General features: G+C 50.1%; 3 protein-coding genes and 1 long non-coding RNA gene across 5 annotated transcripts; 2 read left to right on the top strand and 2 right to left on the bottom strand.

Annotated features, from left to right (window-relative positions):
• The first annotated feature begins 1,356 nt into the window (after positions 1-1,356).
• Positions 1,357-8,173, top strand: Kif12 (kinesin family member 12). 2 transcript variants are annotated; one of them, XM_059255879.1, is made up of 20 exons: positions 1,357-1,382; positions 1,493-1,558; positions 1,648-1,726; positions 2,127-2,254; positions 2,368-2,443; positions 2,794-2,928; positions 3,067-3,202; positions 3,821-3,912; positions 4,094-4,250; positions 4,810-4,928; positions 5,017-5,121; positions 5,611-5,713; positions 5,797-5,887; positions 6,055-6,141; positions 6,426-6,510; positions 6,587-6,685; positions 7,205-7,305; positions 7,385-7,494; positions 7,686-7,694; positions 7,738-8,173. In XM_059255879.1, exons 1-20 carry the CDS (start codon positions 1,357-1,359, stop codon positions 7,788-7,790), a joined length of 1,857 nt encoding a protein of 618 aa, XP_059111862.1. In that variant the 3' UTR covers positions 7,791-8,173. The 2 variants fall into 2 exon arrangements, with proteins under 2 accessions (XP_059111862.1, XP_059111861.1); XM_059255878.1 differs by having other exon boundaries at positions 7,202-7,305.
• Positions 8,174-20,084: 11,911 nt separating this feature from the next.
• On the top strand, positions 20,085-30,548 carry Ambp (alpha-1-microglobulin/bikunin precursor). Its single transcript, XM_059255875.1, has 10 exons — positions 20,085-20,244; positions 21,319-21,461; positions 22,340-22,416; positions 23,591-23,707; positions 24,448-24,549; positions 25,277-25,323; positions 27,937-28,018; positions 29,055-29,222; positions 29,544-29,717; positions 30,523-30,548. The coding sequence occupies exons 1-10, from the start codon at positions 20,131-20,133 to the stop codon at positions 30,546-30,548; spliced, it is 1,050 nt and encodes a 349-aa protein (XP_059111858.1). The 5' UTR covers positions 20,085-20,130.
• LOC131904881 (uncharacterized) lies at positions 27,379-32,292 on the bottom strand. Its single transcript, XR_009377816.1, has 2 exons — positions 31,831-32,292; positions 27,379-27,586 (listed from the first exon to the last, which is right to left on the bottom strand). It is a non-coding gene; the product is annotated as an uncharacterized LOC131904881 (long non-coding RNA).
• Positions 32,293-38,177: 5,885 nt separating this feature from the next.
• Znf618 (zinc finger protein 618) lies at positions 38,178-100,201 on the bottom strand. Its single transcript, XM_059254450.1, has 12 exons — positions 99,949-100,201; positions 84,867-84,944; positions 84,231-84,269; positions 79,082-79,171; positions 78,297-78,332; positions 78,127-78,204; positions 69,074-69,163; positions 57,130-57,369; positions 53,677-53,757; positions 50,792-50,869; positions 40,526-40,627; positions 38,178-39,898 (listed from the first exon to the last, which is right to left on the bottom strand). Exons 1-12 carry the CDS (start codon positions 100,115-100,117, stop codon positions 38,382-38,384), a joined length of 2,598 nt encoding a protein of 865 aa, XP_059110433.1. The 5' UTR covers positions 100,118-100,201; the 3' UTR covers positions 38,178-38,381.
• Positions 100,202-115,588: the final 15,387 nt, after the last annotated feature.

The raw sequence follows: 115,588 nt of genomic DNA, 5'->3' as shown, positions 1-115,588 counted from the left end.
GTGTACTGCGTGATCATGTACTACATGCATGGTGTAGCTACATAAGCCCATATGCGCATGTGCGGGGAGGGGGGTCTATAAAAGCGGGTTCCACCTATTCCTTCCCTCTCTTCCTGCACAGTCATTCCATAGGCCTTTCTATTCCCTCCCCTTAATAAACTCCTACAGTGGGTTTTGTTGTGCCTTGTGGCTTCTCTCGTACGGTAAACAGCACCACTTAATAAATAACACGTATTCCTCTTACATACTCCATCTGCTATTTGCTCTCGACTGTTCAAGGTCTGACTCTTCTCATCACCTCCACCATCAACCCAGAGTAGAAGTCCAAGACGTAGAGTGTCCTATGACAGACGTTGCCCATGATGCCTCCTGTGCTCTCCTATGTTCTTACCCTCTTGCTGACCCATCAACAACGACAACCTGTCAATTCCCTGTTCGTGACCCTTACTGGCTTCCTGGTTCTCTGAGGAGTGTCAGAGGATGTAGCCCTCACCAGCCCCAAAGCATCTCTCCTTGCCACTTCTCTGCACCTCATCCCTGCCTTCCTTGAGAGTGTGTGCTTCACCTGGAGCTCCTCACCTGCCTTCTCACTCCATGCACCCTCAATTTCAAGCCTCTGTGCCTCTCTGAAGACTCCACACCCTTGGTTGTTACCACCTGTCTCCTTAGCAGCAACGGACAGGTCTACGTAGGACTGATCAGGCCAGGGGTCCATCCTGCGACTGGCCAGGAAGAGTGATGGCCCAGCCTGAGCACACTCACAGACATCTCTGGGGCTGTTGCTGCTCTGGTAAGCCAGACCAATGGGGTTAAACACCACACTGGCTTTGGATTAGCTTTGGCCTGGCAGAGGCAGGTGCACCAATGTTTAACCAGATGCTGGGAAGCTGAAAACCCGGAGCCGCTCAGCCGGGTTTTCTGCGGTCCTTTGCTTCCAGGGCTTTGTGCTGAGAAAAGGCTGAGCTATTGAGAGACAGAGGGTGTGTGCCAGAAGAACCTAGTTCTTTCTCTGGCTCTGTGGCCTTGGCTGAGTCCTTCCTACCCCTGATTTGTGTCTCTCTGTAACAAAGAATGATCTTGGTGGTCCTTTGGATCCCTCCGGAAGAGACTACCCAAAAGCAAGCGAGCCTTAGGCTCCAGAACCCCCTAGCTAGAATGCCCTGGCATGGGACTTTCCCCACCTCACCGGGTGGGGTGGGTAAATCTTTAACTTGCTAGCTCTGGGTAGGCTGAAGTCTTTCTGGATGACTGGTTGTGGGGGATGAGGGAGGAGGATGTAAGGTGTGTGTGTGGACAGTCCCGCTGTGGTGAAGAGGGGATACCGGAAAAGGAAAGGAATCGTGTGCAAAACAGGACATGGAGGAACGTGGGTCTCCTGACGGGTAAAGCACAATTCATGTGATGTTACAGAGCCCTTGAAGCGGGCCCAGAGGACAGCGACAAACCACAGGGGTGGTAACTCTTTTTTTTTTTTTTTTTTTTTTGGACACAGAGACCCAGCACGGAGCCTGGAGCAGGGGCCAGAAGGACCAGAAACCCCCATTCAAGTGGTGCTCAGGTAAGTATGGATGGGCTAGGAAACACCCGGGCCACAAAGGGACCAAAAGCACTATCCGGATGGACCATCTGGTCTCTCTTGGATACCAGGGTGCGTCCCATGAGCACGGCAGAGCTGCGTAGAGGGGAGCAGAGTGCTCTGCACTGCTCAGGGACCCGGACTCTGCAGGTGAGAAGCCTTCCCAACCTCCGCAAAAGAATCTGTGGAGGGGACCCGGGGGCCCAAATGGAGCAACATTGCCTTAGGGCTCTTCTCTCTGTAGATTGCCCCTCCTCTACAGAGTGCCCCGCCCTCCTTTTAATTGTCCCGCCTCCCCAGGGTGCCCTCTCCCACCCCAGAAATGCCCCACCCCTCCTAGATACCCCGCTCAGTCCGGAGTGTCCGCCTCTCCAAATGCCCCATCCCTACACAAGGCCTCGCTCATCCCCGAGGGTCCCTGCCCTCCAGGGTGCCACATCTACTCTAAAGGCCTTTCCTTCAGAGTGCCCCGCCCTCCTTCAGATGACCTTTCCCGTCTTGGGTGCCCGGTCCTGCACAGTGCCCCGCCCCTACGCCATGCCCACTCCAGGTGAGCCCCCCAGGTGGCGGCCCCGACGTGGCGTTCCGCTTTGGCGCGGTACTGGACGGGGCGCGCACGCAGGAGGACGTGTTCAGGGCGTGTGGCGTGAAGCGCCTGGGCGAGCTGGCCCTGCGCGGGTGAGCGGGGCGTGGGGGGCGCGGGGCGTGGGGCGTGGGGCGCGCGGGGCGTGGGTCTCCGCCCCGCCCCGATCCCCGCCTCCCGGGCCCAGCCACGCCCTTGTCGCCCGCAGTTTCTCCTGCACGGTCTTCACTTTTGGCCAGACGGGCTCCGGGAAGACTTACACTCTGACAGGACCTCCTCCGCAGGTGGGTAGCAGGGTTGGGATCTGGCCCCGGGTCAGGTTGTGGGCGGGACTCCAGGGCGCAAGGGGCGTGGTCAAAGAAATCCCGCCCCGTTGGTTCGTAGACTTGGTATCTGAGGAAGGAAAGGCTCCTAGGGACTTGCAGAGTTTGGAGCGCTGTATTCTAACTTGGGCAACATCAGTTACTCGCTTTCAGTTAATTCGTCTGTGGGGTGGCACTGATGAACTACTGACTGAGATTCCAGTGAGATAGTGTGGGGGAGCGTGGCACTGCTTCTGGCGCAGTTAGTGTACTGCAAAAAGGGTAGACTATGCTGCCGCTGCTGCTGCAGCTCCAGCTGTCTTTGTCCCCAGGGAGAAGGGGTGTCCGTACCCCCTAGCCTGGTTGGCATTATGCAGAGGACCTTCGCCTGGCTATTAGATCGCGTGCAGCACCTGGGTGTCCCTGTCACCCTCCGAGCCTCCTACCTAGAGATCTACAATGAACAGGTAGGCGAATGGCAGTCCACTTGGAAAGAAGGCAGTATATTCCAAGGACCAGGGATGCTAAGAAGTGGAAGGGGAGGCGCGATCATGGTCAAAGGGCTATGAGTGGATGGAGCCTGCTTCTCCTCTCTCCTCTCCCAGGTTCGGGACTTGCTGAGCCGGGGGTCTCCGCGGCCTCTGCCTGTTAGGTGGAATAAGGCTCGGGGCTTCTATGTGGAGCAGCTTCGGATGGTGGAGTTTGCTAGTCTGGAGGCCCTGATGGAGCTCCTGCAGATGGGTAGGCTGCTTCACGGAAACTTTAGGAGTAAGGATTTCTCAGCTCCCTCTGAAGCGCCCTGGGGATCGGGGATGCTGGAATTGGGACTTCAGAAAGGACTCTTAAGGCAGAGAAGGCCCAGCCAAGCAGCAATTCAAAGACATGTCAAGGGTGCCCACATGCAGGTTGCCTTGCCTTCCATATTGCCCGCCCATGCCTCTTGCTCACTCCTCTTGGTTTTATACCGTCCACTTTTGCAGGGCCTAAGGGCAATGGTCATACCCCTTAGTTTAGCTTATCTATAGGGTCCTGCTATTCCAGCCTTAGTTACTCATTTGAGCATTTACTTAGAACCCTCCTCTGGCAGACGCCGGGGACACTGGGACACTGGATCTGGCCCCAGCATTCTAATTCTCTGCTGATCTCTGTTTTCATTTCTCTGTCTTTCCACACAGTAGGAGAGGTGCTTATCTGCCCCTCTTCTGTTCCCTTCTCCCACACTCAGCACTCACTCCCTGAGCCAGCCCTTCGTGCCTCTGTTTGGATGCCGCTCTGACATTCTTGCTCCCTGGGGATGGCCCTTCCCTGGGATGGCCCATTCTTCCTAGCCGGCACAGCTCCCGATGTCCCCTTCCCCAGGCCTTAAACGCCGTCAGAGCTCCTCACATACCTTGAACCAGGCCTCCAGCAGAAGCCATGCCCTGTTCACGCTCTACGTCAGCCGCCCAACTGTGAGTGCCCAGCCTGGGGAAGGGCTAGGGAAAGGCTACCCAACAAAAAGCTCTGTCTTTGCATGTATAAACCAGCTTGGATCTTCTGGGTGTATGGGGCGGGGGAACCTTTGACCTTGAGACCTTGTGAATTCGATGGAGACAGTCTTCTCCAAGTTCCCATCAAGCCCTGGTCCACCAGACTCAGCAGGTACCTGCTGTGGATGCTGGGGAGTCTCCTGTCGGGGGAAAGCTGTGCTTCGTGGACCTGGCAGGCAGTGAGAAGGTGGCGACAACAGGATCCCGAGGGCAGCTGATGCTCGAGGCCAATAGCATTAACCGCAGCCTCCTGGCATTGGGTAAGAACTGGGGGCTACAGGTCTGACTTCTGGGTCCCTTCTCTGCTCTGGATCCACTGCTATAGTAGGGAGACCACAGGACTCGTAGTTACAGATGAGGGCTGGAGTTCTGGCGTCAGGTCTGAGGCTAACTTTCCCTCTCTGGTTATCAGTGTGTACGTTCTAAAGTCAGCAGCATTACACATATCCTTTATACACTTGGAAGACAGCCACAGTAAGGGGAAAGGAATGGGTCTGTGTACCCAACAGCATGGCTGGCCCTGGAACCCCAGGGAACTAGCCTCAGTACTTTCCTGTGGTGTGGGAGCTGCTGGTGACATTCCTTTTCAGTTAGCTATTTGTTGAAGATATCTTGGCGTCTCTGCTGAATGTTGGAAATTGGGTGAGCATCACATCCGTGCCTTCAGAGAGCCTGGTCTGCTGCCGGACACCAGTGTGAAAAGTGATTAGATGGGACTAGAGTTTTGCCAGCCTGGCTGAGCTTCCTGCTCTGTAACGGCCCAGCCAGACAACTGTGGGCACACAATGCAATCTCTATGGGCCTTCCTCTTCTCGCCAGGCCACTGCATCTCTCTGCTGTTGGACCCACAGAGGAGGCAGAGCCACATTCCCTTCCGAGACAGCAAGCTCACCAAGTTGCTGGCAGACTCACTTGGGGGCCGTGGGGTCACCCTCATGGTATCTGAGGCATGAGGGAGCTGGTAGAGGGGCTGGGCCCTGAGGAAGGGTCTCTTCTGTAGAAGCACTCAGAGGAGGTCCTCTCTAGGTTGCCTGCGTGTCCCCTTCAGCCCAGTGCCTTCCTGAGACTCTCAGCACTCTGCGATATGCAAGCCGAGCTCAGAGGGTCACCACCCGACCGCAGGGTCCCAAGGTGAGCAGGCAACAGCCAGAGCCTGAGTTATCATCCTGCTTGGAATCGAGGGCTGGATCAGAGTTGGGATTTGGGTTGGAAGCCTGGGAATGATGTCATGATTGATGTCAGGGTCATGGGCAAGGGTCTGTGTCACAGTTAGAGTCTGGGCAGGCCGAGGGCTGGAAGACTGAGTTGGACTGTCATCAGGATCTATCCAGGACTTCAGCTGGTTAGGTCTAATAGGGGGTCTGATATGTGGTTAATTTGGGGAATCACAATCTAAGCCAAGACTGGGGCAGAAGTGAGTTTGGGCTTGGGATCAAGTCTGGTTCTGAGTCCCTTCAGGATGACCTAGTAAAGACAAGGCGCAGCCTGGGCCAGCATGCAGAGCTGGGGTGAAGCGGGGGCTGGGGTTTAGGCTCCACAAATCCCCACACCAGGAAGGCCCTGTGCAGTGTACCAGCCTATACAGTCATAAACAGTGGCCCTGGATTTCTTCCTTGGTAGTCCCCTGGAGTAAAGCCACCCCAGCCAGTAGAGGCTGAGCTGTTGCAGCTCAAAGAGGAGAATCGCCACTTGCGCTTCCAGCTGGATCAAATACAGACCAAGGGTATGAGCTCCCTGGGGGCCGAAAGGGGCTGGTGGACAGAGTCTGGGTTGCTGAGATAGCAGCAATGCTCTGCTTCCCCTCAGCACCAGGGATCCATGGGGCCCGGGGGGCCTGGGCCCAGCAGAACCTCTATGGGATGCTGCAGGAGTTTATGCTGGAGAATGAGAGGCTTAGGTAAAGCAAGATGGGGCCAGCCCTGGGACTCGGTTCCTACCCCTTCTTGCTCCTCTATTTTGGCCAAGATACTACCTACCCATCCCTGGTTCTCTGCTCCCCTTGGTTCCCACCTTCCTTGTGGTGCTGGTCCTGCCCCCCATCACCTGGAGCCTGCTCCCCGGCAGGAAGGAAATGAGGCAGCTGCAGAGCAGCCGGGACCTGGCCCGGGCAGAGCAGCACGTCCTGGCCCAGCAGGTCCATGAACTGGAGAGGTGAGTGTAGCCATATGGAAGGCCTGGGACGTGGACGCTGGCAGAGGGGACTTCACGAAACAAGTGAGAGTCTGATTCTGATCATTGGCTTCGGCTCCTGATTCGGTCACCTCCTGGCTGCATGTGTCACCCTCGGCTAATCATCTGACCATGAATTTCCTGGTCCCCTCTTCTGGGAGATGGGGTCTTGGCTTGGCTGCCTTACAGGGTTGTTTGTGGATGAGGGGATGAGTTCATAGAGAGGTGTCGAGGCTGAGGACTGAAGGCCCCACTCTTCTTCCCAGGCACCTCCTTTCTGCTTGTTCCCTTCCCCAGCAGGGCTCTGCCCCCATGTGCCCCGGCTCGATGGGCCCAGCTGCCTCCTGCCATGTGAGTATCCCTGCTCACCCTGGGTTGTGGGAGACAAGCTAGAATGTCACTGAGTCACTGCGATGGCCTCTTGCAGGCACTGCCACCCCTCTGCTCCTGCTGTCACCCCTGCCCTCTGTGCCGAGTAGCCCTGGCCCACTGGGCCTGCCCACGGAGAGAGTGCCATGTGCCACAGGTAAGAAAGGCCGACATGAGCCTGGAGAACTGGAGACACTGACCCGGGCTTCAGCGATCCTGGTGATTCCAGGGCTCTGGACTGGGGCATGGGAGTGAAGGCTGGGCCAAGTCCCTCTCTCTGCCCAGGATGTAGAATGTCTGCTTGCCTGGCCTCTAGTTCTACCTTCGGTTAGGAGTGCACTCTCTCTCACTCACTTACTGTCTCATTCACACATGTTCATCCGTGTCTTCACTTCCTTCATCAATTCACCCATTCCTTCTGGACACCTTCCTATGCCAGCCCAAGTGTTGGGCCCACTGCAGTTTCGGTCTCTGCCTTCAGGGAGCTCCCAGTCCCTGGGAAAGACATTACAAGAACCACCTGTAGCCCACAGAGGCAATGAGAGATCCACCTCTGTATGCCCTGCTGCTCTTGGCGTCCTGTGCAGCTGGAATAGCTGGGGGTCAGCATGGGGGCAGTGGTACCCAGACCTAAAAGCCTGAGGTCACCCAGGATGGGCTTTGGTCTTTTCAGCAGGTGCTAGAGCCCGAGGCCCCAGGTCACATGTCTCTGTCTGCTCGGCTCCCATCCTGGGCACCTGCACCAAGCCCTGGCTCTTCCAAGCCCCCACGAGAGAGGTGAGCCAAACCTGGGGTGTTAGAGTGGGCAGGGGAGGCCTGGAAGCACCAGGCTCACTGTTCTTCCATATCCACCCAGGAGCCACAGTGACTGGACACAGACCCCAGTCCTGGCAGAGATGCTGACAGGAGAGGGGGTGGTACCCTCTGCACCACCCATGCCCACCAGGTCCTCGAACATGCCACCATGCTGAGGTGAAAATTCGGGGGTTTCGTGCTTGAACCAGGGAACGATGGGAAGTGATTTCTAAGACCTTTCTGGTTCCCAGCCTCTGAGTCTCATGGCAGAGTCCTCTCCTCTAGTCATGACCCCTACTGGAGCCTGGGGACTTGGGGAGAGAGTGCTTGGGGCTTCCACAGAAGAGCCTAGGCTGCAGTAGACCTGAGAGGTAGCAAGGGTGGGTACAGGCTTTGAGTTTAATTTCTCCTTAGGAGGATCTGGGATCCTGAACCTGACCCAGAGGCCGGAGGCCCTCACACACTAGATCAACAGCTCTCTGAACCTCCACGGGAGTCAGCCACAGCCCAGCGAGAGGCCGAAGAGCCCTGGCCAAGGCCTCTCTTCTCTTTAAACACTGCCAGACTGGCTCTGCCCACTGGGCCTGCATCTCTGTCTGTTAGTGGGAAAGCAATGTTGCTGGGTAGAGCTGGGGGATTGTAAGGTAGTACAACCCCCCCACCAGGCCTTGAATCTGAGACTGGGTTCAAGAGACACTGGAGTGGGTGTTAGTGTCTGAATAATGGGGCTGGAGAGATGGCTCGGCGGTTAAGAGCACTGGCTGCTCTTCCAGAGGTCCTGAGTTCAATTCCCAGCACCCACATGGTGGCTCACTGCCATCTGTAATGAGATCTGGTGCCCTCTTCTGGCCTGCAGTCATACATGTTATATACACAGTAAATAAATAAATCTTTAAAAAAAAAAAAAAAGAAAGAAAGAAAGAGAAAGGCATCAGCTGTAATCTAGTTGGTCTTGTGCTCTGGGTGGCCATCTAGGTGGCTGTCACTTCCATGAGGGGTGATCCATGAGGGGTGAGGGGCTGGAAGAGACAGTGGGGCTGAGAAACACAACCCCAAGACTTCAGGGTGCTCTGGCCACATCCAGAGTTTGGGCTGTGTCAGAGGCATAGGGGGGCCTTGGAAGGCTGTCGAGAAGCCCCCAGCTTAGGTTTGTGTCTTGGTCATGTTGACCCCATGGGAGGTAGAAGCCGCACACTGGCAGAGATCATCAGAGAGAAAGAGACACCTTGGTTTGCAGACTTAAGCAGGCATTCAGTTGGGACTCCTCTCAGACCTGAGCTGTGGGACTGGCCAGGGCTCCAAGCAGGCAAGCCTCAGCCATAGCCCTGTGGGAGCCTTGGAGAAATAGCAACCCAAACTAGTTAGGAAGCTCCAGGGAGCATCTGGGAGCCTGGAAGGGCTGCGAGACTGTCCTGGAGACCTATCTCTGAATAGGGTGGTCCAGGTGTGGACACCGAGACCCGTTTCTCCACCGTACTTCCTGGTACAAGACCAAGCAGAGAAGACTCAGCACTTCTCACCCAGCATTCTAAAAAGAGGCCCTCCAAACATGTCTCCTTTGGGAACAAGGACAAAAAGATAAAACCAGGGTGTCTTGAGGCCCCTCTGAATATGGTGTGTCTTAGGCTTTTCTGAGTCTCCCCGACTCCTGAGTCTGTGTAGGGAAGGTTCTGGAAGCTGGGACTAACTAGTTCAGCCCAGGCTGCAGCCCCCAGGGAGCAGATGTTGAGAGGTGTGACTTGTGGCTGGACATTTGGGCTATTCAGCAGAGGCCAGGATGTCCTTAGAAGGTCAGGGTCAAAGCCGAATCCAGAGACAGGGTGATGGCCAGAGGCAGACAGGCAGAGCGGGTTTAGCCACATGGGTTCCAATCACCTTGTTGCTTCTCCATAAGTGGTCCTGGTCAACTTAGCTGCTCTGAGCCCAGGTTACCTTGTGTCCAAAATGGACACAATAGTGATGTTCCTTTACATGACTCTTAACACAGATGAAATTCTCTGACATTTGGAAATAATGTCACCAGAGGCTTCTTTTGTGTTTGGCCAAGAGTTTGGTCAAAACGAAAGTTACAGTCACGTGACAGTTTGATAGAATTATGCTCCTGACTCTGGAGATGGCTCGGTTGATAGAGGGCTTGCTGGGCAAGCATCGGTCTATAGCGCACACAGGAACATCAACATGCGAGGCTGGTGAAGTGGCTTAGCATGTAAAGGCACTGGCTGCCAAGCCTGTCAATGTGAGTTCAATCCACAGGACCCATGTATAGGCTCTGTCTCATAAACAAGAGGTAGATGGTGCCTGAGAAATTATTCCTGAGGTTGACCTCAGGCTTCCATATATGTGCACAATATGCACATAGACACATTCACACAAACGGCTCAACAGATACATAGGCGAACCTGCCTGGGGCGTGTGTTGCTCTCACAGAACAGAGGCAGTGCCTAGGAGCTCTGCCTGGGCAGGGGTGCGGTTCTCAAGACGGGATTCTAGAAAAGTCTTGTGGAGGTGATGCTTATGCAGGAGACCGGAAGGGAGAGGGAGTCCCAGATGTCAGCATAAGGTCCTCTTTGCTGACATTTTCGCAGCACCTTGTCAGTGTGGGTAGCTTTGCCATTTCCTGCTCCTCCTTGGCCCCCAGAACCCTTATCTCACTGCCTGGTGTATAACCCTGCTTGTTGGGAAGTCCTCTGCCTCAGGCAGAGAAGGCCCTGGCACTGAGCGTGAGAGTCTTCCCTAGCCACCCTGGGAGTTGGAGGAAGGATGGGGACCACCCAGGGGGGACCCTGTCCCCAGCTGCCTCATTAGCATTTGGAGGATCCTCTTCAGCCAGCTGGGTTCCTAGTTCCAGCTCCTGCCCTTAGCTCAGCAAAAGCCTCATTTCCTTCCCCAAGACATGGGACTGCTGACCTCCACTGGTCCTGCCTCCATCATTCCCTCTGCTCTCCCCCCAGGATGGCCACTTTTCTAGGATCCCTAAGCTCTGGGGGATTCCACAGGATTCTAGTTCCAGGTGAGACTTCACATCCATTTGGCCCTTAGCGAGACCTACAGACTCCAAAAGGGCTCCTCTGAAATCCTAAAAGCCACTGCCTAAGGCAGGTTGCTGGACTTGGAGGACAGGGCTTTGGCAGTTCAAAAGGCTGTAGAAAGAAGGCTGCCAGTACCTCAGAACACTGGAATTGAGGGAGGCTCATGGAAGTCCAAGGCCCTATGAATTTCTCAGAATTCCAATTCCTTAGATCTCTTTGGAATTTTAAAACATCATATTGAAATTGGAATGGATCTGGGGGGAGGAGACATTCATTAGAGCTCTGAAGGCCGTCTTATGAGTTTCTAGAATACTGGCACATCTGAAGAGACCTGGAGATCTGAGACAATTTCTGGTTGAGTCTCCCAGATCCTTGGGAGCCCCATCTTTAGCGAGTGCAGAGTGGGGTGTGTGCAGAAGCCACAGATATCTGTAGGACAGATGGCACAAGTTTCAGGAAGATGCTTCTGAGGACACTGTTCAAACTACCGGGAGATGCTCACTTGTGCACTTGTACACACACAGCATGCACACACACACAGCATGCACACACAGCATGCACACACAACCTGCACACACACACAGCATGCACACACAACCTGCACACACACAGCCTGCACACACAGCATGCATGCACAGCATGCACACACACAGCATGCACACACAGCATGCACACACACAGCATGCACACACAACCTGCACACACACAGCCTGCACACACAGCATGCATGCACACACACAACATGCACACACAGCATGCACACACACAGCATGCACACACAGCATGCACACACACAGCATGCACATACAACCTGCACACACACAGCATGCACACACAACCTGCATACACACAGCATGCACACACAGCATGCATGCACACACACAACATGCACACACAGCATGTGCACACACAGCATGCACACACAACCTGCACACACACAGCATGCACACACAGCATGCACACACAACCTGCACACACACAGCATGCACACACAACCTGCACACACACAGCATGCACACACAAATAAAGTTTTCAAAATCAATCAATAAAAATAAATGGCCGTGAGGAGGGCCAGGCTTATAGCTCAGGGGATGAGCACTTGCCCTGGGTTCAAATCACGCCACCCTACAAAAAGACAGTGAAGTCTCATCAGGGATGAACCCCCAGACAGACTCCCAAGAGTCAGTCAATGGAGAGTGGATCCTACTGTCAGAGCAGCTTGTGGCTTTAACCCCGAACTCCCCGATGGCTCTTTTCAAGCATTTCTCCTTTGGTCTCATGACACATTTGTCCAAATTCATATTCCGTTTTAGAGCTCTTGTGGGAGTTTCAGCCCCTTCGGGGACAGTTTGTCTCCTTGTAAAGGACAGTTCCATCTCTGACTTCTTAGGTGTCCAGGATGCATCTGCCTTAGTTTTCCAGATAAACATGGTGGGCCAAGTAGGCAAATAGATGTGGCCCTGCTAGGAATCGGGAACAGCGATCAGTAGAACTCCAGACAGGTGAGTGCCATGGCTGGAGAGCAGGACTCTAACCGAGAGACCTGCTACATGAGCCTTGCATGGCCCTAGTTGTCACTGATGTTGGCCCTAGGATGAACTTCGACAGTTGAGTTGGGCTGTGGCCCTGCACTCTCACTCATTGTGATTGTAAGCCCTCACTTAGAGACAAGCCCTCTGCTTAGCAGGTACTGGTAATACTAGCCTGAAGCTGAGCCAGTGCCCTGCTCTTGTGGATCGTCTAGCCAAGTAATGAGGAAAAGAGAAGCCAAATGACAATGACTGTGCAGGAATCGTGACAACTAGCACATCTGTGTGTGCCAAGCCCTGCTCGCAAGCCTCACAGCGTGCCAGAGCCTTCGTTCCTCAACAGCTACCCGAAGCAATGTGGATGCACTTCTCAGTTTACAGGAAGGAGAGGCAGGATGCACGCGTGATAGCAACGGCTCCTGAGGAAAAACGTTCTCAAAGGCCGCTGTGCGAGCAGTCCAGCTGGACCTCAGCGGAAGGACCAGTCAGGGGTCCCTGAATATAGTCAGTGTGAGCCGAGAGAGCCCAACCATGTCAGGAAGAAGTGTGCCCCCAAGGAGGAAGTGTTACCACCCCACAGACAGGGAATTCCTCAGACTGGGTCACTGGCAGCCTGGCTCAGCAGATAATGGCATCTCCCTCCAAGCCTAATGGTCTGAGTTCAATCCCTGGGACCCATGTGTTAGGGAGAGAATCAACTTCTGAATGCTGTCCTCTGACATCCACATGCAATGCATGGCACACGTGTACCCACAGACATATACAGACATGCACACAAAATAAAGAAATGAAATGTTATTTTTTAAAAGGATTCTTTCAGACTTCTCAGGGAAGCAGGACTTGTACAGCCCCAGCTGGAATTGAGAGAGCCGGAAGTGCAGGGCAGTGATGTCCAATGGGCAGGGCCTTGGACAAGGCAGGTCTGAATGGTCCCCAGGCTCTGGAGTCTCAGCAGGCTTCGCGCTCTCTCAGCCTCCATCTGCCCAGCTTACAGCTACATGATGAAATATTAACCTCACTGAGCCTCAATGTCTTCTGTGAAGTGAGGATAAAATGATTTACCCCAAAGAGATCCAAGCGCTCATGGGGATGATAGGATTAAAGTGGATGCTTACAGCCTGAAGCCCAAAGCCTGGCCCTGGCCGGTGGTGCTACATAGACGCTAGCTGTTATCACTAGGTCGTCACCAACTGATGTTCCCAGCACCAGCAGGGACCTGTCATTCCTGTGCCTGCCCAGAGAGAACGGCGTTAGGCTCTGGCCTCCTGCTATTACAGACGGTGATGTCATCTCTGCTGGCTTCTTCCTTCACTGGACGCCCTGGACACCGAGTCTCCAGGGACAACAGGAGCCAGTCAGAGGAGAGCGGGAAAAAGGTTCCACTCTTGTCCAAGGTGATAGTTGGGGAATTTCCACCTGTCTTTCTCGAGGAAAGGCCAGTGGCACACTCTGAGGAGCCCCACTTGCCTCGTGGTTGCAGGAAGGAACCACTTTTGTCTTTTCACACATGTTAGGGTGCATTCACGTGGTCAGCCGGAATGGGAGAGCCCTAAGGTCTTGCTTCCATGGACAGAAGAGTCCAGCCTGTAAAGTGCAAGACAGTGACAGTGTGCCCTTCTAGGGCATTCACAAAAACTTCACAAATTCCTTCTGGAGGCCTTCTTCCTGGTGCCAGATACCAGGTGACAAGCTTTGTCTCCAGGACAGCTGGATCTCTAGGACGCTTTGAATTCCACAAGGTCCCACCTTCGTGTGTGTGTGTGTGTGTGTGTGTGTGTGTGTGTGTGTGTGTACATGCTATGTGTGAAAGTATGTGTGTATAGGCATGCACACTCCCATGTGCTTGTAGAGGCCAGAAGTCAACCTCAAGTGGTACTCTCAAGTATCATCCACCTTGGTTTTTGAAGCAGGGTGTGGTGATATATTGTTTGTCATCTAGGAAATAAAGCTTGCCTGAAGATCAGAGGACAGAGCTAGCCACAGAGTTAGCCAGAGAGGTCAGGCAGTGGTGGCACACACCTTTAATCCTAGCACTCAGAAGGCAGAGGCAGAGATCCATCTGAATCTCTGTGAGTTTAAGGCCACCCTAGACTACACGAGATTAATACAGTCTAAAAGAAACAGAACCAGACAGAGGTGGCACACACCTTTAATCCCAGCACTTGAGATCTCATGCCTTTGCTCCCAGTATTTGGGAAGCACACGTCATTAATCCCAGCACTAGGAAGGTTGAGACAGGAAGTGATAAGGCTGAGTGAAGAAAGGCATATAAGATGGGAGGAGACAGGACAGTCCCCTTTTGGCTGAAGACTTAGAGGCATTCAGTCTGAGGATTTGGGGAGACAGGATCTTCTCTTTTTGGTGAAGGAGTTGACGAGGTTAGAAGTGGCTGTGGCTTGTTTCCTCTGATCTTTCAGCACTTACCCCAATATCTGGCTCTGGGTTTTTATTATAAGACCATTTAGGATTGATGCAACAGCAGGGTCTTTTACCTGGCCCAGAACTTGCTGATTCAGCTAGGCAAGTGGCCAGAGAGCTCTTGGAATCTGCCTGTGGATAACGGGGGCGCACGCGCACACACACACACACACACACACACACACACACGCACACGCACACGCACACGCACACGCACACGCACACACACTGACCTCTCTGTGGGTTCTGAGGATACTACCCAAGTCCTCCTGTTTGCATGGCAAGTACTGTACCACCCTCCTGGCCCCACGGTGTCCCCTCTCTAAGCCACCAGCTCCCTACAGTCCCAGCCGACACCATCTCACGCTCCATCCACTCACTAAGCCTTGCTCTCTCCAAGGAGCAAGAGCAGGGTGGCTCTTTTGCCGTTCATCTTCATGCACACCTTTGCTCTCCCACTCACCCCACTTCACTCAGGACAGAAAGCAGAGTCACAACAGGCAAGAAAACAGGTAGCAGGGGTCAGAGGTGTTCCTGGACAGTGTGGCCAAGAGGTCCTGCCGGTTACCAGGGCCCAGGGGTAGGGATGTCAGCCGAGAGCCTTGGTGATCAGGGAGGCAGCTCTGGGTTTGTGACGATGATGACTTACCTGCAGATGACCTTCAACACCTCATCTCTCAGCCTGCTTTCCTACTTGCAAAACAAGGCTACCAGCGTAGCCAGGGCCTGAGTAGAGACTTGAGAGAGACAACCTGCAGGACACACAGGTCTCCTGGGTGCCTGACAGCCTATGTGCTCAATTCCTGCTCCCCAGCAGAAATACCCTCAAGGACTTTAGTTTTGTTTAAGGGCCTCTCTCAACCCTTCAGCTCTCTAACAGGCATGGGGATTGGCGGGTCAAGATGGAAGCTGACGAGGGGGTTCCAGCAGGCTCAAGGAAGACAGAATCTAACCTTAGGGTTTTTGTTGTTGTTATTTTCACACGCCTTTGCTGCAGGCCTGAGTCCCTCTTCTTTGCTTTTTGCAAGTTCTCTGCTGCCCCCTGGTGGACAGGAGGCATTCATGCATTCCCAGCCCAATGCCAACCAGGTATGGAGGCCAAAGCTGTGTGGGCTCAGTGCCCTGTGCCTGTAATCACGTGGCTTCCTCAAATCCACACACTTTGGGGATGTTTTCCCAGGCGTCTGCCATGCCCTGTTCCAGCTGTGTCACTTGAGTGAGCACTGTCCCGTTTGGATGTTTAGAAGAAACAGCTGAAGCCAGGGAGGGAAAGGACTGTAAGTCACTGAGGACTGATACTCAAGTCTCCAGGTGGCATCCCTCAACCCCGTCTTTCTTTTGACAGGGTCTCAGGTAGCCCAGTCTAGCCTTGAATTTTATATGTAGCTGAGGATGAACTTGAACTCCTGATCCTCTTCCCTCTGCCTCTCAAGAGATGAGATGACACTATGTGCCACTGTGCCTAGTTTATGCAGTTGCTGGGATTCAAACCCAAGGCCTCATGCATGCTAGGAATGCATCTCACATACAGAGATAGAGACCCAGCCTGGCTTTATTCTTAGTCACAGGGTGAAAAGCAGAGCGTGGAACTCAGCAGGGCAGCAAGGACTTCCTTTTTCCACTGCCCTAGCATCCACCCCCGCTTCCCTCTGGCGGCTCTGAATGGATAGCCTGTGACAGTGGACAGGGCCTCCACCCTGCCATGCCCTTTGGCACTAAGCTTGCCCACACCCACTGGCCTTGGTTCTACCCTGAGGTCCCCGCTGGTCCAGTCGCAGCTTCGACTGTCCAGTCCTCCCCTCTTCCTGGAAGCCTCCTGAGCACTTACTGTCCCCCAGCTCTTTCCCGGTCTTCCCATTGATCTCCCCTGACCTCAGATATGCTCTCTACTGCCTTCTGAACATAAGCAACCCTGCCCCTGCCCACACACACAGAGCAAGGAGCAAGCCCCAGGCCTGGCAATCCTGCCAGTCACATGGGCCCAGCCCCTCCCCTCTATCCTCCAAGCTCCCAGATTAGGGATGCTTTTAATTTTAATTAAAAATACCTTTACATGTATTGATGATTTTATAAGTATGCACGTGTGTGCACATGAGTGTAGGGTTCAGAGGACAACTTACAGAAGCTGGTCCTCTCCTTCCATCATGTGGATTTCAAGGATCAAACTCAAGTCATCAGGCAGTAAGCACCTTAACCTATGGAGCCATCTCACCAGCCCTGGTATTTGTTTATTTATTGTATCTCAAATGCATTTCTCTCTCCATTTTCCTCTTCTGAGACTTTTGTGACTTTGTCCCCAGTGTTGAGATGACTTTCCTTCTGGGACCTCACTCTCCTGTGCACTCATGTCTGGACATGTCCTCTCTTTGGGTGAGCCCTCCTCCCCTGGCTTCTGCTTCCCATCACTATACTCTGCCTTAGATCATTTCCTCATTTGCCGGCCTCCTCCTCAAACCCTGTCAGGGTGCCTACTCTGTTCCTAGTGACAAGCTTGAAAGAATGAACACTTGAATAGCCATGATGTGAGACTGAGGGTGTAGGCTTGGGCTATAAGCTGAGTGACCTTGAACAAGTCCCCTCCCCAATGTGTTCATCTGAAAACTGAGGCCTCTAATGTCTGCTAGGTTCCTAGGAGGGCAACATCCTCCCCACCTTCAAATTATTCCAGAATCATGATGATTCCTGTGAACTTTGGGCCCCCTGGGAGGGCAGGGCCCCTCAGCTTCTACTTTGAAATAAAGGAGAAGAGGGAATGGGGGATCCTAGGTCTGCCTGTCTTCTGTCCCTGCAGCCCCTGTTAATGTTTAAAAGTAGTTCAAAGTCCAGATGGCCTTGGCTGGGGTCCCCTCTGCTTGCTCTGGTTAATAATCTCAGGAGTGCAAACATCTGGAGCAAGAGGAGAGATCAGCACCCTTGGCCATCCTGTGGTCACCTAACCCCCACCCCCGCCCCACACCTTCTACTCACGGGCATGTTTAGTACTAAGTAAACTCCCAGCTTGCCCTCACCCCAGCAGGTTGTACTACGAGCATATGGGCTTGTCCCCAAGAGTCTGAGATCAGAGTTGGGGTACCCTGAGGGCTTTAAGCTTTCCAGCCTGCCAGGAAGGTCAGAAAGGTCATGTTGGAGGCCAGAGAGATGGTTCAACAGTTCAGAGCAGTGGCTGTTCTTCCTGAGACCCCAAGTTCAATTCCCAGCACCCACATGGCAGCTCACATCTGTCCATAACTCCAGTTCCAGGGTTTCTGATACCTTACACAGACATACATGAAGTCAAACTACCAAAGAACATACAGTAAAAATGAAATACATATATATAATATAACTTATTATATATAGTATTTAATACATATGGTATATCAATTATATATAAAACATATATTGCTATATACTTATATGAATATATAACCTTACATTTATTATAGTATTGCATATTATTAGTATTGCATATTAATATACTCATATGAAATATATTTCTATAAAACTATAAAATATTTTTTCAAATATATTATTATATAATAAATTATATATATATATGGATATATAATGCATGTAGCCCAGGTAGTAGGACAGTCACTGGGGTGGGCATGGACATTCACAGACTGCATCTACAAGTGGGTCTCTCGTGCCCTCCAGGTGGTCTAAATGGTAACTGCCCTGTCCTCTCATTTACAGATTAGGGAAGAGGGAAAGGTGTCCCCAAGCTCGCACAGAACAAGGAGTCAAGATGCCTCACTTATGCTTCTCTGTTCTCCATCTCAGTTCACCTCCTTGTGCCCACCGTTAGTCAACCGTGAAAGACTGAGAAACTGGGCTGCTGAGATGGTTTAGTGGGTAAAGGGCTTGTTGCCAACCTTGATAAGCCAAGTTCGATCCCTGGAACCCACATGGTGGAAGAAGAGAACAGACTTCCGCAAGTTGTCCCCAGACTTCCACATGTACCTCCACCACAGCACATGCACTGTGGCATGTGTACTTCAGTCCATACTATTCCCAATCAATTAATCAATAGTAATCTTTAAAAAGTCTGAGAATCAGGAACACAAAAGAGAGTAATTATGCCAGAAAGTGAAGCCAAGACAGTTGCTGTGTTGAACTGTATATGGAAGCCTTTCGCTTTCTGTCAGCCAGAGGGGGGAAAAAAAAAAGCAAATTCCATCCATGGACAAGCTGTCACTTGTGGTACATAGGAAACCCTCTCACTTACAAATAGACACATGTGCTCTGGATACCAGCAAAAGAGGACTGTGTCTGCTGGGCCTCACAGAAGGTCATAGCGCACCATTTGCTCAGGCACTGACTGTGGAAGGGAAGCCCTGATTCTTCCAGAGCCCTTGTGCTCAGGAGTCAGCTGTAACAGGGATGCCTTGCTGCATGAAGGAATCTGTCACAAGAGGAGCAGGGAGGTAGGAAGGATGGTGGCTGGAAGCCCTGGAGAAGAGAGAAGCACATGGAGACGGATTATAGTATCATGGACAGGAGTTTGTAAAAACTCCTATTAGAATATGTAAATCTAGAGGCTAAGGATGGAGCTCAGCTGGTAGAGCTCTTGCCCAGCATGCACAAAGCCTGGGTTTAACCCCCACCACAGCATAAACCAGGCAATGGTAGTGCATGCCTGTGATCCAGGCACTCATGACATGGGGGCAGGAGGATCAGATATTCAAAGGCAGGTCTGCCTCCAAATGGAGTTCAAGGCCAGCCTGAGATATAAATCCCTGTCTCAAAGAGAAATTTTTGTTGTTGTTTTAGATTGAAAGGTTACTGTGGTACCCTCCTTGGGTTGCTGTTGCAAAAGACTCCAAAACCTAGGAACAAAACAAAATAAGTGTGTCATCCTGAACAAACTTGCCATAACTGATCTCATCTAAAAGTAGGAACCAGATCTGCGGTTTTGGACGGACATACATCTTGCAGAGGTGGTAAGTTACCCTATACAGACATTTCAGGGATAATGCTGCTGCCCACTGGAATAACTTCTTCAGCCCTATCCCAGGGCTAGCATCCAGATACTGATGTTAGCTCTGCTTATGGGTGAAGAAAAGAGAGGCCAAGCAACCTTTCCAAGCTCACACAGCAGGAGGACCACAGGAAACTGCCTGGCTTTGGAATCTCTGCCCTTGACCTCCTCCAGGTGCTCCCTCTCTCATGGTGGGGCCCTGGGTCATTCTTGTCACTTCTGGGATTCTCACAACACACGTCTGTGAAAGGGCCATGCACAGGCTCCTGAGGTGGGTGTGGGGGGTCAGCTGGGCCCTGATACTTCCACTGTGAGAAAACAGTGTGGCTCCATGAAGGGACACCATTCCTCCTTGTTATATTGATCTTCAGGGATGGAGAAGCTGGGGATGAAGAAGAACCCTGTGGCGAAGGATGCCAGGGCCTCGTCTTGCTCTGCAGTCAACTTTCCTGGGTCTCAGTTTTATCATGTGAGAAACAGGCCAGAGCAGGCTGCCTAGCCCTGTTTAGCTCACTGGCGTGAGGTAGGACTAGAGGAAGTCATTGTCTGACTCCCCTAGCCCCTGTGCTCCCTGGGGAGGGTTAGACCTACTGGAAAGCCTCTCTAGGGTCTGAACCCTATCGTGCTTGGTCAACATTCCTTCAGAGTCATGAACCATGACTTCCTGTCCACAGAGCTGGACCTGGGCTGGACTGCAGGGATCAATTAAAGCTGGCCCAGGACCCTGATTGACCAGGCTGAGCAAACACCAAGGTCCTCATATACCTCCGGCCTCTTCCCCAGCTTCAGTCTGCAGCTGACCACAGCAGGGAAGTAGTCCTTTGCTCCCACACCAAGTGGTGAGACCTCAAAGGCCAAAGACCCCAGAGCCATGCAGGGCCTCGGGACTCTGCTCCTGCTGCTGACTGCCTCTCTAGCTTCAAAGGCTGACCCTGTGGCAACACTTCCAGACATCCAGGTTCAGGAGAATTTCAGCGAGTCTCGGGTAAGGTTGGCTTCTCTGGCTGAGATGGCCACAATGGTGGCATGTCCATGCCACTGGACTCTGCTGGTCAAGGTCTGTCTGTCATGGGATGTCTGTCTTCCCATCTTGTACGCATCTCAATCCCCAAGGCTCCGTCCTGGCCTGACTGTTAGGTAGGTTACTCTGGGATTCTGGGAAGCTACAGTTCCCTCACATGTCATTCAGTTTGTGGGGCCCTCTGTGAGCCGAATGTCTTCCCAGTCTGCCCTGTCCTCATGAGTTCCCAGAGGAATTCACACGTGGCAGGAGGCACAGGATGGGCATGGGCCTGTGAGCTTTGGGGACAGGCCTGTGGGATCATGGGAGGAAGAGAAGCAGGACACGGGTTGGTGGGGTTGGGGCGTATGAGCCTAAGGGCACCCTGGCCTTTGGCAGGCATGACACTCATGTGTCTATGTGGATGTGTGTATGTGCAAATATTTGTATATGCATGTGTGAATGTGTGTGTACATGTATGTATTGTGGAGCTGGCAGCCCTAGCTGTGTCCTGAATCATAAAGTGATAAGGCTGGGGGACCCGGTCTGTCTCCATGGTCTATCTGAGAGACTCTCAGAACTCTCCAGGTGATTTTCTATACCTTAGGACAAGGAGCAGGTGTGCTGTGGGTGTAGGGGTTGGAAGGTCAGCACCATCAGCATGTGTCAAGGGGAAGAGGTGATTGGCTGGTCCCACAAGGCCCTATCAGGTTTGTAGTGTCTCCATGGCACTTCCACAGGCTGCCTCACAAGGTGTCGGACACCGCTGTGGAAGGCATAAAACCCAAGCCTCACACTCCTGAGCAGTGGTGGCTGGTGTTCTCAGAGTTTGCAGTCTGGACTCTACTGCCTACAGGGGTATCACAGACACTTTACACCTATGGTTAGACCTTGTGCAAGGCGGGGACATTGCACACCTCTGCCCTCACTGCCTGGAACTCCATTATCAGCCTTAAGACACTGTCTTAAAGGGCTGGCCCTTGGAGGAAGGAGAGGAACGTGGACATGTCTTCTCAAAGGCCTGGGTGAATCCAGATCCTAGCTTGTGGTTCTTCCTAGATCTATGGAAAATGGTTCAACCTGGCAATAGGCTCCACCTGCCCGTGGCTGAGGAAGATTAAGGACAAGATAAGCATGAGCACACTGGTATTGCAAGAAGGGGAGACAGAAGCAGAGATCAGTGTGTCCAGCACCCGATGGCGGTGAGTGGGGGCGCAGGAATGACCAGGTTCCCAATACCCCCCACCTTGTCCTGGAAACCACAGCTAGGGCCTCACTTCTGAGTCTCGGGTGTCACTTCTGTCCACCCTCAACAAACATCTTGTGTGCCTCTCAAGGACCGTGTCTCGAACCCTAGGCTTCTTGTGCAAGCTGCCTTTCCTTGGGGTTTCCTCAGCTGGGGAAGGGAACAACTACCCTACGGACCTAGCCAGGTAGCCTCGGGCCAGCAGGTCTAGGGTGGAGTTCCTAGACTCTACTCATCCTCCCTGGGGCCAAACAGCCAGCCATCATGAGTCCTTGGGATACTAGTTCCGTGTCATTTCTTCCAGAAAGCTCTCCTGGACCCCCAGGTTCAGGCCACATCACATGACCTCTTGAGTACAGTGTTTCTACTTACTGCGTGATGTATACACTGTTTGTTATGTTGTTATTAATACTCTGTTGGCATCTGGCCCTGGCTGGACTTTGTGGCCCACATTACGGCAAACCCCACTCAAGGCTCTCCTCTGTGTCCCCAGCATGTGGCACAAGAGCTGTTCACAGGACAGGGATTGATCATGAAGCAGAAATAGCTAGAATACTGCATGATCCATGAGAAGTGCTCAGTGATCCCAATGATGGCCATAGGGGCCATCATCCCCATTGGGGACATCAGGCCATGACTGAAAGCTGAGCATTGGTCCATCACTGCCACCAGGGTAATGTGCAGCAATGACAATGTGACTTTACTGCTCACCCTGCCAGGAAGCAGGAATAAAAATGAGATTTCCAAGGTCTCGGATGACCATGAAACAAGATATTTGGAAACATTCACTTCCAAACAAACACAAAAAGGACATTTTGGCTTGGTCATTGACAGGAGAGGTGTCTGTGAGGAGATCTCCTGGACCTATGAGAAGACAGACATCGATGGGAAGTTCCTCTCCTACAATCCCAGTGAGTGTGGGGACACACCACAGTCCCTCCTTTCTCTCCCTGCTACCATTGCAACCTTCTTTCCGGTGTATCTGAGGAGTCATCCAGGTTGCCCTCAAGTGTTTGGGCTCCACAGTTCCTCTCATTTAGCATCTATCCAGAACTGGGAGAGGTGTAGATTGCCAAAGTTAGCAGCTCCCCACCTGCAGGCCTCATGCTTGGTTCTAAGTAACAGAGGAATGTGGGTCCAAATTGACTCACAGATTAACAACTGTCTGTGGAATCTCCTCTGGGTGCCAAATCATAGTGCAGGAGATAAACACTGAATGTTGACAGCGGATGGGAACACTGATGGGGTGAGCAACAATAAGTAGATGAATGGGATGACAGATGGGTTGATGGGTCATCTGAAGACAAGTGGAAGGAATGGCCAAAGGAGAAAAGAAGGAAGGAAAGACAGACAGGAGAGAAGGAAGCGGAAGGGTGGAAGGAAGAAAGGAAAACCGGGCATGCTTATATTCCCAGCAATAAGGTGGAGGAAGAAGGACCAGAAGTTCAAGGGCATCCTTGGCTACAAAACAACCTGAAAGGCCAGCCTGGGCTAAATGAGACTCCTCTTTTTTGTTTGTTTGTTTTATTTAGGGGAGGGGGTGTTGAGACAAAGTTTCTCTGTATAGATCTGGAGCCTTTCCTGGAACTCACTCTGTAGCCCAGGCTGGCCTCGAACTCACAGAAATCCGCCTGCTTCTGTCCCCCAAGTGCTGGGATTAAAGGTGTGTGCCACCACCACCCAGCTTGAGACTCTTCTTTAAAAAATAAAAAAGGAGGAAGGAAAAAGCAGGAATGGAAGGAGAGGTAATGGGGAAGGGGACAGAGAGAAGGAGAGGGAAAAGATGGGAGGAAGGATGAAAGGGATAAAAAGAGGGAGGTGAGGAAAGAGAGGGAAGGAACCAGGGAAGGAGGCAGACAAGGAGGAAGAGACCTGCAGGGGATGGATGGAGTGGAGCTGGGTGAGTCAGTGCTGTCTAGCAGGTGGAGAGAGAGGCTGATGCTGGAGGAGCAGAAGGTGAGACCCTGGAAGAGTCATGTGGTTGTGGGGAAGGATGCAGGCATGCTGAATGGACTACAGTGATGGGCCTCCAGGGTGAAGGGCCTGACCACTGACTCCTCTGGTCTGCCTGTGTCTCCCACACAGAATGGAACGCAACTTTGGAAACCTATGTGGTCCACACCAACTATGAGGAGTATGCCATCTTCCTTACCAAAAAGTTCACCCGCAACCATGGACCCACCATCACTGCCAAGCTCTATGGTAAAGACCTTATCAGTGAGCCTGTTGGAGCTGGTGTGGGAAGAGATTGTTTCTTTATGGACCATGGGGAAGGAGCAGGAAGTTTGCTTTTTCTTGGTGAGAGAACTCTGGTTAGGGAGGGACAAGGGGTTTTGCCTTGAGGAAGAAAAGCCCAGCCTCCCTGGTGAAGTAGACTTCTCATTCCATCTCCAGAAGGAACTCCTGGGGCTGGAGAGACTGTTCAGTGGTTAAATTCCATGAAGTCAAATTGGGATTCATGGAGCCCACATAAACACCAGGTGGGCATGGTCACCTGCCTGTAATTCCAGTCAACAGGGGACCCCCACACAATCTGGAAAGTAGACTAGCGGTGTCAGTGAGTTCCGAGTCTGACTGAGAGACCCTGCCCCAATGAGTAAGGCAGGAAAGCGATCGAAGTTGATTTCCTCCTTCAACTCCTAGCCTCCGCCTGCACAGCTGCCCACATAGACAACACGTGTGCACCCATGAAAATGGAAAGGGGCAGGGAGAAAGCGACCCCAGGGCCACCAGGGCCCAGACAGAGCCAACAGGAAGAGCCCTGAAACAGGATCCAGAACCTATGACAGTCCCAATCTCTCTCTAGGGTAGCCATATTTCAACAGTATGATAAGGAGAATTAATGGCTCAATCCTTTCCACACTTTTCACTGGACACAGTCACCCTAGCTGGCCAGCCCGGGTGCCTTGGACTTTAGGTATCGCCTCTGCCTCTATTTGCAGGCCGGGAGCCACAGCTGAGGGACAACCTTTTGCTGGAGTTCAGGGAGGTGGCCCTGAGCGTGGGCATCCCTGAGAACTCCATCATTTTTATGATTGACAGAGGTAAGTGATATCTTGGTCCAGTCTTAATTTTGGTCCTGTAATCCTTCCTGCCCACACAGGACATCCTCAGTCCCTGCATCTTTCCCATACCACTCAGAGACAAACAAGTCCTCTCCCTCTCTACAGGGACTGAGAGAGCTCCTGGGTTCGTCCCAATTCTCAAAGCACACACTAGCAGAGCCAGCATTTGACCAATTCCGTTCTTGTCCCGGGGTCACAAGTCTCCGTGAGCGTATCCACAGACACTGCTGAGGAAACAGCAGAGCCTTGGGGTTGAGAACACAGACTCCACAGTCGGGTACCCACATTCAAGTTTAGTGGTTCAAGCACAGAGGCGTGGCTTCTGGCTAGCCTTCCTTTCCTCATCTGTCAAATGGGATAACAGTGCTCTCCCCCAAAGCCTGCTGTGAGTGGGTCAGTGAGTTAAAGCCATTAGAGACTGCAGCATGGTGACTTGGAAGTGCTCTGTAGATGCCACTATGGAGAACCTCCTGAGGATACGGATGGGATGTTACCGGGGCAACAGATGGTAGTGATGGTGCAGCCAGCGTTCTGTGGATGGTCCCATCCATGGCTCTGAGTGATGCTAGGAAGGCCTTCCAGGAAGTACTCTAAAGCACAGGACATGTTGTTTACCTGGTACCAAACAGAAATCTGGGTCTAGGATCTCTGTCTGCCTCCCAAGCCTGGACCTCTTGCTCACTTCTCTTTTGTGTCCTCTGCCTAGGGGAATGTGTCCCTGGGGACCTGCAGCAAGAGCCCACTTTACTTCCGGTGAGTATGTCTTCCAGCCTTCCTCAGCAGTCACGCCCCAGGCACTCTGCACCATCAAGACCATCAGCCTGCTGGGGTTGAGGAACTGGCCAGCAGTATCAGTTTCTTGGGCACAGGAGCAGAGACAATGCCAGAGTTTCTGAGCGCAGGGGGCAGTGATGAGGCACACAAACACAGAGCCACAGCAGCCTGCCACCTTGCGTGGGACAATGTGGAGCTTGCCAGTATTGCCCCCCCCCCCAGCCTCTCCTCACTGGGACAGTGGGAAGGCTTGCCCAAGACGTTGGTTTCTTGGATGACAGTGGCTGCCTCTCTGGAGCACTTAGCATCCAGACCACCATGGCCACTGTCGTCCCCAATAGTGACAAAAACACTGACCCTGGTCCAATCGCCAGCCCGAGTCTGCTCCTACCCTGCCATGATCTTTCAAACCTCATCCTTAATGGATGCCCCCAGGAAAAATTAAATAATCTATCTCCAGGATGGGCAGGAAGAACAGGTAGATCTTTTCCAAGGACTTGATGTACATGTCCTTGACCAGGTGGTCCAGCGTGGTGACCAAGTTCTGCCCCTTGTCTTCAGCTTTGCCTCCATGTGTTACGGGAGCTCACCAGAGATGACCATTCTGACAGTATATAGCCAACTGAAAGTCTTCATTCCAGCCAGCTGGGACCACACCCAAGTGTCCAGGGACGTGGGTGTAGTCTCAAGTGCCCAGAGCACAGGTTTTTAAAAGGCAGAAACCATGTCCTCGAATGCACGTCTCACTCTGCAGCTACATGGGGTGAGGACTTCTCAGAAATAAGTAGTTTGAAGCAAGCAGCTTTAACAGAAGCTAAGTTAGCGAGGACATCCCAACATCTGGTTCCCACGATAGAGTTGGGTAATTTCCCATGGGATTCTCCATCAAGGAGACCAGATTCTAGTTAAACCTGAAACGGTCTCAGCAAGAATACAAGAAGGAGGAGCCCCTGCACTGTCTTGTCCCATCACACATGAACCCTCTTCCCCCCGGCCATCAGCCACAACCATGGCCATGCTGAATCCTCCATGGAAGATGCCACCGCCTCCTTATAATTACATTTTACTTCTGGCATTTGAATTTCCTTTTCCTTGGTGGAAACATTATTTCTATAATGAACAGTGTCCCCTGCCCCCGCTGCCCAGGAAAAACACATAAGCCATATTTTCTTGTTGTCTTAGGGTTTCTATTTCTGTGATGAAACACCATGACCAAAAGCAACTCAGGAAAGAGTTTATTTTGCTTTCTCTTCCACATCACTGTTCACCACTGAAGGAAGTCAGGAAGGAACACAAACAGGGCAGGAACCTGGAGGCAGGGGCTGATGCAGAGACCATAGGGAGAGCTGCTTACTGGCTTGCTCCTTGTAGTGAGCTCAGCCTGCTTTCTTCCAGAAGCTGGGGTAGTGCCACCCATTATGGATGGGCCCTCCCATATTAATCTCTAGCCATGAAAGTGCTCTACCAGCTTGCCTGCAGCCTGATTTTATCGAGGCATTTTCTCAACTGAGGTTCCCTCCCCTCCATCTAGCTTGTGCCAAGTTGACATAAAACTAGTCAGCACACATGCCCAGCTTCGGCTTGGTTTCTGTGAGTCTGTCATATGGTCAACAGCTGGCTGAGGGGAGAATCACTGGGTTGCAATCTTTACCGTGACCTGCATGTTTTGTTCTTGAGCTTCTGTGTTTAAATCCTGTCATTTACCCAGAGGGCCAGTGGGGCCCTCGTCCTTCTTTTCTGGAATATCTATAAGGAGTTGCTTTTTGGTTTTTTAGATTTTTTTTGTTTTGTTTTGCTGTTGCTGTTTGTTGTTTTTAATTTTGATGATTTCATCCCCCCCCCCATAATTGGGCAATGCAACTCTTTCGTCAACTCAGAAAATTTTCTCCTATTATTTCTACTCTATTTGTCTTCCCTCCACAATGCCTAGGATGTGGATTTATTTCCTGCAGTACCTAAATGGCAGTTTATTATCTCAACTATGAGGTTACACCCAGCATCTTTTCTGACTCTAATGATTTCCATCGCTGATGGTGGCTGTTGTATTGGTGGATATCATTGTGAATTTTATTGGTGGCTTAATTTTTTCATGTTTCTTGCTCTCATCCTCGTTAAGTAGAAATAGTCTTTCAATTTAATCCAATTCTTCTGAGCAGCTGTATGATCTAACTCATCCAGTCTTTTGTCTTTGTCTCTCCTTTCTCACCGAGGAAGGCCTATATGCCACCAGGTTAAGATGGATCTGAAAGAGACCAGGGGCCCTGAAAGTTTTCAGTTGCCTCTTAAAAGAAGAAACAATCTAAGATCACCATAGTTCTGCCTTCTCAAGTCTTAGACCACTCCTGTGAGCAGAAAGGCTGCCTAGCGACCGGCAGTCTCTCTACCTATCCCTTTTTAAATTGGCCTTGAACTCTGCCTTGGGGGCTCTACAGCCAGACATCCTCTTGAGCATAGCACTCTGTGAAGTCCCTTTCGGAATTGATTGATACTGGGGCTAGCCTTTCATTAGGCAGTCTAGTCTGTTTACACAACTCCAGCGGTTCAGGTGCAGTGAAGTGAGATCTCTGCAAAGCTGGTGTTTCCTCTCTCCAGAGAGCCCGGAGGGCAGTGCTGCCCCAAGACAACGAGGGATCAGGGGCTGGGCCACTGGTAACTGAAGTCCTCAAGAAAGAAGGTAAGGAAGGACTCCCACCTGTTCACCTGCTTCAGCCATGCTGCAAAGAAGGAGCCTGTGGCTGGCTCCCCCTGGCTGCCGCTGCGCCTTGAGGCCCATCTCTCTGCTACAGTGTTGACAGCTGGCCAAGAGAAGGCAGATGAGGTTCTGTACCCCGTGGGGTTGGAGGGAGAAGAGCAGCAGAGATGGTCCCAGGCTCAGGAGTGTTCAGCTCTGCCAAGAGGAATGAATTTCTTTCCTGTCTGTATGCTCACCAAGCCTTGGTTTTCTCTGCTATATAATGGGATACTCATCTCCTGAGCTGACCATTAGGGCTCTTGTGTCAATAATGGGGAAGGACATAAGGATGCTTTGTGTGGATGACAGTTCATTTAATTTGCTCAGCAAATTCCAAGTCTACCCCACCCTAGGCCTTGTGCTGGACATTCGGGTCTTCTTGGCTCTTTGGGTTTTAGTGGGGAGACTCCCAAGGAAGCAAATGATAGGTCCAAAGGACAACATCATCAAAGGGCTGGTGATCCTAAGAAGCCAGTGGTGAGGTGAGGAAAGACGCTTCCCAGGCCAAGGGAATTCAGGCCGTGTCCAGGCATCAAGAAGGGTTTTAAACATCACAGGAGAGCAAAGGCATGGTGACAACTTGGTGAAGAAGTTAAGGAGGCTTTGGGGAAAGGGGGAACCAGCTCGAGTCTCTGGGCAGATAGGTCTTTGGGTCATTGGTAAACCTCCCATTCTGGGTTATAGGGTGGAATGAACACTGAATTTTGAGTCTCTGGGTTTGGGTATTCATTCTGAGTTTCACCTATCTAGGGATGAAGGAGGTAAGGGGCACCTGCTTCTCATCCAAAGGATGAGTTGATAGCCCTTTCAGCACGGATGGTGCACATCAAGTCATGTGCAGGCACACAGCAAGCACTGTTAGCATGTCAAGTCATACATAGGCACACAGAAAATGCTGTTAGCAGGGATGATGCATATAAAGTCATACATAGGTACATAGCAAGCACTAGGTAAGGGCTGCTCCTCTGTTCCTTCCCAGATTCCTGCCAGCTCAGCTACTCAGAAGGCCCCTGCCTAGGGATGATAAAGAGATATTACTACAATGGCACTTCCATGGCCTGTGAGACCTTCCAATATGGGGGCTGCCTGGGCAATGGCAACAACTTCATCTCTGAGAAGGAGTGTCTGCAGACGTGCCGGACCGTAGGTGAGCATACCTTATCTTTGCACCCTCCTTACCCCCAAGCCTCGTCATCCCATTGGAGTTAGCCCATGAGCAGGAGTTAAAGTTTTCTCAGAGTGGAATCCAAGACAAGGTAGATCATAGGAATTCCACATCTACATACATGTGGCCTAGGTCAGTCATGCTCCCCTCCCCCAGAGACCCATCCAGTTTCCCAGTCTGGAAGAAGAAGGACTATGCACTCTAGATGTTCAGGCTCCTCTGTTCCTGTCTCAGTCGTCCTGTGCATGTTCCATCAGCAGCTACAAGGGTGACTAACATTCTATGTCCCTCTCTCCTCCACAGCGGCCTGCAATCTCCCCATAGTCCAAGGCCCCTGCAAAGCCTATATTGAACTCTGGGCATTCGATGCAGCCAAAGGGAAGTGCATCCAGTTCATCTACGGGGGATGCGCAGGCAATGGTAACCAGTTCTACTCTGAGAAGGAGTGCAAGGAGTACTGTGGAGTTCCTGGTGATGGTAAGAGGCCCTTGGAGGTCAGGGGAGCAGGCAGGGACATCCTGGTAAGGGGTGGGGGCTGAGGAGTCCAGCTGTGGACACTTCCCCCGATGAGCAGCCTGGTCTATTCTCTGGGCCTCAGCTTTTCGCCTTGGAAATGGGCCAAAGCCAGGAACATGACCTAGCTGGTCCTAGCTGGACCAGAGAAGATGATAACTCAGCATCAGCAGAAGGTGTGTAGGGCAGCTGAGGATCTTGGTGGAGCTGGCCTCTGGATCCTTCAGGCTAACCATATGGACCAAAGGGAACCCCCTCCCTTGCTTAGTGTTGAACCCAGGCCCTGACACATGCTAGGTGCTGGGCTTTTTTTCTTTTGAATGCTTTTGTTTTGAGGCAGGGTCACAGTGAGTTGCTCAGCTTGCCTTGAATTTTCCCTATAGCCCTGGAAGGCCTTGATTTATTATTTTCCTGCCTCATCTTCCTGAGTAGCTGGGAATACAAGCCTGTACTACCAGGCCTGGCCACAAGGGAAATTAGAAACCAGCTTTAAGCTCTTGTAAAAAGGCACAAAGCACCCACCTCTCCAACTTCTCAGTACTCACTGCAGGGTTAGCGCTCAGCTGGTAGGAGCTGCTCTTAAAGGGATGACCAGGGTATGGAGGCCACTTAGCATTCTCAGGGCCTTGCTATTCCCACTGGAGAATGGTACCCATACCAAGTCAGAAAGCCAGGCTGTTCCATGCAGCAGCCATGGGAGAGAAGTCATCTAGAAAGAAATGTTTCATCCCAACCCAAGGACCTAGCCTGAGTTACTTTGTATCCGCAGGGTACAAGGAGCTAATACAGAGCTGAAGGTGCCGGTCTGCAAGGCAGAGGGTAGCCACTATCCCTCCCAGTGTGGGCTGGCCCAGGTGATCTGGACTCAAATAAAACAAGCTGTCAACTCCTGGCCTTCTGTGTGTTGGAGTCTCTCTGTCATGTTGTTGTAATACGGGGACTGGAGAAGGAAGCTCTGGTCATGAGTAATCCAGCCTTGCCAGGAGAGAAAGACGCAATGGGACAACTTCGTGGAGTACAAGGTCCTGGCTGTGCACCACTTCAAACACAACAGTCCCTAATTCTGCGCTAGTGTAGAGGGGGTTTATTTTCTTTTACTAAAACAAACAGGAAAAAAGGAAGCCTAGATTCTGGCCCTTGTTTCTAGAAGAGGTTGGATGGGGGTCACAAAGACCCAAGGACAAAGAAATAGCAATGTCCTGGAGTGTCCAGGTGCCTGAGGTTGTCGCCACCCTTGTCACACCCAAGTCCTTTCTAGTGGTTCCCTCCACCTGTTAGCTTGTCTCATACACATCCCAAATTCTTATGGGAAGACACATCAGGGTTTGGGTTATGTCCTGAGGATACATCATCCTGTGGCTCACTTGTCCTACCTCTAATTTTCTGTCTTGAAGTCCACCTTTTTCTGTGATACCCCCCCAGGACAGCCTTCCCCAGGGACTTGCTGCAGCTTTAAAGGGACAATAGTGTACCCTAACAACACAATTATCCCTCTGGGGGAATGGGGTGAGGCCTGCCTGTAACTTAGTCCCAGAAATCCACACCACTCATCTCAAAAGGGACCAAGATTAATTCCCTGGAAGCTGGCCCTTACCGTGAAGAGTCACACAGCATCTCCAGTCTTGCTGTGGGTTTTTGGTGGTTACTAACCAGATTCCTTGCTACAATACAGATGCAGCTGCTTAATAAACACCTTACTTAAATGGTCATATAATCCAGAGGCTGGCCCTTCACTGGTGAGGTCCACTGGCCATGACCTGGCCTTATCTGACCCTCAAGGCCTAGGGAATTGAGACACATCTGTGGATGCCACTGACTTCCTGATAATTGCAGCCATGGAGAAACTTGTGCACCAACTTTACCTGCTGGCACACAGATGTCCTTGTAGAAGCTTCCATGGGGCATGCCTGTAGGGCAGGGCTGTTGCCCTCTGGGAACGGCCCAAGTTTAGAGATGACACCTACATGGAATTTGACAGGATTTTTTCCAGAAGACTCAGCTTCTTAGAGTGGAGTTACCTCCCACTAGTCAGGGACCGGGTGGAGCCTGAGTTGGGGGGGGGCTGTGCTTTACTTACCTGGAGACCAAGAAGGCAGCCTTTCCGTGCTGGGCTCCCTTGAGGTACTCTGTCCTCTACACAGGCCTCAGTTCATTTTCCGGTGGGATCTTTTCTCCCTCAGCTTTGAGTCTACAGAAGAAAAGCATGAACGTCCTCGTCTGTGGCATCAGGCCCTGAACAAGTTGTGGGAGCCAACACTTGTGTGTTTATAGAGTCCCAATGCTTTCAAGACTGGGCTAGTCTTCCCCAGGAAATGTACATAGGACAGTTGTTAACACACATACATTGCATGGGGGACTCTGGCCACTGTATTAAAGGTCCTCATGGACAGCTCAGGGGCCAGACCCACTATGGTGTGTGCCCTATGTACTGAACCAGCAGGACTGATTAACTCCATCCCTTATTCTGAAACAAACCTCTACAAGCCATCTCACAGTAGGTCACTGTCTCCTTGGAAACTGTCTCCCATAGCCATCAAACACTGGCTGAGCCAGGTCTATGCTGTGACAACCAATGACCCCAAGAGTGGGCAAATATGACCTCAGAGCATGACAGGCTCAAGCCATCTTGGTGCCTGACCTGTCCTCCTCACCCAGCCCTCTGCTAAGTGGATGACATGGACCAGCTCCACCCCTAAGAAAAACATCACACACCGGAGGTTCCTAAAGTCGTTTTATTGTAAAACCATAAATACAACACTGACATGAACTCGTGAACACACTAGGCGGCTGATCCTCTAGTCATTGAAAGGATGTCTTTTTGCCTTGGCATCAACCAACTGGGAGATGGTTTGGGAGTCAGGGGAGGAACTGAATCTTGGGCTGGGGCTTTTGGTGACTTAAGGAACCCAGTGGAACCTTCTTCTTCTCCATGGGAACATTCCACTTTTGGACAAGAACAGACAGGTAAAAACAGCAACATTGAAACAGCTCAGTTTTAAATTTTATTACTTTGTAAAAATCTCTCTTTTTAAAATTTTTTCTGTCCCTTTCCTCCATTTAACATCAGTAAAATTTTTAAACATCATGAAATCGACTTGGCTGTAAAATGGAGAAACAGTATCCAAACCAAAAACAAAACACCCCAAAGGACACACAGAAAACCCTAAAGAAACCCACAAGTTTGGCCTTGGGAGTTTATGTATCACAAGAACTGGCAACTCAACCCCCATGCAATGTGGCTCCTTGAAGGACTGCTGGATCCACGCCATCGATACAGGAGACCACCAACGACATCTTTGTTAATTAACACAGCAAGTGTGACACTAGGTAACTTTTTTTTTTTTTAAATACAGTACATGGTACACAGGGTCCCTAAGATAGCCCTGCATAAACCCCCGTGAAGACTTGAGCCAAGCGCTGGCTGTTTATAAAAATATTATGTTGCTACAAAAGTATAAATTAATGCTACTGGTATTAAGAAATATTAAACACATAAAACTTATAAGGATTAAGAAAAATATTCATTAATACCTGTAGAAAACTCTGGCCTAAAAAAGATATTTTTTGTGTGTGTGTGTTTGCTTTTTTGTAAATTTTTTTGTGTTTTTAATTTTTTTTTAAGATGACTTGAGTTTCTTGCACTTGAAGCGAGACACGGATGTGTCTATGGTATTGCCTAGAACGTCTTTACTACTGAGACAGGATGGGGGCGCACACATGTGGTCACTGAGTAGGAGGGCAGGAGGGATGGGGGCACCAAGGCGTTCTCAAGATTTACCTGATGTGAACGGATCACCCACATGAAGTTGTGGGGCAAAGAAAAAAAAAAAGACAGGATCAGGAGACAACTGAAAATAACTCATGCCTCTTAAAAAATATCTCTGCTCCAGGTTGTTGTACAAAATGGTTTCCTGATGCTTGGGGTCCAGAAGGCCCTGCCACATGGCTCTTGCTCTTTCCTGGCTGGCCAGACCCAGCCTGCATCGGGCCACAAGCTTGAGCCCTGCTGGGGAAGCCACCCACCCTGGCTGGGTGGGAGAAGGGTCCCAGGAGAGCCTTCGGCACCTGGGTTGTGGGAGGAGCCCTCCTTCCGGCTGGCCTGCAAATTCAGGCCCCTAAGGACAAGGCTGGGCTGTGCCCCTTTAAGGAACTTTGGTTCAAAGAGTCAAGGTGCCCAACGGGATGCTTGGGTGGGTAGGACCTTGGTGGGTCACCATGCTAATGCCAACTCCAAGCCTTGTCAATTTCTTATAGGGGAGTGGAACCCTGAGGGTGCCACCCTCTTCCATGTGAGGACTACATCTGCTCAGAGACCACAGGTTCCCTTGGTCACAGCCAGGGCTCTCTAGACTACCATCCCCCAGATCCAAAGGAGACAGGAAAAAACCCACCCCAGCCATAGAGTCCCCCTGGAGCCCCTGCCAAGGGGAGATGGGAGGGAAACCCAAGAGGGAACACTGTATCATTGGTTCACCATAACTGGCCTAGCAAACATTAGCCACAGTGAAAGGGAGGCGCGGCCTCCTTGCCAGCTCTCCCACTGCCCTGGGGACTGGAGCCCCTGTGCACCGTCTCCAGGGTATAGCCTGAGACTCAGTCTCTTGGTTCTGCCCAGAAGCCTTTCTCTAGATATATTCCAGACACAATAGTGTCACACCATTGCCAAGGCCAGGAAGCTCGGGGCTTGGCCCAGCTCATGGGATACTGAATGCTCCTCTTCAAGCATGACATGGCAGGGTCTGGGTGGCATCTCACAGGGTATCCCTTGACCTACATCCCAGCTTTGATCCTTCTTGGTGACCCTGTGTCCTCAGAGTGAGTATGTATGGTGCCCAGACTCTCCTCAGGTGTCCCCCTCCTTGGGCAGTCTAGCATGAGGCCAGGAAAATAGGGGACCTTGGGCTCCAAAGCTTCACAGTGGAAAACATGCCTTGTAGAATTCTTGCAATTCTTCAAAGTGCAGGAGATAACATCTGTCAAACTGAAATGAAGACTCTTCCTTCCTAAAAACCTGGAGCTGAGTTCTCATCAGTATTACCAGCTGCCCTTCTCACCAGGAGACGGGTACCTTTCCCTCAGCCCAGAGCCAGCCCCACAAGGCCAAATGTGAAGCCATCAAGTGGAAGGGTGACATCATATGTGCTGTGGCCCATGGCTTCCTGTGCAGGCAACCCCTAGGGATGAAACGCAGACAGCTGTGCTCAGCACCCATCTTGCTTCCTGGTTGCTGAATGCCATGCAAGGGCGGCTTGGCAGGTAGACTTGGGTGTTGGGAACAGAGTCATGCTGAGCACAAGTGTTTCCACGGACAACCACTCCTCACAGACCTGAGACCACTTGAATGTTGAATCCCAGGCCAACAAGCTGCAGGCCTTGTCTTGGGCTTCACTGGGGAAACAAAGTGACCTCAGATTCACGGAGAACCTTGCTAATGGAAGTGCATCTTCTCTACTTCCATGTTTGGATTCAGGGATGTCAAAGCAAAGACCATTTTTGGCCAGGGAATCATACAACTTGAGGTAAGCTATAAGAACAGGACAGAAATGGCCCAGCTTCCTGGTCTCCCAGACCCCCAAAGCCTATGGTGTAAAGACCTTTAGTGGTCACAGAACCAGGAGGCAGATGACAAAATCTTTCTGAAGGTCAAGGCCAGCCCAGGCCATTGGAGATGAACTGGAAGAGCCTATCTTAGTGCTTTGGCTGAAGTAGAATTTGGTAAGGTGGCTATTGCTGTTGATGGGGCCTGTGGCTGGGCCTGGGAGATCTTTGGGATTTATTGAGCTGTTTGCTGCAGGATGTGTACTGTGAGATGGCCCACATGACAGCAGACACTGGGCACAGTCTTTCTGGTTGATGACACTAGAAGAAATGATTGACAGCCTGCCACCTTATAATCTGTGAGGACGAGGCAGCCTCAGAGACGGGTTTCTGAGGACTGACTGAGGCTCACATTGAACCTAAAGAGGCGATCTCAGCCCAGGGATAGATTCAAGGTGCCTGTGAACTGGACAGGACGTAACGACCTCTGACCAGATGCCTGGAGTTTAACACTAATTTTCTTTCTGGAGGGCGAATGTTCCATGCTCCGAAAAGAATGCTTGAAATGTACATCTGGGCTTGGCTGATGGTTAGCCAATAACAGCAGCTCAGCCCAGCTCTGCCTGAGGATCTGTTCTCACTGACCGCACTCAGCACCCAGCTCCCAGTGTGGCTACAAGTGTCAGGTTATGTCCCCTTCTGGAGGTAGCCATCCTTAGCTAACCAGAGCCCACCTCCTGGAATGTTCCCCAAGCAGTCTGAAGACATTTCTACATTCTTCAAGGAGCGACTCTGAGTTCCTGTCTAGATTTCTCCACTGTGGACAGAGGTTCCTCTGATGGTTAAGACCCAAGTTGAAGACACTGTGCTGAAAATGCCTGGAAGTCCCCCTGGAGTAGAGATTGTATGGTGGTTCCTGAGAACATAGCTTGCTGGAGTGAATGTGGGCACAGCCTTCTCTCATTTATCTGTGTATCTGAGACTCTGCAGGAGAGCTGGGTTCGTTCGTTCGTCTTGTGAGGCAGAGAGTGCAGGCTTAGTCCTCAAGGACAGTGTTCTGAAACCTTGAAGAGAACCAGAAGCCTTTGTGTCTTTAAACCCTCTTCACTCCTGTCCTGCTGGGGACTCGAGGGAGAGGGCTATGGGTACAGTGCTTTTGAAGTCGAGGTATCTTTCAGTTGAATAATGCTTTATGACTAGGAGGAGGAGGGCAGTCCAAGCCCCAGGTGGTAGAGGTGCTTTTGCAAATAGCCCCACAGGGGTGGACATTCTCAGCCTGATGTGTATGCACCCCCATCCCACAGCTGTGGTCACTGAAGAATCAGGGATACCAAGGTCTTTATTTATGGGGTGGTTGTGCCCATCATCCTCTGGAGAGAATGGTGTCCCCTCTTGGCATCTGGTCAGTGTGTAGAAACACTAGCTCCTGGCCAGGGGGATCAGAGTGAGGGCTAACAGCCCCTTTCACAGCATCGAATCAAGCGCATCCACCCACAGGATGTTCAGCCAGCAACGTACTGTGCCCCACCACCGCCCTGACTACAGGTCTGAGGTACCCGTGAGGACCTCTGAGGGCTATAAGCTCCCAGAACCCCTAGGATCTGGGGAGGGAGAGGGACTGTGGGTCTGGTAGACACAAATGTGGAGGAAGTCACAGTCCCCGCAGAGCTGGAGGTCAGCATGTGGTGAGCAGCAGGAAGGAGTCAGTACAGGGGCAAACATTCAAGAGGTGGACATTCACACTACCACAGGCAGGAACCAGGCAGCAGCTCTCTCGCTAACATTCAGGACCCCTAAAGCCACATGCTGCCCACTATGGCTTCCACCAAACCCCACAGTCAAAGAACCACGTCTCTTCTCCACTCCCTACTCCAGACACACAGCCACATCCTTGATCTTTGTTTTGTGAGTCCTGAATACCGCCACTGAGATGAGCTAGTTTACAGTGTGACTTGAGCACTAGAAGGGGAAAGTACAACATGAAACAAAACTCCAGAACATAAGTTACAATATTCAGTGCCTCCCAGCAGAGTCTAAGTCAAATGTGAAAAGAAACTGAATCCCCCAAAAGATAAAAAATTGCTAAAGCATTGGAGGAAAAACAAACAAACAAACAAACAACAAACAACAAACAAACAAAATGAAAAAAACCTTGAGTGTAGAGTCAGTTATACATCTCTGGAAAAAAATGTCTTTTTTTTTTTCTCTCTCTCTTATATTAAAAAGTAAAACATCAGCTTTATATTTTTAAAGTCTCCTTTCCTGATTTGGGGAGATAGATAGTGTGTATTCTAAGGCAGCTGCCCCAGACATCCAAGGGGAGGTCACAGGTACAGCAGCTTAATGCCCTGAAGGTGAAACAAGAAATGAAGTCCAGTGCAGAAACTGTCCATCTGATGCAGTTTGGAGAGTCTGTCAGAGCAGCTGGGGCGGAGGATTGGCACCATGGGTTGAAGGGATGGAGGAATGGAAAGAAAGGGCTCGGGTTGGGGATGGGAGTTCAAGCCACTTCAGCCCTCAGCTGCCTGAACATTTCACAATCTCAGCGTCTCCCAATCTGCACACCTGAAAACGGAGTCCTTAGAGCCCCTGCCCAAGGAAAGTGAAGCCATCCTGCTTTCCCAGTCTCTCGGCTTTCCTGACACACCCAGCTCAATGCACACACACCCGAAAACAGGCATGCATACACGCACCAGGTTTGTGTGTGTGTGTGTGTGTGTGTGTGTGTGTGTGTGTGTGTGTATGGGAGAGAGAGAGAGAGTGTGTGTGCGCATGCACGTGTGGAGCTTCTCTGGCTGTGCATTCAAGCATGAGCTCCCCATACCCTTTACCCACACAAAATGTCATGTGTGGGTGTGGACACATGTGCACACACACACACACACACACACACACACACAAATATACACACACACAAACATACACACACACTGAAAAAAAAGCACTTAAGTTTCCAGGGGGCATTTACAATGAGGTTCCACAGTGTTTAGAACTTAAATTTCTTTGTGACAGTGTTGTGTGTGTTTTCCTAATGTTTTTTCTTCTTTTCGTCTTTTTGTTTGTTTGTTTGTTGTTCCCCAAAGTTGAGTCTTAAAGCATGTTAGATTTCAAAAACATGAGCTTGTTCATGTCTTCCGGGCTGAGCAGTCGCCTCCTTTTGATCAGAAGTGCTTGTTCACACATATTTACACACCCGCTTCGAGCCCCCACAGCAGGAACAGCCAGGAGCCAGAAGGCGAGCTTGGCAAGTTTCGTGTGCTTTTGGGTCACACATGACCAGTACTGGAAGAGGTCGGGAGTGGCCTGGAAGAGGGGTTCCTGAAGGTAGTCATATACTTCATTCTTGCCCAGCCGGTCATCTTCCTGAGCTGTGGGGTGCTCGCCGGTGGCTGAACGTGCCTTCTTAGTGGCAGGCTCAAAGTCGGCCTCCTCAGCCCAGGACTCCTTCACCTCATTGATGAGCTCACACACCTTGCTGATGATCTCCTCATGCTGATAGGGTGGCACTGGCCGAAGCTTCTGCTGAGGATCCAGGATCATGGCCACCTTGTGGGCTGGGTGCACCTTGAAGTTCTCCTTGAGTGCTTCTAGAAAGAGATGGCACAGCTTGCTGACCGTGCCTGCGTCGTTGGCTTTGGCTGTGAACAGCTTCTCTAGCCGGACGTAGGTGGGCAGCACCAGCTGCAGGGTGGGCTGGCTCTCATTACTGAGCTCAATGACCGCCTGCTTCACAGGTGTCAGGATGGCGGCCAGGTTGCTCAGCAAGTGCTTGTTGAGGCTCTGGATGAGGTTCATTTTCTTGGCACGGCTGTAGAACTCGCAGATCTGCTCATAGCGCTCATGTACCAGAAGCAGCGAGTCTGTCACTGAGTTCCAGCAGGGTGGTGGCGATGTCTCCTCCAGAGAGCCAAAGGTCTCCTTGGCCAGGCCCGTAGAGCCTGCTAGGTCCTCACACACATTGAGCAGCTCGATGACCTCGTGCATGCTGCGGGCCTGCAGCGTCCGCTTGCTCAGCACACTCTGCACCACTGAGTTCAAGGCACAGGCTGAGCAGCGGAGGCACATGCCAGCCTTGGAGAAGGCGGATGTGCTCACCCGGCAGTCGGTGACATACACGGTCCGGATCTCTGACATCACAAACTCTGACAGCACGTTCTGCACCCAGTGATGCACCAAGTCACCACTCTCACGGATGTCTGCACCCTTCACACCTAGCACATAACTCTTGATGTGGTTGCCCTCAGCCTGGTAGGCTGTAAGGATGTAGCAGGAGTCAGGGCCCACACTCTGAGAGTGGCATGTAACACCGATGCCCAGGCAGGCATTGCTGCCCAGGGCACATGTCACCTTCACCTTCACCTGGTTGTACATGCGTGGCAGGTGCTTCAGTGCTAATGTGTTAAAGTTGCCCAGGATCTCGGTGACGGAGAAGGCCCCATAGCGGGCGCCACTGTCTACCAGGGTTTGGGCCAACTTGAGGAACTCCTTCCCACTGACCACGCTCAGTGCACCCAGGTCAGCACACATGACCCGCAGCAGCCGTTCTGCGATGTTCTGCCGCTCCTTCTCGGGGATTACACTGTTGGGTGTCAAACCACTAGTTGTGGCTGGCAGGGGACACAAAGAGAAAAAGGATTACTTCTGACATTCAAAGCTGCTTAACCTGGCTGCAATAACACCCTAACGGCCTAGTATGAAAGATAACAAATAGATTTTGTGTTGCATACAAATTGGTATGGTCTTCTTTTTACAGTCGACAGTACCGTAGGGATAAAGTTCTATGATTGATTGATAATGCCTGCCATGGGCATAAGAATCATATATAGTGATATGTGTGCAACATACTTGTCACGTGCGCCAAACACCTAAACCTTTGACTACAACCTTTTCTTCAACAGGAATTACACAGGAATCTTTAGTGACTAACGTGTTTTAGGGTCAGTGTCAAAAAAAAAAAAAAGCTTACAAAAACTGAAAATGTGAGGTTCTAGTTGTGATTCTGGCATTAAGTAGTGCTTTGGACACACACACGCACACCCCTTCTTCCTGGCCTCTTTCACCTACCCACAAGTTAAGAATTCCTGCCCGAGTCTAAGTACAAGTATGCTTTGGAGCTGTACGCATCATCTTCAGACCCATGGGAGGTAGAGATGGTAACAGCAGGGGACAGGACAGAGCTGCAGTGGGGCTGCAGAACTTCTGGGAGCCCTAGGCTCCAGCATGCTGAGACCTACTGTTGTTGGCACTGTTCCTCTGGGCCTGGGGTTTCCACTTCTCTTCCACTGCAGCAGGTGGAGATCGGGACTGGTTGGAGGCAATGTTGTTTTCACTGTCAGCTGCAGGCACAATGGGAATGGGTCACTTGGAAGGGTAAGAGGAAGCTGAAGAGTAAGATAAGAACACGTGTATGTGGGGGGCAAGGGGAAAAGCAACACATGGCCACAGGGAGCTGAGTTCAGGCTTCTCAGAAACTGTCTATGCTTTCAAAGCCTCATCGGCACACTCTGGAAACTGAGGACAATGGTATGGCTATCACACACAATGGTATGGCTACCACACAACTTCAGGAAGGACTATAGAGATGACAGAGAAGAGGCCAGGACATAGGGGACTCTTAGAGAACATGAGCCCTCCAGGAGCCCTACACCCACCACAGCTACAAAGCACAGCTCTGAAGTGTGTGTGCACTCTAAGCACTCCAAAGTGTCTCACAATCTCTCACTTCTTTAAAGCATACTAGATAATCAGACTGTTGCCAGGCATAATAAGATAGTCTGTATGATGATAAAGTGATCAATTTCCTTAGAATATATGTCTAAAAATACATGTAGTTTTAAATACAAAAGTGAAAACCGAATTAACACAAAATGGACAAATTACTACTAGAGATCTGACTTACTTCTCTTAGCAACTGTTACTGAGAATAAAAGAGTTAGGGGGAAGAACATACATGGACTGAGCACACCACAGGAAGTCTATATATAGGCTGAAGTGATGACTCAGAGGTTAAGAATAAATACTGATCTCCCAGAAGGCCCGAGTGTGTTCTACAGCCCTCTACACTATAATTCCAGCTCCAAGGAATCTAATGGTCTCTTCTGGCCTCCACAGGCACCTCACACATATGTGGCATTCACTCACTCAAACAAATACACATAAAACATAAATAATTTTAAATAGAGGTCTAATGATAAGTAACCTGAGTCAAAAGTAAGGAGAAGAAATAACTCAGCAGAAGAATTGAATGAAACAGAAAATGGACAAGCATAAAAGAGCAAAACCAATGAAAACAAAAGCCAATTCTTTGTAAAGATCAATATATTTAATAAGCCTCTCACCAGAGGATACAAATCATTAGGATCAAGAATAAAAAGGAGTCATCACTACAGAGCCCACAGATGTCAAAAGGATTAAAGTAACTATGAACTTTAGGCCAACAAATTCCACAGTTTAGGCAAGACAAGCACCTCAAAGACACAGAAACAAAGCTCATCCCAGAAGAAATTGGTAACTTAAACTTCTGTGCCCATTAAAGAAACAACACATAAAAGTAATTCCCATAAAGAAACCTCCAGACCCTTAAAGGTTCACTGGTTGATTTTATAAAACACTTAGGTAAGTAATAATATAATTTCTATACAAATTCTCACAGAAAACAAGGGTAGTAGGACTATCCCACAATTCATTTTATGAGACTAGTATTCTTGTTATTTGTATTTTTGATGATAGCCATTCTGACTAGAGATGGAATCTTTTAATCCAACATTAAAAAAACATTTTATGTGTATGTATGCTTTGCCTGCATGCATGCCTGGTACCTGTGGAGACCAGAAGAGGGTGTTGGATCCCCTTGGACTGGAGTTATAGATGGTTGTAAGCTGTCATGTGGGAGCTGGGAATTGAACCTGAGTACTCAGCAAGAGCAGTCACTGCTTTAAATCACTGAGCCAGCACCCCAGCCCCATGAGATGAAACCTTAAAGTAGCTTTAATTTGCATTTCCCTGAGTGCTAAGGATGTTATACACTTTCAGAAGTTTTAATTAGCCATCTGCATTCCTTTTAAGAACTCTCTGCTTAATTCCACAACCCCCCCCCTTAAATTGGATTGTTTTCTTCACATTTATTTTATTTTTTTAGTTCTTTCTAGATACTAATCCTCTGCCCAATATACAGATGGAATTTTTTTCTTCCATTTTGTAGGCTGCCTCTTTATTCTGATAGATTCTTTTGCCGTCCAGAAGCCTTTTAGTGTCAGGAGATTCCATTTTTCCACTGTTAGTCCCCGTGTTTCCCCAAGTCCTATTCAGAAAGTCTCTAACTACTGAAGTGCACTCCCTACTTCCTTCTGTGGCAGTTTCAGGGTATCATTTCTTAGGCTGAGGTCACTGAGCTGAGTTTTGTGCAGGATGAGAGACAGAAATCCAGTTTCATCGTAAACTAGTGCAGACACCTTGGAAATAGGGCTTCACAAACAAACAAAGAAACAAACAAAAAACTAGAAATCAAACTACCAGATGACCTAGCTAAATTTTCCCTGGGCATACGCCCAAAAGATCTCGTATTACACTACAGAGACCCTGGCACATCCACATTCACTGCTGCTTGATTTACAACATCAAAGAAATGAAAGCAGCCTAGATGCCCATCAACTGATGAATGGATAATGAAAATGTGGTACAAGTACACAATGGAATTTCATCCAACTATAAAGAAAAATTAAATTATGATGTTTTCAGGTAAATGACTGGAACTGGAAAAAAATTACACTGAATGAGATAACCCACGCCAGGAGAAAGGTCACGGTCTTTTTCAAATGTGAATCCCAGCTTCCACTCTTTAGCTTTAACCTGGAACCCTGGAGACTAGAAAGAGGAAATCAGGATGTGGAAGTGCCTTAAAGGAGCAGGGGGGTGGGGTGAGGTGGGGGGTTATAAAGCCAGGCAGTGATGGCACATGCCTTTAATCCCTGCATTTGGAAGGCAGAGGCAGAGACTCTGAGTTAAAGGCCAGCCTGGTTTACAGAGCGAGTTCCAGGACAGCAAAAGCTACACACAGAGAAACCCTGTCTCAAAACCCACCCCCCAAAAAAGGAGGGGGCTAGAAGACAGGTAATAGGAAAGTAGAGAGTGGCAATACTGAGGTAGAAATGTTTAAGTGGGGTGAGGGAGTGGTAGATGAGGGATAGAGGGTTAATATACTATTTTGTAATCCAAGTTAAAAATATAAAAGCCAGATTTATGAGAGATACCCATTATGGCTTGATAACACTTCTCTTGGAAGCAGTGGGTCACCATACGAAATTCCAGGTGCCAGGTGTTGGGTACCTTGAAGAGTTGGTCAGGCCCCCAAATGACTCAGGCTCTTGTCAGTCCTCCTGGATGCCAATCAAAACTCGAGTGTAAGACCCTGTTGCTGAAGACTCTACACACATTTTTACAACAGAGAGAAAGCTGGAGCTCAGCTGGAAACTTCCTCCCTCCTGGCTAACTTCCAAAGGGCCAGAAGTTGTGATGCATGCAGGCAACTAGGAGAGAAAAGGCATCACAGGACACCTAGCTAGGAACCTTACTAACTACCAAACCAACGTTCTAGGCAAGAGGCACCCCCCTGTGTACTAATGGCACAACTGTCATGTAACCAACTAATCACCCTCTGATTCAACTGGAGCCCCACTCCACAGGAAGGAATTCAGGCTTAATATTGTAAGCCAGGTCAACACTCCATACTTGGGGAAGTCCTAGGTCCAAGGGGATACCGTAGTACTGTTGTTTAACTAACATAACTAAGCACCTCTTTTATACAAATAGACAAGAGCTACTCTTAGCCTTAACTAAGCCTCTCTACAGTGAACAGAGGTGAATGCAGAGACTCATGGCTGCCCAAGGTACTGAGAGTAAGGGATGTCTGAGTGCACACCCCTAAAACAAAATGTATACTATTCCTACTAAGGCTCAGGGAACACTGAGGATGAGGGATCAGGAAGAACGGAAGAGCTGCAAGACAGGGAAAAGGACAGCAAATGTCATCTAGGCACAACACAATCATTCTAATCACGAACTCACCGCAGCTGTAGTTACCTGCATTGGACCTGCATAAGACCGGCCCTGTCAATAATCAGCCATGGATGTGGGAAGGGCTAAGAAGCCCTACTCCTTATTACTAAACTAATAGCTATAAGAGACTCTGGAAGATGTGGGAGCAATCATCTTCAGTTGTGTATCTACTGCTACGCTCACCAAGGGATAGTTCTAAACCCGTTGTCTTAGTTAGAGTTTCTATTGTTGTGACGAAACACCATGACCATAAAAGCAAGTTGGGGAAGAAAGGTTTACTAAGGCTTTATACTTCAGCATTGCTGTTCATCACTGAAGGAAGTCAAGGCAGGAACTCCAACAGGGCAGGAACCTGGAGGCAGGAGCTGATGCAGAGGCCATGGACGGTGCTGCTTACTGGCTTGCTCCCCATGGCTTGCTCGGCTTGTCTTCTTATAGAACCCAGGACCAGCAGTCCAGGGATGGCACCACCCACCATGGGCTGGGCCCTCCCCCATTGATCACTAAATGAGAAAATAGCTTACAGCTGGATCTCAAGGAGGCCTTTCCTTAGCTGAGATTCCTTCCTCTGATGACTCTAGCTTGTGTCAAGTTGACACACAAAACATCCATGGTCACGCAGATAGCTATAGTTAAATTCAGTGAGTCACGAAACAAAACAGATGGGAATGTGGGGAAGTGGTTTGTTGTTGTTGTTGTTGCTGTTGTTGTTGTTGTTGTTTGGGGGTAAGTAGACAGGAGTATAAAAAGTTGAGAGAGGGTAGGGAATGAGAGTAACTAGAATGCACTCTCTATATATTCAAGTATCCTAGACTTTGTAGTTTGTGGCTTCTGAAACCCTTCTGCTTCCAAGCATTTCAGAAGAGGGATACTCAACCTGCACCTCCAATAGTTGATGGAGAAATAGATACCTGTCAGGCTGGGTCTTAGAATGCACCATAGTCTTTGGTACATACATCACCCCTGCAACCTCATCTTTGGGAGCAAAAACTCTTACAGTGGAAACGAGGAAGTCCAAAGCTGTGAAGTGGCTCAAGGCATCAGAAATCAGAGGTGTCCGCCGCCTCGATCTAAAACAGAGGACCACTGACTTCATTTATTCTCTGGAGAGTCTCCCGGTGCCTCGTACCTGTGCTTTCTACCCCTGCTGGTGAGGTCCAAGGGCTGATCTCTGAGGAGTCAAGTCCACTGACTCCACAAGGACAGACGGCCTACAACTTCAGTGTGGAGGTTAAACCTATGCCATCTGGAAGGAGCTGACCCCCCAGAGAGAGAATACTGGTCTATTATCACTGATTTCATAACCTTGGCAAGTGGATTTAACCACTTTTGCTTCAGATTCCTTTTTCTTGGGGTGTGTATTCATATGTGCAGGTCTATGTGTGCACACCAACGTGTGCTAAGGTTGGAGGGTAACCTTGACTGCTGTTCCTCAGGGGCCACTCGGTCCTTATCAGTTTTTTTTTTGTTTTTGTTTTGAGACAAGGTCTATCACTGGCATGTACCTTACTAGATAGGCCAGGCTGGCTGGCCAGGGAGCCCCAAGGATCCATTCACCCATCTTTGCCTCCCCAGGCTAGGATTACAAGTGTGCATTGCCATACCTGGCTGTTCTATGTGGGTTTTGGGAATCCAACTCAGATTCTCATTCTTACAAGGCAAACACTCTACTGACAGCCATTTCCCCAGCTGTTCAGTGTCCTTTTCTGTGAAATGGCATTAACGTTAATGTGACATGTAGAGGGCCACTTTGAGAATTAAATGGTGAACATGTCTAAAACTCTCAGACCAAGACCTGGCAGCAAGTATCAGCTGAAATGATGCCAGGCTGTTATTATGAGCTCTGCCAGGGATTGTGTTTTCGGGACCTTTACAAAGGGGATGGAAAGTCAAACTTGGAGAGTTTCATGCACCACACTCAACACATACACCTGACACATGGCAAACATGTGTCACTATAGTTAGCATCATGACTGCTAGACCTACTCCTGAACTGTCACCAGGGCAGACAGGTTCCCTCCAGCACATAAGTTTACTAGCGTGAATTAGCCTGTGCCATTCAGCAGCTCTTAATGAGATTGGTGTTACTTGAGGCTGATCCCCTTATCAGTGGTGCTGTGAACTGTGCCGCTCACAATGCTTCATTTCCCTCCATGAAGCCAATCCTTTAATCCCGATTCAGCCTGGCTGGGATTCCGCCTGGCTTTGCACTGGATGGTGGGGAAGGCATTCTCTGGCTGCGCTGGACCAGCACAAAGCAACCCTTCAGCAACTCTGAACAAGCCAAGATGCTGGAAAATAGTGGGGCCACTTCCTGGCTCAGCCATACTTGCCGGAGTGATGGGGAAGCACCCCCATACAGACTCATGCCTCATGACAGCGTCCCCCAGTTGGTAGAAACAGGGGAAGCTCAGGAGAGGAGAGGGAGAGAGGGAGGGAGAGAGTGAAGGAGAGAGAGAGAGAGAGAGAGAGAGAGAGAGAGAGAGAGAGACTGACTAACAGAGACAGATGGTGGAAGGTGGCATGAATGAATGCGAATTAACTGTGGGAGGCTGGGCTGTGAGGTACAGGAACCAGGCTTGGTACCCAAAGAGAGGGACCATGGCTACCACCAATCCAAGGCTGTAGGTTCCCCTTGAGGGCATGTCTAAAAGCTTTGAACCATTCCTGGCTGATCATGGAATCAGTGGGAGATGGGAAACATCTGTAAGTGGGGTGAAGACACCAGGCAACAGGCGTCTGTGTGTCCCTGCTTTAGAGATGGGGACAGTTTCCTGCCTGAGGTCTCACAGCATCTAGAGAGAAGAACTAGAATCCCAGAGTCCTGACTACCTACCACTCACAACTCAATTGTGTTTGTAGAGTGACTTATAGGGGAGGGGGGAAAAGCTCTCCCAAGGCAGTACAAATTAGTGCCTTCATGTACAGCACTCTCCTTGAAATGAGTGAATGGAGGCTGGAGCAACATCACATTATCTAGGAGATGAAGTCTAACTCTGTGTGGTGGTTTGGATAAGAATGGCACCCACAGGCTTATGTATTGAATGCTTAGTCATCAGGGAGTGGTACTACCCGAGAAGGATTATGAGGTGTGACCTTGTCAGGGTAGCTGTGGCCTTGTGGGAGAACGTGAGTCACTGGGGGTGGGCTCTGAGGTTTCAAAGCCAAAGTCAGGCCTAATGACTCTCTCCTCCTGCTACCTGTGGATCTGGATGTGGAACTCTCAGCCAATACACCAGCATCATGTCTACCTGTACAGTGCCGCCACACTCCCCGCCTTGAGGATAATGAACTAAATCTCTGAAACTCTAAGCAAGGCCTCAATCAAATATTGGAAGAGTTGCCATGGTCATGGTGACTCTTCATAGCAATAGAAACTAAGACAGAAGTTGGTACCAGGAACTGGGGTATTACTGTGACAGGCCTGACCGTATTGCTTGTGGGTGGGATGTAGACTTTGGGACTTTGGATTAGGAAATCAGTTGAATGCTTTAAGTGGGGTTTAATGGGCCATATTAGTAGGAGCATGGAAGACAGTGCTGAAGCTGATGTGAACTGCAGAGCCCAGCTCAAGAAGTTTAACAGGGGGAGAATATTAGTAAATGGCCTAGAGATCATTTTTGTGATATTTTGGGCAAAGAATGTAGCTGATATTTGTCCTTGACTGAAAAATCTACTTGAGTCTAATTTGAAGAGTTCTGGATTAATGGCACTGGCAAAAGAGATTTTCAATAACGGTGTCACATGGTCATTAGTGGCCGGTCTTATGCAGATCTATTATGAAAAGGAGCAAGTTGTTGAGCAAGGAAAAAATACAAATTGTACAGTTTGAGGAGAAAAGGAGCACCAGGAAATGAAATAGAGCTAAGTCCAAGGCTCAAGGACACAAAAAATTTAAAGAAAAGCTTGAAGCTAAATGGGATAAAAGGAGTGGTGACCTCAGGGCATGACCCCACCTAGCTAAGCTTCCAACTTGTGAAAAGGAATTAAAGAAAAGATTAAGCAGTGAAGGAAACCGTCAGCAACAGAAAGCTGATGCAGATGTAACCGAACAAGGGAACCTGCTCCAGCCCTAGCAAGCCACAGAATTTGGCAGCTTTGGTCAGGTGGTTCTGGTTTTAGAGTCAAGGACAGAAGAAAGGTATCTCCCTAAAAAACTTTACTCATGGCTAAGGAGAGCTGCTGAGGCCAGGCATGTGCCAGGGGTGTCCCTGAATGGAAGCCCAGAGAGGCCATTGTGTGAAACTGTGAAGGTGAAGCCTGGATTGTGTTGGAGACCCCAAAATGTTAAAGGTGCCAGAGCCATGAGATTCCTGACAAAGAGAGCTGCAGACTGGGTGTGGAACCAACCCAAGAAAGAGAAATGTGTTACAGTCAACAGAGGTGGAAAGAGCTGGAGATCTGAAGAGCACTTTGACATCAGACATGAAGATGAGAAATGTGGAGTTTGCCCAGCTGATTTTTAGTCTTGTTTTGGTCCAGTATTTCCCTCAATATGCTTCCTTTCCCCGTTTTGGAATGGTAATGCATATTCTGTGCCATTGTATATTGGAAGCATGGGATCTGCTTTTTGACTTTGGTTTTATAGGTTATTACAGTTAAGAGAATGTCATGAGTCTTCACAAGAGACTTTGAACTTTGGACTTTCAGTGCTGAGACTGTGATACACTATGTGGACTCTTGAAGTTGGACTATGTGCATTTCTCGATTAGGATATGGCTACAAGTCTATGGGGGCCAAGGAGTGGAAATGTAGTGGTTTGAATAAGAACAGTCCCATAGTTTTATATATTTTGAATGCCTGGTCATCAGGGAGTGGCACTACTTGAGAAGGATTAGGAGGTGTGGCCTTATGGGAGGAAATGTGTCACTGGGAGTGGGTTTGGGGGTTTCAAAAGCCAAAGCCAGATCCAGTATGTCTTTCTTCTACCTAGGGATCCGGATGTAGAACTCTCAGCTACTTCTCTGGCACCATGTTTGCCTGAGTGCCGCCATGCTCCCACTATGTTATGGACTCAACCTCTGAATGGTAAGCCAGCCCCAATTAAATGCTTTGTTTTATAAGAGTTGCCATGGCCATGGTGTCTCTTCACAGTAATAGAACAACCTGTAAAGCTGAGGGCTAGCCAGGCCCAATCTGGAGCTTCCCTAACGGCTCTGTAAACCTCAGGGGACACAATAACAACAACTGGTGATATCAACAGTGCCAACTACTCGGCCCCCATCATGTTCCACACACATTTTATATAATATTTCTTTTCATTTCCTTCTTTTTTTTTTGAAACAAGGTCTTACGGTGTTACTCAGAATAGCCTTGGATTTGTGATCCTCCTGTCTCAGGTCCCCAGAGGCTGAGATTATGGGTGTGCACCACCACTCCACTTCACATGCTATTTCTAATGCCTCTAGAAGAACTATCTGGAGGGACAGGTGCCAGCTGCCCCTTTGCCCAGATGCATGATGGTTCCTTATGCAAGTGTTGGTTGAGCAGAGGTTCTGGGCACCCTTCTGCCACAGATTCAGGATAGTCATGCGCCTAAATGCCCACTGGTAGAAATTGAGCACATAGGATTCGGGTCACTTGTATATTCCCTTGCCTCTCCCCACACCCACCAGCCAGAGAGAAAAAAATCCCTGAGTTCCCCGGGGGAGTATAGGGCCATAAGAGGGAAGGGACCTGGATCCCTGAGTACCCACATGGGAGGTCCCCAGCCAGACTTCTTGTGCAATGGCTGTGTGGTATATTGTAACCCGTTTGTGGAGATGCTGGGAATCGGGGACTCTCCCTACTGACACACAGTATTTCCTGAATTAGACCAGGAATTAGACCAGAAGCCGATGGCACTGTAATTCATGTCTGCAGGTCCAGGCTGGGAAGCTGAACACCTGTGCTGTGTAGCACAAGCGTGAGGACAGGCTCAGAGAGTCGAGCGTAGAAGCTTGAGCCTGAGGTGGAGCCGTGCAGTGTGTCTTACACTAGCAGCCTGTGAATAGCCTCAACATCCTGCCAGCTAATTCCTTCAAGAGCTCCAGGGTGAGCACCAGGGCTTTGGAGAGGGAGAATGGTCAGTGCACGGGACTGCTTGGGGAAGGTCTGAGCCCAACCTACCCAACTGCTGGCCTCTCTACCACCAGCCTCTGCTCATGTTGACCTTGAACCATACTCAATGCCCATTTCCAGGCCTCTTTTCCTGGCCTGCCACCTCTGGGAAGCCCATCTTCCAGCCCCAGCCCCAACTCATCATCCTGAGCCTGAGCTGAGATCCCAGGGCTCAGACTAGCCAGTGATGAAGGACTTCACTGGCTGGGGCTCAGAGGGTGGATGCCCAGGAGTGACAGCATTGTGTGCGTGTCGGGTTAGGGGTGAGATGGGGAAGGGGTGTGTGCTGTGGGCGGGGCTCTGCTGGCCGCTTCCATTTGTGTGTCTGGGGTCCCTCTTGGTCTTACCTGCATGGGACTGCATGTGCTCCAGCAGGTTGCTGTAGAACTGAAACTGAATCCCACAGGCGCCGCACGTGTAGGGTTCTGGGGAAGACAGGTGACATTGGACAGGTGGCTCACCCCCAGGTACCCCGACACTGGGCTGCAAGGTGGGGACCCAGATGCATACTTGGGGCCCAGGGCCCAGCCTGTCCACTGGCCTGTCACTAGCCTGGAGAGGGAAACGCTGAGGAGAGGCAGAGGCAGAGGAGGGGAGACACACAGATGCGGGGTGCTCCACCAATGGGCTTGCTCCCTTATCGAGTGCTTACTTCATGCCGGGCACTGTTCTGAGTGCATGGGAAGGGACAACATCCAGGCACCGAGTGAGCGAGTGAGCGAGCGCTCCCAGGAGACACACTGTGTCTCTTGGGGTCCACAGCTCAGCCCTCTGCCCGTGGGACCACACGGGGTCACTGCTCACGGAGGGAGGGAACAAATGAGGAGATGCATGAACGAACCGAACGAGGAAACTCACGACGGGATGGGAAGAAAGCAAGGAGGAAAAGAGGAGACGGAGGAAAGTGCAACAGTGGGGTACTGGAGAGGAACAGGAGGGGCTGAGGGGAACAGGGCTGCACCATCAGCTCTGTGAATCCAGTACCTGGCAAAGAGGGAGGAGGAGGAAGCAAATCGCTATTAGGTAGAAGGGAGGGAAAGAGGGAGGCTGGGAAGAGAAGTCCTGAGGCTGTCTGGATAGCCAGGAGTGGGTAAAGCTGTCCCTCCTGTGTCCTGAGGGCTCTGTCCACCTGTCCATGCTTCTCCACCCTCCTGGGCCCTCTGCAGCCTCCCCAGGCTGGGTGTTCCCTGGAGGGTGGCCCAAGGCCTGTCTACATCTCAGTGAGGCCAGCAGTGTTCACTCCCTGCCCTGCCTTGCCCTCTTCAGCCCCCCGAGCAGGACCATCACTTACTCTGCAGGAGAGGGAAAGGATTGGAAATCAGGGGACTTGCAGTTTCTGCAAAAGAGAAACAGTTTAGCTAAGATTTTTTTTTTTTCAGTCCTGGGGCTGGGAGGTCATTACACATGCTGAGCCAGGGGGCGCTCGCAGTAGGCACACGGGTCTCTGCAGGAAGGTGGGTGAGAGGGTACTGGCAGAGAGGCTACGTGTATCAGGGAGGGCAGGTATCATGTGGCGCTGGTAGGGCCGTTTCTCTAGGGTGCTCTGACAGTGGGACTCGGGTATGATGCCCAAGAAGTGGCCACGCACTTGGCGACAGGGTGTTGGAAGCTGTTTCCAGGTTCTGACACCAGGGTTAGAGTGCTTGGGACCAAAGCACCTGAGTGGGCCTGGAAGGTTGTTTGCTGGCAATCCTACATACTGCCTGGCACTGCCAGAGGATGAGGCTGGCAAGTCTCCAGTGTAGCAGGCAGCAAAGGTGAAGTGCAGGCTGAGTATGGGGTTCCTGGCTCTACCTACAGCCTGGGGGACCTGGGGCCACAATGGGCTTCTCCTGAGCCTCAGTTCCCTCATCCAGAAAGTGGGAATAAACGGAACACTATCCCCACAGGATTGTGGTATGGGTGAAAGAGATACAACACACAGAGCTCTGAACATGTGCCAGCCATGTCGTAAGCGCTCAATAAATGGTGGCTGCCAGCAGCCACCGCCGCCGCCGCCCACGGCAGCTTCGTTCCCAAACCAATGCTAGCCTTGGTGGCAGGAGAGGCGCAAGGGGTGCAGCATGGCTTGGCTGGGAGCCCAGGCCAGGCCAGGAGGTCTTGGTTCTAGTTCCAGGCTGCCACTTCATCCTCTGCAGCCTCGGATGGGCCACGACGTCCCTCTTAGACTAACCCCTTAGAGAGACTCTGGGATCCCAGTGACAGCCCCGCATTGGCACTTGTGCCAATTGCTTGGTTTACATCAAAGCAAACCAAGGCAAAAATGGCAAACAAACCTCACAGCAGCATACCCTCCTCTCCTGCCTGTGTTCTCCAGGGCCGTTTATGCTCCTCAAGTACACATAACCAAGGAGGAATTAGGGCTCACCTAGGGCACTCACCGGGGGCAGTAGAGCTAAGTTCAAACCTGGGCCCCAGAGGGGTTGCGACTATTACTAGGCAGAATCCTCCACCTGGTGCCTGTGCTCCTCACCACTTGCTGAAGCCCACGGTGGCCAAGATGCACACCATTACCTGTGTGCACCAGGCAGCGTTGGCATGGGGGCATTCATGCAAGCCTGGTATGCAAGGACGTCAGCTTCACAGTGGCAGAAGATCTGTCCCTTCCTGTTCTGGCCATCACTGTGCATGTCAGCCTGCGGTCCCTTTCTCAGACAGAGACTGCTGGTGACCACTCACATTCCTGCCAAGGGTAAACTCTGGAATCCAAAGCTGTCTGTCCTGCCCCAGCTCCAAGGTGCCACTAGGATCCAGAACGAGGCAGCCACCAGGTGGCAGCAAACACTATCAGGAGTGCTCATGCAGAGCCACAGTACTGCAGGGGCTAGAAGAACATCTGTTCTGTGGTCCCAGATCCAGTGTGGTCCAGAACCTGGGACCTCTGGCTCCTTTAAGACGTCTTTCTACTGCACCCTGGTTGCGTCTCCTGAAAAGAGGCCTGCTATGGTGTTACTTTTAACTTAGCTATTGGCTCTCTTTGGGCTACCCATCTGGGCTGGCTGAACTGATGCCCGGGTTTGGGATTAAGGAAGTTCTCCTCTCCAGGGGCAAGGGACAAAGGGTCAAAGTGCAGCCATAGAAGGGCTTCCATGGGCACAAATGCCCCTTCTGCTCTTCAGTCTCTTGATTTCACTACTCAGCTCCCCTCCTACCTACACCAGAAGACCCCAGTCACAGGCACTGCCCTTCTGAGGGAGGAGGCGACAGTGCAGTACATCACAGGCACACTCACCACTGGAATTCTGTGAGCTGCTGTTGGTCTCCTCAAAGTGGTTCTGTGCTTTGCCTTCTACTCGCCGACTGAAGGTGCTTTCTGCTGGGTGGGCAGGGAGGGGGGGGAGAGAGAGAGGGAGAGAGGGAGGGAGAGGGAGACAGAGAGAGAGAATGAGAATATGACATGCGGAGGGGTCAGCTTGTTAGTCAGGCCAGAGTGGGCAGAAAGTTCCTAGACCTGGGAGAATACAAGAACTCTGCTGATCCCTGAGCCTCCTGGTCCCAAGAGACTCTCTGGGTAGTGTCTGGGAGGTATAGGGATGGAGGGGGAAGGAGTGATCTGCCCAAGGGCACACCAATGTAATGTACCCAACGAGCAGACAGGGAACAGGTCAGGGCCCCATTTTTTTACTCCAGGGCCATATGTGTAAGGCCAAGTCATCTGAACGACTTTCTTCTCTTCCCCCTGGCAGGTTCTGCTGCTACAGCGCCCCCCACCCCCCAAAAAAAAAGAGGATGGAGGATGACAGTGCATTTTCTGGGCCCAGCAAGTATCTCAAGGCATAAAGGATGTCTTGGGACAGGCACATGACAAGGAGGAAGGGGGTAGTACTTGCTCTGGAAAGGCCAAAGACTAGGTGAGGAGGGTTGGAACTCGTAGTGGAGGGTGGGTGCTTGGCTCCTTGTGAGCCATGTCTAGCATCCTTCCAAAAGCTCACCGTCTCCCAGGCTCTCTCTCTGGAAACTCCATAATGCAGAGAGGGGCCCAGCCAAGCAGAACTCTATATCTATAGTCCCAGCTGCAGAAGGCAACCCCGCCTTTCCATGGTGCTCCAGGCACTACAGGGCATGGCTGATCCAGGAGATGGGAGTCTCGGGGAAAGTCAATTTGAGATACTCAACTAGCCCTGACCCTTTTGACAGCTTGGATGAGGCTATCACAGGCTCAGAGAAACTGACTAGAAGGTGAGTCACTGAACTTTAATTAATGCATCCTCCAAAATACTGAAGATTGGATTCTGTAATATCTTTCCAAATGGTGTTTCTGGGAATTCACTTGGAGAAACACCACTCACCAGGTCCATCCTACCCAACAAAGTGCTGGGTGTTGGTGCTCTGGGTCATGGGTGACATGGATGATGGATGCAAAAGGCAGCCAGAGGCAGCTCCTATAGGCCCGCTCAGTTCTTTTCCCATCACTCCAAGGTCTCCCACAGCCTGCAGAGGCTGCTAGCATTAGGACCATTGCTCCCTCTGTGTCCATAACCGCCTGGGTTGAGCGTCTCCAGACAGCATGTAAACTGGCAGAGTCCCGTTCATTCTCTGTCTACAGAGGGCAAGGGGCTCTCACTCTTGAGCACCAACTGTATACCAGCCACAGGGTCAGAGGTCTGCCATCATGGTCTCCTTGAATCTTCCCCACACCATGAGGCTGTGTGATACTGCCCACGGAACGGGCAGAAAAACAAACTGAAGTCAGCAGGCTCCTAGGCACTACGATAGCGTGTGAGGCTTGACTGGAGGCATGTGCTTCCCTTGTAAGAAGGAAGGGATCCTCTTCTCTCCTGCAGCCTGTGTTCACAGGGGACAGGCAGGTAGGCAGAATCTTTGTTCTGACTAGCACATGGGTGAGACTTGGTGCAACTCAGGTCACCAACGCCTGTATTAAGTCCCCCACTGCTCGACTTTCCTGGTGCAAGGGCGTCTGGTTGGAAACCAGTGTGTGCATGTCCACATGCACACAAACAGCCATATTCTCTAGGAGGGTGACAGTGACAGTCTCCACCTTGCACCACTTCATAACCCCTGCCACCTCCTGCTCCCGACCTGCTGCCCATGGACTTGACCAGCTGGTTAGCCCAGGTCAAGATCCACCACAGGGCTTCCAAGTCTCAGAGGCAGCTGCTGGTATGCCCTTGGCTTGCTGGGCACTTGGCTGAAGATAGGGGCATTCAGTGAGTGCCAAAAGCCATGCCAGTCCCGGCAGACCATTCTCAGTGGAAGCTGAGGGCCTTTGCAAACTCAGCCAAAAAGCTCCAGAGGAGAGCAAAGGCAGAAAGCCATGACCATACCGTTTGGTGAGCCAATGCCTGCCTCCAAGGGGACCATGATGGCCAGTCTTTCCAACCCTTTTAAGGTGCTGAGGACCAAACCCAAGCAAGGCCTTCCACAATCACTACCACTGAGCTATATCCACAACCCTCTTTTTTACTTTAAGACAGGGTCTAACTAAGTTGCCCAGTCTGGCCTTGAACCTACTCTATAGCCCAAGCAGGGCTTGAACTTTTGATCCCCCTGACTGTAGTCAAACACACAGTACTTGAAAAAATCCACACTTCAAGGTTGGCTGACTCCTCTCCTTTTGGGAGATATAAGCACATGAAACAAAAGACCACAGCTTGGCCCAAAATTAGCTTGATAAACCAGAAGAAAGGCAAGCACCACTAATTACCCAGCCAGGTCAACAGCCACCAAATGACGCCAGGGGCTCATTTATCTGACCTTTCAGTGGAATCATTCTGTGTGTTTAGTGGCTAGCTTTGGCCTCCTGAAGGCAACTGAAAGGCCCACAGCCCCAGAAAGTAGAGCACCATCATGTGGATAAGTGGCCCAAGGCTTTCCTTATATGAGTCTGAGACTCGGGATTCCATAGTAGGTCTTATATTCTAGAGGAAACGATCACTGGGGACTTTGCTGCTCAGTCACCTTCTGGAGCCAGGGCTCCTTTTTGCATGGGCCTGGAAACTTCTGGAGCTGGCATCCTCTGGTTTCCTGCTGGGCCTCTACCTCCAGGAGGGTTTCATGGGGGAACTCTAGGGAGTGGGAGGGAGACAGAGCTCGAGGCAGCCACCCTACTTGGTGGAGAACATCTCTGCTGAAACAGCCTGAGACAGTTTTCTGGAAGGTGAAAGTGCAAGCTCACGCGAAGGGGTCCAGACAGAATAAACTGGGAGGGGTGCTCACGATGGTAAATGGTACCCGCCACGGGGCCACTGCGGCAGGGGTACAACAGGGAGGGGTGGGGCTTGTGGAACAGGGGAAGCGCATAGACACCAACTGTGAGGGAGGCACCAACCACTGCCCTGCAGCAACACGGCCTAGGATCCAGATCAGATGTCTCAGCAGTCAGAAACCCAGAGTTCTACACAGACTCTTCTCACAGTCAAACACTTCCAATTGATCTTTTATAAAAAGCTTTTAAACTTCATAAAGGCCAAATAAAACAGACTCCCTTAGGCCATGATTTGGGAAAAAAAATGTATCAAATTACTTTGAAAATGTTTGTAAATTTTGTTGTTTAATCCTCCAATTGAGGTCCAGAACTTGGTCTGCTGGGGTCACAAGTAGCCAGAGGCCATGGGTCCCAATCTGTACCAAAGCATGATGGGACTTCCAGTCTTGTTCTTGCAGGGCAACAGCTATGCGGTGGGCGGGGAGGCAGGGAGGCAGGGGTAATGGAGGTCATCCGTACCTGCGGTTGCCTTGCTTGCTGGAGATCCCGAGTTTGGAGTTCGGAACGTCTGAGTTTGGGTAGCTGGAGGGGTGCGGTGTAAGAGGGTGGTACATCGGACCACGGAGGCTGGAGCTTTTTTCCCCGACTGGTTCGTTTGGGTCTTCGCTGCCACGAAGCGTGGAGATGGGGTGACCTCTGGATGGGAACACTCAGAACCCGTGTCTGGATCTTCCGGCGGCTCCCACCCGGGGGCGGTACCTGAGAGGGGCATGTTCTCAGTCCTTGAGGGCCTTCAGAGCCTGCCAAGTGACTGGCCTCTCAGGCCACGGGTCCCGGAAGGCTCACTCTGACACATCTATGCCCAGTCTGCCCTCATTCTACGGAGAACAAGGGCTCAAGCTCCCACCCGGAGCCTGAGGACCTTTGAGAGTCGAGAATCTTCCCTAGTTTTCTTTTCACTTCAAGGAAGCCTGACCTCTGGTTCATGCTCAGGACTACCTGCTAAGTCACCACCACTTCTGTGCAGTTTCTGAGTGTCTACATCCTTAGACTCGGGGCATCTGGACTATTACCCCAGGCCCAAGTACATTTTCTAGAATGTTGGTCTTTTCGGCCCTTTTCCTTCAAGGGAGTCTGGCTCCTATGTGACGATGAAAAGTGGACAGGCAGTGGGTTGAACGGTGGAGCAGGGAAGGGACAGGGGTTGGGAACTGCTGTTCTTAGGAGACTTGGGGCCTGTCACTGTCACAGAGGTATGCCTGTTCCCCGTGAGGTGTGGGAAGTCTCTCTCACCCGCATCCTCTACAGAGCTAGGTTCTGAGAATGAGTGGATTCTCAGGTAGTTTCCACCTCTGGTGGTCTTGGGTGCCCTGAACTTGGCCCTAACCTGACCCACTCAGAAGAGCATCAGACAAGGCCTGCTTCCTGAGACCATGGTAAGGTCCTACAGCTATGTCCTCTGATGGAAAGAAGAGGACCAGACAGAGAGGAGAGGGGATTCCAGAACCCACCTACAGGAATGAGCATCATCCTGAAGGCCCTACCTGTACACAGGGCCTGGGCTCACTGCTCTGAGCCACTTGGGCTTTCTGGCTCTGTGAGGGTGGTGGGGCCGTGTTCGAATCTTGCTCTAAGGGCAGTGCCCATCCTGGGAGTACTTAAACTACCATATCAGAGGCTGAGATGAAGGGCTTTGAGCCCCCGACTTCCAGCCACTCTTAGCACTGATGCAGAAGTCGAGGTCCAAGGAATCCGGGCCCCATGTGAACAACCACAGCTCTTTCATGAGGAGCTGAGCACAGCTCAGGAGATGCTTGCCTTTAACAGGGCTGGCTGTGCCAGGGGAGTCATTCAGTCACAGCTCTAACAAGCTCCAGCCTAGCTGAGGAGATCCCCGGGGCCTCAGTCTGAGCAAGGCCCAGGGAGCTCTCACCGGCAAAGAACACCTCCATGTTTTCGTTCTCTCCTTTCCCGTTCTTTCTCACTTGAGTCAAACAGGAAGGATGGCTTGTCGGATAGATCCCCCTCTTCACGGTTTCCACAGAAAAACCCGACACACTCAACCTGATACTGCTGCCCCAGGCCCGCCTCTGACTGCTCCACTGTCTCCCTATGGGAGGAACAAGTTTAGGAGCCCTGGCTAGAGGCTCACTCTCGGGCCTAAACTGAGGCTGGAAAAGCCAGCTCATAGTGGAAGCCTAGCTCCATGACTTCTGGCCTCAATGGTCTTGGGTTCTGTACTATAGGGGGAGCGTAATTTCCCCCTCCTACCTCCACTGATGAGGCAGGATGACCCCTCCCCGAGTGAGCAGCCCCCAAGGAATTCAGTGAGACATCCAGAAGCCAGAGAGATACCTTAAAGCAACTGCTCCTCACATGGAAATTGCTACTGATGTTCCTGCTTGGAGACGGGGAATCTAAGCCAGAAGCTCCAATGAGATCCTTAGGGACACCCAGCAAGAAGGTGCTGGATGACACAGGATCTGAAGCCAGCCAGAAGCTCAAGAAGGCCTATCAACATCATATATCCCCTCCACATATCACAAGACACTCACCCACACATCCAGAGTCCTGGGGACAAGGACAGAGAGTCCATGAGCTGCCTGGCCACCTGCTCTCCTGAGACCTGTCTCTGTCACTACACCCCACTTCTGGGGATTGTTTCAGTTGATTCCTGCTGTGAAAATCCTGGCATTGCTTACAGCAGGGAGCGCAGGGCACCTATGAAGCACTTGATCTAATAAACACAGACAATCATCTGTTTGCTCCAGCTGCCCTGCCTGGGTCTTCTCACCTCACCAGACTCTGCTCAGGCCCCTCAACTCCTCTAACATCTGTTCTCTTTCACGCTCTAGGCCATTGTCCATGTTGCTTCCTTTCATCCCTTAACATTCTGACTGTTGGACCTATGTGCCGCACGGAACATCACTTCCTTAGGGAGCCCTCCTTAAAACTGACTTTCTTGACTATCTGTCCCTCTCATCACCTCTTCCTTTCCAGGAACTGACTGCATTCAATGACATTTGCTGTGACCTTTGATGACTTTGCTCTCTAAAGGCCCGAGTGGTCTAGTTTGTCCCCCTATCTTCATGCACTGAGTATGGAAGCTCATCACCTGAATGAACCACAGGGAAGGATTCAGAAGAATCATGCCATCCATGAATGAATGCACTGAATAGCCAGAAGAGTGAAACGTAGAATGCTGGAGTAGGGGGCATCCAAGTCAGGAAGTCAACAGAGGCTGTAATGGTGCCATGAGGCTAACCTTATCCTCCCACTGCCTCGAAGTATAAAGCAGGGGGGGTCACAGAGGTCTGGTCACCACTTCGGGGTCACTCAATGGGTTGATCCCAAGCATGGATGGATCTCAGCAGGTTCCTAACTCACATTACCCATCAGTCTGCTCCATATGTTTGACCTCACATGGAACACCATCAGGCTTCTACCTGGGCCTATACTAGGAATGAGCATCTCAAACAGATTGGCTATTTTTCATTGTAAGAAACACACATGAGATTTTTATATGTAACACACCTAACAATGACAGGGTGCAAAGTCTCTCCTGTAGGAAGCTGAAAAATTGACCAAGGCAGAAAAAAAATTAAGAGAAAAGTAAGAGGCTAGAGAGGCATGGGTTGTCTCTAACTCTAGGAAGCAGAGTTGAAGTCAAGGAATCCCGTGTCCTAACGCCGAAGGTGGGGACGGGTGGACAACCTTCATGGAATTGTGTCCTGGAAAGAGGACTTCGGGCCACAATGCAGTGACTGGAACAGGACTGGAGTTTCTGATGAAGCTAGAAAAACAAACCATGCTGTGCAGACCTCACCATGTGATCCATAGAGTAGACTCGAGTCCCAGCTCATTCCAAAATCTCCACTGGAGATAGTAAGCTCAACAGAGCAGGGCCCAATGGACATGCCCACTCACTGAACATGAACCAGGACAGTGACCAAGGTCAGGGTTTCTGATGAGGCTGGACACTACAGGGCAGAATAACAAACAACAGATAATTGAGCCAAGAAAGAATTCCAGAAATGTGCAGTGGGGATTCCTTGAAGGCTTTAGCTGAATTCTGCACCATCTGTGTAGAGTGAGTCTCTGCACAGAGAAAACAGACGTGTGTGTGTGTGTGTGTGTGTGTGTGTGTGTGTGTGTGTGTGTGTGAGAGAGAGAGAGAGAGAGAGAGAGAGAGAGAGAGAGAGAGAGAGGGAGGGAGGGAGAGGGAGGGAGAGGGAGAGAGAGGGAGAGGGAGGGAGGGAGAGAATGAGGACTCATAGGTCACACTGAAGTCACATAAGATTAGGAGATCTTTGGGTCCCACCTACCAGAGAGGAGCAGAGTCAGCAGAGTCACAGGCCGAAGAGCTATTCCTGTCGCTCTAACCCGGTTTAAAGACAAGACTCTGAAGCATTAGTTAATCTGTAAGGAAATTAATTGCCTGCCAGAACTAAGGCAATGCTTTTCAAAGGAATAAAACACAACCTAGTCAAGTCCACAACATACCATCTATAAGGTGCAGCACAAAACAATTACTTTCAAGGGTAACCAGGAAAATGTAGTTAAAAATCAAAAGGAAAACCAATCAGAAGAAGCATGGAAATAAATATGAGAATGGAATTATGGGACAAAGACCTTAAAGCTATTATTATAAATGTACTCAGAGGTTTAAAGAAGACCATGAATATAATTGAGAACAAGGAAATCTATAAAAATGAATTTGCAGAGATTAGATATTGTAGAAGAAAAGATGAATGAATTTAAAAAGCAGGGCAAACTGAAGCACAGAGGGATAATTAGGCTGAAAGAATAAACACTGTAAGCACTATCAGACATCTAATGCACATGCAATTAAAGTCCTGGGAGAGGAAAAGGAAACCAGGGAAGAAAAATAAAAATCTCTTGGTCAAAGCTGACAAATCTCAGCAAAAATCAGATTACTAAGAACTAGTCTTACAGGTTAGTACTTAGAAGGCTTCAGAGGGCTTGAAAGATGATTCAGTGGTTACGATCTAAATTCATGACAGACTGTAATACATCAAAGACATATACTATAAACCACAAAGTGAAAAAGCTGATAGCAGAATATTAATGGAATAAATTAAAAAATACTTGATTAGTACTGCATCAGGCAAGAAAATAAGAATGAAATTGAATAATATGAACAAAAAGAAAAATATATAGTACCAAATGAAATCCAATCATATCAATATGCTATATTAAATGTAAATGGGTTAAACTGTTCAACTAAAAGGAAATAGGGAAATAGTTCATTTATTGTACCACAATTGTGTATATATATATATATATATATATATATATATATATATATATATATATATATATATTTTTTTTTTTTTTTAAGATAGGGTTTCTCTATGCAGCCCTGGCTGGTCTGGAACTCACAGGGAACCTTGTGTCTTTGCTTCCTGAGTGGTGATTTTCAAGTCATGTACCATTATGCCTGGCTTATATGTTCCATTTTAATTTGAAGCTTAAAATAACAACTTTTAAATATTCTAAAGGGGAGGAGCACAGATTTGAAAGAGTATATGCATTTAACAGCAGATATCCAAACAAACTAGCCAAAAATGGATGCATCTTAAAAAGGCAATGGAAAAACCCAGACTGAAAGGTGAGGATCTTGAGACTTTTGGCTTAGTACCTGATAAGGCAAACAATTTCTTTTTAAAGGCAAGAAAGCCCACAGAGACTTGAAAATTATCAACTAACTTAACCTAACTGACTTTACAAATCATAAATTTACTCGTAGCAAAGAGAGATCATATATATGATAGACCACAAAACTCAATAAATTCCAAAGATTAGAAATCACAATATGTATTTGACCATAATGGAATTAAATTAAAAATTTTAAATCATTAATTTACTAATATATGGAAAGGGAATACATTTTCTAAATGATGTTTCCTATGAAGAAAATGCCAGGTTTGACCATGTAAGTGTTGAATTTCTATAAAAATATTTATAGAAAGTAATTCCAACTCTATATAAATTCTTCGGAAAATGGAAGAGAAAGGAAGTTTCTTTGAAACTGCTTCTATGAAACAGCATTTTTCTGACACATAATAAATACAAGGACGTTACAGGAAGAGCATGGTACTTGTTGCAGTTAAAGTCGCTCAACTACCTTGGAAAACAGCGGCTAATCTGCGGACACGTATGTGTTGTGCACACGTGTTGTGAGCACACTCACCTGTGTGTGCACACATGGAGGCCAGAGGTCAGCCTCAGACAGCTTTATTAGTTCACCACATTACTACTATTGTTGTAGTTAATGTTCAGAGTAGTATTTCTGAGACAGGGTCAGCCACTGAATCCAGAGCTCACTGTTTGGGCAAGGATGGCTGGCCAGCAAGCCCTTGGTACTCACCTCTCTCCACCCCCAAGCCCCAGTACTGAGATCACAGACATGTGCTGCCCATACTCAGCCTTTAAGTGGATGCTGGGAACCAAACTCAGGTCCTTGTGCTTGCACATCAAGCACTTTACCCACAGAGCTATCCACCAGTCTCAACAATCAGCTATTCTTAAACATACACCTACCGGATGATCTGGCCATTCCACAAAGACGTGTACATAGAGTTATGGCAGCTCCATTCCCATGAGATCTAAGGTGGAGATCTCCACCTTACACTCTAAATATTCACCCAAGAGTAAACAGATAAAGGGCTGGATAATGTCTATGCAGACCATGGTATATGTTTGCCATTTGCCATTCAGTGCTTTGGTCAATGACAGACCACAGTATATGGTGATTCCATAATGTCATACCATTTAATAAAGCCACAGTTGTCTAAGTTTGGGTAGGTGTCGCTCTCTGATGACTGTACAACAAAAAAACCCTAATGATGTGTTTCTTAGAATGTGCCTGACCTTAAGGGAAAGATGGCTGCGTTCAGAGTGAACTACTGAAAGGCAGGCTACCCCTCAATAACGGAGCACATTCTGTCAGAGTCCACCTATGTTGGACATGCAAACTCATCAACACTAACATAAGCAGACTGGTGACTGCTGGGGGATGGGAACACAGTAAATAAGGGATTACAAAAGAGCACACGGTGACGGATTTGCACTCATTATCTGAATCTTTTACACTACAAATGGTGGGAACTTTGTTATGGGATTAATATATCTCACTGGTGGTATTTAGTGCTTTAAATACTCATTAGAAATATTTACTTTCTTTTTGTTGTTGCTGCTGTTTTTGTTTTTCGAGACAAGCCTTCTCTGTGTTGCCCTGGCTGTCCTGGAACTCACTGGCCTTGAACTCAGAAATCTGCCTGCCTCTGCCTCTGCCTCTGCCTCTCAAGAGTTGGGATGAAAGGCATGCACCACCACTGCCCAGCCAATACTGACTTTCTTGATTAAGGACCCTTAGTCGCACTCCACTGGTTGATCATGGGGCACACTCCTAATCTAGGATTGCAGTTCCCTGCCCTCGGGAGAGTTTGGCTAAATGTCAGGGGAAATCCTGGGAAATTTTACAAAGAAGTGAGTAGAAAACATGCCCTTGAAAGCAAAGTAACTGATCAAACTACCTTGACTCTTCTGTAATTTAGAATTCCTCTGCAAAACTCTTGCTGTGATGGCATCTTCAGTGCGTGCTTCTATGTATGTATATGTGTACACATAATCAGAGTTGGATACATTAAACATACACTGTTTTTTGTTTTTTGTTTTTTCCGGAGCTGAGGACCGAACTCAGGGCCTTGCGCTTGCTAGGCAAGTGCTCTACCACTGAGCTAAATCCCCAACCCCACATACACTGTTTTAAAACAGAAATTTTAGCAAAGAAGAGACATCTCAATATTGTAGCTTTCTTCAGTTCATGTGGCACTCTGATTTTCTGATATCCTCAACCTATTTTAATAAAACACAGGCATAGTGACTCATTAAAAATACATGCCATTTTGTACACTAGCAAAAAACAAACAAAACAAAACAACAAGTTGAGAATCCACACGCTCATCTCAACAGAAGGAACATGCCACACAACCCTAATTTACAGGCCCACCTTCCAGTAAATGGGGTAAAAGGCAGCTGACAGGGCGGCTAGGAGACCCTGTGCAGCTGACACAAGCGGCCATGATGAAGACGGTGACACTCAGCAGTGAGCAACTGAACCCTGGGATGGGGAGCAGGCAGGCGCGCCCGCTCATTTCTTCCATTCAACAGGACGGTAGAGAGCACAACCCCTCAGATATCAGAAAGAATACAGACCAGGAAGGGAGTCGTTTTCATGAGCTGATCACTTCACTAGGAGCAAGAAATCCACAAAAGAAGGAACCTACGGGGACTGACGAGCAAATCAGTGAACCTGCAGGACACAAACTCAGAATGCAAAACTCTACCGCTCCCGGGAAAACAGCAGGAGCAACTGGGAAAGTCAAGTTTAAGAATTACAGTAGCATCACAAGGCACAAGACACCTAATGAAGCAGGTGTTAAAAATGAAGAGGACTAAAGAAGTCCCAGATCCTGGGAGGGCTACACAACGGTCAGGGATTGGCTGGGAGACCCAACACCACAGCCATGAACCGGCCCTGAAGACCCAACACCGCTGCATAGCCAGAGCTCTTCAAACTGGCCTACAGAGTCAATGTAACCCCTAAAAAATCTAACTGAATTTTTTTCTTTCTGTTCTACTCCCCCTTCCCCCTCTCATCATTATTATTTTGGTAGAAATTGGCAAGCCTCTAACATTTATGTGAAAGAATAAAGTTCCTAGATGAGCCATATAGTCTTTCAAATGGAAGGATAAAGTGGAAAATCTAAGGAGAGCTGCTTTAAGACTTCCTGAAGAGGTGTAATAAATAATAGCACTGGTGTATGTATAAAGGTAGAAAAATGAATCAATAGAAAAGAAGGACATTAACCCTTGGAAGTTTGGTTCCAACAAAGGTACCAAACCACTCAATAAGAAAGGGTACCTTCAACAAAGGCTGTCAGAAAACCCCGTGTCTACACAGAATAGGACCAACCTCATACCTCACCTCAGCCATGGGCTAATGCAACTCAATGGCAGACCCAAATGTGGAAGTTAAAATGATCCAAAACACTTCTAAAAGGCAAGGAAGAGAGCCTCACCATTATGAGGTAGGCGAGGATACCCCCGAGGAAGGATCCAGAAAGCACCTACTGTAGAAAAGAATGATAAATTATGCTTCATGAAAGAAAGTCACCTGCTCGTCAGTGGGTTCTGCATGGAAACTACCAGGTCTGCCAAAGGCTGGGAGAAAACATCCGTGTGATGAAGGATGGGGACTAAGTCAAATGGACAAAGAATTTCTACAGCCAATGACAAAGAACAGGGGAGGGAGGGAGGGAGGGAGGGAGGGAGGGAGAGAGAGAGAGAGAGAGAGAGAGAGAGAGAGAGAGAGAGAGAGAGAGAGAGAGAGAGAATATATATCATCCACACAAATATTCCAGACTAAAATAAGGAAAGGGACAATAAGTCAATGCAGAGGGGGTGAACATCATCAGTTACCAGGAACGTAGAAGTCAAAGCCACAAGATGCCACTGTCCACACACTAGAACAACCAGAAACAGACAGCCCGATGTACCCAAACCCCAGAACACTGGGGGCCAGCACAGTCCCTGGGGAGGCTGAGATGCTATGGGCATCTTGGAAAATGGCATGTCAGTTCTAATAAAAAGGAAACAAACCTATTCCCTGGTAGCTCTACCCCTTGGTATTTATCCTCAAGGAATGACCCCCAAGCCCACAGAACGCATCACACAAGCCTTTCACAGTAGCCCCATTCATGTCAGCCTGAAGCTGGAACTGACCCAAGTGAACAGGCAAGTGATCAAACAGACTTGGAGTTTGCACAGTGAGGATCCATCAGCAGTAAAAAGGAGCTGATGTTATGACACACGTGAGTCTTAAAAACGTTTTGTGAGTGAAATCAAAAGCAGACATAAGTGCACACATGGGTCTCAAGAGAACTTCCACAGTCAGCCTTCTGGAGTCTCATCAGAACCAGGGACACATGCCCAGCCATGGCCACCACCCAATCACATCTTCACACCCACCTCCTACCTCTCTCTCCCAAAGCCTCCCCGACACAGATCGAATCCTGAAGCCACCAAGACACTGCCTCCTGCCCAGCCTTGCAGAAGCCATCCTCTGCTGAAACTAGACCAAATCTCATGTTGTATTTTAAACAGGTGTTTCTAAAATCCTCAGAAGTGAGTACCAGAGAAATATAGTCAACAAACATAAGTCTAAAACAGAGAGAAAAACCAAATAAAAACCAGGAAGAGATGTAGGGAGCCCTGTGGGAGGGAAGCACCAGGATGTTGGGGAAGAAGTTAGGGTGCAAGTGGGGCTACCCTTCCTGTCACATGCCAAGGGAGGCTGGACAGCTTCAGGGTGGAGGTAGGCTTACAGCTGTCGGGTGCAGTTCAGGACCCACTCCTCATCTTACTAACACCACGACCTTATCAACACTCTCTGGAAAGAAAAGGAAGCAGCACAGACACTGAAGCCCAGCTGCCTTTGGCCTTGTGAATGATGCCTCTCTAAGTGCATTCTGGGTAGCATCCTCATTGGCACTTGGCAGCAGCTGCCCACAAACAGCCCAATGCCCGGGCACCAGCATCAGGAGTAGAGATCAAATGGTCAGGATAGTACCCACCCAGTAGAACCTCTGATACTCTCTCTACGTGGCGTGGCTACATAGTGTGCATTAGGGCCACAGTAGATACCTACCTGGAAGTCACCGCCAGATGCAGATGTCAGTCCAGACTCTGGGATAGAAAGATCTCAAGGACTTTCACAGATGGGAAACTTGGCCCCAGAGAAGCTCACTAGGCAAAAAGTCACACAACAGCCGGGCATAGAACCAGACTAAGAACAGTGCACAGCCCAGTGCAAATGAAGGATTGAACCTACCATCCACAGTAGACTGCACCCCAGCCTTACCACTCTGCCAGCAGGGAGGAATTCCTTGGGAAGCTGCTGATACCCCCACTCAAGCACTAGACACCTGTCCCCCTAATCAGATATCCTCAGGGGAGCAACCTGCCTATGCCGCTACTGAAGGTCTGGGACCACCCCAGACAAGGGGCCTTGATGCTGTGACCTCCATAGGCTGTCCCTCTTCCTCTACCCCACTCTTCCTAGTCTCAGAAAGGGGGATGATCCCCATAGTTCTACAGTGAGATGTCCACACAGGGGAATTAGAAGAGACTCCTAAACACCCCATCCGACTACTCCAGAGGCCATGAAAGTCCTGCCTCATCACAACTTACGTGTCCACCTGTATAGAAAAGGGTGAAAGCTGAGGCCCTCTGGCTCATACACTTAGGAATGGACCTTCCCTGACTCCCATCTGCAGAAAGACACCTGGAAGTCACCAGGTAGGCTGACAGGCATCCAGAGAGTGGAGGACCAATGGTACCAGATGGAATCCCTTTCTATCCTTGTCAGGACGGAAGGAAGGGATTATGGGTCATGGTCACCAGGAAACCCGAGATGCCTGGGCCTGGTTTTCAGATCTTCTGCCTTGCACAGTAGCATGCCTCCTGCCTTCTTCGCTTTCTACCACCATAGCATAAGGGTTGTCTTGCCTAGGTGCCCTCCCACCAGGGAGGTTAGATCTTGGTCAACTAGGAGGAAAGCTACATCCCAGGACAGATACTAGGGGGGTGGGTGCAGAGTCAGGAAGTCTGCACATGAAGGTATTTGGAGAAGGTGGGGACAGGGCTCACTGCAGTTCCTTGACAAACACCACCCACTTTCCTGATGCCCAATATGAGAGCCCGGTGTGGTGGTATTGTGTTCCCCGAAATATTGTGCACGCTAATAAACTTATCTGGGGTCAGAGAACAGAACAGCCACGATATTAAACATAGAGGTTAGGCAGTGGTAGCACACGCCTTTAATCCTATCATTCCAGAGGCAGAGATCTACCTGGATCTCTGTGTGCTCAAGGACACAGCCAAGCATGGTGACTCACACCCAGGAAGTAATGGCAGAAAGCAGAAAGGTATATAAGGCGTAAAAATCAGGAACTAGAGCTGGTTAAGCTTTTAGGCTTTTGAGTAGCAGTTCAGCTGAGATTCATTCTGGATGAGGACTCAGAAGTTTCCAGTCTGAGGAAACAGGATCAGCTGAGGAACTGGCAAGGTGAGGTGGCTGTGGCTTGTTCTGCTTCTCTGATCTTCCAGCGTTCACCCCAATACCTGGCTTCAGGTTTGATTTTATTAATAAGACCTGTTAAGATTCCTGCTACAGCCCGGCCTGGTTGGTTTCTGCTTCTGAAGAGGCTTTCCAGGCTAGTCTACCTCATGGCCCAGGCTAGACCCAGACACCTGATAGCCTAGACCCAAGCTCGCCTTGCTGGCACCTTCCCTAGCAAAGCTCCAGAGTCCTGGCCGGTGGCTAACCCCTGCCCCCTCCCAGGTCTCCCCATCCCCAGCTGGAGAAGGGACTCACTGATGGGCGCATGTAAGGCGACGTGCTCCTGGTAGGGCGTGTAGTACTTGTACTGCTTCCCACAGAACTCACAGGTGTAATTGCCGGTTTCTGCGGAAGGAGAAGGGGGTATGAGAACAGGGGCCTGCCCTCCCCCACCTCAAACCAAACATCAGCATTTCTTAGGCCCCCAAACTCCTCTTCATTCTGGGACCACCAACCAGATTCAACTTGGACTATGGAGTTGTACTGTCTGGTTCAAATCCCAATGTGGCATCTCCTATAACCTCTGACAGTGCTGTGTGTGGCAGGGGTGCGGGGAGGGGGGGCAGTTCCATGTACACATGTGGGCATAGGTTATCATACGTGTGGAGGCTCAAGGTCAGCTTTGGGTCCTTTCTTCCACAGCTGTTTATTTATTTATTTTTTGAAACAGGGCCTCTTGCTGAACCTAGAGCTCACTGATTTGGGAGAACTGGCTGGCCAGTGAGCTCCAGGAATCCACCCTTTTTTGTCTTCTCAGTCTGGGATTAGAGGCACAGGCTGCTGCACCTGGCTTTTTACATGGGTCCTGGGGATCTGAACTCAGGTCCTCATGCCGGCATGCAAGCGCTTTGCCAACTGAGCCCACTCTCCAGCCCCTCACCACTTCGTGCCTCCATTGTTCTACCTGTGAAAGGGAGGGAACAGAAGGGCCATCTTCTTGGATTGCTGTGAGGTTAACTCTGAGCATGAAATGACTAGAACAATGCCTGGCAGCCTTGGTGCTCTGGGGACGCCAGCTGACCCGCAGTCAACCTTTCCATCAACCTTCCTGCAAGCCCTGCCCACGGCAGGGGTCACAACCATGGTCCCTTAGCTCCAGGACTTTGTCTCCAGGTATCTCCACCCACCAGGGCTGGGGTCACACTTCTTAGTCCTCACTAGGCCTGAATATTTGTTTATTTACTTATTAATGATTGCATGTGTCTGGTGTACATGTGGGTGCTTGTGTGCTACAGAGTACATGGAGAGGTCGGAGAACAACATGTGTTCTGCAGGACAAGTCCAGGTATTAGGCATACAAGGCACTCACTTTACTCCGTGGGCCATTGTGCTGTCCATCCCTAGACTTTTATCTTTACATCTCTCCAGGTTCTGCCCAAATTCTCCTTTAAAGATATCTGGTGTAAAATGGTTCATCTGGGGACAGTGCTGATAAAATACTGATAAATGCAAGCGCAAAGCTTTTAAAAGAAACACATGTTATCTTCTGCGATCCCTACACCAAGGGGAACATCTTCCCCCAGGACATCACCAGCTGCCCCACCCTGCCCCCACATCCCCTTCACCCTCCTCTAGGGCGTTTCTCTGCTGCTACCATTCATTTGTCTGGCTCCTATGGCCTTGAATTAGCCAGCCCTGATCAATATCCTCTTTGTAACCTGGTGTATTCAATCGACAATACTTTGTGGACATCTTGCCCAATCAATAAGTATTGATCTCCAGGGCTGCCTTTATCGGCTGCACGGCTCCCATGGGACTTGGGAATTTGCTGAGCCAGTTCCCCTCCACCAAGGGACATTCAGATTGTTTCAAGCCACACACCCCAAGTCCTTGTTTAAAAAAAAAATGCTGTAATACACATCCTTGCAGGGGCTTTTGCATATTTGCTTATTAGTTTGGCACAGGACTACAAAACAAAGCTCACTGCTCAGGAGCCTGCCTGTGACTTCCTAGGGAATACGAGGTGGGGGAGGGGCATGCCTTCTGGAGGCTTCTGGTAGCACACACTGCATCCTTACCACCTCTCTATTTTGCATATCTGACCTGGGAGGGACGGCCCAATTACACTACAGATTTTATTTTCCATTTCCTTGATTTCTAAGGAAATGGTTTTTCTTGTATGATTAAGTATAGTTTTTCTTTTGTGAATATCTTTTACAAATCACTACATTATTTATAGATTCATGATATCAACATTTTGTTACATATATTACAGGCAGCTTTGTCTCAGCTGGCTTCTTAAGTCTCTTTTGATTTCCTCTCCCAACATGGAGGCTTTAGGATTACAGGTAGTTACACAGTTTTTGGAGCTGACTCATGAATGCTGAAAAGGTATGCCTTTTAGTTCTTGTCAAGATTGTTAGAGCAACTGTATTAATTATATTATTCCAATATTATATAACCTTGTCTGCTTGCTCCAGGAAAGTCTAAAGGCTGTGATAGACCCTCCCATTCCACTGCTTTCCTGGATTTACTTTGTTATTTAGGTACATTATTGCTTGGTGTAGGAGAGCTTGTGACTCAAACTCTCTACCGGAGGGCTGGGAATGGAGCGGTCAGCTGAACTTGCCTAGCCTGCAGGACATCCTAGGTTCCCTCCTCAGCTCTGTGGAAACTGAACATGGTACTAACTCTTGCAATCCGAGCAACAAGAAGGCAGAGGGAAGAGGACCAGAGGTTCAAAGTGATCCTCATCTACACATGGAGCTCTAAGTCATCCTGGGCTACATGACATGAGACCCAGTCTTAACACACTGCTCCTAAGTGGTTCCTGGACCACAGGAGCCTGACAGAAACCCAGTATCTCTGGATTTGCCCAAGATCTGCTGAGAGAAATTTCTACGGGTGTGGCCCATAAATTTATGTTTTAACAAGGACATTCTAAGGCATGGGAAAGTTTAGGAAGCATTGTTCGAACATTTAATTAAACCATTTTATTAGTTCGTCTGGTATTAGTATTATTAAGTTCCTAGTGATCCGTCAGGTCGTGATTTCTACTTGTTTGCATGTGTCTAATGACATGTTCTTACATGTTCCTATACTTTCATTCATTAAGCTGGGACGGCACTAAAGTGGAGGCTGAGCAGAAACTGTCATGTCCCTGTCTTCAAGGAGCCGTGTGGAAAGGGAAACAGAACGCTCAAACCATCACACGACTTTCAACTTCAAACTGCACCTGTACTATGTACACTCAAGGAAACAGTGTCTCAAAAAGCCACGATGAGGCCTTTAATCTCTTTAAAGGAGTAGAGAATCAAGTCCCCGAGAAAGACAGGCTGAAGCAAAGGGAAAAGATAAGGAATGAACTAGGTGGGACGCTCATAAACCATTAGTGATTGGGATTATTTCCAATGAACTTGACAGCTCCTCTTTTCTCACCAGAGAGATTACACCGCTTGCCTTTATTGCGATGATCGATTTGGTTTTTACATGGTGAACATTCCTAATCCCCAACCCTGAAATGCTCCAATAGGACACCACAGTAGGAAACTCCATGCTCTGAATGTCTGTGTCACGCATAACGTCATTACAAATATTTAATGAAAATTACTTAGAGGTTATCTATACCCATATATGAAAGGTAAGTACATTCTCTATTTAGACTCAGGTCCCATCCTAAGATAGTACATTATGATACACAAAAATTTTAAAATCCGAAATATTATTGGTCTTAAGCATTTTAGCTATGGGACAGCCAACCTGTGCTCATTTTCTGTTTTTCGAGCCTCATCCTCTCTGGTTTGTCCTTCTGGGCTCTGGCTATTTGGGATACGAGCTCTTTGCTTTTCCATTTCCTCCTGTGTTCCATTATTTTTAAATATTCCTTTTTATTTTAGAAAGCATATAACATATTTCTTTAATTGTTAATGGGGGGAGGGGGAGAAATGGCATTTAAAGTCTTTCACTGCTAAGAAAAGGTACTTAACCTGGTGCTTATTAAACTGAAAAAATATTTGTATTTACATGTCTCTGTGTGTATGCTACATGTGCGTGGGTGCCCACGGAAGCCAGAAGAGGTGTATGCTATCAACTGCTGGATGTGGGTGCTGTGAGTTGAACTTGGGTCCTGTGGGAGAGCAGCCTTTAACCACTAGCCCTATCTCCAGACCTCTTCTGAGACTTCAGCACATGTAAAAATCGCCTACAAAGTCTCACAGCATAGATCAACCTCCGGGTTCTACTCTAGAGATTCTGATGCCACAGGTTTGGGCTAGAGTCAAAGAATTCACATTTCAGGTAAACTTCAAGGAGCAGCTGATCCTGCTGGTCTGGGACCACACTCCGAGGGTGGGACCAGCCAGTCCTTCGCTGTGCACAGCATTGTAACACTTCAGTGTATTACTCCATGTCTCTCTTCTCTCAATTTTTATTCTTTTTTTGGGGGGAGGCAGGGTCTCACATAGCTCAGGCTGGGCCTGAACTCACTATGTAGCTGAACATGGCTGTGGCACGATGGTATCCCTGAACTTACTATGAAGCTGAAGGTGGCTACGGCATGCACTACCATGCCTGATTTATGGGGTGCTGGAGATCAAACCCAGGATGGGTTTGTGCATGCTAGGCGAGTACCTTACCTACCAACTGAGCTAATCCTAGTCCTTTTTGGTAACTCACCTCTATATTTAGGTCAATCATTAGCACATACACTCAGCTTCCATAATTAGATTTACAATGGCTAAAACTTACTTGTTCAGAGTTCACGGTCCTCTTACACTACAGCTTCCCAAGCGCCTACATGTATTCCATCAATAAGTTCCCTAAGTATGTTCTTTCAGAGAAAGTTTTTCTCATTTTGATTTGCACACCAATTCCAATTGGCCCAGGTGTGAAATTCTTATCGCTTCTTTCCTTCCAAACATATCCACTTTCTTTGGATATACAATGTTGCAGAGAAGTCTCAAGACGTCTACTTGGAACTCAGAGGTAGATACAACTTATTTTTTACAGGTAGATATCTCAATTTTCCTCTTTCTAGTTACACCTTTGAAGCCATTAAGATCTGCTGATGCTTAGGGTCTCCTTATGTTGACTCTGCTTGACAGTATGACAAACCTTTCAAACTCACACATACAGAGCTCCGTGAGCTCAGCAACATTTTCTTCCATTAGCTCTTTGCACTCTTTGTCTGTCACAACTGGTCACAGCATCAGTCACCTGGAGCTGGTCCCGTTTTCACACATTTCTTGCGGTCTTCCATGACCGCTGTCCTTCACGTTGCTAATCGGTTTTGTGCAGACCAATTCTGTCCTTATGATCGTGCAGCTGTTCACACTGCTCCTGTGTTTTGTTTTCCCCTTTCTCATCTTACTCTGCTCTGTGCCTTTTCATCTTATCCCGATGTCTTTTCATCATACAATCCCAGGCTCCTTTACCACAGGGCCATCCAAGGGTGGACTGTCCCTCTCCTATCCACACGCTCGGGCATTGGGCTCCACTGTGATGCCATCTGGAATTGGGGCCTTTGAGAGGCAATGAGGATTCAGTGAGATCATGAGGGGAGGAACCACATGATGGGATTAGTGTCCTTAGGAGAGACACCAGATCTGTCTCCCATCTCCCTTCCCATCACCCTTAATGATGACATAAGGTCCTCTGCAAACCAGGAAGAGACACCTCACCAGAGCCCAACCCCACCGGGCTTCCAGATTCCAGAGCTGTAGCAGTTACTGCTAAGCCTTCCGGTTATGGGTTTTTTTGTTTGTTTTATGGCAGGCCAAGTGGGAGATGAGTGGTAACCTCCTCCTCCTCTTCCTCCTCCTCCTCCTCCTCCTCCTCCTGATACAGGATTCTTGCTCTGTAGTCCAGGCTGGCCTTGAACTTGAAATCCTCCTGCCTTAGCATTCTTAGTACTAGGCTTACAAGTGTGTGCCACCACATCAAGCCTGTTATCATTTCTTATATGTGATGGAGGTTGTACAAAAACGTTCTTGTCTAGACTTTGTGACAGACAGTGTTTAGAGATACACTCTTTCCTGGGCTTTCCTGCACCTTCTTTCTTGTCTGCTGGAGTTCTCAGTGCTGTTGAGCTTTCGCTTGTTTTCAAACTGCCTCCCTTATCCAAGCATAAGGGTCACTCGAGGCCAGCTTTCCTGCCTCAATAGATGATGGGAACTGTTCTCCACGTCCCTGCGGCCCACAGCCACAGCAGTCATCCTCAGCCTGCAGCTGACGGGCATGACACCCGACCAACACTCTTCTAGCTGCTGCCCTCTTGCTCCTCACGGCCTTGCCTCTTCCTCTCCATTTGCTCGGCTGAGGCCATGTGGAAAGCATTTTCCTCCGGGAATCCTCCTCTTCCCCGGGCCTTCGGAGCTTTCCTTGGGGTAACCAGGCTCCCTTGTCCCATGCCTAGTTTATTTTTTAGGGATCCATGGCACCGGTCTTTTCAAGAAGCAGCATCCTCCACTCGCACTCAGTCTCACTCTACGGAGACTCTGACATGGCTGCCGCAAGCAATCTTACTCCCACTGGGGAGAGGTGGGGGTGTGCCCACTGCCAACCCTGGTCGAGTTTCCTCAGGGCAATCCCAGTGGACTCCGTGGGGAGTTCTCCAGATCCTAGCAAGGGCTTCCTGTCGGATCAGGCACAGAACACGGTTCACCCTGCCCTGCATCTTGACGGGCAGTCTGCAGGTCCCACTTAGTTAATGTGACAAGGACCATGCTAATTCACTTACAACAGAGTCCCACCCTATCCCTGGGGCCATCCTGAAAGGGAGGGCTGTCATCACTCCACTGTGGAGTACATCTGACAGACTTCAGGAACAGGGAGGGTCCCACGCAGCTAGGAGTAGAGTTGGGATGTAGGTTTGGGCCTGCTCTCGAACACCTGATGGCTTCCCAGTGACATCCCTTGTCTCACACCCTGGATAAGAGACAGGAACTGGGCTCGGCACTGCTACATACATTCTCTCGCCGTGGAGAATATGCCACCGTTCCTGTCCCCCGCTTCCAGGTGAGCCGAAGCATGAAGAGCAGGGCTAAGCACCTGTTCCTGTAGGCTTCTCCTACAGTCTCACTCTCAGTTGGAGATCTCACTGTCTTCTTAATCCACAAGACGATTTTCACCCTCCCAAGTATCCAATGTCGCATGTTTACTATGCACGTAACAAGCAGTTCGATCCCCTCTGCAGACACCATGTACTCTGCAGGCTCCTGAATGATTCAGGAAGATGCAGAGAGAAATCTAAGAACTACCCTCTGAGCATGCTGAGACAGCACGAAGGAAAGGCCCCACGGGCAACATCTAGAACCTTCCAAGATCCCAGGCAAAGCTCCCTTCTGCACAGCATACCCCTCTTCCATGTTAGCTCATCTGATTTCCTCACCCCCGAATTCTGTTTTGATGTGTGTTTTTGCAAACAGCCTTGGATCCTTAAACAGCTGAAGACAATAAAGTTCTCTTCTTGCAGGATAGTAACTGAGGCACAGGAAACAGGTGAAAGGAACAAGCTGGAACTTCTTGAAGGGCTGGATGGAAGAGTCTCCCTCTTTGTGGTCCTATGGTACCTGCCTACACTAACCATGGGGGGGGGGGTGTCTCTCCCTATCTAGTCTCTTCCTAGCAGCCACATGGTCACCTCTCCATTCTGAACTCTGGCTCCGCCCTATAAGGACCAAGCCTGCTGTGGAATAATCCTGTACATTGTGAAAATGTGTTGCTCTCATTGTTCATAAAGAAGCTGACTGGCCAAGAGTTGGGCAGGAAGCGACTAGGCAGGAGACCCAGACACAGAGGAGGCTGGGAAAAAGAAGGGTGGAGTCAGAGGGGTCACCAGGAGACACAGAGGGAATAAGACATGCTGGAGGACAGGTAAAGCCATGAGCCACATGGCAAAAAAGAATAGATGAATAGAAATGGGGTCATTTAAGTTGTAAGAGCTAGTTAGTAATAAACCTGAGCTATCAGCCGATCATATATAATTAATATTAAGGCTCTGTGTGTTTATTTGGGAGCCAGTAGTCCTGACAAAAAGCTCTGCTTACAAAGTCTAGATACTCCGAGCCCTCTAAGATATGAACCCCCCATTGTGTCTCCTTCCCTTACCAGAGCCAGCAGCCTCCCCTACCTCTGAACGTGACATCCCCTACCCCTGAATGTGACATCCCCTACCTCTGAACGTGACATCCCCTACCTCTGAATGCGACATCCCCTACCTCTGAACGTGACATCCCCTACCTCTGAACGCGACATCCCCTACCTCTGAACGTGACATCCCCTACCTCTGAATGTGACATCCCCTATCTCTGAACGTGACATCCCCTACCCCTGAATGTGACATCCCCTACCCCTGAATGTGACATCTCCTACCCCTGAATGTGACATCCCCTACCTCTGAACGTGACATCCCCTACCTCTGAATGTGACATCCCCTACCTCTGAACGTGACATCCCCTACCTCTGAACGTGACATCCCCTATCTCTGAATGTGACATCCCCTACCTCTGAACGTGACATCCCCTATCTCTGAATGTGACATCCCCTACCTCTGAACATGACATCCCCTACCTCTGAAAGTGACATCCCCTACCCCTGAATGTGACATCTCCTACCCCTGAATGTGACATCTCCTACCCCTGAATGTGACACAGGGCTCCATCCCTACCTGTATCTGCCCTGGAAGCTTCTTGGTTCTCATGCAGGACTTCTCTGACCCCTGAAGATCTGGATGCTCTGGGTTCTAACTGTCTGTTCACTTGTCTACCATCCCACACCCCTGACCTCCATGTGAATTACCCGAGTGCAGGGCCATGTCTGCCATCTACATCTGTACAACATCCAAGACAAGTCTGCTGAAAACATACAAGTTACAGGCGTGGTTCCTGTCCTGAGGGGTTGTATGGGATAAGTGTCTATAAGTGTCTGCGTCTACAGGTGGCTGCCCTCCTTAGCTTTCTTCACTGAGATGTCCCTGGAATGACTTCAGTCATCACCCTCTGAGCACCTAGTACGTTGTTCCAGGCACTGGGCTACAGCACTAGCAGTCTGGGATCTCATTAACATCTCCCAAGTCTGCAGGGAGCATTTCTCTCACTGCTATGGGAGGCTGAAGTACAGGTAGCTAACGGACTGTGGGGTCACCATAAACGAACTGATGAAGTAAGACTGTGGACTGGCTACTTTCACTACCCTGACCTTGACCCCACACTGTCTGCAGTTCCTTGAAGGCTGAAGTCCTGAGACGGCTTAGCCCAACCGACAGGTGGGCAACAGGGCTGCAGGTTTGGGCCACAGCCTTTCTAGCAGTGTGGCTCAGTCCACCTCCCTCCCCCGACCCCGCCGGCCCTTGGCCCCAGGGTCCCGCATACTTGGTCCAATTTTCTGGAAAGGCTCCGGAGGCTCCTCCTTCACCTCATCCGTGGCCACAACACCTTGGTCAAAGGGGTCTGTGGGAGAACACATGGCTTTAGCATACTGGTCAGCCAGGACACAGGAACCCAGCTGGAGACAGGGAAAATGGACAGCCACAAAGACTTACCTGCCCGATTCTCGGGAGCCCCTTCCACACTGAACACTGTACCCAGGCGGGAGGCAACAGCCGCAGGAGGAAAAAAGCAGACAGAAGGCCTGTGAGTCCCTGGCCACAGCTACCTCTTCCAGCCATGCCTAGCTTCACGGGGTTGCCTGCGCCACCCGAGGCCTGACCTCCATCCTGGCCCATTCTTCCTCCTCACTGGGGGCAGCGGCCCACACCAGACACTTGCTGCTCACAACTCCTCAGCATGAGTGCGATAGCGGAGGAGTCTCAAAGGTGATGAGAGGGGAAAGGGAGGTGAGGGGAGACTGTGGGAGAGGCAAGCCTGTCTTACATCACGGCTCAGTGGTTGAGGTGTAGGGCTAGACAGGGAACCTCAAGTCCTTTCTGGGTCCCAAACCCTCTTTCTAGGAGTCTTAGAACTCTATAGATGAAAGACTTGAATTTAATTGTTCCAACCTCCGCCTCTATAAGATGCTTAAAGGACATCGTTCATCTTAACAAATTGGGTTAATTTCACTACAGCATGCAAACACTCAACATAAAACTGTAAAACGGCACGACACGAAGTTTCAACATTCGACTCATTTTGACCTCTAAAAAAAAATCCAGCAGCAGTTTCATTTGGATCAGCCACAGAAGAGAACGTGGATATGCAGGGACAATGCCTCCCCAGAATCCTGCAGCAGAGATCCCTCTCCTCAGGGCTCTGGCGCTATGTGGGGACAGTGTCCCTGAGGAAGGCTCTTTCTCTGAGGTGACTCCCAAGAGTGAGGGGCCTGACTCACCATCCACAGCATGGAGATCTCGGTGTTCCTGGAAGCAGCTGTAGTATTTGTATTTCTTTCCACAGATGTCACAGGTATACCTGAAATTGTCTGGGGGCGGGGGGGGGGGGGGGGGACGACAGAATGACACTGAGCTTAGCAGAAAGACACTGGTCACTTGCGGTGAGGCTGCTGGTCAGTACACCAGACTCTGGAACCAAGACGGGACCAACCCGGTCTGGCCCCAACTGGAGGGCCCCACGGAGAACTTGATCCTGAGCCATCTGAGTCCAGGCACTGTCCACCTCTTCTGAACAGAGGCTACTCCTCCTCACTCCCTGGACCTCTGAGCAGCTCCTCCTCCATGCGTAGCCAGGTCTCCCTCCAGACCTCCCTCAGCCTCCACTCCAGGGCTGAGTTAGAATGCATTCTGGGACTATAAGGCTTGGATTGTGACAACAGGTGTTCTTTGTGGAGATCCAGAACCACAAGAGACCTGGGAGCCCTGATTCCCATACCAACCCCTCAAACGCTCCCCGAGAGACCTAAGTTCTCCAGGACCTGGTTCTAGATGGGTCTCATCTCCCACCACAGAGGAGTATCCACCACTGCAGCTCCCATGGTGAAAGCCAGACGTAACCGTGAACAAGGTGCCGCCCCAGGCCCTTCCCTCGGGTTCTCTCAACCAGTCTTTTCAATAGAGGGAAGAAACAGTCTCCCATTAATGTATGAGCGAACTGAAGGGAAGTGATCGGCCCCAAGTCCTACAGTAAGGCAGCCTGGCCTCAGAGGCACGCTGATGGCCCTTGCAGCTAGTGTTCACACCCTGCATGACTCCTGTCGGGGGGGGGGGGGGCTTCTGATTAGGAGAATATGGTCAAAGTGATGGGATGTCACTCTGCAAGTTGGGTGACAGGCAGCCAGGGCATTGGCCTCGCACACACCACTTGTCCCCTGCTCAGTCTGTGGTTGGCTGCTGTGTTCTTAGTTCAGTCACAGGGAGGAGATGCAGGTGGCAAGGACTTGAGTTTGGCCTTCTGTGAGTAGCCAGTGGGAACTGAGGCCCTCAGAACAACAGTCTGAGAGGTACGGAGGCCTGAAATCCTCACCTTCTCACTCAAGCAAACCTAGGGGAAAACACCTACCGGCTGAACCCTGGGATGAGACCACAGCTCTGACCGAATCTGCCTGTAGTCCTGTGGGGATCTCGAAACCAGAGGACCCTGAAAAGCCACACTCGAATTCCCAACCATAGAAACTGGGAGACAACCAGGATTGGTTGCTCTGAATCATTAAGTTTTATAGACTTGACAGCTAACACTGGTCCAAGTTTGCCTGTTCCCTAGGCCTCCCACAGTGAGGCTAGCAGCAACCAGACCTATACCTGTCCCTCCAGGGCACAACCACTTGCTTCTGAACTGGCTCAGACCTGTTGAACTGTGTTCCTCTGGCTGACCTATGGAGGGCCCATCAATCTTATCTCCCAAGGTCCCTAGGCAGCAGACAGAGGTACAGCAGCTTGCTCAAGGCTGTATGGAGAGAAGAAGAGAGAGCTAGGGACCAATATTCACTGAACTTCAAGCTAGAGCAGAGTCAGGGTTCCCAGCCTTTCTCTGCTGGGATAAACCGTGGTGGGGTGCTTTGCTCTGGACCCATTTCCTGCTCCTCAGCATCCAGTACAGGAAGGAGCCAACGGAATACTCCATGCCAAGGCTGCACCACTCTGCAGAAGGGTGAGAAGGGTTCTGCTCCCCTTCTCAGCTGAACTCAGGGACAGGAAGGACACTGGTCATCTTTCTTCCCACCTCCGCCCTCAGCCCATCCCTGGAATGGTGGTCCCGAAAAGCTGCAGGGACGAACTGTCACCGAGGACCCACAGCTCAGGCACTTGTAGACATTCACAGGAAGGAGTACCAGGGTCTTCCAAAGAAGAGCTAGTGGGGGGTGGGGGGTGGGAGGTGTGGTCTCTGCCCCCCTCATTTTCCCTAATTTCGGAAGTCCAGGGCACAGATCAGGCGACCCTGGGTCCTTTCTTAGGATTCTGCTTCAGCATCACTTCCTTTCCCATGGCAAGCCAGGCAGCTCAGAGGAAACCTTTCCTTCCATTCTGTCCCATCTAGACCATAATCCTTAGCTTCTCCCACAATTCCATCATCGTCTCCGGATGCCAGCATGGAAAGCTGCCTGGGGGCTAACTCCAGTTGAGGTTCAGTCCTGACCTTCCTCTCTCAGACTGCCCAGAGTTGCCTGCCCTCCAAGCTGCTCACTCTGCTGGCATGTACCCCTGCCCACAGCCTCTCCTGTCGCAGACCTGCTCCTCTCCCCACAGGCCACGTTTCCCAGCTCCAATAAAACACATCCCCCCAACTTTCTGTCACTGAAAACCACCCCCATCTGCCCTGATGAATCTGCACTGTCTCCTCATGTTCCAGTACTTTAATGGAGGAGTTGAATAGGGAGAGAGTGAGTTATTCCCAAAGGCTTCTGCCAGTGAAACGAGAGCCGGGCAGCTCAGGAATGCCACCATGGACCTGCTACAGGAGGCAGATTCTGGAGTGAAACACACCTAAGCCCAAAACCCACTCTACCATTGGCAAAAATATGACTGAATTTGGACACACTCCCTAATGCCTCTGTGAGATGGGAATAACAACAGCTCCTCATAATGAAGAAAAGAACAAGATCCAGCTGTAGGGCATTTTCTTAATTAGTGATTGATAGCAGAGGGCCCAACCCATTTTGAGTGGTACTATCCCTGGGCTAGTGGTCCTGGGTTCTATAAGGAGGCAGGCTGAGCAAGCCATGAGAAGCAAGCCAGTAAGCAGCTCCCCTCCCTGGCCTCTGCATCAGCTCCTGCCTCCAGGTTCCTGCCCTGTTTGAGTTCCTGTTGTGACTTCCTTCAGTGATGAACAGTGATGAGAAAGTGTAAGTCAAATAAACCCTTCCCTCCCCAGGTAGCTTTTGGTTATGGTGTTTCATTATAGCAACAGAAACCCTAACTAAGACAGGTCAAAATGGCTACCACCCCAGCGAATAGGGTAATGTCACGGGGCAGGGTTTTCCAAAGAAGACCTAGGAGATGAAGATGGGATCTAGGAAAGTATATGGCGGGACTGGTCTTTGATCCCCTCAGACTGAAGGATTGGCAAGTGGGTGGGTGTGTCTCTATGTCTGTGTGTGACTGGGTTATCTCCCTGCTAAATATACAACAGGTCCTTGGATGAGGAAGATCCAGGCCTGCTTCTACTGCTAACAAGCTGCATAACTGCCACACCCTGGGACTCAGGGTCTTCATGTGCAAGGTGGCAGGGCTGGAGTTGATATTCTCCACCTTCCAGATCCAATGTTCTACAGCCCCATGCCAGGGCGACCCATCAGCTCACGAGACACAGCACTGCTGCTGGTCTGACCTAGGTTGGGACGTAGGACAGAGGAGACAGCACCCTGGCCATGGGGAAAATGGCCCATATAGAGGAATAGAAAAATGAAGAAAGGTCTAAAAACACTCCCACCACAGTACCAATACTAGGGAGCCTGCACAGTGGAAGCCAGACATAGAACAACAGCCCACTGACAGGCTTCCAGGGAGGCCAGGGACCCAGAATAGCCAAGGAAGGAAGGATAAATAAGGAAGGTCTTTAAATGTGTGGCTGACCACAGGCAGACCACAGGGGCCAGAAAAGAAGGGAGGAGTTATTGAAGCAGACAGCGACAGGGCTGGGCTGGGGGAGAGCTGGCTGCTGGGCCTCAGAGCTACGGTCTATGGCAGGTGTCCAGCCAAGCTGAACACAGAGGATTCCTATCAACTTTGCTCACCTCTCCAGAGTGGGTGCCTCAAGAACAGTGTTCTCGGGGCTTAGCCTCAGGTGGGGCCCTTCTTCAGCTGAGGCTAGCTTATATCCTAACCCCCCTTGTTTGAGTGATACTTGTTATCTTTAAGTATTTTATAGTGGTGCGACAAACACAATTAACAGGGTGACATACTGGTTCCCTGGGCCAGATCCTGGCCGCCAAATTCACTGGTAGGAATCTAGCCCCATCCTGTCCCCTTGGAGTTCCCACTACAAGTGAGGGGCTGAGGATGGAGATGCTATGCCCCCGGGCACAGCCTCCTCCTCCTCCTCCTCTGGTCCTCTACAGAAAACACTTCTTGGCCCCTACCAAACAAAGTGTTTAGGTCTTGAGCAAGCAGCTTGGTCACATTCCACCCACAGAGAGCCCTGCGGAACCCTTGTCTCAAGAAGCAGAAGGCAGACCCCTTCAAGGGTGCCCAGTCTCCTGACTTCCATCAGCACCCTCCCCCGACGCCTGTACTTTCTGACGGTCACAGCAGATGAGCCCCTCTGGGCCTGGCTTCACTCATCGGGGTTGAGAGCTCTGTGCACACAGCCACGGGGAGCTAGACCGCATTCACCCCCCACTTCTGCAGGCAGCCCTTTATGTGAGTGCACTCACTGAGCCACTCCTAACGCTGGGCATGTGGGTGGCGTCTGCTTTCAAGCTGTCAGGGACAATGCGCTAAGAAGATTCTAGTTTGCATCTCCGATGGACCTAGACATAGGCCCCGTGGGACAGTCACGGAGGGGAGAACTCTTGAGGCTCATGTTATGCACATGTTGTGGAAGGGCAGAGGTTTCACTTCAGAGTGAACCCAGTGGGCTGTCTGCTTATCGTCCCATGGTGTTATCGAGTTGGAACCGGAGGCAGGTAGGACCTGTGAGCAACTACCACAGGGCCCCAGCATCTGGAACCCTAGGACCAGGCATCTAGGACATCTGTGCCCAAGGCTGAGGGTCCTCCAAGAGAACTATTCCCCAGCACAGGCTACAGAACCAGGCCCATGAGCCAGGATCCAAAGTACAAGGAAGGTTCTTCCCGGAGATGATGTTCTTGGTGGCATGGGACACCCATGACAAAGATGCCCATGTGGGTACAACTCATGGTTTCCCAAAGTTACTTGGCCAGAGACGCCTTTTGTGAGAGAACCCTCCTCAGAACCCACTTTGAGAAGGTCTGCTTTATTTCCTAAGGCCCCTCTGGTCCTAAGGCCTAGTCTCCAGCAACGCGTTTCTCAAAGGCTACTCAAGGCTGTCCCAGGGAAGAAGGAACAACTCCTTTCCAGGCTCGGTACTTGGTCCCCACCTACCCAGGAGGTGGGAAAAGTACTTACTGCTCTGGGAGGCTCCCTCCCCTGAGGTGGCTTCGGTATCTGTGAGAAAAAGAGAGAGAGAGAGAGAGAGAGAGGAAGGAGGTAGGCAATTGGCAAAGATGAAGGCAGGGCAGCGCTGTGCCAAGGGAGAGACCGAGAGCGGAGCAGCTGGAGGGAGTCCGGAGTGCTGTCCACTCACGGATGCTATGAGGGACAAAGGCTCATTTCTGCCCCGAGGCTCAAGATCACCTGGGCCTGAACCTGGGCTTTTCTCCCCTGCCACCCAGCTCAGGAGGGGCAGGTGCCAGCTCATTTGTGCCCTGAACTCCAGAATGGGAAACTAAGGAGCTGCTGGCCCCTCTCTTGAGTTGTCAAGAGGAACATGAGATGATGTGAGCACATGGCCTTTGGGGGAGGGGAGGTGATACTCCTACTGAGCATCCCTAGAGCCCCTGAGGCCTAACTCCCCTCCCCCGCCCCCCGAGACAGACACACACACACACACACACACACACACACACACACACACACTATTTTTCCCACACCAAGAAGGCTCCTCCCTTCCCCCATGCCCCTTCTCCTATGGCTGAAGGAGGGTGAACTCTCAGGGTCTCTAGGGACACCAGGCAGAGCACAGGGCAGCCGGGCGCCACTCACCTCGGTGCGCCCGCACGTGGGTCTGGAAGCAGTTGTAGTACTTGTACTTCTTGCCGCAGATCGCACATTCATAGGACCCTGGAAAACAGCAGGGGAAAGTGAGCTACTGTGCCACCACAAGGCCCAGGACCCACAAGTGTCACTGGGCAGCGATGGTCCCTTGGCAGATAAAAGGGTATCGAGGACCACAGAGACAGCATTGAGCTGGAGTTCATGAAGTCTGGGCTCTACGTCCACCTGCAACCATCTCTGTTCCCTGGCTTCCAAATCTGTAGGATAAAGGTAACAGCCTAGACTAAGCCCTGCACGTACACATTGAGAGGAAAAAGGAGAGGGACCCAGAGTGCTGGGATGAGCCACCACACCATAAGGATGTCACTCCAGCATCGGACAGAGAGGAAGACCACGGGCTTTAAATCAGGCCACAGGGGTTCCGGTCCCCACTCTGCACCTGCCATCAGTCTGACCTTGGTAATCTCTCCATAGTAGGCTGTGTTCTGTGCACCTCCCTCCAGCTGGTTCTTCACTCCCCCTAGCAAGTGTCCAGTCCCACTATAGACAAGCTCACCAGGAACAGCAGTCCACATCTGCCAAGGAGCCATGGTGCTCTCAGACACAGAGAATACCCCACAACACACACACACACACACACACACACACACACACACACACACACACACACCTGACTCCATGTAGAGTCTGGGACAAAGTCCATGGCAGGGAGGCTGGACACAGCCAACCTGCCAGGGACCCCAGGTAAAGAGCCTGCCCATCTCCAATGGGCAGAGCCCTCCTGCAGGCTTGAGACTACTTGGGCCCATCTTCCACCTTCCACCTTCTAGAACAGGAAGGCCAGGAAGCGTGTGCAAAAGGTCTTGGTCCCAGCACAGGTCATACTCAAGCTGCTGGGTCTGGGGGCCTAGGCATGTGACTTTTCAGGAAGCGACTGGCACCCAGCAGTCAAGGAGGGAGCACACTCCTTCAGTGCGAAGGAGCTCGACTCTGCCATTCACAGGCCGTGCCTGAGTCTCTTCTTTGGAAAAGGCAAGGGAGTTAATGGGAATACTGAACACACAAGAACCACGTTCCCTGAAGACCCATGGGGAGTGGTAATGATCACTAACTGCCACTCTTCTGTGCCCAGAAGCAGAGACTCTCTGTCAAGGGCTGGGAGCGTCCGTATGCCAACCCTGCTCCTCCTCTTTCACTTGTCTACAGCTTGGATCCCTCACGTGCCAACAGGACTGTGGCTCCTGCCTCTCACAATGAGAGCAGGGCACACAGATAGCACACGAGCCTCTGGCACAGAGGAAGCACTAGGGCATATGACCCTTTCACAGGGACCGCCTAAGGCCATTGGGAAACACAGATATTTACATTAGGACTCATCACAGTAGCAGAATTACAGTAACGAAGTAGCAACAAAAATATCTTTAAGTTGCGGTCACCACAACATGAGGAACTGTATTACGGGGTTGCAGCACTGGGAAGGTTGAGAAGCACTGTTCTAGTTCTAGTGGTACTGCGAGTTACTTCAGGGCCGCTGGCATCCTGATCCTGCACAGTACTGAGCAGTTTGCCTTTTAGGGTTGCATGTACATCACCCCTGCCACACTGGGAAAGACACAAACGCGAAGCAACAGAGCACACACATTTCTCTGCACTCAGCCCCGTAGCCGGCACACAGCGAGGACTCAGTATTTCATGGTGGCTTGCTGCCATGCTCATCCATCACCAAGTGATAACTTCCTGACTGTCTTCTTGGCGCCTCCACCCCCTCTAACAGTTTCTGCCGGTTTCTTTCCACCAACCAAGGATTTATTGAGCATCGGAGATGGCCAGGCACTGAGGCTCGGCAGTGAGATAGATGTGATCCCTGCCCTCCGTCTAATGGGGGGCAGATAGGTCAGCAGGCCTGGGGATAACTTGGTGCCGGTGTCGTGACAGCCAGAGTAGGACCTGGAGGCTCGAGGTGGGACCCTGGCCCGGCTGTAGAGGAGTGCAGTCTACAGAGTCAACACTGTTGACAATGAGCGCCTTTAAGGCAGACCATCTCTTCTGCTGGTGGAGAGCTGAGAGTTCATGCGGCCTTGTTGTGAGGCTTCTGACCGTCTCCCTACCCCTGACAGAGGGAGGATAAGTACCACACGCTGGCAGGAGGGACTCCGAAGCTCACCTTCCGATCACCCTCAGTCCTGGGGCTCCAGGATCCCTGTGGGTAGAAGGTGTTCATGGACAGAGAAAACAGAGTGGTGGCCTCCCCGAGCAGTATCCGCAACCAACCGAGGTCTAAATCTTAACTCCCTGAGCGCCAGTCAGGAAAAGCCCCAGGAGTCCTCTCTGTGAAGCGGACCGTCATGGCGATGAGATGTGGTGAGACTGTGAGTCTCAGCAGAAGGAAGGCCTGGTTACTGCTGGGCACCCAGCAAGGGAGAGCTGTGGCTACCACCAGCATTTCAAAAGTGTTTTCCTCAGAAGTGAATTTCCAGCATGCATAGGAGGAGGAGGAGGAGGAGGAGGAGGAGGAGGAGGAGGAGGAGGAGGAGGAGGGTCACAGCCAACAGAGACAGGGCAAATGCTCAACACACGGCCCTGCGCTGGTGAGACACAGGCACACAGCTGCTGCAGGCTGGGAAGTCCTGCAGGGAAGGATGGAGGTACCGAGCACACAGGTGGCTGTGGGACCATTCTTCTCCGTGGCTGTCGGTGGCCCAGAGGAAGTCTTGCTGAAATTGTCCAGAGAATCTAGACCACCAGATTTCCAGACGTCCTGTCATCCCTGAGTATAGACTCAAGATTTGTTCACAATGGCCGGATGGGGAGTGGGGGAGGGTGGCCCCTCAGGCCCTGAGATACTAGCAGAGTTTGCTTGCTCAGGGTATGCAGCTGGCCGCCATGGCCAGCTGTGCCCACCCTCCATGCTGACCCGATCAGGCCTCGTCCGTCCCTCAGCCATCACGTACCAGATGCATATCTCAAAGCTTGGTCAAAAATCCAGGTCCCTGAATACCGGCTCCGAACAGATCCACCGTGGGGGCTGCCTTCTGGAGCTTTTCCATCTGAATTACGTAAGAAATCAGAAAGAGCCCTTAACATTGGAGAATGCCTTACGATTGAGCTTTGGGTCAAGGCCAGCTGGGGGAAGGGGGTGACCAGGCACCTGGGCTATCAGGGCCTCAGTCTCCCTAGCTGACATCAGTAAGAGTAGTTCGGGCCATGTGGCAACCTCCTCCTTTGAAAACTTGTGCTGGCACCTGGGTGAGGTGGCACACGCCTATAATCCCAGATCTCAGGAGGCAGAGGTGGGAGGATGGCAGGTTCAAGGTTAGCCTGCTACACTACCTAGTGAATCTTAGGCCAGCCTGAGCTAAAGAGCCAGACCCTTTCTCAAAACAAATAAACAGGGTTGGGGAGACAGCTCAGCTGGTATAGTTCTAACATTACAATTACATTAACATTACATTACATCTGAATTTTATCCCCAGAAACCACATAAAAGACACTGTGGTGCACACTCCTAATCCCAGCACTGGAGGTCAGGACAGAGAGATCCCTGGTGCATACTTGGTGAGTTCTGAGTCAACGAGAGACCCTGCCTGCATCCAAGAAAAGGAAGGATGTGGTACCTGAGGAATGATACTGAGTACCTGAGGTTGTCCTGTGGCCCCTACACACATGCATGCATGCACCACACACACACACACACACACACACACACACACACACACACACACACGTATCCCTCCAAACATGTATACATGCGCGCGCACACACACACACACACACACACAAACACATACACACACACACACACACACACACACACACACAAACACATACACACACACACACACACACACACACACACACACACACACAAATATTAGTATTGACCATGGTCATTCGTGTTCTCCAGGGCTGCTAGGAGGGCAGAAGCAGCGGATAGGCCAACCCTCCTGAGGCTTTGTTTTCTTGGAATTCTCATTTGCACATGAGCATAACACTCCCCCCCCAAATAAAAAGTTCTCAATAAAATGATCCTTGAAGGAGACACATGACATGCTTACTTTGACTTCTGTCCACCTCTCATGGCTACCACTGACCCTTTTTGGTGCTGGGGCACTGGAGGAATGCCTCTGGTACTGCCAGCTCAGACCAACTCCCACCACTGCCCGCTGCCCCAACCTCCACCCCTAGCCCTGGGACTCCTGTCCTGCATGCTTCCTCTTTGGCTGGCTCCTCTGTGAAACACTGCAGTGGCCGTCACCTGGGACATCTCGGAATGGGGCTGGCCTCTGACTCTGCACAGCTCGGGGAGCAGAGATGGAGGCACGCACATGCAGGAACCTGTCTAGGCTGTAGGGTTGGGGCGGGGGCGGGAGAGTACGAGATGCCAGCTCGGCGGCTTCTCCCATTAGTTCTACACATCTTCAAAGCTCCGGAGAAGAGGGGTCACTAGTATCTCCATTTTTCAACAGAGGGGAAGGAGGACCAAGGAGGTGACACATCCTGACCCAAGGTTGCTTGGTTCCCCCAAACTGAGTGTCATACCATCAACTTCATAGGGGACATCCTCAGGGCAGCGCCTGTGAACAGGTACAAGCCTTGCTTCCCGTCCCCACCACCTTTCCACTCCGCTGCAGCACTGGTAAGCCCATGGTCCTGGAGATGCCCAGGCCTGGGGATCTGGGGCTGGTGAGGACACACACTCAAAGCCAGTGCCCAGGAGTCCAGAGCTAAGCCTGTGCCAGCACAGCAGGTCTCTTTCCGGATGCCAAGCAAGTTATGTTCTCCTTAGTGGTGAGGCCATACACTCTCCAGAGCTAGGATCCTTACCAGATCTGACACCACGTCCCGGACGGACTCTCCGATCTGGGAGGGACTCTCCTGCCCTGAAGGGGCGGGCTGGCAGGACTTGCCTGCCCAGTTCAGTCTTTCCCCATCCCTGTCCCTGCTCTTGCTTTTCCTGCAAGATGGCTCCCAGGCCGCAGACAGAGCCTTGTCGGCACCAGGAGAGGAGGCAGTATTCTGAGGACAGGAAATGTGGGTAGGACCCTTGACTGCAAGTGTGTATACCCAGCTGCCATGTCCAGAGAAGCTTGGACACCTAGACAAAATATAAAATGACAGACACCCAAAGGAGATGGACGGAAGATCACAGACCTAAGGCCCATGGATACCTATCCCCCTCACCCCCCAGTTCCCAGAACTTGATAAAGACAGGGTTTGGAGTGGGAAGTTGCGACAAGTGGGCTTCCTAAGGCTCTCAAGGGCTTGGCCTCAAACTGAACGAGCTCTGGAGCAGGGCCTTCTCAAAGGGGCACTCGAGGACAGTGGCTGTAAGAAAACTGCTTCCCTGCTGTCAACTTCAAAGCACTTTCCCCCTTAACCCAGTGAATCAGAACAGGGGGAGGCACTGCCCACTGGTCTCCTCTGTCACTCTCTCCTTCAGCTTCTCCCAGTTACCAAGGAGGACCAGTCTGCCTGTGCTAACCGCCCAGCGCTGACCACTCAGCACTCACCCTTCCACAGGGCTGGTGCTCTCCCTGGGGTGGGACAACACTGAAGTTCTGAGCACAGAGAAGTGACTGGATCTAAAGACTGGGGACAGACAGCCTGCTCTTCGTTCAGGGGTTTCCAGTTCTCCCCTCTCTCTCGGAATGGAGATGGAGGGGCAGGGAAAATGGCTCAGTTCATGAAGCAGCCGCTGTATAAGCATGAGGACCTGAGTTTGGAGCCCCTGCACCCACACCAAAGCCAGGGGTGGCGGCGCACAGCTGGAATCCTACTGCTGGAGATGGCAAAGACAGAAGGATCCTTGGAGATCCAGTCAGACTAACCAAATAGCTGAGTTCCGGGTTCAGCAAGAGACCCTGTCTCAAAAAAATAAACAGAGTAAGAAAGACACCCCACACTGACTTCTGGCTTCCAATCCCGTATTCTTGCACATGTGGACACACACACACACACACACACACACACACACACACACACACACGGATCTAAGAGAGCTGTAAATGAAGAGGCCATTAAAAATACTATCTGAAGACAGACCCTCCCGTGGTTTTTGGCATACGTCTTGGAAAAATTCAAAGAATCAAGTGACACAGTGAAGCAAGCCCCATGGTCTCCGGCTCCCTGTTCACACGCTCCAGCCCTCCAAGCGCCTTCCCTACAAACACTGAAAATCAGCACGAAAGGAGGGCCAAGTCCTGTCTCATTCTAGCAGTAAGAAATATTAATTCACAGATACATGAGCTGATCGAGAAAGAAAGCAAGCCTTACCCATTTTATCGAGAAGTGTGCTTTGGATAATTTTTTTTTTAATTTTTACACTTACTATTTATCTAAATTTGTTTTTGACAATTTGCATGCTAATCACAACTCGATCTGGGGGAAAAAATTAAAAGGTTTTAAAACGTAGAGCTTTATGATCCCAGGAAAATTTTTTTTTCCTCCAGAAATTTCTATTTCAATTTATGTACCTCTTGTTGTGGCAGACGAGTGTGAAACAGTGATCAATAAAAGACTTTCAAGCATAAAAAATATATTACATTAGGATAAAACCCCGTGGGGGAAGTGGACTAGAAACAGGAGTTCAAGGAGAAAAAAAGAGGATATAAAATTCCTGTCTGCTAGAGATGAGCTTGTTCACATGCTTTTTAAAGCGACAATGGCGGGCCCTAAATAGCAGTGGCATTGTGATTATTTCCATAATTCCGCCTTGAAAAAACAATACAATATTCCAGGAATTATAACCTTTGCAACTGGTGAGAAATGAAAGACAGTCTTTTAGGAGGCACTAAACTAAAGGTGTTTGATGCACTGGTCTGTGGGGTTCCTCTCAACACTGCATTCATCCTGGGGGTGCCAATGCCCTGAGGCCTCAGCTGATACCAGAACCTGTCTTGCGTTTTAGTCCACCTTTAGAGATATTCTCACAACTCTTGCTTCCCTCTTGTCCTAACGATCCCGCAGATTTAAACCACTGAGCATCCCACACACAGCGGGGTAGACCCCAGGTCTCCTAACTTACAGCCAGGATCCCCTTCCAATAGGGATTCTCCACCCAGACCCCTTCCCAGTTTACCCCAGACGCAGATTCAATAGCAGAGAAAACTGGGCTGGGAGGGCAGCCAGGACCCCTCCTTCCCTCGTGGATGAAGCAAAAAAAAAACTGTTGGTTCTGGCAGGCTCAGGCACCAAGACCTGCCAACAACCTATTGAAATAGGAAACTCACTATCAGCTGGCACTACCAAATAGGACCTGGCACCTTCGCCTCCTGGACTTGTCAAGGACCGAAGCCCACGTGGCTGTGTCTGAGTAGTTGTGGAACTCATCACTCCATCCAGAGCCACAGCCCTGTGGCTTCCTACTGCCTGGGGGTCCCTCTTCCTCCTCCACTCCGTCTCCCAGGATGGCTTTGTGGGCGTGCTTGTGTATGAGAACTGTCCTTCCTTCCCAGGTACACCTTGCACCTACTCATTGCCTAGGACACCTCCCTGCAGAATCTAGTTTCTATCTGACCCTTGATTCTTCTCTTGTAGCTTGGCTGGCTGCCATCCTTCCCCTCTGTTTGCCCACCCCCAGGAGCAGAAACTCATTCCCTCACAGGTTATATTTGGTTACCAAACAATTTCTGACACAAGTGACTTCCTGGTGGCCACTCCATACTGGCTGGACCTCTTGGAATGTGTGTGTTAAGGATCCTAAAATGCTGTGGGCTGTGGATCTCTAGCCTCCATCACCCTGCTCCATGTCCCCTACAGGTTCTGTTGCTTCTCCAAGACACACAGTCCTAGGCTTGCCCCCGTGTCCTTCCCAGGTTAACACCTGGATGGCTCAGACTTCACAAGAAGCAGAATCCAGTGGAGGCAAGACTGTTCCCTGGCTCTGTATCCATGAACATGAACCCTCCCTGGGCCACCCAGCCCAGGTTGGTTCCACAGCATAGAGAAGAGCACTCATTGATTGATGGTACATTTTGAAAACAGGGATGAGTGCCTGCCATTCTCATCTCTTGGGACCAGACAATGGTCCACGATGATGTCCGGACTGTGGTAAGCCCAGCTGGCTTTCCTTGTCCCCATCTTGCATAGTGACAGCCAACGGGTTTCCACTTCCAATCTTCAGATTCCAGCCATCTGGCAGTGTGTTGTGTTAAGGATTCTGAGGAACACTGATGGAACGGTGTACAGGGGGGCGTTAGTGATGCCTACCATGAACATGGGATTGGGAGTGGCAACAGTGATGCCTGCATATGTCATTCTTCATAAAGGAGCTGAAACCTCATGCTCCAGGCCCTCCCCGGGCTACAGGGCAGAGCTGTGCCTATAGCTTGTCAGATGGGCAAGGCATCTATTAACTCATCCATTCACTTCTGGTGTTATCTAACAACACTGTCGAGCTCAATATCATCTCTGCGCTTACTGAAAAAAAAAATGAACCTCTGGGTCTGTCCAATAAATCCCATGCCAGCTGTAACTGCGTTGACATGCTAAGAGCAAGACATGCCCTTCTCAGCACAGGCCCTCTCTAGGCAGCAGCCAGCCTTCTGGGCACCAACACCTACAGCAGGACTCTCCCAGTCAATGCCATCCACATGGCCATGACCCGGGTTCCTCCAAGGGAGATACCATTTACGTCACTGGAAAACCATCTGATGGTGTAGGTCCAGTGCGGGCTTGGGGAGGTTTCCAATGCCCACAGCTGTGTGACTGAACAGGGACACCATTCCATTCAGTAACACAGCCTGTTCCTGAGCCCAGAGTGTGCTCGGCCAGCAAAGCACATGCTTGCTGCAAAGTGTCTCGGGAGCATGAGCTCAGCACACTCAGACACCAGGGCACAGAAGGTGCACACACCAGCGCTTCCTGTCACTCTTTCACTTACGTTCAAAATCAGGGGTAAGGCAGACCCTATCAGGAGAGTGGGCTCCTTGAAACAGGAGTAATATACCACCAATGTGCTGTGTGGCGAAGGACTCTCATGCTTTCCACAAGATTTGCCTCCCTATAAAATTATGGGGTGGTAGCCCCACTGTCCACATGTACACCCAGCACAGACTCCAACAGTCAACCATTCACCCTTCAAGACCCTCAACGCTGAACTCTCCACAGCCATGGATGAGACCAGGATTGGAGCTTCAGGTAAAATCCACTCACCAGCAAGAGACGAGTTTGTTTCCCTCAACACAGACAACCACTGGGTTCTTCCCAAGACCTTCTTGGTTGGTGACAAGATCAGGATAGCTTCTTCTGAGCCTGACCCTCTGCACAAACTACACAGCAAGGAGGAGAATCTGCCTTGTGGACAGGAGAGGAGCCACACGGTCCTATGTGGCACAGCTTTCCAAATGGTGGTTTGCCTTGAGGTCATCTCTGGGGTTTCCACAACCTCTTCCAGCAGGGTGTGCTAAGGGAAGGTTATGAGGAAGTTACCCAAGTTACTCAAAACTTGGGTTTTGGGGGAGGCCAACAACATAGAAGGGAATGAGAAATTATCTGATGTTGATTTTATTTCTCATTCCCGCCCCCTAGTCCACATCACACCGACTTCGTTCTTAGACTAGGGAGAAAAGCAGGGGCTGAGGAGGTACCTCACATCACCTGTTGTGGGATATTTGTGCACTGTGTGAAAATGGATTGCTGTGATTGGTGTAATAAAAAGCTGAATGTCTGATAGCTAGGCAGAGGAGGAAAAAATAGGTGGGGCTGGCTGGCAGAAAGAAAAGAGGAACCAGCCAGCCAGCCGGGGTCCAGCCAGCCAGACACAGAGGAAGCAGGAAAGCAGGATGGACAGTGTGTAAATGAGGTAAACAAGCCTCAGGGCAGCACATAGATTAATAGAAATGGATTAATTTAAAAAATAAAAAGCTAGCTAGAAACATGCCTAAGCTAAGGCCGAGCATTCACAATTAATAATAAGGCTCCGTGTCATGATTTGGGGGCTGGTGGTCCAAGAAAGCCTGCTACATTTGGTGACCAACATGGGGCACAGATTTCTACATAGGGCCTGAGAAAGCTGGGGAAAAAAAAAACCCTACCCAATGCTCGTAACATACAGAGGCACCGCTCTGCCGTACAGAGAGCACTTGAGCAGCCAGGACGTTAAGTAGAAACAATAAACTAAGTAAAAACGCCTGCCACAGTGTGGGCACCAACTTCCTAGAGCTGGGGTGGTTAAATGCATCTCTCTGTTAAATGCAGCTCCTAGTTAAACACAGCTCTCTGCCAGGCCTGTGGGCTTAAGGCTTGGCTCTCGTGGACCCAAGGAGGGAGTGGAGCCAACCATCAGAGCCACACAGTGGAGGGCCTAGCTGCCACTTAGAGTTTAAGGTTTGGCTCATACAGTCAGAGAATGTCACAGGTACACAGTAAAGCAGCAGGTCCAGATTGAAAAAAAAAATTTTAGACAGGTTACAGAGTGTTTAAAAGTGTGTATAGGCATTTAAGAAAAAAAAGAAAATGGGGATAGTCATAGGAAAAAAATCAATAGTTTAAAAAACAATAAAATCTTCAAAGAGAGAATAAAGTAATATAAAGGAAAAAAAGCCACGTAAAGATGGGAAATATACTGAGGTCTGGATCCCGTATGGTATTGTGTTGACTTTGAATTTTATGAATGCTGATGAGCACATGACAGCTGCTAAGAGATATGGGATTGTAAAAGGGACTGCTGAAATAAACCAGCCTAGATATTTTAGGGATGTCAACTTTAAAATGGAATTCAGAAAATGTATTGCATTGGGGGAGAGGTTATGATTTTGTTTCCACAGGAAATGAAAGGCTGTGGATTCCCTCAAAGTTAAAAGAGATCCGGTTTGATCAGGTGAGACCTCCTGAAGATCTTGGCTACAAATATAAAGAAATAAACCAAGAAAAAATACAAGACAGGTAACGTATATGCTGATCCCTATGCATGGGAACAATTCTGAAACTGGACAACAAATGTTACAAGTCCCAGAACTTGACCATTGTCTCAATTTTCTCAGAGTCCCCTGGAGCTGCCATCACCCCCAGACAACAGGAAGCAGTCTAGAGAACATAATACCTACATTCCCAAGAGGTGGGGTGGGTGGTTTTGGGCAAATTTGGTGTGTTATGAATATTTGTCATCATTTAGTGGGGATATAGGAATATAGGATACAAAGATATTTTACATTGATATGGGTTTTTGTATATTGATACAAATTTAAGGCTAATTTTGTTGTACCATACATATGTTTCTACTCTTGTTTAAGGTATTGTAGTTATGCAGCTCATTAAAATGTATATAAAGTTCTAGTCCTTGAAAGCTATTATTACAAACTGGTTAGGATAATTAAAAATGCAAGTTAGTAGTTAGTCATCTATAACAATCAAACTTGTAGTTACGTTAGGTATGTTTTCAAGGTTAAAGAGATATATTTAAAATAGACAGGAGATCTTCCAACACTTCAGAGACCTACAGAATATGGCATTTAAGATGTTTAGTAACTTGAGGCTTTTCATGACACTGAGACACTTCTGTTCCTGGCAGCACCAATCCACTTCATAAAAGGATGATGGGAGTTGAAGAATCTCCATATGAAGTTTGCTTTCACTGTGGCAAGCCTAGTCATATGGGCAAGAAACTGTCCTTGCCTCGACTGCTAACATTATGTATACTGTATAAACTAGACAAGCAGGACACAAAGGAAAAAGACTGCCAAACTTTGCCAAGACAAGGTGGAACAGTCCTTCAAAATTCCTGCTTCATAGAAAAGTTTGCCAGATATTCTAGACCTTAGGCCGAAGACAGATGCCCCAGCATTGCAAATGAACCTTGGATGACTGTCCAGGCAGCCAAATGTCTCTGTCATTTCTATAGTTTTGGAAGTGGCTTGCACTGCATTTCCTGTTTATTCAGGTAATGTTACATCCTTGTTAGGTCTTTGATGGAGTTGAAGACTAGATAGCTATAGTTGAAGTTATGATAGAAGGTAAATTAGGTGCAAAACTTTGGACTCACCAAGATAGGATAAACAATGGAGTATTTTCTCTGAATTTGCCAAATACAAATGGACTGAATATTGTAAATGTAATTCTTACCTGATAATTGTTCTTATTGTATATAGTTTTACTATGTTAGAGTTAAAGCCTTTCCTTTTTATTTAGACAAAAAGGGAGAAATGTGGGATATTTGTACAGTGTGTGAAAAATGTGTTACTGTGATTGGTATAATAAAAAGCTAAATGACCAATAGCTAGGCAGGAGGTATTGGCAGGACTTCTGGGCACAGCAAGAGAAAGGAGGAAGAGATAATCATGGTGTTGGGAGACACCAATGAGACCTGGAGGGATTCAAACATACAGAATGAAAGGTAAAAAGCCACAAAGCAAAATGTAGATGAATAAAAACGGATTAAATTAAGTTGTAAGAGCTAGTGGGACAAGCTTAAGCTAAAGGCCGAGCTTTCATAATTAATAAGTCTCCATGTCATTATTTAGGAGCTGGTTGGTGGCCCAAAGAAAATTCCAACTACAGTTACCAACACTCAGACTATACTTCTAAGAGCTTATCCACTCATCACTAGGCACAGCACCAGGCACTTGGCACACATCCTATGACCTCACATAACCCATGAATCTGCTTGGTGGGCACTGTGGTACACAGAGGACTCACACCAGGAGTCGGAGAACCTAGATGTGCTCTCCATCACAGGCACCATGGAGATGAGCTCCTCAGTCAACACTGTTCTGTCCACTACTATTTCGATTCCCATATCCATGAGGCGGCCAGGGTGGGTCCTCATCTAATAGAACAGGACACTAATGGACAGTGCAAACCAAAGACCTGGCTGTTCAGCAGCAGCTGAGTGGGAAATGGTGCTTATGGCTGGCCTACCTACTAGAGGCCTCCCTGACTAGATCTTCACTCAGCTACCCTTCACAGGACATCAATGGTTGCTGGGCTTAAAGAGTATTAACATCCTTGTCAGTGAGAATAAGAGCATAACCTTGCCTCCATTCACAGATGGAGGAAGCTTGGTCCTTGGCTTTGGGAAGTAAATGCTGAGGGGCAGAAGTCAGGCAAGGCTCCCCTCCTCATGCCCAACTGTCCCTCATGCTGCTCTTGGGATGTGGGCACCTCCTAGCCCCCTCAGATGTTTGGTCTGACAGCTGTCAATGAAATCTATACCTCTCCCTTCTGGCTCTACCAGTCAACAGCCTGCTTGAGGTCATCTGGAGCTTGCTATCCTCTGCCATCTGGCCATCTGTGAAAATGGCTAACTTGTGCTAGAGTTTAGAGACAAGTAGAGCCCTGTGTGAGCCACAATGGAGAGAGTGTTGAGAAGAAATACACTTTTAGGGTTCTGAGTTACCAAGGTCTACTACTTTTGAGACCTCTCTTTACCACACCGTCACCTCCCCCCCGTTCTGACTATCACAGTACCACAACCAATACAGCTCCCCAGAAGCCAGCACCATGCTGTGGAGTAGGAGCAAGGAGTAGAAATCACGCAGGTCTCAGAGATCCAACCTCCAAGGGCTCCCAAACTTGGCTGGGGACAAGCACAGTCCATGTAGACCCCTCTGACCAGAGGAGATGAGGGAAGGAAGGAAGCAGCCCTGGAATTGGCCTTGAAGGACAAGTTGGACTTGGGAAATAGGTGGAGGTATCCCCAGAAGGAGAAGCAGCAAGAGCAGACAGGATGACAGGATGAATACTGTGTTGAGAGGTCTGGGATAATCAGAGGCCAAAGACAAAGGGCTATTGGAGGATCCCGGTGCTGTGGCCACGGTTCTGGACATAGCGGGGGTCAGTCTCAAGGTTTGTAAGGAAGGACAACATAGTATGTGGTTTTTATTTGCTATGATTTCCTTGCAGCCAGCTGAACAGGGTATGTCAGACAGAGAGACACAGAAGTATGGCTGGTCAGGGGATGCTGTGATGACGCATGTGGGGACACTGAGGAACAGCGCAAAAGAGAGCCAGGAGGCAGAGGCCAGCAGCTAAGGAGAAAAGGCATCAGTACTTGAGGGTGAACCTTGGAAACAAAGGGCATCTCCCCATGATGCCCTGTAAGCCACAAACAGTATGCAAGCCAGGAAGACAGAGGGTCTTAGAAGTCAGAAAGGGCAGGCCAGACCTAGACTGTGAAGGGTAAGATGATGATGGTGGAGGGAACAGCATGCCCCTGAACACTCTGGGCATGGCAAGCAGGGATGAAGGTAAGGATGGACATGTACATGTACACGTGGGGCCAGACTAGGGAGCAGGGTAAGGAACATGGGCCTTGTTTCACTGTCTCTGGGATTCAAAGCTGTGGCTCGTGGAACGATGCTAAGCCACCAATATGTTTTGTTTGGCAGATTTCAAAAGCCAATCTGAGAGCCAATGTTGAAAGCCAAAAGAATTCACACCAATATGTTCACATGTTGGGCATAGGATCTGTGCAGTGATCTGGCAGGGCTGAGCCTAGGTCCCCACTTGAAGTGACTCTTAAAGAGGCTGTCAAGCATTGTGGTGTAGGAGCAGCTGCCCTCTGTGCATAGGGCAGTTGGGCACAATCCCCATCTCATGTCCTGCAGGCTCTCTCTACATATGCTAAGCCAGCCTGTCAGGCCGTGTGACCATCTGAGTCCTTGAATCATCATTGCCTTAGAGCAAGTTATTACCAGATTCTTCCAAGTACGGGAAGGCACCTACCTGCCACTAATCAAAAGATGACCAGGACCAGCACTGGGAGCTTCCCTGAAAGTTCCCAGTCAAGCCAGGGACAAGACAGACAGGACATGCATTCAAGATACCAAGCAAGCAGTAAGGGCTTAGGCCGGTTCCCCACCAGGAGCTTGCGGGCCTCAAGGTGCGATGGATTCACTGGGCAGGCAGACATTCTAAATATCTGACCCCAACAAAGGCTTGACAGAAGCATGGGGTCTTGTCACATCAGGAAGAAAGTGAACTCTGCAGGCTATACAACTTAACATGCAAAGGCAATTCTCAGGAGCTCTGCTCTCTCCCTGGGGCAGAGCAAGACACGACCTCTCAGAGAGGCCAGCCTCTCTCTGGCCACGCATTTTTCTACCCTGGTCCGGGTCCTCACTCAAGCACTCACCCAGGGTCTGCTGGTTGCGGACGCCACCGATCACCACGCAGATCTCGGCAGGCACGTCGCCAGGTCCATCCTTGCCAACCGCCTTCTTCTCCTCCTTGGCCTCGCCCTGCCAGATGACCTCCTGTATGTAGTCGTCCGGTAGTTCCGTTTTCACCTTCACCTCCGTCATCGTCCCCTGCTCAGCACTCAGCGAGGCCTCAGCAGGCACTGGCTCTGGGCCCTCCACCTTGGCGTTCTTCTGACTGCGCTTCAAGCGCTCCCTGGGAAAGAAGAGAGGCCGTTCAGAGGGGATCCGTAACGGCCCGCTGGCACACAGGGAACCCACCCGCCCTGAGCACCATACGGACTTACGTCAACGCTCTGTATTGAGTGCAAAGGAGGGCTCCATGGCCTCCCCCATCAGCTCCATTTTACATCTGGGTAAGTGGAGGTCTAAAGACTTCCAGGAGTACCCAGCTGACCTCCTGTCATTTGTACAACTGGAGTCACAAGCTACCTCAAGGGGCACCTCTGGCTCCTGGCAATGTATTCCTGTCCAACTTTAAGCTGGGGGCCTGAATTCATAGATTCGAGGTCTGGTTCAGGCAGCCTGGGCTAGTGCCTGAGACTCTATTTCTAACAAGCCCCAGGCCAAGCTGGGGTCTGGTCTGCCAACAGCACTCTGAGCAGCACGATCAGAGCATGCCAAGTATCTCGCACTGTTTCTGTTCCTTGGCAGCAGGACCACAGATCACATCCAAGCTCTTTACTACTCCCACTTTAGATGGGAAAACATCAGTCCCAAGAGGCTCTCGTGGAGAGGGTGTGAGAGAGTCAATGGGTTGGCACGGGACTGCTCTCCAAGCATCTGAGAACATCCTCAAGGACCTGAGGTCGGATGGAACGGGACAGGACGCCGAGTGCGTTCTGTAGCGTGGAGCAGAGCCATGGCTTGCCTAGGTCATAAAGGCAGGCGCAGGCAGGCAAACACACGCAGCCAGGGCTCTGGCACCCACACCCAGGCCACTCTTTCCACATTGCTCTCCATGGGTTCCCACATCCTTTCAGCAAGCAAACCATCCTCACGACTTCCATTTGGGAGGTGAGTAAGGCAAGATAGGCCCAGGATGAAAATCAAGTCTCATTCCAGGCCCAGGGACACTGCCTGGCCATGCCTGGTCCTTTCTTCTGCTCAGAGAAGCCTAGACTCAAGGCATGTTCAGGCCTGGCCACATGTCGAGCAAAGTGGAGCACTGTGAAGGCACGATGATGTATGTAGGAGGCAGGGCCTGGAACTTGATCCTGGATCTACCTGGACCCTGCTGTGTGGACCTGTAGAAGCCCTGCTCTCTGGGTCTCAGAAGCTACAATAGTTGAGGAGCAATGGTTTCACTACGCAAGTTGATTCTCTGGCTGCAGCTGCTCCCAGAGGGGCAGAAGGTTGACGCTGGGCAAAGAGAGAATCCTTGAGGGCCTGCACACAAGGGAGGCACAGAGAAAGGCAACCGGGGAGCTACTCTGGACCAAACTGTGCCCACCCACCCCCAAACTCACGCACTAATATCCAAACCGCAAACGTGGCTGTTTCTGGGGCTGTAGTGATTGGGAAATAATGAGGGTTAAATGAGATCCCCATGGTGGAGCCTTCCTGATGACGTTAGTGACTCTTGGACCAGCAAGAAGGCTCAGCCAGGAAAGGCGTTTGTCATCAAGCCTGATGACCTGAGTTTTATCCCTGTGACTCACATAGTGGAAGGAGAGAACTGACTCTTTGCCCTCCACATACTTTATAACATGCCCCCCACTCCATGATAAATAAATTCACAAGGATTATTCTCTCCAACAGAGGACACAGTGGTTGTCTGCAAGCTTGGTAGTAGCCCCTCCCCGGAGCTTAAGCCATCTGACTCCAGACTTGGCCTCAAGTCTCTAGCCTGGTGAAACACTATGCCTGGTATTCCATTAACCACCATCCAAAGAAAGCAGGGGAGGGGCCAGCTGTTAACTCCCTACTCAGCACCTCACCTTGAAGCCTGGGTCTCCTCATCTACAAGCACAGCTAACAGGGTTGTCACGAGTGAACACACAGAAAACACTTAGAGGAGTACTTGGCCCATTAATAATGACCTGCTACTAGGTCCTGGTGAAGCTGCCTGCCAGGAGACCTCACCAGAGCTGAACTCAGGCTGGCTCTTGAACTTCCACGAGTGAAAACCGAATAAACCTCTGTTCTTTAGAAACTACTCAGCCTTGAGTAGTTTATGACATCAACAGAACACAGATTAATACAGGGAGCACGGAAGACTCTTCACGGCATGTAGTCTAGCACATGGACTACAATGCATTCAACCCACGGCTCTCCAAACGCCAGCTCCACCACTGCTGAGAACCAGGAGGGAGACCCTGAGCTGCTCATGAGACAGAAATAAACATACTGATTGAGGAAAGGTGGCCATGAGTCACATTTTCAGACACGAAGAGAGCTGTCAAAGGCCTGGCCAAGGCCTGATCTCTCCAAGGTTTGCCAAGTTCAGAAACAGGACAGAAAGGAACATCGCCGTCTCCTCCCCAGCTTGCTCCGCCACATTCTCAATTTCAGCACTGTTACCCACCCTGAAGAGACCCCATGTCCCTTCTTGATCGTAAGGTCCTCATTAGTTCCAGGCCACCCCGTGAGGGCAAGAGGAACTGTGGGTCAGACACACTGTGTAACTCGAACCTGCTCGCCCATGTACCCTGCAGTGTTGCTCAAAACACCCTCCCCGGGCCTTCGTTTCCATGTCTGTTACGTGGGGATCCTTGCTGGACACAAGGATGGGTGGGGACATCTGTAAGGAGTCCAACTGGGCCACTGGCCTGAAGTGGATGTCCATACAAATTTCAAATAGCAGTTATCATTATGACAATGACACTGGTTCATGATGTCACTCTTGCCACCATGAAGCCTTCCTAGCACGATGGAGCCATAATTCCTCTGCGGAAGGCACATCTCCCTCCCACAGGTGATTCTCACAGCGACTGGGCACGCTTATGAATTCTCTTTGGCACACTTGTCCCCCTTGTGACTTCACTGTCCAGCCTCTCCGCCATCACCTTGTTCTGTTTTCTTCGTAGCCCTGGCTGCTGTCTGCAATGTCTTGTCCATTAATGACTCACCAAATGGTTCACCCCCTAAGAGCTGTCTGTGTAACACTGTATGTCCAGCATACAGCAGGCACACAGCAGATGCTCCATAAATGCTGTACTTGCTCAACGATCAAGAGAAGACATGGCCCCTGGTACACAGGCATCGGGACTTGTGCTTGTTGTGACCCACAAGGGCTCGCTAAGACAGCAGATGGATCTATGCTTAAGGGAGCCATACCCATCCGCAACAGGCCTGGGTGGAAAAGTACAAAGAGACTTCAGGGCATGGCGCCAACTTAGGACTTGAGGCCACATCTCCTGACTCCTGGGACCTCCAGACGGGTCACCAGGGTTCTAGAGTGAAGAAGAGCAAATGACTTCTTCCCAAGGGCAGGTAGACTCTTAGCCCCTTCCCCGCCCCTACTACATTCTAAATAAGAGCTTGCTCTGGAAATCCATCTGCAGCTGTGTGAGCAGCCCTGACCCCTTGACTCAGCCTATGGATGGGGATTATGAGAGTCGCTCTTTTGCCACAGGTGTGTGTGTGACAGCACGACACCGAGCTACCGGCTCCCCTTCTGTTAATGCTCGTGGTGCTTAGGACACACACGGGCAGCTTCCATCTTTTCCCCAACTCCTGCACTGAGATTTACAAGCCCAAACCTCTCTCTTCCTCAGCTGCTCCGCATTTAATTAGGTGTCCTAATAACAACGGCATCACACAAGTACTTAGATCACTTTGAATTAGTGGTGCAGCTCCTTCCAACTTCTTAAAAAATTTTTTTTCATATATCATTTTTTAAAATAGAGCTCATTATTTTAATTATATCCATTTAAATGTACAGTGGAGCCCTTGAATATTCTCAGCACGAATCATTAGGTATATTAGTGGAAAAGCACTCAGAATCTATCTACATGCTGACACTCCATAATCTATTCTATTTGTGTCGCTGTAAAATAGATTTATATATAGATAACTACAAAATAGTTGCTCAAGATATGCTGTGAATTTTATATTTAACCCGAGTCACACTTCAACATCCAATCCAAAGATGGGCACTGGAAGGGTATTTCTCAGTAAGTACCTGCTACCCCTGGTCACTGGTTACTTTGAGTGTGGACTGACCGGAGAGAGGCCAGACCAAATGGGTCCCCTGCCCAAGGAGGTGCTGAAAGCTCCTGCCCATCTCTTGGGGAACGGTTCTCCAAGTGTGTTCCTCGAGGGCTTAGGTGTTCTGTTCCAAAGGCTCACAATCACCCAGGAGGCTGGGATGGCGAGCATGGCCATGAGTAGGACTCCAAGACCCCATTTCCTTCATTTTTCAATAGACACAACTTTGTTCTGTTGCCTGTCACTGATATTTGAGTTTCTTCCTTGTAGTGGGGTGACTGGAGCTCCCCCAAAAGGCATGTCTACATCCTAACCCCAGAATCTGTGAACACGCTTTTTCTGCATGTGTATGTGTGGGCTTGTGGGGGAGGGGGCGGTGCTAGCAAGAAGCTAACACCTCATTTTACCTTCAGGGTCTCTCCCTTAACCTAGATCTCATGGAACCATTAACCGTCCAGGCTCGCCAACTGGCTCTGAGCATTCCGTTTCTACCTCTCCAGTGGTGCTGGGATTACAAGCATGCCACCATGCCCATCTGGCTTTTGTGTGAGTACTTGAGATCTGAACCCTGGTCTCCTGCTGTATGGCAAGCACTTAGACCACCTCTGCAGCCCCAAATGTGAGCTTATTTGAAAACAACAACAACAACAACAACAATAGATGTTTGCAGATGTAAGGATGTTGGACCTGAACTCATCCTATATGCAATGCAGTGTTGCTCAGAGCACAGATATTGGAGATAGAAGAGGTCTCAGAGAAACGGAGGAAGCTATTGGACATCCAGGTAGATGTGGCTATACATCAAGGAACAATGACAGCTGCCAGAAGCAAGAGGAAACATTTTGCCCCTAGAGGCCTCCAGAGTGAGTGTTAATCTGCTGGCCCACTGATTTCTGACTGCTGTCTCAAGATTTTGCAGGAATAAACCTCTGTTGCTCTAAGCCATTGAACCTGAGGTGCAACAGGCTCTTCTTCTCTGTAAGGGATGTATTCAAGATCCCCTACTGTGTATGCTTGAAGCTTGGGCTGTGTGGACCTTTTTTTCTATGTGCCCCACAGCTCTAGCGCATAGCACCAAAGGCACCCTTGTCCTTCCACTGTGCTGTGCTCGGCTCTCTTTACATCATGACTTCCGTGCTTTGGGAACATGATTAGGTGGCATCAGGGCCACTTAAACACAAGCTGAGACAGCTGAGATGAGAACCACAGTAAGCCACTAGTGGGAAGGAGTGGGTGGTATACACAGTGTGGATACACTGACCGGCATCCTGAGCACCCAGGACTGCATGGGATTTCACAACACCATAGAGAGCAGTAAGTCACTGAAAAACTTACAGGCTGTGTATTTCTGGAATTGTTTTGTTTAATATTTTTGGATATAGTTCTGAAACCACAGAGAGCGAAACTGCGAGCGGGGGAGGGGGTGGGGGTGGGGAACTACTGTAACTTGTTGGATAGGCCACAGGGAAAAAACACACACTGTAGAGAAGTAATTCTGAAGCAATGGAGCAGTGAAGTCTGAATCCAGCCCTCCTCTCACCCCGGTGCTCACTCATCTTGATCCTGGCTTATTGTCCTAGGCATGTGGCTGGTCTCCTGTGCCCAAAGACTCGGAATGAAGCCCCAGGAACAATCTTCCTCCTCTGAGTCTTTCCTGGCAGTTCAAGTGGACGTACCCACCCAGTCCACCTGAGTTTTCAAGACCTGCTGCCAGATGGGGAACCCAAAGCACAGAAGAGGGCCCTGTCTAGCACTAGGCGTACCATACAGTAGCAATTCAGTGCACACGGGTGAACGAAGGTCATGTCCAAGGTCACAGAACGTTGACTTATAACCAACATAGGGTAAAAACAATTCTGGCTTCTATTGTTGTCCGGCAATCACAAACCCACAGCCTAAGATGACGTCATTAGTGAATCCAAGGCCTGGGGATGCTGGAGGACAGGTCCCAAATGACCCTAGGTATCTGAGCCAGACAATGTTGTTCTTAGGCATAATTTCTACACCAGTCCACCAAAAATACTAACATAGGAAGTTCTACATAGTCCCAGTAAATGGAGACATCAACTCCCTGGACTTGAATGAACCCTGAGGCTGACTCCCTCTGATTTTGCAAACCCTTTTGCCTTCTGAGATGGGGGGGAGGGGGTGTCTCACAATGCTGCCTAGGCCAGTCTCACATTCCTGAGCTCAACTGACCCTTGAGTCTCCACCTTCTGAGTGGCTGGGACCATCAATACAGTGATACCATGTCAGGCTTCTGGGATTCAGTTTCTCTACCTGAGATGTATAACGCCCCCACAGAGGTGAACCCTGTATGCTCAGGTGTGTGTCTCTCACTATAAGATGGGAAGCAGTGTGTTTGCCTGCACCCCTAGAGTCAGCCTATTTCTTCCAAAGGTGCCATTTGCCATGGTGCTCATCCATTGAAAACAGCGCTAATTGTTGCAGCATGCAAACAGTGCCTTGCTTACTCCCTCCAGAGCAAAATTTCACTACGACTCAAGCTCCACTTAACTACTGTCTCCAGAACGTACAGATGCTGGCATCTGAATTAAACTGAAACACACACTGCATGCCTTCAGGGGTCATAGGGCCCTGCTGCGGAGGCCGACCTCAGATCAAATCCACCGTTCCCCACCAAGCTGCCCTCCCACTGATGACCTCAGTCAGACTGTTTCCTGTGGGTTATCACAGACCCTGCCTTGGCAACACTTCTTCAGTCTATAGTGCTGCTGGTCTCCCCTGCATTCCCAGAGCTGCTTTTCTGAGGCCCCATGAACTCTGGGTTGTTAAATGCAGCTGTCCCACCCCAGTCTCCACCCAAGGTGCTTTCTATCTTCAGCCGCTGATGGTGCATTCTCCTCTTCCCCACACTTGGCACTGAACTCACCTGAGGGCCTCCCACCTTGTGGCCACTCTTGTGAATTGTGTAGAATCCTCATCTCCCCACACCTTCGTACACTAGCACACCCCAAGGAGCAGTGGTGCAGCCCCTCTGTGCCTACCCACATGTACCCCTTTAGTGAGCTCATGAACACTCAGACTTGTGTGATTTTACTATGTAGCCCAGGCTGGCCTTGAACTCCTGGACCTCTCTCAGCCTCCACCTACATGAGTGTGCCAGGCATGCATGACCATGTCTGCCTCCAGCTTTCACACTTAAATACTAACTGTGACCATAAAGCTCAGATTGATACCTCCAGCCTGGGACTGCCCTTCCTGGTCTGACTTATGTAAGCAGCTACTTGACTCCTGCTCTGTACCTAACAGTTGTCTCAAACGTAAGAGACATTCAGGACAGAAAGACAGTCTTGCCTCACAGGCCACTGCTCTTCCTATGACACTGATGTGAGACAATCCTGTAACTACAGTCCTCCTCACTCTGACTAATAGACAGATGCCACCCTCCAGCACCTCACGCCTCAACTCCAGACTCATCCCTCTCCCCCATCCCTCATCCCAACCAACAAATCCCACCTGCAAAGTGTATCCTGAAACTCCCCTTACAAGCTCAGCCACCCCTCCCCTTGGATCCACACACCCCTCCTGTCTGGCTGTAGCGTCTTCATGCCACTTTCTCTCCTCTCCACTGCTCCGAGATCTACGTGTGACAGCCAGAGCGACGCTGCCACTTACAACCCAGGTTGTATCACTTCCGGGCTCAAAGCTCATTTTGTCTTCTCCCAAGTATTTTCCCAGCCAACACCTTCTATGATCTCTTTGTCTATGTCATCACTGTTTCTCCAGCTGGAACGTGAGCTACCTGGTCTCACGGGTTCACTGTGCTCAGAACAGCAGCGACACACAGCCAATGCTAGCGACGAGCGTGTTCACTTGGGAGGCCAATGGCAGCACCCATGACCCCTGCCAAGGCCAAGCCCTTCCTATGGACAACCCATCCCTGTCACTATTGATGACGCCTTGCTTCTGGGACGTTCAGAACTATGGGGAGGGATGTCTCTTGCACGCTGCCCTCTGTGTGTTGTGGACAGGGGATGGTCCAAGGATGCCAATTTTGTGAATGAATGGACTTCGTGCCTTTACTATCAGCTTATCTTTATTCTTCCAGATGAAGCATCGTTCTCCCTAGGGTCTAAAATGTGACGTGTGGATTACCTGTAATAGACTTACATACTCTCTTCAGACTGTGGGGTTACCATGTGTGGTGGTATGAAAGAAAATGGCCCCCAGAGGGAGTGGCACTATCAGGAGGTGTGGCTTTGTTGGAGTAGGTGTGGCCTTGTTGGAGGAAGTGGGTCACTGTAGGAGTGGGCTTTGAGGTCTCCTATGCTCAGGTTACTGCTCAGTGTCTCAATCGACTTCCTCTTGCCTGCAAGACGTAGAACTCTCAGCTACCTCTCCAGCACCATGTCTGCCTACATGCCACCATGCTCCCCGCCATGATGATAATGGACTAAACCTTCGAAACTGTAAGTGAGCCCCCCTCAACTAAATGTTTTCCTTGTAAGAGTTGCTATGGTCATGGTGTCTCTTCACAGCAATTAGAAACTCTAACTAAGACACCAGGGCAAACACTCCTGAGTGAGGATTAGGCCCTGGAATCTGCAGGCTTACTCCATTCTAATGCATCCTGCTCCAAGCCCTCACCTGCACCTATGATTTCCATGCAACTCTGAGAGACACCCAGAGGCCACAGCTCCACTCACTGTGTTTGTCTTCTGTGCCTGGGCCCTGGTGGGGAGCAGCCAAGGTCTGCTGAGAGAACAATACAAACAGGGAATGACTAGACATCAACAATCAGTGCACAGGGCAGAGGTGAAGCTGGCGGTGATGCTGTGGTGATGAGAATGGTACCCACAGTGTGGGGAGTGGTGAGGAAGTAGAGGTCTGTGATGTAGTGTCCAGCTGTGGCACTGGATGCTGGACAGCTGCTCCCACTAGTCCTGTATGGCACCTTACAAGGCAGGCAGTTCCCGCATTACAGACGAGGAGACAAGGACAGGAATAACGACAATGTGACTTTTGCAGGGTCTCTGAGCTTCCTAATGACAGAAAGATGATTCTGTCAGGGTCTGCCTGACTCCAAAGCTGAGGCTTTTGACTATTTGGACAGGTTTAGTTTTCACTTCCCAAAAGAAGAGAGACTGGGAAAACACCTGTCGATGAATAAACAGACGTGGGACTAAGCGTCAGGAACTCCAAGAAATAGAGAGGACCTATACAGGACTGAGACAGTGAAGAGTGGAGGGGTCCTCTCCTCCCCAGAGAAAGCTACCTGGGCTTGGTGCCCACTGTCAACCTCTAATTCTCCATGATGCTGCTCAGGTAGTTGCTTGCGACAATGTGTCCTTTGGACATACAGCTGAATGACAGACTTCTGACTGAGAGACTGGGAGGGTGCCAAAGGACTCTGGAGGGGACCAGCCTGGGGCCTGTACTTACTATTCTGCCCAAGTTTCCAATCCTTGCTCCATTATCTGCCCCTCAATAACCCTCCAAATTGTCTAAGCTTCCATTCCTGTCATGTATCACTGATATATTTTAATAAATAGTCAAGAAGAAAAGATTAAATTAATAGATTGAAACTATTAACCTATTAAACAACTCTTAACATTCTAGAAACTCAAAATAACCTACAATGCATAAATACATCATTACTTTGAGATAATTCTTAGGCACTTAATTTTCTTCAATGCACAGTGTCAGTCAGCCACAACACTGACTAATATTGCCGCTCAGCGAGACAACGTTAAGATTTAAATATTAAGAGAAAATTCCCTAGTTAATTGAAAACTAAAGCAGGAAAAAGAAATAGTTTCAGGCAACCCCATCAAATCACAAATGCCAAGATTCAGCTAGTAGGGTGTTCTGCTTAAGACCCGGGAGCTCACTTCATGGGCACAGGGACATATCACACTGGAGGCTGACCCAGACCTGGTCATTACAAGGGATTAGCATTAGTAGCATTTTAAATAAACACATGGCTTGGCTTTGTCAACGGGCCTGGCAGTCCTGTAATTCTGAACTGTCTCAAAAGTGCCCTGTTCCTTGCTCTCATACGTAATGACTCTGCAGCCCCAGCCACCAGCACCCATACCACAACCTCTGAATAGGCAGATAGGGAGTTGAAGCCATGAAGGGGGTCTGTGCCCAAGGTCCTACACAGCCCTGCTTCAGGACACATGGGCTCATACAGATAGATCCCAGAGGGCAGGTGGCCCCATGGGCAGTCTTCCTGCAGGTCTCAGAACCAGAATCAACATTCTGACTACTGACCTTATTTCCAGACAAGCCTATGGCTTAATAACTCCCCTTCCTCTCTCTCTCCCTGCCCCTCACTTCTTCCTAGGATTGACAGAGGGAGAAGTTCCTCACAGGACGGCCGCTCCTCCTCCTTTTGGTCCCACGCTAGTAGATGCTCTGTAGTCATTCCCTCTGATGGTTTCCCCTCAATCCCCCGCCAGACCTTAAGACTAGTGGGTGATACACAGCGTCTGTCGTACCTAGCCATCTCTGAGTACAGCGTTCTCCAGGGAGCAGCGAGCTCAAGTTTACAGACCCACAACAGACTCTGCCCTGCTGTGACCCTCACAGGGGCCCTGAGGGTGAGAAACTGGATGTAGAGCTAGCTAACACTGGATGACTGCTTACCGCCCTCTCTTTATGTGCCGTCAGGGATGCTAAAGCCGACACTCAGACAGTTCAGAAGGTCAAAGGTCAGCCATGCATGCGGCACCCTGTATGCTACCACATACAGCTGGCTCTCTGTCTCCTTAGGCTCCATGTCCACATTCCAAGTGCTAAATTGTGTGTGTGTGTGTGTGTGTGTGTGTGTGTGTGTGTGTGTGTGTGTGTTGGGCAAGGACAGAGTTGTATCCTTGTCATAACTCCCTAAGCTATGCGGTCTAGCCACCCATCACTGGGCAGTCACACTGTACCAGTTATGAATAACCCAGAGGCAATTCAAAGCATATGGAAGGACGTGCAGAGATTACGGGCAAAGATAACCCATTTTCAGATGGGCCCTGAGCATCATAGGACTCAGTATCCTTGGGGTGGGTGGGAGTCCTGGACCTCCCTTATCCCACACAGACATCGGTCCGTATCAGGGACCCAACAAGTAGCTATTTTCTCTAGTTCCTACAAAGGAGACAAAATGTGATGTTTGCTCGGACTATGGAAAGGATGGCCAGCCTTTCAGCCCATCAGTTGAATGCTTTCTACATGAAGGGAACCGGGGAATTTTCAGCCCCAATGAAAACAAGGGGAGTGGTGGGCACGGCTTCTCTCCAGCCAGCAGCAAAGATGAGGCAGAGACTGTGAGAAACAGACAGGAGGGAACCAGAAGGCAGCTATGGAGTAGGGGGACCTTCTTTACCAACATGCTTTGAATGGTGTGTGAGCAAGTTTCAGCTGAGTGAGGGTGCTTCCTCCCCAGCAGCAGAGGCAGCTTCTCAGGAAGAACCCCCTCTGCTCATAGAACACACACAGCAGGATGCAGAGTAGAGAGCCAAGCAAAAGTCCCAGAAGACCCTGCTCAGTTCTGTGTAAGGTCACCCCAAACTCAAATGCCCTTTGGTGATGACGACGACCTGTGGATCCCAATACATGTGAGCGAGGTTGTGCATTTCTCTGGCTGTCTCTGTCGGGCAGCAAGAGTTGCATGTGAACATTCCAGAATCTTCTCTACTTACAGTCTAGGTTTAGCAGTAACTGATTAAGCAAAAACTGAACTCTGCCTACTAGAAAAGCAACCAGTCCCTTGGAGCAAGGGCACAGACCTTACAGTCAACCGTCAGGGTAAGAGGGTCCAGGACCCACACTTTGCCTAGAGTCTGGCAGAGGGAGAAGGGCCATTTCTGGACATCAAATCCAAGCTCTGTCACTTGGGAGCATAAGCCTGGAGCCAGAGGAAGAAGCTTCCTGACTGAAGCAAGCCAATTCTCAAAGAATCTCTTCCATCTACACTGTATCATTCACTAGAGCTAGGTGATAGTTACTATGAAAAGTCAGTACTGCCGGATGGTGGTGGCGCACGTCTTTAATCCCAGCACTCGGGAGGCAGAGCCAGGTGGATCTCTGTGAGTTCGAGGCCAGCCTGGACTACAGAGTGAGTTCCAGGAAAGGCGCAAAGCTACACAGAGAAACCCTGTCTCGAAACACCCCCACACACACACACAAAAAAAGTCAATGCTAATGAAACTGGTGTGTCTGGGCCAACCTTTATTTTACTGCTGAAAACCAGAATGCTAAACAAGAATTACTCTCTAAAGAATGGTTATGCAGGCTCCCACATGAGGTCATGATTACACAGTCTACTGGTAAAAGGCCTTGGCATTAAGGGTAAGACTCAGTTAAGCCCAAAGCTATTTAACTCAACGGGTGACCTTGGGCATCTTCTGAAGGAGGCCATCAGGGACCGCTTTAGAAGGTGTTCCCAGGAGCAAGGAAGGCATGTGCAATGTCAAGGCACGGTGACCAGATCCCAAGGGTCCCTCAACAACCAAGCTCCATCCTCACGCTCTCCCCTACACCCTGCCAGCACGGTGGCAAGAAAAGTGGATGTCGTCTGACCACCTGCTATGGCTAGGCGTCGTGCAGAGGGCAGCCACATTACCAGCACCCTGGGGTGTGGAACTGACACAACCTTCACCGTCCAGATGAGGAAACCAAAATGTGCCAAAACGCAGGTCGAGTAACAACCAGGAAGTGGCAACACCAGGATCCGAACCCAGGCAGACTTTGTGTGAGCTGCCTGGCCCTCAGCATGGCTAGAGGGAAGGCAGAGATATACAACCAACCAACCAATAAACCAAGCAGGGAGTACCAAGGCTGGGAAGAGGGGTGTCATGTGGATATGACTGCCCAGTCTGGGACTGTCCTAGGACCAAGCAAGAGGCTGTGCATTTTCAGATATAGGCTTCTCCCAGTCAGTGTCCTTGGAGCTCAAAACACAACAATCTATCATGTGATCAAAACACAACAGCCCATCACGTGCTTACCTCTGTGCCTACCTTCTACAGCCCTGTGGGTCTGAACCCTCAGCAGTATCTCCTCTAACATCTCGCCCCCAACTCCTGTCCTCTTAAAGACACAACGACCCTTTTCAAATCAAATACAGTGTCATCTCTGTTCAAAATCCCTAGTGCCTCCTGACACTGAGCACAGTAAGTGCCAAAGTCACAGTGCCCTCTTCGATGCTGCTCCAGTGCAAAGGACATGCCCCAGCCCCAGGGCCTGGCGCCTGTAGTTCTCTGTGACTGGAATGCACTTCCCTCAGAGAACCGCTAGGTTTGGCCTCTTTCATGTCCTTGTTTAAGAGTCCCCTCCCCAGTGGTGCCTTTAGTGACTAAGTCCCAAGCTGAAGAGACAACAGCCTCTCACAGCCCCCCTGCCACCCTCCCCGCTCTTTCTGCCAAGGCACTCATTAGATCCCACAAGCAGGTGCTTTACATATTTGCCCCACCAGAACCCCAACTCCTCGAGGGCAGGGCCTGCAGTCTGTTGTGCCCAGTGCAGTATCATCAGAATTTAGGCATTCAGTAGTATCTTGTGGAATGAATGAGTGAATGAATGAGACCTGGCTTTCCCATCTTCAGGATCCTGTGCACACTTGCCATATGCAAGGAGGCATGAGTGGCTGACCCTCTCTATCTCTGGCTGTCTGGAGGGTTTTACTAGATCATTAGGATCTTTCCACAGGCCAAATGGGCACAGTTCTCCAAGACAGCATGCCTAGAGCCATCGGTATCTGCTTAATCATAAAGCCTGCATTTCCTCTAGAACGTTCCAGGCACCGTCCTCGGCCCCTTGGAACAAGCCGCATTTGGCTGCTGCGCTGGTACGTGGGTAGCAACCTCACATTCGATCAGCATTCACCCAAGCCCTGGATCACTGGGCTTGTTAAGAGCAGCCTGGCCTGGGTTACAGGGAAGTACTGCAAACTACATTTGTCTGCTCCTTAATACCAGGAACCCCGCCTCTCCTGGTCCCCCTCAATTTAACTCTAATTCCTTAGCAGGCCATGCTGTTGGTTTTGGGGGTTAGCCAGAGGCCCTCGGGAAAAAAATAACAAAATTGTGTGTTCTAGGCCAAAAAGAGGGCACAGGGCTAAAAGGGCGCTTGGTGCAGTAAGAGGACGCCCTAACAGGCAGGGAGCATGGGCCTACAGAGGGCGCTGTCCATCCTTCAAGGTCATTTCTGCCCACGGCTTTCTAGTCTCAGTCTTGACTTTGGTGTGTGGGGAGCGGGGAGGGGGGCTTGAAACCTTTATTTTTCCCTCTGAAACTGGCTGAGTAAGCTCTAATGTGCCAGTGTCCACCTTACCCGGCCTGGCCAGGATCACACTCTCTAGAGGCATAAGTTCCCCTGACGCTTTAACATGTCAGTCACTCCTGGGGGCCACTGAACCACTCACCAGCCACACTGTGTGGGCATGTAGAGCAGACGTTCTCAACCTGTGGGTCGTGACCCCTTCGGAGTCAAATGACCCTTTCACAGGGGTCACCTAAGGCATCAGAAAACACAGATATTTACATTATAATTCATAACAGTAACAAAATTACAGTTATGAAGTAACAATAAAAGTAATTTTATGGTTGGGGGTCACCACAATGTGAGGAACTGTATTTAAAGGCCACAGCAGTAGGAAGGTTGAGAACCACTGCTCTAGAGGCTATTGTGAGTTCCAGTCACAGAATCATACAAACTTACCCAGGAACCCTTACCTTTCCTTTACTATTTTTTTTTTTTTTTTTTTTTTTTTTTTTTGGTTTTTCGAGACAGGGTTTCTCTGTGAAGCTTTGTGCGTTTTCCTGGAACTCACTTTGTAGACCAGGCTGGTCTCGAACTCACAGAGATCCACCTGGCTCTGCCTCCCGAGTGCTGGAATTAAAGGCGTGCACCACCACCGCCCGGCTACCTTTCCTTTTCTATTGCCTTCCTTTTTTTATTTTGAAATAGGGTCTCCCTAAGTTATTCAGGCTAATCTTGAACTCATTCTGCAACCCAGGTAGACTTTGAACTCATAAACTATCTGTCTCTCAACTTTCCAAAGGGTGACAAGTCTACACCACCAGGCCCAGCTACCCACTAGACAGCAACCCCCTCCTCCCGGACCCCTAGCTAACTACTGAACTCCTAACTGAGCCCCTTTACCTGGAGAAGCAGGAGAACAGAGTGGGCAAAGACATCAGAGAAGTCAGACTGGCAGGCAGCCTGGCCCCCTGCATCTTTCCAACTGAGCATCCTTAGGCACATCAATCCCTCTATCTCCGCTTCCTCAGTGGACACTCAGAATAATACAAATATGTCCCTCACGGGGCGGGGGGTGTCAGTCCCTAAATCTAAGTGGTGGAGAGCCCTGGCTGGTCAGGAAAAGGTATCACACATAATCCTCCTTCTGTCCTTCCCTGGGTAGGAGTCAATAATCAGTCTCTAGACTCTTCCATTGACCATGGT

Source organism: Peromyscus eremicus, chromosome 2 (genome assembly GCF_949786415.1).
Source record: "Peromyscus eremicus chromosome 2, PerEre_H2_v1, whole genome shotgun sequence".
NCBI lineage: Eukaryota > Metazoa > Chordata > Mammalia > Rodentia > Cricetidae > Peromyscus > Peromyscus eremicus.
The sequence above is the reverse complement of the archived record's forward strand: the minus strand, read 5'-3'. Positions and strand labels throughout refer to the sequence as shown.

Coding starts and splice junctions, on each gene's coding strand:
- Znf618 (XM_059254450.1), bottom strand. CDS start 100,117: ATGACGGAGGTGAAGGTGAAAACGGAACTACCGGACGACTACATACAG. Junction 84,270..84,866: donor CCACGTGCGGGCGCACCGAG/GTGAGTGGCGCC, acceptor TTTTTCTCACAG/ATACCGAAGCCACCTCAGGG. Junction 69,164..78,126: donor TTTCCAGAAAATTGGACCAA/GTATGCGGGACC, acceptor CTCCTTCCGCAG/AAACCGGCAATTACACCTGT.
- Ambp (XM_059255875.1), top strand. CDS start 20,131: ATGCAGGGCCTCGGGACTCTGCTCCTGCTGCTGACTGCCTCTCTAGCT. Junction 20,245..21,318: donor AGAATTTCAGCGAGTCTCGG/GTAAGGTTGGCT, acceptor GGTTCTTCCTAG/ATCTATGGAAAATGGTTCAA. Junction 29,718..30,522: donor CTGTGGAGTTCCTGGTGATG/GTAAGAGGCCCT, acceptor TTGTATCCGCAG/GGTACAAGGAGCTAATACAG.
- Kif12 (XM_059255878.1), top strand. CDS start 1,357: ATGGAGGAACGTGGGTCTCCTGACGG. Junction 3,203..3,820: donor GATGGAGCTCCTGCAGATGG/GTAGGCTGCTTC, acceptor CCCCTTCCCCAG/GCCTTAAACGCCGTCAGAGC. Junction 3,913..4,093: donor TCTACGTCAGCCGCCCAACT/GTGAGTGCCCAG, acceptor CTGGTCCACCAG/ACTCAGCAGGTACCTGCTGT.